General features: G+C 37.8%; 4 protein-coding genes and 5 long non-coding RNA genes across 11 annotated transcripts; 5 read left to right on the top strand and 4 right to left on the bottom strand.

Moving 5' to 3' along the window:
* Window positions 1-4963: 4963 nt before the first annotated feature.
* LOC110914099 lies at window positions 4964-8555 on the bottom strand. Its single transcript, XM_022158920.1, has 6 exons — window positions 7856-8555; window positions 7629-7784; window positions 7017-7496; window positions 5808-6955; window positions 5448-5738; window positions 4964-5371 (listed from the first exon to the last, which is right to left on the bottom strand). Exons 1-6 carry the CDS (start codon window positions 8553-8555, stop codon window positions 4964-4966), a joined length of 3183 nt encoding a protein of 1060 aa, XP_022014612.1.
* Window positions 8556-45487: 36932 nt separating this feature from the next.
* Window positions 45488-46001, top strand: LOC118487186. Its single transcript, XR_004880689.1, has 3 exons — window positions 45488-45635; window positions 45745-45862; window positions 45972-46001. It is a non-coding gene; the product is annotated as an uncharacterized LOC118487186 (long non-coding RNA).
* A 2989-nt stretch (window positions 46002-48990) lies between these two features.
* LOC110910184 lies at window positions 48991-51092 on the top strand. 2 transcript variants are annotated; one of them, XR_004880274.1, is made up of 4 exons: window positions 48995-49081; window positions 49520-49665; window positions 49885-50040; window positions 50647-51092. It is a non-coding gene; the product is annotated as an uncharacterized LOC110910184 (long non-coding RNA). The 2 variants fall into 2 exon arrangements; XR_002575925.2 differs by lacking the exon at window positions 50647-51092 and having other exon boundaries at window positions 48991-49081; window positions 49885-50632.
* Window positions 51093-53828: 2736 nt separating this feature from the next.
* On the bottom strand, window positions 53829-56186 carry LOC110914098. The gene is made up of 4 exons (XM_022158919.1): window positions 55850-56186; window positions 55671-55734; window positions 55239-55408; window positions 53829-53935 (listed from the first exon to the last, which is right to left on the bottom strand). Exons 1-4 carry the CDS (start codon window positions 56184-56186, stop codon window positions 53829-53831), a joined length of 678 nt encoding a protein of 225 aa, XP_022014611.1.
* An 8726-nt stretch (window positions 56187-64912) lies between these two features.
* LOC110912306 lies at window positions 64913-65456 on the bottom strand. The gene has a single exon (XM_022156996.2). The coding sequence runs from the start codon at window positions 65339-65341 to the stop codon at window positions 65177-65179; it is 165 nt and encodes a 54-aa protein (XP_022012688.1). The 5' UTR covers window positions 65342-65456; the 3' UTR covers window positions 64913-65176.
* Window positions 65457-75356: 9900 nt separating this feature from the next.
* Window positions 75357-77975, bottom strand: LOC110910182. Its single transcript, XR_002575924.2, has 3 exons — window positions 77839-77975; window positions 76866-76943; window positions 75357-75756 (listed from the first exon to the last, which is right to left on the bottom strand). It is a non-coding gene; the product is annotated as an uncharacterized LOC110910182 (long non-coding RNA).
* Window positions 77976-84691: 6716 nt separating this feature from the next.
* Window positions 84692-86445, top strand: LOC110912305 (NAC domain-containing protein 79). The gene is made up of 3 exons (XM_022156995.2): window positions 84692-85071; window positions 85163-85440; window positions 85867-86445. Exons 1-3 carry the CDS (start codon window positions 84894-84896, stop codon window positions 86287-86289), a joined length of 879 nt encoding a protein of 292 aa, XP_022012687.1. The 5' UTR covers window positions 84692-84893; the 3' UTR covers window positions 86290-86445.
* A 6509-nt stretch (window positions 86446-92954) lies between these two features.
* Window positions 92955-95066, top strand: LOC110912302. 2 transcript variants are annotated; one of them, XR_002577823.2, is made up of 7 exons: window positions 92955-93105; window positions 93254-93389; window positions 93470-93554; window positions 93681-93900; window positions 94032-94161; window positions 94809-94897; window positions 94998-95066. It is a non-coding gene; the product is annotated as an uncharacterized LOC110912302 (long non-coding RNA). The 2 variants fall into 2 exon arrangements; XR_002577824.2 differs by having other exon boundaries at window positions 94032-94166.
* Window positions 95067-95151: 85 nt separating this feature from the next.
* Window positions 95152-97184, top strand: LOC110912304. Its single transcript, XR_002577825.2, has 5 exons — window positions 95152-95244; window positions 95928-96042; window positions 96138-96293; window positions 96418-96927; window positions 97045-97184. It is a non-coding gene; the product is annotated as an uncharacterized LOC110912304 (long non-coding RNA).
* Window positions 97185-144179: the final 46995 nt, after the last annotated feature.

Below are 144179 nucleotides of genomic sequence, written 5' to 3'. Positions count from 1 at the left end.
ATGATTGCTATAGTTTGCGCCAAGAAATCGAGAAAGCGCTAAAGAGCGGTAAGCTAAGCCACTTGGTGAAGAACGTGCGCAAAGAAACTCGTCAGCTCTAACGCCACGACGAAGGAAATCACAAGAAAGTCCGACGCTTAGAGACCCACATGGTCAACGGACCGAGATACAGCGCAAAAGAGAAAGGCAAACGCCTCTATGAGCCTTCATGGCAAGAGCAACAGGTCATTTTCCCGGTAGTGCGCGGCGGCCCTCGCGCCACACGACCCGTCGTCATTACCGGTATCATCGGCCATTATGAAACAGAGTACATATTCATTGATCCAGGAAGTACAGCTGACATCATTTATGAACAGTGTTTTAACCAATTTGATGAAGAGGACAAAGCGAGACTCGAGCCAGTTGATTATCCTCTGTCCGGATTTTGCAACGAGATGGTTTTCCCACTTGGTCAGATCAGCTTCCCCGTCACACTGTCTGACGGGAAGCATTCAAGAACAACAAGCGTGAATTTCATGGTGATGCCCGTCAAGTCGAGGCATGATGTGTTAATTGGGAGGGAAACCCAAGGCGAGCTGAACATGGTTACTTCAACTCCCCATTCAGCGATAGGGTTCCCAACCAATACGGGAGTGGCAATCATCTACGCCAAGAAAGAAGTAATGTCAACTGAAGAATTGCGCCCAGCAAAAGCGGCGAAGGTTTCAGCAACCGAGCCTGAAAAATGGGTTTTAAACCGCAAATACCCAAAGTAAACAGTGACAATTGGCCACGCCATTTCGTCAGACATCCGAACGCGTTTGAAGCAGTTACTGTTCAAAAATATGGATATCTTTGCCTGGACCCCGGCAGACATGACCGGCGTCCCGTGCAACATAACCGAACATTGCTTAAACACTTACCCTTCTGTTGAACCAAAGGTCCAAAGAAGGCGCAGCTTAGGAGCAGACAAGACGAAAGCAATGAATGAACAAGTATGTGAGCTGCTCAAGGCTGGGATTTTGCGAGAAGTGCGTTATCAGAGTTGGGTCGCGAACCCAGTAATGGTGAAAAAGTCGAATGGTGGATGGCGAATGTGCGTAGATTATACCGATCTCAACAAGGCATGCCCTAAAGATTGCAATTCTTTTCCCGAGATCGATAAAAAGATAGACTCTCTCGCGCCATATAGATGGAAGTGTTTCTTGGATTGCTACAAGGGTTATCATCAAGTACAGATGAAGCTCGAAGATGGGGACAAGACAGCTTTTAGAACTGATCTTGGAATCTTTTGTTATACAAAGATGCCATTTGGTCTAAAAAATGTTGGCGCAACATACCAACGCCTGATGGTAGGGGTGTGCAATAACCGAACCGTTAACCGAAACCGAACCGAAAACCGACAAAACCGAACCGAAATTAACCGGAACCGAATTAACCGAAAGTCGGTTAACGAATATTTTTTTTACCATCGGTTAACCGAAATTAACCGAACCGAACCGAATCATTTATTTTTTTATATATTTCTAGCTTTTATACCTCTATTTCATGTATTCATGTTTTATACTTTCATTTCATGTAATAATATCTTTATTTCATTTACTTATGCCTTCATTTCATTTATATATACCTTCATTTCATTTATTTATACCTCCATTTTATGTATTTGAACATTTATTCATGCATTTATACCTCCATTTCATTTATTTATACATCCATTTCATGTATTTATACATCTATTTCATGTATTTATACCTCCATTACATGTATTTTTAAGCAAAAAAATAACCTCTTGTTTGGATTGGTTATTAACCGAAAATTAACCGAACCGAACCGAAAACCGACAAATTAACCGAATTAACCGAACCGATTAACCGATGACTTCGGTTACGGTTACGGATAATGCTAATAACCGAACCGAACCGAACCGTGCACACCCCTACCTGATGGACAAGACCTTCGCGGGGGACATCGGAAAGCACATTGAAGTTTACATCGATGATCTAGTGGTTAAAAGTCCCGAAGAGGACCAAATGTTGAAGGACATCGAAAAAACGTTCAATTCATTGCGCAGTGTAAATATGAAGCTGAATCCAGCCAAGTGTTCTTTTGGCATGGAAGAAGGGAAGTTTTTAGGCTTCATAGTTACAAACGGCGGTTTTAAAGTGAACCCAGAGAAAGTCCAGGCCATAGAGCGAATGCCATCGCCGCGAACAATCAAAGAGATACAACGGTTGGCCGGCCGCCTGGCCGCGCTTAACCGTTTTCTTTCCAATCACGCCGCGAAGTCGTACCCCTTTATCAGCACGTTGCGCAACTGTGTGAAGAAACAAGAGTTCAAATGGACCCCCGAGGCAGAGACAGCGTTTCAGCAAATGAAAGAGTGTTTGATTGAGCTCCCTACCCTGACTGCATCATTCGAAAAAGAACCACTCATACTGTACTTGTCTTCTTCGGATACGGCAGTAGGGTCGGTATTACTGGTGGAGAGAAATGGAGTCCGAACTCCAATTTATTACGTCAGCAGGGTACTCACTGACCCGGAAACAAGATATTCCACGATGGAAAAATTGGTTCTCGCGCTGTTACATGCCTCCCGAAGGCTGCGCAGATATTTTACAGGGCATGTGATAACCGTGCTTACCAACTTCCACATTGGCACGATATTGCAAAAACCAGAAACGTCCGGGCGGTTAGCAAAATGGGCCATAGAGCTGGGAGGCCACAACATTTTGTACAGGCCGCGCCCAGCCATCAAGGGCCAAGTCCTAGCTGACTTCATCACATAAGTCCCAGTTGATAAAATCAAAGAGTGTGAGCTGATAGAGACCCCTGAAAAAGACACGACAAATGAGACTTGGATGCTTTATACCGATGGGGCCTCAAATGAGGACGGCGCAGGAGCAGGATTGCGCCTTGTCAGCCCTGAGAATCATGAATTTACTTACGCCATCAAGTTGTACTTTAAAAACACCAACAACGAGGCGGAGTACGAAGCATTTCTGGCAGGCTTACGCCTCGCCATCAAAATGGGAGCTAAAAATTTACAAGCACACGTTGATTCACTCCTGATAGCTAGCCAAGTTAACGGTATATACGAGGCAAAGGGCGAGGTTATGGCCCTATATCTAGAGCAAGCGAAAGAATTGCTTCAGCAGTTCCAGTCTCACAAGGTAATCCACATCAATCGCTCTGAAAACAAACCGGTCGATGCCTTGAGCAAGCTTGCTTCAACTTCCTGTCAACACCTTGCTAAAGATGTAAGAATCGAAGTACTCAAGAATCCATCAGTCTTGCTGCGACAAGTAAACGTGATCGAGATGGGGCAACCATCCTGGATGACCCCTATAATCCAATATTTGCAAGAGGGGATACTCCCTGAAAACAGAGCAGAGGCAAGGAAGATTCAAAACAAGGCCCTGCATTACGAAATGAATGGCGGTATTCTGTACCGAAAATCCTTCTTGGGGCCACTACTGCGCTGTGTGGACCCCCAAGATGCGAACTACTTGATCAGGGAGATCCATGAAGGGATCTGCGGCATCCATTCAGGACCACGCATGGTTGTCGCGAAGATTATGAGCGCCGGATATTACTGGCCAGGGATGCATGTCGATGCCCTGAAGGAGATCCGAAAGTGCGACTCCTGTCAGCGACATTCTCCAAAAACCCTGCGCCCTAAGAACGACCTTATCCCTATATCCACTGCATGGCCTTTTCAGCAGTGGGGAATCGACATGGTGGGACCCTTCCCAGAGGCTCCTGGCGCCGTCAAATTTATAATAGTGGCCGTCGATTACTTCACGAAATGGGTGGAGGCCAAAGCTCTCGCTTCAACTACAGCTATGATGGTGCGCAAGTTCATTTGGGAACACATCATCTGCAGATTTGGCCTCCCACTCAAGATTGTAACCGATAACGGCACCAACTTTGCGTCAGAAGACCTCCACAATTGGATGAAAGAGATGAAAATCGAACACACTTTCACCTCTGTCGCGCATCCTCAAGGCAACGGACAGGTGGAAAGCGTGAACAAATGTATTGTCGAGGGGATAAAAGCCCGACTGGGCACAAGGCGCAGAGGCTGGGTGGATGAGCTCCCAAGTATCTTGTGGGCTCACCGAACCATGCCAAAGACAAGTACCGGCGAAACCCCTTTTAGCCTAGTCTACGGCTCAGAAGCGGTTATCCCGGCTGAAGTTGGCCTACCCTCCCCACGCTTGACGGCAGTCAACGCAATCGACAATGAGGTAGAGCGACGTCTTGACTTGGATTTGTTAGAAGAAAGGCGCGAAATCGCGCGAATCAGAGAAGCCAAGTACAAAACACAACTGGAAAGGTACTACAACACAAGAGTCCGCATCTGTACCTTCACTCCAAGAGAATACGTCTTCCGAGACAATGAAGCATCAAATGCTGAACGCCCAGGGAAACTAGCACCCAAATGGGAAGGCCCATACTTGGTTCACGAAGTGCTGGGCAAAGGGGCTTACAAGTTACGCACCCTAGATGGCCATATCTTACCGCGAACGTGGAATGCGCAACAACTGCGCAAATGCTATATGTAATTTAACTCGGCCGTGCGCCTCTTTACTTTCCTATGTTGGCTATACGCCCTTTACAATTAATGTATGTTGGCCTAAGCTCCTGTTTCCAAGTCAATGAAAGCATACGACATGTTTTCCATTACTTCTTTCGTTACAAATGCATGTTAAACTTCTGGTTAGCACGAAAACACTCCAGTAACTTACAAGCTCTCCAATGAAAGCGCCTCCAAGGTCTTCCGCGAACAAAGCGCGAGATCGGGCAATTGTACTCACATGAGACACTTACATTTATTCGAGCTAACTTAACATAAGTTTCCAAAACATTGCAATAATTGTAACGGGAAAGAACAAAAGTCCATTAAATAAGCGCGACCGCGCAAAGGTTTACAATGAAAACGAACAAAAAGTTACAAGGCTCCAAAGCCTATCAACAAAGCCTATTCAAGTTCATCACCGTCATCACCATCATTCCCACCGTCAGCACCGTCGTCATCGTCGTTTCTACCATCATCACCAGCTGGCTCCTCATCTGATAGTTCAACAGTTATCGGTGGATCAAGGATGGCCTTGAGACGCTGACACCAGTCGTCTTGCTTTAGAGCCTGCACGACTAAGTCCACCACAGGAAGTGTAAGGTTATCATAAGCACTTTCAGCACGCGTCAACTCAGCATTAGCCTGATCGGTCACCGAACAATGGCTCACGTCAAACTCCTGTCCAAATACCTCCTCAACGTGCTGCGCACATTCCAGATACCCTCCACGATGACCTACTGCACGCGCAACATCTGTTAGAGCAGCAACAGCGCGATCTAGCTCTCCAGCGTTAAGGATAGAATTGGCAACCTATAACGAAAGCTGCGTATTAAAGACAACTCCTAGCAAATTAAACGTACAAAAAAATATAAAAGTACAAACTTACCAGCACTAATCCGCGGCTGCGCATCCACTCGGCCTCGGAGACAAGCGTATCAACAATGCCCTGCGCCTCAGAATAGTTAGTCTGCGCTACATTGAGAGCGGCAGTACTAACAGCACGCGTTTCCTCAGCAGTGGCAGCCTTAACCTTTTCCGCTTCAAGATCAATTTCCAAGGACTCGCATCTATCAACCTGATCATTCAGGCGGCGTTTCAGCTCAGCGATCTCGACATCCTTGGCCTGTAGATCCTTATCTTTGTTTGACAGCTGCAACTTCACATCAGCCAACTCAACCTAAAAAGCGACAAAGGACTCAGGCTATGTTGCAAATAGAATACAGAAGGAAAGGGAGTTTTTACAAACCTCAGTCTGCTCTTTAGCAGCCCGTGCAGCTTGCGCATCCTCAATCTTCGCTGTAAGCTCCACAACCTTGGCTTCGAGATCGACAATCTTGTTACGAGCCGCAAACGCGCGTTCATTGTCTTTCTCACATATGCGCTTGAACTCGGCCTTCTCCTTAGCCAGCTGCTGCTCAGCAGCTTGAAGTTTGTTTTTCAGGCCCTCGCGCCCCCATTCCTCCGCTTTCTTGTCGGCATCGAACTTGGCCTTCTCTTCATCAAAGGCGGCTTTTGACTTCTCAAAATCGCTAATACGCTTCAACATCCGCTCGCGATAACTCTCCCAATCCGCCCGCTCCCTAACCATTGTTCGCCACTCACGAACTATTTGATGATTGGCGGCGCGAGTATTGGCCTCCCCGATCACGTAAGTTCGATACAGGCTTTCACGGGTCTTCGCCCTCTGCCGATTAACCTCACCAGGAGTAAAGGAGTTTAGGAACCAATCGCGGCAAGGCCCAAATTCTTGAAAGGTGTCCCTTTGCCTCAAACCCCAGAGAGCTTGGTGAGGGGCATTACCATGTTCTTCCTCGGTATAGCTTTTGTAGTAGATATCACCAAGGGTATCCTTCGCCCCAATGACTTGTGGGTTATAGCCCCCAGCGCCACCAGAGCTTGCGCCACTAGAAACATACCGACCCGACCCCTTGGTAGAAATTATCTTTGAGCGATCAATAACTTCAGTATGCGCGGGGTGGGTAAGCTTCGCAACCTCAGGCTCTTTCCTCCTCTCAGGACCCTTAGTGATCTCCAACTCCGGATCATTGATAGGCTTTTCCATAGCCTTCTTCTGCTCTCTCTCCTTCTCCACATCAGAGGCTTTCTTCCTCTTCGCCTCTTCAGCCCGCTTCTCTTCCTCAGCTTTCTTCCTCTTCGCTTCTTCAGACCTCCTATCCTCCTCAGCTTTCCTCTTTTTCTCTTCCTCAACTTTCTTCCGACGCTCCTCAGCTTTTCTCTGCGCCTCAGCAGCCTTCGCCACATCCCTCTCAGTAACATTTTTGTCCTTAACAGACTCAACCCCAAGAGTCTGGGAAGATTTAATGGTAATCTTCGGCCTCCTCGGCTCTGGCTCAGTAAATGTAACCCCCTTCTCAGGGGTTTTCTTCTTGATCTCTGCAGAAACCAAGTAATTAAGCAAAGAAAATAACAATAGGAAGAAAAGTCAAGAGCTTACCAGGAGAAAATTTATAGAGAGAGCCCAAGTTGCTCGTTTTCCCAACCAAGGGAATCGCACCAACCATCGATGCGGAAGCCACACCAGTGGTGGTCTCGCTTCTAACTCTTTTTCTGCTGATCAACTGTTCAGCAGCCTCCTCTTCTTCTTCAGCCTCCTCTTCTTCATGCGCGGCAGTGGAAGGAGTTGCACCAGCATCAGGGTTACGAGAACCCGCGCTTCCAGAGCTCCTTGAACCACCCGCTCCAGTCTTCGTCTCAGCTGCGCGCGACAAGCCTTTAAGTGAATCACTAAGTATCACATAATCCTTTAAGTCACTCTGTCGAAGGCGAAGAGTACCTTTACCAGCAGCACCAGCGGTTGCGCGACTACTACCAGCCCCCTTACTAGTCACCTCAGGATCCAAGTTGACTTTCTTCTTCTTTTTCAAGGGTTTTTTCTTCTTCTCTTCTGGGTCAACCCCCAAGTCGCGCAACACACCTGCAAAGATGTTAGACCACGGACTTAGCTCGCCGTTTGAAGACCCTACAGACTCCTCGCTGGAAAGATAGAAAACCTCTTTCCCAGCAGAAGTCACAGAGCGCAAAGGACGAGGTTTAAGGAATTGCGCACCTTCGGTTGCGGTAGGCGGCGAGGCAAATGCATCAGCAACCGGGTACATGAAATTGCCTCTAATCTGCTCATACCAGCTTTCCTCATCATCGCGAAGGGAGCGCACGCCCATAGATCCTCCAAAAGTAGCAAAGGCATCTTGGTACAGTTGCGCCTCTACACATCAAAACGCATAAGTAAAAAAACGCAGGAGGCATAAAACAAGGGAAAGTAGGAAAATAACTGACCTTGATCACCAATCTTCAAAACTGGCACTTCCTTGCTGTCCGGTGACCACTGGTCACTCATGCGCGCTGCGACCAATACATTTTCCCCAAATACCCGGTTAGGGGTAGGGGTCAATTGTTGATACCACCGTTCATGTTTTGGGATCGGAAGATCCTCTTTCAGCACCGGCTTGCTCCAATCTCTGAAAGGCATGGCAATCGGAAGCACCTCTTCTCGAATAAAGAAAAAATTGGGTTTCCAATCATGGAAACTCCTTGGTGGATTTAACAAGATCTTCCTTGCAGCTCCACGGCTGGCAAACGAGAAGAAGCCCATCGTCCGTTGAAGCTGATAAAAGGCCCGGAACTTCTCAACAGAAGGCTCGATGCCATGGGCTCGGCACAAGAACTCAAAATGACGAACCCTAACCATCCCAGGTGGGCTCATCTGGGAAATATGGAAGTTGTAGAAGTGCAAGATGTTCCCCATGAAGTTCGTCGCCGGCAACCGGAAGTTGCCTTGAAGGAAAAAATCTTCGAACAATGTGATGTAACCCGGCGGTGCGTCGGCGGCCGTCTGATTCTGGGCCGGATACCGTGCATCCCATTCCGGTGGAAATCGGAAACTCCTAACGATCTGCTCAAATAGACCAAGATCCCACCGGAAAACCGGGACCGGCCCCTCCTCTCCAGAAACACCCTCTTGATGTTCTTCAGTCATCGTGAATAAAGATCCAAGTTTCTGGAAAAACTTGAAGATATGAAGAAATATCTTGAAGATCTGTTACAATATTTGAAGATTAGAAGAGAAGAACCGAGAGAAAGATGGAAACAGTAGAAGAGAAGTGATAACCTCTCACATCTCTTCGGATATATATACCCATCGCATTTAATGCGATGGGTAAACGTGCCGCACTCGCCGCTAAGCTGGCCAACGAGATGATGCCACGTAACACGTAAAAGCAGGGGTGACGGTTGCCACGCGCGCGTGGGCCTCACTCTCCTAACACAAAGTGTAACCGTTGCAGGAGTCAACTCAGACGTCACAAACAGCGACTTATCTCACCAACTTGTCAGAGTTCAAATTTCGAAGTTTTCCCGCCATAAATTACAACTAGCTTCCTGCAAAAGCTATCAAGGCTGCGCAATGTAACATCGACTTAGCAACCCCTTTTCGCGCTTGCTCAGAAAAGTAATGAATCACCTAGTACCAACCTTGGTAGCCGCGCGGTTGTAAACAACAAAGACTACACGCGCCATGCCAACCAAAGGCAAGAAAGCATTTTATTCAACTTTTATTTTTTCTAAGTCCAGAGCTCCAACCACTTGCCTCGCGCATGGTGCAGCACTGGACTGGGGGGATTTGAAGGGGTATGGTCCCAAAAATCCGCGCAAACCTCCGTCAAGGTTGCGCGTGGAACCATACTCCTTATTCAATAACCTTCATATCATGAGCCTTGCGCGGGTTGCACCACTTTCCTGCTCTAGGTCGCGCGAGGGCTTACCCACACGCAGCTCCGATATCAGCACTTAGCATGCTAAAGGAGCACACAGACATACTAACCCCGCGCCAGTTAGTCAAATGCTCAGCAAGAACCACATAGGGAAGCAGCGCGAGGCTGCCCCAAGTGGTACACAAGGTACAAGTGGCGGTGAAAAAGAGCCAATGAACGTCCAGCAGGCTCTGTTCAATCGTGCGCCACGATCGTCTGACGAGAAGTACCTAAGGACGCCTACGTGGCACCAATCAGAGGACGGAGACATCTGTCCCACGATCTCCACTTGTCTGCTGATGGCAGAAGAACAGCAGGGCCGACAACAATGACACGTGGGTCCAATCAAAGCGTGCCAGCGCCGAAGAGCTTCTATAAGCCACTAAACGGTCGACACTAGCGAGACAAAGAGTATATCCGTTATGTTGTCCCTTATCGGCCCAAGGCCCGTCAGCTCATATCCTCTTACACCTCTCCGGCTATAAATAGAGACCTCGTTCCACAGGTTAAACATTCCATTCCCTCTACTCTCACTCATAATACTTATTTATCCTCCCAAAGCAGTCGCTTATTCTCACGCCGGAGCCCGGTTAAGAGGGAAACCCCCACATTCCCCTCTTGACGAGTAACGGTGTTCTGTTTTGCAGGATTAAACATCAAAGTCGGAGCTCAGATATTCATTAGAAGATTAACCACTATGGTAGAAACATAAACCAAACTGATTAGTCCCCATAATTAGTTCAGTGTTTCTTCATATATGATATTATAGTGTATGTCATCCATTGCACTGTATGATCAAACTGTAACAATCTATGTGATGGTATATGTGTTGTTTAAACGTTAGACTGCATGCGACGTGATTAGGAAATATGTGAATTAATCATGCGTGAAATATCTAGTGTGCGTGCACTTGATACTGATTGTTACTGGTACCCATGTTAGGGCGTGTTTGATCAACTGTTAAACAAGAAACTAATCTAACCGAGCAAATCTAAGGTGAGTTCACTACTTTGAGCATGCGTCCCGGTGGTTGGGACAGTCGGTGGGTAAAACTGGGATGTTGGATAATATTCTCACTCTCTATCATTTAAGTCCCATCTTTTGCTATCGTGGGTGGTAGCGGGGTATTAGTTGGTAGCGCTACTTAGGTTTGGCACCCTCACGCCGTACCGGGGAGGACGGTTGTGAACTAATGACCCAGTCGGACCCAGTACTTTGATAGGAGCACTGGGGAAAGGGCAAAACATACATCAGGAGCCGTCTTGTTTAGTATCGAGATATTATCAACATTACTTTCAGAACTAAATTCAATGGATTAACTAAACACTTGGTAACCAATGTTTTCGTAAAACTATGAACTCACCAGCGTTGTCTGAAACACTTGTTGCATGCTCGCAGGTCGACAGATAACTTGGATTTGGAACTTGCTGTCTGAAGTAGCTGGAGTGGTCATGTGTCGAGCTGATTGGATACTCATGATGTGGTTGTTGATATTACATACTTACTTTGAAACAATTAAACTTGATTTACTTATTGCTTCCGCTGACTGGTTGGATTTTATTAAAACCATTGTTGGTACTTGATGTGTGTAAAATGCAACATATAAATTACATCAATTGAGGCATAAAACTAACCATTTTTAAGTACTAATGTTGGAAAAAGAGTGTTTTTGTCTTCCTTTTGTATTTTCAGGATAAAATGAGATCAAATTCACAAAAGAAGCAAAAAAGACAGCTAAATCTAACATAAATACAAGAAAAGGAACAAAAGTGGATTGCCCGACCCCTCAACGGCATCTTCCCAAGCAGAAAAGAGAAGTCAGAAGACTGAACACGCCCCGTGCTCAGCCAGCACGGGGCCGTGCCCAAGAAGCAGCAGAAAAGACAAACCTATAGAAGCTTCTATTGCCCACCACGGGGCCGTGTCCAGTGAGCACGGGGGCGTGGCGAAAGTTTAGCAGGCGCATTAATTGTAATTGCGAATTACAATTAATGAAGAGAGAGAGTGTCAGACAGGCACTGGGGCGTGTCCAGCGGACACGGGGCCGTGCCCAGCCTTCTGTTCAGCCTATAAATATGAGTGCTTGGTTTCATTTCAACTCATCCCTTGGCACACCACCTCTCTCACACTTCATCCACCACTCACCACCATCACAACACCATCATCTACCACCATCATCCATTGTCCATCATAGAGTGTGTGAGTCGTCTCGGGATCCAAGATTGATCGTAAGAGTTCTTGACAATCAAGGCCATGTTTGCCTAAGTCTCTTACATCACTTGGTGAAGACAAGTGTTTAGTATAATACTTTTTATTTTTAATCTTTTGCACTTTTTATTTGGTTTTTTATTAATGTCTTTAATAACTAGTTGCTTATGTTGAAGGTGATCTTTCCTCATCGTTTGTCCGTGGTGTCTTGGCATTATTTTACTGTCTATATAAAATAAAAGATTTTCACCATTCATATCTCCACGGTCTATATGGAGGTATGTTGGCTACCTGGTCGGGGGTTAAGGGAACGGTTTGGTAAGGGTCTTGCCCTTGTTCAGCGTTTAGAGGTCCTGCAAGGGACCTGGGTCAAATTTAGTAGGATCTCCTTCAATGCCCATAGGTATTGGATGGCGGGGATCCAAACTCTTTGACCCCCTCATAAGTTAACTACTATTAATACTATAACCCGGCTATTTAGGACTGTATCCCTGCTGACTCAGACTACTTAGCCGAGGGTAACGTCACCGCCAAAAGCGGGGCCTACCATAATTTGCATTAATAACTTAATTCATTATCTTCCAATAATCCAACCCTTTAGGATTGTATCCTTGCTGACTCAAACTACTGGGTTGAGGGTAACGTCGCCTCCAAAAGAGGGGCCTACTACAATAACTAAGATAATCTCTTAAACAAGTGCAAAAGTGCGAAAATAATCAAAGGTTATACTAATACACGAGTCGGATCCAAGTGATTCATCTTGTCTATCTGTTTTTATTTTATTTTAATTTTCAGCATTTAGTTAGTTTTTATTTTTCTTAGTTTAAAAATCTTTTATAACTTCTTTTTTATTTGATTAGACGTTGAGGATAAACCGGTACTAAAAGCTCTTGTGTCCTTGGACGACCTCGGTATCTTACCAACACTATACTACGTCCACGATGGGTGCACTTGCCCATATGTGTGTTTAGTGTTAGTAAATATCGTGTTTTATAAATTTAAAACTTGGCTAAAAGTGTAAAAAGGGCTTAAATATACATCTAAATTATATCACACTTAACGCACATCAAGTTTTTGGCGTCGTTGCCGGGGACACAAGGATTTTAAGAAAGTTAGAAATCAACGGCCTAATCATTTTTTTATCTTTCTTTTTATTATTTTTAGGATTTTTCTTAATTTTTCAGCTTCTGCAGAGCTCAGAACGGGCCGTGCCCGCTGAACACGCCCCCGTGCTCAATCATTGGAACTGGCAATCCTGTTTTAAGTCAGACAGTAAGCTGAACACGGGGCCGTGCTCACTCAACACGCCCCCATGCCCAAGATTCACTTACTGAAAACAGAACCGTTAGATCCCGACGGTTGGTAATTTCTGACATAAACATGAGTGATAGTAATTCTTTTTACTTTCGGCACTCTTATGGTACGTGGTGTTAATTATGTGGAGGCGAACATAAAGAATTAAAATGTTACTTTCTAAATTATAGGCCCCACTACATAGACCCACCAATTCCTTATAGCCTTAAGAGGGGCGAAATTAAAAATAAGCACTATCTCTCCCTCGAATGCGCCCAGCCAGATATTCTAGGGGAAATGCTCCTTGACGAGTTATTTCAACTAGAAGAGCTAATTCTAAATTGGTCAAAAGAACTTAGGAAGGATTTTATCGATCCGCCCCAAGACGATGACCATGAAGAAATGTTGGAACCGCATTCCGACAACCTCGTTGCTCCCAAAAATACCTTCATACCTAGCGAAGACTTGGACGATAGTCGTCCCTGTGCTGATTGTGCCGTGAAGGACTCTCCATCGACTTCGTTCGGTGCATACATAGACCTGAGCGATTCGGCATACACCTTCTTTAACGAGAGCCCGGGAAAGGGTTGGACTTGTCCACCTAGAATGAAAATAGGAATTACCCTCACCGACAACCTCTTGCGTTCTCGCCTTAGTCTAGGACAATTAAGGTATCTTAGGCACTTTGTGGTTGTTCCAACCAATCAAGATGTCACACCCCGATTTCCACGTGTCTCACCGGTGGGCCCGGTGGGGGATTACCGTGACGTAGTTGGCAACAGTATAGTCAAACCACACAATTATATGAATGCACAGCGGAAGCATAAAGATAAATATAATTCAACCTTTTGAATGTAATATCAAGTGTATTACAGAAGTCGAATTGTATCCACAGGGGATCATAAATAAAATAAAGTATTGTTCACTCAGATACAGCATCAAGTTTGCGAGACTATTCGTGATGCTAGGAAGCTATTACCAGCCAAATTTCGTGTAGTACCTGCACTTAATCTTTTGGGGAAAATACGTCAGTTTACACTGGTAAATACGTTCAACTGACACATTTGAAAATGTTTATTAAAATTGATTTGAATGCACGAGGCACAAACTCTTTTATAACTTGGGAAAATTATTAAAATCTTATAAACGAATTACATGTCCTTTTATGCGTTCAGTAGCCCGGATCCTGTCCGGGTTAAAGATTAATAGACACACCACATTGCGTAAAACCGTAGTGTAAAAACCAACGGCTACGTCTTTTAATAATAATAATTTCGACATAATATACCGGGTGTACGCCTACACCGGGATGTCGAGGTCGTGGCCATTTCGTAAAATGATGCCAAGGATATCCGGGACAACGGTCATTAACCCCCCAAAGGCTTTTAAGTAACAAGACTGTTTAAATGAGCCGATCACATTATTCAATTAACCACCTAAGCGATGGAAGATATGATGCTCAATCAAGCGGTATTAATATACCGTATCCCAAGCCCGTATAAGGGAAAATAAGTTAAAGTATTTACCTTTGCAAGTATTATCCTTAATTGATTAAATCACCGGTAGCTTTTACTGGGGCTCCTATTCTGGAACGAAGGTTTTAATTAACCTATTAGAATCCTAACGGGTCTTTATATTGGCCGTAGCCTAGACCGGTTGGTTCCGAATTATAAATACGGTTTAATCGCGCGGAAAGGCGAAAACCGGGAATGGAGTGTGATTCTGACCCAACAAGTTCAGAGACTTGTTTTATATGGATTTAAAGTTCACACTCTGGATTTTAGGGTCAAAATAATATGGTTTGACCCATATCGGCTAATTTATGCAAACTAGTTACATAAGCCGAACCGTGCGCGTAATAGGCACAACGGTTAACCATGAGAGTCCTACGCTTGTTTCCTAAGTCAATATGCCTTAAAGAGGTTGTGGTATCAGTAGGATACCTTCCGTGATGCCCGTAATGAGTTTAAGTTAATATATCGCCCCGTAGGGGTTTTTCGGTCATTTTAAAGACTTTTAAAGAGCTTTTCGAGTTCTACAGGAAACCTGAGTTTCCCGATCAGTTTATAAAGTCTAAAATACTTTATTTATTATTTAAAATCAGTAGCAACTGGAATCGGGTCAAAAGACCTTGTAGAACTCAAGTTTTGGCCAAAAAGGGCATATTCGGTATTTACCGAACCGTAGCCATAACCGCAGGTTATGAGCAAGGTAAAAATTATTAAAAATCTTTAAAATTCCAAAAATATTATTTTACAACAGTGGGTAAAAGTTTTGGTGACGAAATCTTGGTTTAGATAGGCGTTATGCTAATTGCGCCGTTTATTACAAAAGTTTACTTTAATTGCGCTATTTAGCATAACTCCCATTCTAGACCTCGGATTGACGTGAAACTTTAAGGACATGCTTATAATTTAGTAAGCAAGGTTATGGTCCGTTCACACGTCCGAAATACTCGTTTTATTTTAAAAGGCTGTTACGGTCAACTTTTAGGCGATTAACGGAAATGCGTAAAAGACTCGGACAACCAACGAACCGGTCATAGAGGTTTATACCATCATGTAACCTGGTCCTAATAGAGTCCTAAGGCATATCTATACCTCACTAAAACGGGTCAGAACTGAAGTCAAAGCAAAACTCAAACTTTTGCGACATTCGGCTCCAAACCGGGTCAATGTAGCAAATGGTCGATTCAAACGAGTTTAGACAAGTTTATATACTTAATACCATGTTTTATAAGTGTTCAAACAGGTTTCATAGCATCTACATTACAATTTATACAAGAATTGCTAAAATAGCTTTCTGTTGACTTTTTAAGCATTCGTTTGACTCAACATTTGAGCTAGTTAGAGTGGTGATCAGAGGGAACCCTTTTAGGGGTTTATTACCCACATAGATACCAACTCATAACTACTTTTGATTCGTCAATTCACTGGACCATTCGTGAATTATTTCCATGACAACCGTTAGTTACGACGGTTGGGTTTATAAGCTAAACTAAGCAAAAACGGAACTATGGAAGGTATGGTATACTTACAGAAGCTTAAGGCAAGACTTAAGAACAGAGAAGAAAACTTGAGAGCTCCTAGAATGATCAGTAGTTGAGTTTTGAGGTGTGTGTTCACTTATGCACATATCAGGCCTATTTATAGTGCTCAACATGCCTCTAGATCATTACACATTGGTCTACAACTGATCATGGATGATGGGCAGGTGTCCCATGGTGCTATGGGTCGAGTAGGGGGCGCCCATGCCTCATTTATTGGATGTTTGGTCGTTCACTAGCTCAAAAGGCATGAAAATCCAAAGTTTCTGCATCTGGGTGTCCCACGCGGCCCGCATGGAGGAACCAGGCACTTTGTACGCGGGCCGCCTGAGGTTTAAACATCAGGCGCGTATATTAGGAGGCTCGCGGCCCGCCTTCACTTAACCCAAAACTTAACGCGGGTCGCGAGAGGTTTGTTTTTCAGGATTTTTAAATATTTTGCAATGATGACGAAATCCTGGTAATTAATAACAAAATCTTTCGTAATTATTAACCTGACCTTTCGGGTTTGAAGGGATAACTTTGCGGTTTGGCCCTCGGTTAATTACAACTAAGGACCTCGTGTTATTTACCCGCATTGTTAAGTCCCCGGTTAGTTTATTAATTGTTCTGAAAGCCTTAAATTTCATTGTTGGCGCTTTTAACCCTTCTTATACGAATTTGACCACAACTTTCTCATTTTAAAACGGAACTTCGCGGAATTTATACAGTATATTCTAGTGAGCGTATAATACTGTTACAAAGCCTCGGGAGCGTTAAAGGGTCACTCAGAGGTATAATTAAACATGTTGACACAGTTAACCCCTGTAGCTTGTAATCTCTCACTTTCTTCCGCGTTTCGCTTTCGTACGATCCACGGTTTATTCGTTTGAAGGTACAAGCATCACTTAGGGTTACTATACAGTATATTTACCCTTTGTTGACATTTATAACCCTCGAATTTACATACTTTCAAGGCTTGTCAAAATTAGTCCTTTATTTAATATCAATGCCACGTGTAATCAAATGACACGTGTTAACACATCATTGGACACAAAAATTCGAGGTGTTACATCCTCACCCCCTTAAAATAAATCTCGACCCGAGATTTACTCAAATAAATAGGGGTACTTTTCTTTCATCGTGGCTTCGACTTCCCACGTGTATTCGGGACCTCTACGAGCATCCCATTTGACCTTTACAATCGGTACGTGCTTTCTTCGAAGCTTTTTCACCTGTCGATCTTCAATCGACAAAGGCTTTTCTACAAACTTCAAGCTCTCATCTATATGCACATCTGTGTGTGGGATCACCAATGATTCATCGGCGAAGCACTTCTTGAGATTGCAGATGTGGAACACATTGTGAATTCCATTGAGCTCTTCTGGCAAGTTCAACTTATAAGCAACTGACCCGACTCGTTCAATGACCTCAAAAAGTCCTATGTATCTCGGACTCAGTTTGCCCTTCTTGCCGAAGCGCATCACCCCCTTCCAGGGTGATACCTTAAGTAATACCTTTTCACCCACTTCGAAGTGAAAATCCTTACGCTTTGGATCAGCGTAGCTCTTCTGCCTATCGCGGGCAGCCTTGAGACGTTCCCGGATCTGGACAATCTTGTCCGTCGTCTGGAAAACAATCTCTGGTCCCGATAATTGGACCTCTCCTACTTCCGCCCAACAAACAGGCGATCTACACTTCCTACCGTATAATGCCTCGAAGGGCGCAGCCTTTATGCTGGTATGGTAGCTGTTGTTGTAGGAGAATTCGATTAGGGGTAGGTTTTTATCCCAATTACCACCTAAATCTATAGCACACGCGCGTAGCATGTCCTCTAACGTTTGAATGGTACGCTCACTCTGACCGTCCGTCTGTGGATGGTAAGCCGTACTGAAGTTCAAACGCGTGCCCAAAGATTGCTGGAAGCTCTTCCAGAAATGTGAAGTGTACCTGGTATCTCTGTCGGAGATAATAGACACAGGTATGCCGTGTAAGGCTACAATCTTATCAACATAAAGTTGGGCTAACATATCGGAGCTATACGTCTCCTTGATGGGTAGGAAATGAGCTGATTTAGTCAGCCTATCGACTATGACCCATATTGTGTCGTTTCCTTTCCTTGTTTTGGGTAACTTGGTTATGAAGTCCATAGTTACGCACTCCCACTTCCACTCGGGAAGCTCATGCTGTTGTAGCAAGCCAGACGGCTTTTGGTGCTCGGCTTTGACTTGAGCACAAGTTAAGCACTTTGCTACATGGGCGGCTACAGACTTTTTCAAGCCTATCCACCAATAATTTGCCTTTAAGTCTTGATACATTTTATCTGCTCCAGGATGGACCGAATATTTGGAACTATGGGCTTCCTGGAGGATAACATCTCGTAGCCCTCCATAAATCGGAACCCATATTCGTCCGTTCAGTCTAAGGATTCCATCCTTGCTAAGAGTTAACTGCTCTTCAGTTACTCCTAACTTTTCCTTAGGATAATTAGCTTCCAACACAGCCTCTCGCTGTGCAGCTAATACCCTTTCAATCAAGTTATTCCTGACTTCAATGCTCTTGGCATTGATCCGAATAGGTTTCACCCTTTCTTTTCTGCTTAGGGCATCAGCGACTACATTCGCTTTGCCAGGATGATACCTGATCTCACAATCATAATCATTCAAGGTTTCCATCCAACGGCGTTGCCTCATGTTCAACTCCTTCTGGTTGAACAGATGTTGAAGGCTTTTGTGATCAGAATAAATCACAAATTTAATACCGTATAGATAATGCCTCCACAGTTTCAGTGCAAATACAACGGCACCCAACTCCAAATCATGGGTGGTGTAATTCTTTTCGTGCACCTTTAATTGCCTTGAAGCATAGGCAATCACCTTGCCTATCTGCATAAGCACACACCCCATGCCTGTGTGTGATGCATCGCAGTAAACTACGAATTCATCTGAACCTTCAGGTAATGTCAACACAGGTGCGTTGCTTAGCTTCTGCTTCAGAAATTCGAAAGATTCCTGCTGCTTTGGGCCCCAAATGAACTTTTCTTTCTTCTTGGTTAGGGAAGTCAAGGGCGCAGCAATCCTCGAAAAATTCTCAATAAATCTCATGTAGTATCCTGCTAACCCCAGGAAACTACGAATTTCGGTAGGCGTCTTTGGCTCTTGCCAATTCATGACCGCCTCTACCTTAGCGGGATCCACCTGGATTCCACGCTCACACACGACGTGACCCAAAAAATGAACCTCTCGTAGCCAGAATTCGCATTTAGAGAATTTGGCGTAGAGTTTCTCACGTTGTAACAATTCGAGAATACAACGGAGGTGTTTCTCGTGGTCAGCTTGGCTTTTGGAATATATAAGGATATCGTCGATGAAGACTATGACAAATTTGTCCAAGTACGGCTTGCAGACGCGATTCATGAGATCCATGAACGCAGCCGGTGCATTTGTGAGCCCAAAAGGCATCACTAGGAACTCATAATGACCGTAGCGAGTCCTAAATGTTGTCTTATGCACATCTTCATCTCTGACCTTTAGCTGATGATAGCCCGACCTCAAGTCGATCTTTGAGAAGTAACTCGCTCCTTGCAGCTGATCGAATAGATCGTCGATCCTTGGCAAAGGATATCTATTCTTTATGGTAACTTTATTTAGCTCACGATAATCGATGCACAACCGCATCGATCCGTCCTTCTTCTTTACAAATAGGACAGGTGCTCCCCAGGGAGACGAGCTAGGTCTGATAAAACCTTTTGCCAACAGTTCATCCAACTGGGTCCTTAATTCCTTCATTTCAGTAGGAGCTAGCCTGTAGGGCGCTCTAGCTATGGGAGCTGCTCCAGGAATGATATCTATTCTGAATTCCACTTGTCTATCTGGTGGTAAACCAGGTAGTTCTTCGGGGAAAACCTCGGGATATTCAGAAATGACAGGAAGATCTTCTATCTTCGGCTTGGGCTCTTCAATTATCACCTGAGCCATGTAAATGACACAGCCTCTTTTTAAACATCTAGAAGCCTTTAGCATAGATACATCCTCGGGCAATCCATACTGCGTATCTCCTCGAATGGTAAGCGATTCACCACTCGGAGTCTTTAGTACTATATGCCTTTTGTTGCAAATGATTTGGGCCTGATTGCGGGACAACCAGTCCATGCCCAGAACAACGTCAAAACCTGCTAATTTGAAGGGAAGTAGAGATAGAGGAAAAGAGTGGTTCTTAATGGACATTTCACATCCCTCTAGAATAGTGGAGACGGTTTCTATCGTGCCGTCTGCTAACTCTACCTCGTATTTTACGTCTAGGGTTTTGATAGGCATATTCAATAGTTCGCAAAATTTTTGGTCTTCAAAGGACTTATCAGCGCCAGAATCGAAAAGTACTCTTGCAAATATATTATTTACGAGAAAAGTACCTGTAAGTACATTGTCGTTCAGCACAGCCTCCTTTGCATCCATACGGAAGACTCTCGCATTAGTCTTCTTGTTTTCTTCCGGCTTCCTGGCATTCTTAAGGCAGTTACTCTTAATATGCCCCTTTTCGTTGCAACCATATCATGTTGCATCCTTGATTTTCTTGCAGTCCACAGTCTTATGGTCCTTGGACTTGCATAGTCCACAGGCAAAAGACTTTGGCTGGGACTGTGAATTCGACCCAAACCTACATTTCCCAGAGTGGGGTTTCTGGCAGATTTTGCATTTGGGCCTTTCTCCAGCTTGGCCATCTTTCTTTGCTTCCGCCCCTCTTTTGCCATCACCGTTTCCACGGTGTTTCTTTCCTGACCTTCGTGAGGTATCATCCTCACGTTTCCTCTTTTCTGCCTCCTTGCTCCTTAGCGTCCTCAGACGGACAGCATCTAAAGCGAGAGACAAGGAGAGGTCAGTTACTGACCTGAAGGTCGTCGGCCGAGAGGCCTTCACACTAGCTTTTATCGCGGGTTCTAATCCCCTAATGAAACGAGCGATTCTTCTGGACTCTGGTGTCACAAGGTACGGGACCAGGCGAGACATCGTATTGAAGCTCGTCAAATAGGCCTGGCAGTCCAGGTTTGTCATCACCAATGACACAAAATCAGACTCGATCTTCTCCACCTCATGCTGAGGGCAGTAGTTTTCTTTAATGAGAGCAATAAATTCCTCCCATGTCATCTTGTACAGAGCAGACTTACCCGATGCTTGTACCAACGCTCTCCACCATGCCAGGGCCTCGCCCTTAAACGACTGCGACACAAACTTCACCACATCCTTCTCCGCACACCCACTGATGTCCACAATAGTGTCCATCTCATCCAGCCAGGTGATACAATCAACAGCACCTTTTTCCCCTGTGAATTCCCGGGGTTTACAAGACACGAAGTACTGGTAGGTGCAGCCCTTGGCACCGGATGCATCAGTATATTCTCGATCACGACGAATACTATTCTCAGCGGACGAGTGATTATCGTCATCTTTCTTGGGTTTGGAGAGTGGTTTGGATTGTGACTTTGGTTTGGAGGGTGGTTTTGATACGGTTCTGCTATGAGACTCGGTGTATTGACGATCAAGAGCTGCCTGAACAGCGTTGTCAATCAGAGCCTTTAGCTGTGCGCCTGTCAGATGCACTTGCGCATTGTCGTAGTCATCTTCGTTTGTATGGCTGTTTACTCCGTTGGGATCCGCCATTGTAACTTGAATCTGTTACAGAAGATAACAAAATTTTATTCAGGAGTTTATTATGGAATTGTCTTTTATGGCAATTCATTAACCATGGTAACAGAGACCATATTTGGTTAACTTATTACTCACTTAATTTTAGGATTTGAATATATCCTATTTTAGCTATAACAATAATATTGGCGGCGTAAAGCCTAATCACGAGGATGTTTTATAATATTAGCCGAGATTTCAGAGAATCAAAGGCATAGAGGTTTGAACCGTAGTTCTTTCATCTCTTTCTGACAGGGAGTCATAGACCACCACTGTCTTCTGTCTTTATAAGACAACTATCACGGCCCATAGGCACTACATCACTAATGGATGTTTTAATAAGGTTGGCCCGTAGGCACTACATCTCTAAGGGATGTTTTAACAAGATTTGCCCGTAGGCACTACATCACTAATGGATGTTTTTATAAGGTTGGCCCGTAGGCACTACATCTCTAATGGATGTTTTAACAAGATTGGCCCGTAGGCACCACATCGCAAATGGATGTTTATTAAATGATCATCTTTATTGATGATTTAACCCATGATTTATAAATCATTTAGTTGGGTCTTTGAAATCCTTTAAAGGATTATTGTATAAGAATGACGTGTGTGATTTTAATGAATCACATCTGCCATGATCGTCAACATGCTTGCAGAGGTTAACAGGGAATCTGAATCTTTTAATTAGGTCGTACCATCTTGGTCGGATCTTAAAAGACACCAGGCTAGGTTTCACTCTTAAGATTCTTTATTTAGGCAGATCAATTGAAAAGGAATGGTTTTGATTTATTTCATACATATTAAAACAAAACTCATAACATACATTCCATAATCTCAAATGCAATCACATATTGCCCTAAACGGGTCTTTAAACAGTACACACCTTTATAAAGGTTAAATAAAAGATAGGTCCATACAGGGACTAGTACACGACATGTGTCCTTGTAGGATTTAACGGATAAGTCCATGTAAGGACTAAAATACGATAAGTGCCCACGCAGGGACTTATTTCCAAAAATAGAAATTACACTAGTACAACTATTAAGGGCTAGTGGTCACGTTTCTTCTTTTTGCCCTTTAATAGGTTCGCCAAGCCCTTGAGAAATCCTCGGTGGCTCTTTTTCTCTTCCTCGAACTCTCTCTCCACACGATCTAATCGTTGGAGTATCTCTTCCTGCTCAGGAGGAGAGAAACGTGGTTGTGGCGCCTGCTGCGGAACTGGAGGTCTGGGAGGTGCTGGATACCCATGTGCTGAGTAGTCCGGTACTCCCATGTTCCCATGAGCTCCGTCGGGATAGCGTGCATTATACCTAGCCGACACCACATATGGGTCGCGTTCATAATTGTAGTTGTAATGTGCTTGTGATGACGGTTCGAACGGGTTGTAAGCCGTTGGACCCGTGTAAGCAGGTATGGGTTGGTCATACCCAAATGGTGGCGAATTTGGTGCAGCTGGTGCGGAGTTCGCCTCCTGTACAGGACTTGAAGGTCCTTCTTCTTGTAGTGGCGGGTAGTGGCTACTACTAGAGTGACGAGGGGTGCTGAAGTGGAAATCCCCTCCTCCTCGTGTGGACATACGAGCATTTGTCCTCCTACGCCTTGGCGGATCAGGCATTACTGGCTGTACCGGTGGCGGAGGTGGTGGCGTAACTGCCACGAAGCGTGAATCCTCGGAAGGATCTTGCGGATGCCGTGGTTGTTGTGATGTTTGCTGAGGTGGCGTGTAGTACCACTCATGTCGGTCGAACAACGCTTGAAAGCTATCAGGTCCCTGATAGGGTGTGCCATGGAAGGATGACCCATCAGAGACTTCTATTGGATGCGTGGGCGTACCACGAGCAGGTTCTGTCGGATCAGTATCCTCGTCCATATGATCTTCGGAGAAATGATCTTGTGGCCCTAACGGAACAAAGCCTGAAGGTTCCTGGATGTAGTCAGCTGGATTAAACTGACCTCTGAAGTATGGAGTAGGGTCTTCAAAATTTCGGTGCGATACCGAACGCTGTAGAGGTATGAAGGAGGGTTGCGGGTTATTGGGGTCATTTTCGGAATTTGGCCCGAATGAGTGCCGGTATGATGGCGTCGAGCTGTGCGAGGTGGAATGCCTCGCAGGTTCATAAAGGTCTCTTCGCCTCTGCGGTTCTTCACTCCTTGTAGTTGAAGGAGCTCGCGTATTTGAAGGCCCGGCTTCATGATCGTGATGAGCAACGATCTCTCCTCTGCCTCTTCTTCCCCTTCCTCTTCCTCGGAAAATCACTGGCGGCATATTTCCTGCTTTATAAAACTTTAAATACCATAGTCGTCCCTGGGCTGATTGTGCCGTGAAGGACTCTCCATCGACTTCGTTCGGTGCATACATAGACCTGAGCGATTCGGCATACACCTTCTTTAACGAGAGCCCGGGAAAGGGTTGGACTTGTCCACCTAGAATGAAAATAGGAATTACCCTCACCGACAACCTCTTGCGTTCTCGCCTTAGTCTAGGACAATTAAGGTATCTTAGGCACTTTGTGGTTGTTCCAACCAATCAAGATGTCACACCCCGATTTCCACGTGTCTCACCGGTGGGCCCGGTGGGGGATTACAGTGACGTAGTTGGCAACAATATAGTCAAACCACACAATTATATGAATGCACAGCGGAAGCATAAAGATAAATATAATTCAACCTTTTGAATGTAATATCAAGTGTATTACAGAAGTCGAATTGTATCCACAGGGGATCATAAATAAAATAAAGTATTGTTCACTCAGATACAGCATCAAGTTTGCGAGACTATTCGTGATGCTAGGAAGCTATTACCAGCCAAATTTCGTGTAGTACCTGCACTTAATCTTTTGGGGAAAATACGTCAGTTTACACTGGTAAATACGTTCAACTGACACATTTGAAAATGTTTATTAAAATTGATTTGAATGCACGAGGCACAAACTCTTTTATAACTTGGGAAAATTATTAAAATCTTGTGAACGAATTACATGTCCTTTTATGTGTTCAGTAGCCCGGATCCTGTCCGGGTTAAAGATTAATAGACACACCACATTGCGTAAAACCGTAGTGTAAAAACCAACGGCTACGTCTTTTAATAATAATAATGTCGACATAATATACCGGGTGTACGCCTACACCGGGATGTCGAGGTCGTGGCCATTTCGTAAAATGATGCCAAGGATATCCGGGACAACGGTCATTAACCCCCCAAAGGCTTTTAAGTAACAAGACTGTTTAAATGAGCCGATCACATTATTCAATTAACCACCTAAGCGATGGAAGATATGATGCTCAATCAAGCGGTATTAATATACCGTATCCCAAGCCCGTATAAGGGAAAATAAGTTAAAGTATTTACCTTTGAAAGTATTATCCTTAATTGATTAAATCACCGGTAGCTTTTACTGGGGCTCCTATTCTGGAACGAAGGTTTTAATTAACCTATTAGAATCCTAACGGGTCTTTATATTGGCCGTAGCCTAGACCGGTTGGTTCCGAATTATAAATACGGTTTAATCGCGCGAAAAGGCGAAAACCGGGAATGGAGTGTGATTCTGACCCAACAAGTTCAGAGACTTGTTTTATATGGGTTTAAAGTTCACACTCTGGATTTTAGGGTCAAAATAATATGGTTTGACCCATATCGGCTAATTTATGCAAACTAGTTACATAAGCCGAACCGTGCGCGTAATAGGCACAACGGTTAACCATGAGAGTCCTACGCTTGTTTCCTAAGTCAATATGCCTTAAAGAGGTTGTGGTATCAGTAGGATACCTTCCGTGATGCCCGTAACGAGTTTAAGTTAATATATCGCCCCGTAGGGGTTTTTCGGTCATTTTAAAGACTTTTAAAGAGCTTTTCGAGTTCTACAGGAAACCTGAGTTTCCCAATTAGTTTATAAAGTCTAAAATACTTTATTTATTATTTAAAATCAGTAGCAACTGGAATCGGGTCAAAAGACCTTGTAGAACTCAAGTTTTGGCCAAAAAGGGCATATTCGGTATTTACCGAACCGTAGCCATAACCGCAGGTTATGAGCAAGGTAAAAATTATTAAAAATCTTTAAAATTCCAAAAATATTATTTTACAACAGTGGGTAAAAGTTTTGGTGACGAAATCTTGGTTTAGATAGGCGTTATGCTAATTGCGCCGTTTATTACAAAAGTTTACTTTAATTGCGCTATTTAGCATAACTCCCATTCTAGACCTCGGATTGACGTGAAACTTTAAGGACATGCTTATAATTTAGTAAGCAAGGTTATGGTCCGTTCACGCGTCCGAAATACTCGTTTTATTTTAAAAGGCCGTTACGGTCAACTTTTAGGCGATTAACGGAAATGCGTAAAAGACTCGGACAACCAACGAACCGGTCACAGAGGTTTATACCATCATGTAACCTGGTCCTAATAGAGTCCTAAGGCATATCTATACCTCACTAAAACGGGTCAGAACTGAAGTCAAAGCAAAAGTCAAACTTTTGCGACATTCGGCTCCGAACCGGGTCAATATAGCAAATGGTCGATTCAAACGAGTTTAGACAAGTTTATATACTTAATACCATGTTTTATAAGTGTTCAAACAGGTTTCATAGCATCTACATTACAATTTATACAAGAATCGCTAAAATAGCTTTCTGTTGACTTTTTAAGCATTCGTTTGACTCGACATTTGAGCTAGTTAGAGTGGTGATCAGAGGGAACCCTTTTAGGGGTTTATTACCCACATAGATACCAACTCATAACTACTTTTGATTCGTCAATTCACTGGACCATTCGTGATTTATTTCCATGACAACCGTTAGTTACGACGGTTGGGTTTATAAGCTAAACTAAGCAAAAACAGAACTATAGAAGGTATGGTATACTTACAGAAGCTTAAGGCAAGACTTAAGAACAGAGAAGAAAACTTGAGAGCTCCTAGAATGATCAATAGTTGAGTTTTGAGGTGTGTGTTCACTTATGCACATATCATGCCTATTTATAGTGCTCGACATGCCTCTAGATCATTACACATTGGTCTACAACTGATCATGGATGATGGGCAGGTGTCCCATGGTGCTATGGGTCGAGTAGGGGGCGCACATGCCTCATTTATTGGATGTTTGGTCGTTCACTAGCTCAAAAGGCATGAAAATCCAAAGTTTCTGCATCTGGGTGTCCCACGCGGCCCGCATGGAGGAACCAGTCACTTTGTACGCGGGCCGCCTGAGGTTTAAACATCAGGCGCGTATATTAGGAGGCTCGCGGCCCGCCTTCACTTAACCCAAAACTTAACGCGGGTCGTGAGAGGTTTGTTTTTCAGGATTTTTAAATATTTTGCAATGATGACGAAATCCTGGTAATTAATAACAAAATCTTTCGTAATTATTAACCTGACCTTTCGGGTTTGAAGGGGTAACTTTGCGGTTTGGCCCTCGGTTAATTACAACTAAGGACCTCGTGTTATTTACCCGCATTGTTAAGTCCCCGGTTAGTTTATTAATTGTTCTGAAAGCCTTAACTTTCATTGTTGGCGCTTTTAACCCTTCTTATACGAATTTGACCACAACTTTCTCGTTTTAAAACGAAACTTCGCGGAATTTATACAGTATATTCTAGTGAGCGTATAATACTGTTACAAAGCCTCGGGAGCATTAAAGGGTCACTCAGAGGTATAATTAAACATGTTGACACAGTTAACCCCTGTAGCTTGTAATCTCTCACTTTCTTCCGCGTTTCGCTTCCGTACGATCCACGGTTTATTCGTTTGAAGGTACAAGCATCACTTAGGGTTACTATACAGTATATTTACCCTTTGTTGACATTTATAACCCTCGAATTTACATACTTTCAAGGCTTTTCAAAATTAGTCCTTTATTTAATATCAATGCCACGTGTAATCAAATGACACGTGTTAACACATCATTGGACACAAAAATTCGAGGTGTTACACAAGAGCCACCCGATACTGGTAAGTTCCTTGAAAAAACTAGACAACTTCATAAAATAGTCCCTCGACACGGGGCCGTGTCCAGCCAACATGCCCCCGTGTCCACCAAAAGATTCCCTTCTGATCAGTACGTCAGAATACGGACAAACTGTGTCAGAACTCCACCTGCACACGAGGCCGTGTCCAACGAACACGGGGCCGTGTCCAAGATGCTGTCGTTTTCTATAAATGCAGCCAAGAATTCTGCACATTTGGACCAACTTGGGACAGAGATTTGAAGGAATCTTCTCTCAACTATCCTAGGTAAGTTTAAAAGAAGGTTCCAACAACCCATCTTGTCCTTTCCTCTTCTAGCCATTTCCTTCTTCTCCATCTTTCTCCAAGAACTACCATTAAAAGTTTGAATTCTTCAAATTTTGTGGTAGGGATTAATGAGTTTTGTTCAAGGAATCTTGGTAAAAATATGTTATGTAACATTGTTTTAAGTTATTAATGTTTAAAAGGACCCCACAAGTTCAGAAAATAACTTAAAATTTCAAGTTTCCTTGCTTCAAAATTCTGCAGAAAGATGAACACGGGGTCGTGCTCAATGAGCACGGGGCCGTGTCCAGACACTGTTTCATCAAATAAACTATTTTTTAGTTTATTTTTCGTAGCATGTCAAGTGAAAACAGCGAAACATCTTCCGTGCATTCATCAAACAGCCGAAGAGGAAGAATGCCCTCCGTTGAAGCTACGCTTGTGCACTATGTGATAGCATTAAGGGAGGCTCTCGACGAAATGACGTCGGTAGAGGAGGTCCTAATCGACCGTATTAACGATCTTACGGTGGGACTCGAAAGCAGCTTCCAAGAAATTAACCTCTTGCACTAGAGGTTAAATATTCTTGTAGCACCCCCGATGGAACCAGTCCTCCCAAAACAGGATTGGAACTTGGCACGCGGGATTAACAACCCTACCGGGTGGGAAGACTTTCCGGCGGAACCTCCCATGGAGCACCAACAAGAGATCCCGGTGGAAATCGAAACTCCTCAAACTGATGCCAATGAGCCTACTTTTCTCCTTCCAAGGGAGGTGGAGGAGTGGCTCGCCAACATGTGAGGAAAGCCACACCCCGAAGATGGAGTTTTAAAAAGGCCTTGTCTAACCAAGATTAGTAGCTTCTTGGAAATTTTGCTAATTAGAATAAAGTATAGGCTAGAACTCCATGGTTTAGTATTTCCTTGTTTTCATATTTAGTTTAATGTACGGTCTCTCTATGGTTGCAATGAAATGATGGTTTTTAAAATTTGGATGGTTCATAATAAATAAAACATACTCATGGTGGTAAAGGATGAAAAGGGGAACGAGAAAAATGGCCCCATGCATAAGAACAAGGCAACCCGACATAAATTTCTCCATTACAGAAGGTTCAACACGAGCTGTGTCCAACCAACACGGCCCCGTGCTGAACCCCTGCAGAAAAATGCCCAGTTCAGGTAACTGGACACGGGCCGTGTTCACCAGACACGCCCCCGTGTCCAGGCTTCTGTCTCTTTTCTTTAATTTTTGTTACTGGAACCTGAACACGGGGCCGTGTCCGGTCCCCACGGGGCCGTGTCCAGACTGCCAGTAACATAAATCTTTGCTTTTTAACACCACATTACACATCCAATCAACCTAAAAATTTATTTTTGGGACATATTGAGGACAATGTGTAATTTAAGTGTGGGGGGGGGGAAGCTAAGACTTTGAAATTTTGCAAGTCCTATTAACAAGCCTTACACAAAACTCTATTGGAACCGCTAATCACCCCAAATTTTTTTCAAAAACTTTTCGTTTTTTTTTTACTTGTCTTTGTTTAATACGGGAATAACAAGTTCTAAAAAGGTTATATTTTTACAAATTTACAACCGATAGCGTCATGATAAAAAGAACCAACTTAAGAAAATTATGAAACGGCATGACAAGCTTGGTTAAAATTCGATTATATATACTTGATCACATAAAAACCCATTCCCACAAAAGTGAGTTTTGAGCCTTTATTGAGCATACAAATTTACATCTTTAGACTAAATGCTCATTTTTCGTTTCTTGTGTGAATAGCCGCTTGGTTCTTACGACTCTAGAACTTGCCACGACGATTCATTCCCGGTCCTTACCAACTTAAACCCAAGTAAGTAAATGATGGAGGCATTAGGACTAACCATTTTTCTTTCTACACCATTATTTTTCAATTTTTTTACCACCTACCTAAAATCCCCCTAGTTAACCCCTTTGAGCCTAAACCTTTCATTTATTTACCCTAAAACCTTTTCACCCACCAAAAACCCTTTTTATTTTCACCCTTTATTTTAGTAACAAGCTCGGTTTTTCGTGTGACTAAAAAAAATGATGAAGTTAGAAATAAACAAACAAAGCTATTTAAAAGCTTGTTTGGAGAAATACTTCGAAATAAAAAATCACTAAAACAAAGTGTTTTACGAAAACCGACGCTTTTTACGCTTTTTCGCCATTTTCTACTAACCCATTCACCCACCTTTAGCCCAAGCCTATACCCAAAAAGTCCTCTTGATATTTACAAAGGTAACAAGTTAAAAAGGAGGAGGATTGATTGCTTGGCAAGCTTATGGTAGGAATAAGTTCCACGCCGCTCTCGAGTGATTCACTAAAAATACACCTTTGGGCGAGTGTGAGTGATTTCTCCCGTGAGGTATGTGAACTTGTATATAAATGGAATTTTAAAAAAAAAGGCATGTTATGCCCAAATTAGTAACTTCTCCTATGAAACGTTCTAAACAAATCATAACGAATAGGATTGTAAATAAATAAAAATAAAACCCAAAAAGATCTTGGATTCCCGACACTCTATGACAAGCCAAAAACCTTCTCTTCTACCCATTCCATTTGGGAGTGTGAGCCACATATTAAAGAGTTTTGCTTGAGGACAAGCAAAAGTTCAAGTGTGGGGGTATTTGATGTGTGTAAAATGCAACATATAAATTACCTCAATTGAGGCATAAAACTAACCCTTTTTAAGTACTAATGTTGGAAAAAGAGTGTTTTTGTCTTCCTTTTGTATTGTCAGGATAAAATGAGATCAAATTCACAAAAGAAGCAAAAAGACAGTTAAATCTAACATAAATACAAGAAAAGGAACAAAAGTGGATTGCCCGACCCCTCAACGGCATCTTCCCAAGCAGAAAAGAGAAGTCAGAAGACTGAACACGCCCCGTCCTCAGCCAGCACGGGGCCGTGCCCAAGAAGCAGCAGAAAAGACAAACCTATAGAAGCTTCTATTGCCCACCACGGGGCCGTGTCCAGTGAGCACGTGGACGTGGCGAAAGTACAGCAGGCGCATTAATTGTAATTGCGAATTACAATTAATGAAGAGAGAGTGTGTCAGACAGGCACGGGGGCGTGTCCAGCGGACACGGAGCTGTGCCCAGCCTTCTGTTCAGCCTATAAATAGGAGTGCTTAGTTTCATTTCAACTCATCCCTTGGCACACCACCTCTCTCACACTTCATCCACCACTCACCACCATCACAACACCATCATCCACCACCATTATCCATTGTCCATCATAGAGTGTGTGAGTCGTCTCGGGATCCAAGATTGATCGTAAGAGTTCTTGACAATCAAGGCCATGTTTGCCTAAGTCTCTTACATCACTTGGTGAAGACAAGTGTTTAGTATAATACTTTTTATTTTTAATCTTTTGCACTTTTTATTTGGTTTTGTATTAATGACTTTAATAACTAGTTGCTTATGTTGAAGGTGATCTTTCCTCATCGTTTGTCCGTGGTGTCTTGTCATTATTTTACTGTCTATATAAAATAAAAGATTTTCACCATTCATATCTCCACGGTCTATATGGAGGTATGTTGGCTACCTGGTCGGGGGTTAAGGGAACGGTTTGGTAAGGGTCTTGCCCTTGTTCAGCGTTTAGAGGTCCTGCAAGGGACCTGGGTCAAATTTAGTAGGATCTCCTTCAATGCCCATAGGTATTGGATGGCGGGGATCCAAACTCTTTGACCCCCTCATAAGTTAACTACTATTAATACTATAACCCGGCTATTTAGGACTGTATCCCTGCTGACTCAGACTACTTAGCCGAGGGTAACGTCACCGCCAAAAGCGGGGCCTACCATAATTTGCATTAATAACTTAATTCATTATCTTCCAATAATCCAACCCTTTAGGATTGTATCCTTGCTGACTCAAACTACTGGGTTGAGGGTAACGTCGCCTCCAAAAGAGGGGCCTACTACAATAACTAAGATAATCTCTTAAACAAGTGCAAAAGTGCGAAAATAATCAAAGGTTATACTAATACACGAGTCGGATCCAAGTGATTCATCTTGTCTATCTGTTTTTATTTTATTTTAATTTTCAGCATTTAGTTAGTTTTTATTTTCTTAGTTTAAAAATCTTTTATAACTTCTTTTTGATTTGATTAGACGTTGAGGATAAACCGGTACTAAAAACTCTTGTGTCCTTGGACGACCTCGGTATCTTACCAACACTATACTACGTCCACGATGGGTGCACTTGCCCATATGTGTGTTTAGTGTTAGTAAATATCGTGTTTTATAAATTTAAAACTTGGCTAAAAGTGTAAAAAGGGCTTAAATATACATCTAAATTATATCACACTTAACGCACATCAAGTTTTTGGCGCCGTTGCCGGGGACACAAGGATTTTAAGAAAGTTAGGATTCAACGGCCTAATCATATTTTTATCTTTCTTTTTATTATTTTTAGGATTTTTCTTAATTTTTCAGCTTCTGCAGAGCTCAGCACGGGCCGTGCCCGCTGAACACGCCCCCGTGCTCAATCATTGGAACTGGCAATCCTGTTTTAAGTCAGACAGTAAGCTGAACACGGGGCCGTGCTCACTCAACACGCCCTCGTGCCCAAGATTCACTTACTGAAAACAGAACCGTTAGATCCCGGCGGTTGGTAATTTCTGACATAAACATGAGTGATAGTAATTCTTTTTACTTTCGGCACTCTTATGGTACGTGGTGTTAATTATGTGGAGGCGAACATAAAGAATTAAAATGTTACTTTCTAAATTATAGGCCCCACTACATAGACCCACCAATTCCTTATAGCCTTAAGAGGGGCGAAAGTAAAAATAAGCACTATCTCTCCCTCGAATGCGCCCAGCCAGATATTCTAGGGGAAATGCTCCTTGACGAGTTATTTCAACTAGAAGAGCTAATTCTAAATTAGTCAAAAGAACTTAGGAAGGATTTTATCGATCCGCCCCAAGACGATGACCATGAAGAAATGTTGGAACCGCATTCCGACAACCTCGTTGCTCCCAAAAATACCTTCATACCTAGCGAAGACTTGGACGATAGTCGTCCCTGTGCCGATTGTGCCGTGAAGGACTCTCCATCGACTTCGTTCGGTGCATACATAGACCTGAGCGATTCGGCATACACCTTCTTTAACGAGAGCCCGGGAAACGGTTGGACTTGTCCACCTAGAATGAAAATAGGAATTACCCTCACCGACAACCTCTTGCGTTCTCGCCTTAGTCTAGGACAATTAAGGTATCTTAGGCACTTTGTGGTTGTTCCAACCAATCAAGAGCCACCCGATACTGGTAAGTTCCTTGAAAAAACTAGACAACTTCATAAAATAGTCCCTCGACACGGGGCCGTGTCCAGCCAACACGCCCTCGTGTCCACCAAAAGATTCCCTTCTGATCAGTACGTCAGAATACGGACAAACTGTGTCAGAACTCCACCTGCACACGGGGCCGTGTCCAACGAACACGGGGCCGTGTCCAGGATGCTGTCGTTTTCTATAAATGCAGCCAAGAATTCTGCACATTTGGACCAACTTGGGACAGAGATTTGAAGGAATCTTCTCTCAACTATCCTAGGTAAGTCTAAAAGAAGGTTCCAACAACCCATCTTGTCCTTTCCTCTTCTAGCCATTTCCTTCTTCTCCATCTTTCTCCAAGAACTACCCTTAAAAGTTTGAATTCTTCAAATTTTGTGGTAGGGATTAATGAGTTTTGTTCAAGGAATCTTGCTAAAAATATGTTATGTAACATTGTTTTAAGTTATTAATGTTTAAAAGGACCCCACAAGTTCAGAAAATAACTTAAAATTTCAAGTTTCCTTGCTTCAAAATTCTGCAGAAAGATGAACACGGGGCCGTGCTCAATGAGCACGGGGCCGTGTCCAGACACTGTTTCATCAAATAAACTATTTTTCAGTTTATTTTTCGTAGAATGTCAAGTGAAAACAGCGAAACATCTTCCGTGCATTCATCAAACAGCCGAAGAGGAAGAAGGCCCTCCGTTGAAGCTACGCTTGTGCACTATGTGATAGCATTAAGGGAGGCTCTCGACGAAATGACGTCGGTAGAGGAGGTCCTAATCGACCGTATTAATGATCTTACGGTGGGACTCGAAAGCAGCTTCCAAGAAATTAACCTCTTGCACCCGAGGTTAAATATTCTTCTAGCACCCCCGATGGAACCAGTCCTCCCAAAACAGGATTGGAACTTGGCACTCGGGATTAACAACCCTACCGGGTGGGAAGACTTTCCGGCGGAACCTCCCATGGAGCACCAACAAGAGATCCCGTTGGAAATCGAAACTCCTCAAACTGATGCCAATGAGCCTACTTTTCTCCTTCCAAGGGAGGTGGAGGAGTGGCTCGCCAACATGTGAGGAAAGCCACACCCCGAAGATGGAGTTTTAAAAAGGCCTTGTCTAACCAAGATTAGTAGCTTCTTGGAAATTTTGCTAATTAGAATAAAGTATAGGCTAGAACTCCATGGTTTAGTATTTCCTTGTTTTCATATTTAGTTTAATGTACGGTCTCTCTATGGTTGCAATGAAATGATGGTTTTTAAAATTTGGATGGTTCATAATAAATAAAACATACTCATGGTGGTAAAGGATGAAAAGGGGAACGAGAAAAATGGCCCCATGCACAAGAACAAGGCAACCCGACATAAATTTCTCCATTACAGAAGGTTCAACACGGGCCGTGTCCATCCAACACGGCCCCGTGCTGAACCCCTGCAGAAAAATGCCCAGTTCAGGTAACTGGACACGGGCCGTGTTCACCAGACACGCCCCCGTGTCCAGGCTTCTGTCTCTTTTCTTTAATTTTTGTTACTGGAACCTGAACACGGGGCCGTGTCCGGTCCCCACGGGGCCGTGTCCAGACTGCCAGTAACATAAATCTTTGCTTTTTAACACCACATTACACATCCAATCAACCTAAAAATTTATTTTTGGGACATATTGAGGACAATGTGTAATTTAAGTGTGGGGGGGGGGAAGCTAAGACTTTGAAATTTTGCAAGTCCTATTAACAAGCCTTACACAAAACTCTATTGGAACCGCTAATCACCCCAAATTTTTTTCAAAAACTTTTCGTTTTTTTTACTTGTCTTGGTTTAATACGGGAATAACAAGTTCTAAAAAAGGTTATATTTTTACAAATTTACAACCGATAGCGTCATGATAAAAAGAACCAACTTAAGAAAATTATGAAACGGCATGACAAGCTTGGTTAAAATTCGATTATATATACTTGATCACATAAAAACCCATTCCCACAAAAGTGAGTTTTGAGCCTTTATTGAGCATACAAATTTACATCTTTAGACTAAATGCTCATTTTTCGTTTCTTGTGTGAATAGCCGCTTGGTTCTTACGACTCTAGAACTTGCCACGACGATTCATTCCCGGTCCTTACCAACTTAAACCCAAGTAAGTAAATGATGGAGGCATTAGGACTAACCATTTTTCTTTCTACACCATTATTTTTCAATTTTTTTACCACCTACCCAAAATCCCCCTAGTTAACCCCTTTGAGCCTAAACCTTTCATTTCTTTACCCTAAAACCTTTTCACCCACCAAAAACCCTTTTTATTTTCACCCTTTATTTTAGTAACAAGCTCGGTTTTTCGTGTGACTAAAAAAATGATGAAGTTAGAAATAAACAAACAAAGCTATTTAAAAGCTTGTTTGGAGAAATACTTCGAAATAAAAAATCACTAAAACAAAGTGTTTTACGAAAGCCGACGCTTTTTATGCTTTTTCGCCATTTTCTACTAACCCATTCACCCACCTTTAGCCCAAGCCTATACCCAAAAAGTCCTCTTGATATTTACAAAGGTAATAAGTTAAAAAGGAGGAGGATTGATTGCTTGGCAAGCTTATGGTAGGAATAAGTTCCACGCCGCTCTCGAGTGATTCACTAAAAATACACCTTTGGGCGAGTGTGAGTGATTTCTCCCGTGAGGTATGTGAACTTGTATATAAATGGAATTTTAAAAAAAAAGGCATGTTATGCCCAAATTAGTAACTTCTCCTATGAAACGTTCTAAACAAATCATTACGAATAGGATTGTAAATAAATAAAAATAAAACCCAAAAAGATCTTGGATTCCCGACACTCTATGACAAGCCAAAAACCTTCTCTTCTACCCATTCCATTTGGGAGTGTGAGCCACATATTAAAGAGTTTTGCTTGAGGAAAAGAAAAAGTTCAAGTGTGGGGGTATTTGATGTGTGTAAAATGCAACATATAAATTACATCAATTGAGGCATAAAACTAACCCTTTTTAAGTACTAATGTTGGAAAAAGAGTGTTTTTGTCTTCCTTTTGTATTTTCAGGATAAAATGAGATCAAATTCACAAAAGAAGCAAAAAGACAGCTAAATCTAACATAAATACAAGAAAAGGAACAAAAGTGGATTGCCCGACCCCTCAACGGCATCTTCCCAAGCAGAAAAGAGAAGTCAGAAGACTGAACACGCCCCGTGCTCAGCCAGCACGGGGCCGTGCCCAAGAAGCAGCAGAAAAGACAAACCTATAGAAGCTTCTATTTCCCACCACGGGGCCGTGTCCAGTGAGCACGGGGGCGTGGCGAAAGTACAGCAGGCGCATTAATTGTAATTGCGAATTACAATTAATGAAGAGAGAGAGTGTCAGACAGGCACGGGGGCGTGTCCAGCGGACACGGGGCCGTGCCCAGCCTTCTGTTCAGCCTATAAATAGGAGTGATTGGTTTCATTTCAACTCATCCCTTGGCACACCACCTCTCTCACACTTCATCCACCACTCACCACCATCACAACACCATCATCGACCACCATCATCCATTGTCCATCATAGAGTGTGTGAGTCGTCTCGGGATCCAAGATTGATCGTAAGAGTTCTTGACAATCAAGGCCATGTTTGCCTAAGTCTCTTACATCACTTGGTGAAGACAAGTGTTTAGTATAATACTTTTTATTTTTAATCTTTTGCACTTTTTATTTGGTTTTGTATTAATGACTTTAATAACTAGTTGCTTATGTTGAAGGTGATCTTTCCTCATCGTTTGTCTGTGGTGTCTTGGCGTTATTTTACTGTCTATATAAAATAAAAGATTTTCACCATTCATATCTCCACGGTCTATATGGAGGTATGTTGGCTACCTGGTCGGGGGTTAAGGGAACGGTTTGGTAAGGGTCTTGCCCTTGTTCAGCGTTTAGAGGTCCTGCAAGGGACCTGGGTCAAATTTAGTAGGATCTCCTTCAATGCCCATAGGTATTGGATGGCGGGGATCCAAACTCTTTGACCCCCTCATAAGTTAACTACTATTAATACTATAACCCGGCTACTTAGGACTGTATCCCTGCTGACTCAGACTACTTAGCCGAGGGTAACGTCACCGCCAAAAGCGGGGCCTACCATAATTTGCATTAATAACTTAATTCATTATCTTCCAATAATCCAACCCTTTAGGATTGTATCCTTGCTGACTCAAACTACTGGGTTGAGGGTAACGTCGCCTCCAAAAGAGGGGCCTACTACAATAACTAAGATAATCTCTTAAACAAGTGCAAAAGTGCGAAAATAATCAAAGGTTATACTAATACACGAGTCGGATCCAAGTGATTCATCTTGTCTATCTGTTTTTATTTTATTTTAATTTTCAGCATTTAGTTAGTTTTTATTTTCTTAGTTTAAAAATCTTTTATAACTTCTTTTTGATTTGATTAGACGTTGAGGATAAACCGGTACTAAAAGCTCTTGTGTCCTTGGACGACCTCGGTATCTTACCAACACTATACTACGTCCACGATGGGTGCACTTGCCCATATGTGTGCTTAGTGTTAGTAAATATCGTGTTTTATAAATTTAAAACTTGGCTAAAAGTGTAAAAAGGGCTTAAATATACATCTAAATTATATCACACTTAACGCACATCAAGTTTTTGGCGCCGTTGTCGGGGACACAAGGATTTTAAGAAAGTTAGGAATCAACGGACTAATCATATTTTTATCTTTCTTTTTATTATTTTTAGGATTTTTCTTAATTTTTCAGCTTCTGCAGAGCTCAGCACGGGCCGTGCCCGCTGAACACGCCCTCGTGCTCAATCATTGGAACTGGCAATCCTGTTTTAAGTCAGACAGTAAGCTGAACACGGGGTCGTGCTCACTCAACACGCCCCCGTGCCCAAGATTCACTTACTGAAAACAGAACCGTTAGATCCCGGCGGTTGGTAATTTCTGACATAAACATGAGTGATAGTAATTCTTTTTACTTTCGGCACTCTTATGGTACGTGGTGTTAATTATGTGGAGGCGAACATAAAGAATTAAAATGTTACTTTCTAAATTATAGGCCCCACTACATAGACCCACCAATTCCTTATAGCCTTAAGAGGGGCGAAAGTAAAAATAAGCACTATCTCTCCCTCGAATGCCCCCAGCCAGATATTCTAGGGGAAATGCTCCTTGACGAGTTATTTCAACTAGAAAAGCTAATTCTAAATTGGTCAAAAGAACTTAGGGAGGATTTTATCGATCCGCCCCAAGACGATGACCATGAAGAAATGTTGGAACCGCATTCCGACAACCTCGTTGCTCCCAAAAATACCTTCATACCTAGCGAAGACTTGGACGATAGTCGTCCCTGTGCCGATTGTGCCGTGAAGGACTCTCCATCGACTTCGTTCGGTGCATACATAGACCTGAGCGATTCGGCATACACCTTCTTTAACGAGAGCCCGGGAAAGGGTTGGACTTGTCCACCTAGAATGAAAATAGGAATTACCCTCACCGACAACCTCTTGCGTTCTCGCCTTTGTCTAGGACAATTAAGGTATCTTAGGCACTTTGTGGTTGTTCCAACCAATCAAGAGCCACCCGATACTGGTAAGTTCCTTGAAAAAACTAGACAACTTCATAAAATAGTCCCTCGACACGGGGCCGTGTCCAGCCAACATACCCCCGTGTTCACCAAAAGATTCCCTTCTGATCAGTACGTCAGAATACGGACAAACTGTGTCAGAACTCCACCTGCACACGGGGCCGTGTCCAACGAAGACGGGGCCGTGTCCAGGATGCTGTCGTTTTCTATAAATGCAGCCAAGAATTCTGCACATTTGGACCAACTTGGGACAGAGATTTGAAGGAATCTTCTCTCAACTATCCTAGGTAAATCTAAAAGAAGGTTCCAACAACCCATCTTGTCCTTTCCTCTTCTAGCCATTTCCTTCTTCTCCATCTTTCTCCAAGAACTACCATTAAAAGTTTGAATTCTTCAAATTTTGTGGTAGGGATTAATGAGTTTTGTTCAAGGAATCTTGGTAAAAATATGTTATGTAACATTGTTTTAAGTTATTAATGTTTAAAAGGACCCCACAAGTTCAGAAAATAACTTAAAATTTCAAGTTTCCTTGCTTCAAAATTCTGCAGAAAGATGAACACAGGGTCGTGCTCAATGAGCACGGGGCCGTGTCCAGACACTGTTTCATCAAATAAACTATTTTTCAGTTTATTTTTCGTAGAATGTCAAGTGAAAACAGCGAAACATCTTCCGTGCATTCATCAAACAGCCGAAGAGGAAGAAGGCCCTCCGTTGAAGCTACGCTTGTGCACTATGTGATAGCATTAAGGGAGGCTCTCGACGAAATGACGTCGGTAGAGGAGGTCCTAATCGACCGTATTAACGATCTTACGGTGGGACTCGAAAGCAGCTTCCAAGAAATTAACCTCTTGCACCAGAGGTTAAATATTCTTGTAGCACCCCCGATGGAACCAGTCCTCCCAAAACAGGATTGGAACTTGGCACCCGGGATTAACAACCCTACCGGGTGGGAAGACTTTCCGGCGGAACCTCCCATGGAGCACCAACAAGAGATCCCGGTGGAAATCGAAACTCCTCAAACTGATGCCAATGAGCCTACTTTTCTCCTTCCAAGGGAGGTGGAGGGGTGGCTCGCCGACGTGTGAGGAAAGCCACACCCCAAAGATGGAGTTTTAAAAAGGCCTTGTCTAACCAAGATTAGTAGCTTCTTGGAAATTTTGCTAATTAGAATAAAGTATAGGCTAGAACTCCATGGTTTAGTATTTCCTTGTTTTCATATTTAGTTTAATGTACGGTCTCTCTATGGTTGCAATGAAATGATGGTTTTTAAAATTTGGATGGTTCATAATAAATAAAACATACTCATGGTGGTAAAGGATGAAAAGGGGAACGAGAAAAATGGCCCCATGCACAAGAACAAGGCAACCCGACATAAATTTCTCCATTATAGAAGGTTCAACAAGGGCCGTGTCCAACCAACACGGCCCCGTGCTGAACCCCTGCAGAAAAATGCCCAGTTCAGGTAACTGGACACGGGCCGTGTTCACCAGACACGCCCCCGTGTCCAGGCTTCTGTCTCTTTTCTTTAATTTTTGTTACTGGCACCTGAACACGGGGCCGTGTCCGGTCCCCACGGGGCCGTGTCCAGACTGCCAGTAACATAAATCTTTGCTTTTTAACACCACATTACACATCCAATCAACCTAAAAATTTATTTTTGTGACACATTGAGGACAATGTGTAATTTAAGTGTGGGGGGAAGCTAAGACTTTGAAATTTTGCAAGTCCTATTAACAAGCCTTACACAAAACTCTATTGGAACCGCTAATCACCCCAAATTTTTTTCAAAAACTTTTCGTTTTTTTTTACTTGTCTTGGTTTAATACGGGAATAACAAGTTCTAAAAAGGTTATATTTTTACAAATTTACAACCGATAGCGTCATGATAAAAAGAACCAACATAAGAAAATTATGAAACGGCATGACAAGCTTGGTTAAAATTCGATTATATATACTTCATCACATAAAAACCCATTCCCACAAAAGTGAGTTTTGAGCCTTTATTGAGCATACAAATTTACATCTTTAGACTAAATGCTCATTTTTCGTTTCTTGTGTGAATAGCCGCTTGGTTCTTACGACTCTAGAACTTGCCACGACGATTCATTCCCGGTCCTTACCAACTTAAACCCAAGTAAGTAAATGATGGAGGCATTAGGACTAACCATTTTTCTTTCTACACCATTATTTTTCAATTTTTTTACCACCTACCCAAAATCCCCCTAGTTAACCCCTTTGAGCCTAAACCTTTCATTTCTTTACCCTAAAACCTTTTCACCCACCAAAAACCTTTTTTTTTTCACCCTTTATTTTAGTAACAAGCTCGGTTTTTCGTGTGACTAAAAAAAAATGATGAAGTTAGAAATAAACAAACAAAGCTATTTAATAGCTTGTTTGGAGAAATACTTCGAAATAAAAAATCACTAAAACAAAGTGTTTTACGAAAACCGACGCTTTTTACGCTTTTTCGCCATTTTCTACTAACCCATTCACCCACCTTTAGCCCAAGCCTATACCCAAAAAGTCCTCTTGATATTTACAAAGGTAACAAGTTAAAAAGGAGGAGGATTGATTGCTTGGCAAGCTTATGGTAGGAATAAGTTCCACGCCGCTCTCGAGTGATTCACTAAAAATACACCTTCGGCCGAGTGTGGGTGATTTCTCCCGTGAGGTATGTGAACTTGTATATAAATAGAATTTTAAAAAAAAATGCATGTTATGCCCAAATTAGTAATTTCTCCTATGAAACGTTCTAAACAAATAATAACGAATAGGATTGTAAATAAATAAAAATAAAACCCAAAAAGATCTTGGATTCCCGACACTCTATGACAAGCCAAAAACCTTCTCTTCTACCCATTCCATTTGGGAGTGTGAGCCACATATTAAAGAGTTTTGCTTGAGGACAAGCAAAAATTTCAAGTGTGGGGGTATTTGATGTGTGTAAAATGCAACATATAAATTACATCAATTGAGGCATAAAACTAACCCTTTTTAAGTAATAATGTTGGAAAAAGAGTGTTTTGTCTTCCTTTTGTATTTTCAGGATAAAATGAGATTAAATTCACAAAAGAAGCAAAAAGACAGCTAAATCTAACATAAATACAAGAAAAGGAACAAAAGTGGATTGCCCGACCCCTCAACGGCATCTTCCCAAGCAGAAAAGAGAAGTCAGAAGACTGAACACGCCCCGTGCTTAGCCAGCACGGGGCCGTGCCCAAGAAGCAGCAGAAAAGACAAACCTATAGAAGCTTCTATTGCCCACCACGGGGCCGTGTCCAGTGAGCACGGGGGCGTGGCGAAAGTACAGCAGGAGCATTAATTGTAATTGCGAATTACAATTAATAAAGAGAGAGTGTCAGACAGGCACGGGGGCGTGTCCAGCGGACACGGGGCCGTGCCCAGCCTTCTGTCCAGCCTATAAATAGGAGTGCTTGGTTTCATTTCAACTCATCCCTTGGCACACCACCTCTCTCACACTTCATCCACCACTCACCACCATCACAACACCATCATCCACCACCATCATCCATTGTCCATCATAGAGTGTGTGAGTCGTCTCGGGATCCAAGATTGATCGTAAGAGTTCTTGACAATCAAGGCCATGTTTGCCTAAGTCTCTTACATCACTTGGTGAAGACAAGTGTTTAGTATAATACTTTTTATTTTTAATCTTTTGCACTTTTTATTTGGTTTTGTATTAATGACTTTAATAACTAGTTGCTTATGTTGAAGGTGATCTTTCCTCATCGTTTGTCCGTGGTGTCTTGTCATTATTTTACTGTCTATATAAAATAAAAGATTTTCACCATTCATATCTCCACGGTCTATATGGAGGTATATTGGCTACCTGGTCGGGGGTTAAGGGAACGGTTTGGTAAGGGTCTTGCCCTTGTTCAGCGTTTAGAGGTCCTGCAAGGGACCTGGGTCAAATTTAGTAGGATCTCCTTCAATGCCCATAGGTATTGGATGGCGGGGATCCAAACTCTTTGACCCCCTCATAAGTTAACTACTATTAATACTATAACCCGACTATTTAGGACTGTATCCCTGCTGACTCAGACTACTTAGCCGACGGTAACGTCACCGCCAAAAGCGGGGCCTACCATAATTTGCATTAATAACTTAATTCATTATCTTCCAATAATCCAACCCTTTAGGAATGTATCCTTGCTGACTCAAACTACTGGGTTGAGGGTAACGTCGCCTCCAAAAGAGGGGCCTACTACAATAACTAAGATAATCTCTTAAACAAGTGCAAAAGTGCGAAAATAATCGAAGGTTATACTAATACACGAGTCGGATCCAAGTGATTCATCTTGTCTATCTGTTTTTATTTTATTTTAATTTTCAGCATTTAGTTAGTTTTTATTTTCTTAGTTTAAAAATCTTTTATAACTTCTTTTTTATTTGATTAGACATCTAAATTATATCACACTTAACGCACATCAGTACTTTTCATTATTAATCGACAATTTCATTTTAAACTCGTTATGGGTTCAACATGATTAGTGGCTCGTTAATGGTTTGTCACACGCCTAGTAGATTTTTCCATGGGTGGTATTTTGGGGGGTGTGACATATGGGAGGATGGTCCTAGTCATAGTCCTCCCACCATTTTTATGTTTTTTTTTAATCTTCTATTTTTTTTAACATTTAACAAATAAACTAACACAATATTTTCATTAATATTTAAAAATATTACATAAACTTAAAAAAAACATAAACTTAAAAAAACATAAACTTAAAAAAAATAAACTTAAAAAAAACATAAACTTAAACAAATCCTAATATATTAAAATAAGCTACTAGTCTTCGTCTTCCATGTCGTCGGGTTAGTTTTGCGCGTTGTTCCAGATGTACTCAACCAAGTCCGCTTTTAGGTTATGATGTGTGTACTCGTTACGTAGAGCGAACATGTTCAAATCTTGTTGTTCCCCACTAACTGGAACAGAATTTCCAGAAGACGCGTTTTCGTCGTACTCGCATATCGCTCTACCTTCGTCTTCAATGATCATGTTATGAAGGATGATACAAGCGTACATAATGTTTCGTAACCGCTTTGGTGTAGCCGAACGTGCTGGATGTTCAATGATTTGCCATTTTTTTGTAGAACACCAAAAGCCCGTTCAATATCTTTTCTCGCACCCTCTTGATACTTCGCAAACTTTTTTCTTTTTTCGTATGTCGGGTGCGAAATAGTTTTAACGATTGTCGAGTACGTCGGGTATATTCCATCGGCAAGGTAGTAACCTCGCCTGTATTCCACCCCCCCAAACCGTAAAGCTTGTGTCTGGACCTGTACCCGCCACTACATCCTCAAATATCTGTGACTGGTATATGATGTTAAGGTCATTGAGCGAACCAGGTAGACCAAAAAAAGCATGCCAGATCCAGAGGTCCTGTGATGCAACAGCCTCTAGAATAATAGTCTGATGTCCATGATCTCCCCTAGTATACTGACCTTGCCAGGCAACTGGGCAGTTCTGCCACGGCCAGTGCATGCAATCAATGCTCCTGAGCATTCCTGGGAAACCATGTCTCTGTTCGTGTGCTTGATATAATTTTTGAACGTCGTTTGCGTTCGGTTTCCGCAGGTATCGCTTGCTATACAATTTGACAACCCATTGGCAAAACTTGTGCAAACATAGACGTGCGGTTCTATCAGACATCCTTATATACTCGTCTAATGCATCGGGTGCGTAACCGTATGCCAGTTGGCGAATGGCCGACGTACATTTTTGTAAATTACTGAAACCCCTTTGCCCCCTAGCGTCGTTTCGCAGTCTAAAAAACGGATCAGACTGGGCCATGTCGCCTGCAATACGTAAAATCAGTGGACGACTCATGCGGAAACGACGTCGAAAAATATCGGCTGGGTACACGGGTTCGTCGGCAAAATAATCGGCTACTAGTTTAATGTGGCCGGCTATAAATTTAAAACGAAACATAAATGAATTTAATTATAAAATACATTTTCAAATCTATATAAAACATAAGGAAAAAAAGTAAAATACCTTCTTGGCTCGGTTAAATTTTGCTCGTCTAGTTAGCCGTTGGGACGACGCTTCATCACCCGCCATGAAGACCTGAGCCGCGTTCATAATCATGTTGTGCATAATACCATCCTTTTTCCGAAGGTGATGAATACCACGTAGACGAAGACGATGAAGACATGGAAGAAATTGAAGAAATAGAAGAAGGTGAAGCAATGATAATTTCTGATAGAGAGATGGGGTGCTAGCGGATAAAAAATGGTATAAAAATAGATGAGTTTTTATAAAAAGGGAAGAGGGGTTATAAAATGTGAGAGAGATATGAGATTGTAGTGGGTGAAAAGTTGTGAAAAAAGGTGTAAAAGAGGTGAGTATTTATAAAAATGGAAGTGAATTGGGTGAATTTTTAAATTATAGCCGTTATTATAATTAATAATTCTGATTTGGAATTTTTTTAAACGGTCATCTTCAACTTGGGGTCCACTTATTTTTGTCTTCTTCTGCGCGTCGCCAACGTCCTCTTTGTGCCGGAGAGGACGGGGACGGAGGGGGCGGGCCGGTGTAGCAACCGGCGACAGACCAAGACGGTAGGGGGACGACCCCCATACCGTGTAGCCTAATGGGCAAAAGTGAAAAAATTAAGAATCTATATATATAATAAACAAAACCATTGGGGGACACTTGTCACCCTATGGTTAATGCCAAATAAGCTGACACATCAGCACACATGTGGCATAGCTAAAAATCAAGGAATGGACAAGCTTCTTTGGTACGTTTCATATACTCTCTCTCTCTCTCTCTCTCTCTCTCTCTCTCTCATTCTATCATTAATCATCGTTCCTTCTCATTCAAAACCCTAATCTCTCTCTCTCTATCTATCTCTGGCGAACACGACAATTCGATCAATAGGGTTTTCAAATCTTCCTCTCAAAGATGACTCACACATCATCGGTGAAGCAATTCTAAGCCAATCCATCTTCCTGAATGTCCTTAGGGTTTACAACTATTTCTCTCCAAGGTGATTTTATCTTGCATCGATCTGTTTCACCGATTTGATTTGATGTTTATCTTAGAATTATCTTCCTCTCCATCTTTTTTTTTGTTGAGAATATGGATTATTAAGTCAGATTTTCGATTACAATACAATGGATTTTGGGGATCAGTGATACCAGTAGGTCAATCAAGATTGGTTCCGCTTCGAACCCGACGACAGAGATGATCAGAGGTTTTCCGGTAATGGATTTGGTAATGATTTTCTAATTTTTATCTTTATGTTCATGTAATTTAAACATTGATGTTTTAAGGTTGTTTGGTTTTGTCGATTGTGTATATCAATTTTTTCTTTATTTAATAGTTTTCATCTATTTTTCTCATCCGATTTGGTTTAATTGCAGTTTTGTAGTCATTTTCGAACAGGTTAGTAACAGTCTTCAATTGCTATTCTTGATTGCTTAGTTTCTTTATTGTTTAATTTAATCGAACCTGTTCTTTACAATTCAAGGATTTGTGATTTTTAATGTGGATTTTTTATTATTGTAGATATTTGCAGTACTCGGTTAAGGAGATTGTACAAATCGTTGAAGTTCACCAATAGGCGTGGAAACTAAACTAGAAAATCCATTCCATCATCTACTGTTAGGATCATATTTATGGTTTTTTTTTTTAATTTGTTTTTTTCCTGTTTGCGTGTGTTGTGTAGATTGTGGATAGCCTTCATCTACGTTCTTGAATACCGAGGCACAGGCTTTTCGAATAGCATGGAAATTCATTCATGTGGCATATAGTAAGTTGTTTTTCAAATTGAAGTATTATTTATAAATTCCTATAAATTCTCTGTTTATAAAATTTCTTTAATATACTTAAAAAATAAAGGGTTAAATTTGATCATGTAATTTGAGATGCAGCAAATAAGGTCTCACTACTCGCTGCTGAATAAAGGTTAGACACTTTTTGGTCGCTTAAATTTTAATTGCTGGTTGTTTTCATAAATTTGATGAGTTTATGATGTTAGTGTGTTTAGGTGAGCAAATTCTTGAAGTTTCTAGGGCTGATATGGAACCCACTATCATGGGTTATGAGATTGGAAGTGGAGGATTAAGAACCAAGAACTCTACTTAAATTCAATACAAGTTAGTCAAATTTGATAAAGCAAGTAAGGTCTTTTTTTTTTTTTTACAAATCTCTGTCCATTTGCCATTGAAATAGTAACAGATAGCCGTATTGCAAAGGGGCCAAAAACAACTTAATTATGAATTTCAGAAAATAAATGAAAACATGTCTTAATATGTATTGAGGGTTCTCTATAGGAGAATTCATTCTTGATTAGTGCTCTGAAGTGTGAATATTTGTATGATGAAAAGGTAGACTTCAAAATGCAAAAATGATATTTATTCAACCCGCACAATACATGAGGTTCTTAAAGTTATAGTTTTTTATTATTTAATATATAAAATTATATTTACTCTAACACGTGTAATAAATGAGGTTTTTAAAAATATATTGTTTTTTTATTTAGTATATAAAATTACATTTATTCAACTCGTGTAATACATGGGGGTTTAATGAATCTTTCTCCTGCAGTTATTGCGGTGTATTCTGGGAGTAAGGCCTTCGAGTTTCTGGGTCTGTAAGATGTTGAAGATTTTTCATCTCCGGTATGAATCTTGATCAATTTTTTTCTATTAAACTGCATTATGGCCTTAGTTATATGAATCTTTTGTGTGACAATTGTTACTTACTTTATTTGGTCGGTCATCATGGTTATTCACTTTATTTGGTATAACTACATTTAACTTGGATAAGAATATAGATCTGAACATGCTGGATAATAATACCATCATACTAAATCTGTACCTGAGTATGGCACATCACATTTGATAATTACACTAGTAGTAGTGGTGGTGGTGGCGGCGGCGGCGGCGGCGGCGGGTCATGGGTGGCATGGCTTTTTTTTTAATGTTCGAATCAGCTTCGGCCAAAATAGTTTTTTTTATTATTGGGTCGAGTCAAGTTCGGGCAAAAAGGGTTGCTTTTAGTAACGTTCGAATCAGCTTCAGCCAAAAAAGTTGTTTTTAATATTGGGTGGAATCAAGTTCGGGAAAAAACAGTTGCTTTTAGTAATGTGTCGAATCATATTCAGGCCAAAAAGGTGGTCTCAGTAATGCGTAGAATCAGGTTTGGGCTAGAAAGTTTGTTTTTAGAAACGGGTCGAATCAAGTTCTGGCAAAAAAGTTTTTTAGTAATGGGTTCGAGTCTGTTTCGGGCAAAACAGTTGGTTTAGTAATGGGTCAAAACAGGTTGTATTTAACTTTATATGGTTTGTGAGAAAAAATATGTGCTTTTTTAACTTCCTTTACTTTTCATGGCAAAAAATGTTAAGGGTACCAATTGTACTTTTCAGAATATGCATCATACTGGTTGCTATGGGTGGCATGGTTTTTTTTAGCAATGTTCAAATCAGCTTCGACCAACATAGTTGTTTTTATTATTGGGTCGAGTCAAGTTCAGGCAAAAAGGGTTGCTTTTAGTAACGTTCGAATCAGCTTCGGCTAAAAAAGTTGTTTTTAATATTGGGTTGAATCAAGTTCGGGCAAAAACGGCTGCTTTTAGTATGTCGAATCAGATTCGGGCCAAAAAGGTGGTCTTTAGTAATGCGTAGAATCAGGTTTGGGCTAGAAAGTTTGTTTTTAATAACGGGTCGAATCAAGTTCTGGCAAAAAAGATTTTTAGTAATGGATTCGAGTCTGTTTCGGGCAAAACGGTTGGTTTAGTAATGGGTCAAAACAAGTTGTATTTAACTTTATACTGTTTGTGAGAAAAATATGTGCTTTTTTAACTTACTTTACTTTTCATCGCAAAAAATGTTAAGGGTAGCAATTGTACTTTTCAGAATATGCATTATACTGGTTGCTGTGGGTGGCATGGTTTTTTTAGTAATGTTCGAATCAGCTTCGGCCAACATAGTTGTTTTGAATGTTGGGTCGAGTCAAGTTCAGGAAAAAGGGTTGCTTTTAGTAACGTTCGAATTAGAATTAGCTTTGGCTAAAAAAAGTTGTTTTTAATATTGGGTTGAATCAAGTTCGGGCAAAACCGGTTGTTTTTAGTAATGTGTCGAATCAGATTCAGGCCAAAAAGGTGGTCTTTAGTAATGCGTAGAATCAGGTTCGGGCTAGAAAGTTTGTTTTAAGTAACGGGTCGAATCAAGTTCTGGCAAAAAAAAAGAATTTTAGTAATGGGTCGAGTTTGGTTTGGGCAAAACGGTTGGTTTAGTAATGGGTCAAAACAGGTTGTATTTAACTTTATACCGTTTGTGAGAAAAATATTTGTTTTTTTAATTCCTTTACTTTTCATGGCAGTCATAGCTACATGATCTCTTGAAGAAGGGCGATTATGGAGCACAGTAAATGCAAATTTGTCCGAGTTTAATGCCCGGATTGCCTGAATAGAAGAAACTTAGAAAATGAGGTACCCTGTATTATTAAAGCAAACAAAAAAATCAATTAGAAATTTGATCATATTTATAAAATTTGTAAAATTTTATAAAATTTGATCATATTTCAAGAAAAAATAACACCTTTAATCATATTTATAAAATTTCTTTAATATACTTAAAAAATAAAGAGCATTGTGGTTTGAGTCATGGCCACACCCTTAGAGTAGTGGTTTTAGATGGTGGATTAGAGGTGAGTGACATGACGCCTATGTGGAGGATCATGGTGGTCATGAGGGTCATGACCACACTCTTTAGCCTTATGTATTTGGTGAAAATGTGTTACTTTTAAATGAAGACAATTTGCAAGAATGTGTTTGATCAATTTCATATTCAAATTGCAATGAATAATATCGTCATACGTGTTATTAGCCTTCCATAATTTCAACTTTTAATTGTGATTTTTGTTGTAGCCATGTAATCTTAGGTTGTTGGCTGGAACTGTGATTGTCAAGGCATTTTGAAAGATAATAATGGGAGTTCAAAACAGGAGCTGAAGAATAATTTGACGACTTGGGTTGTTTGTTCCATTATAGTTATTCATAATTTTTATTATTCGGTAATTACCTTATTAGCTTTTTTTTACCAATTGAATCTTTTTCTGTTTTTTTGTTTTTTTTTTTTGCTAGCGTAGATCATTTATATTATATGCTATAAAAATAATACATGTTGTTTGTAATGTATGGTGTATTCAAGTATCAGTCATGCAATAGCTGTGTATATGGTTGTTGGCGACTTACTGTCGATGCCTTTCTAAGAACCAGTACTTTTTGTGTAGGCCACTCATCAAACATCTGCAAAGCCAAATCGTTGATAAAGTGGAAGTATTTCTTAAGATCATCAATGGAGAGAGGTTCATCAATGAGGCGCCTAAGGCGCTTGTGCTAAAAGCCGTATTAATTCCTACAACCATCAAACATATTTTATTGTACTTGTGTGTAGATTATTTTTTTCTTTTTTATCATTTTTTATTGTTTTCATAGCTTTAGCGGCATGTAAAAATTTTCCAGCATTTGAATAGTTTTCTGTTTTTTTTTTTCTTCCAATGTATCTATTTGTACACAACATTTCATTTCAAAGTAATATGATTTTGGTTGAATTCCGCATATTACGCGAGTATTAACCTAGTTATTTATGAATAGAATGGAGCAAAGGTTTCCATTCGGAAAAAAAAGTAAAAAAAGGGCATCACAACCAACAGAATCTTTATTTTGCCCTTTCCAACATTTAATAACTATCAATTAACTACAAATCTATTCCTCACTTTGTTTTCCACGAAGACAGGTATTGTATGTTTTTCATGAAAGCCGATATTTCACATAAAATAATGTGTGTATATGTGTGAAGTGCTCGAATCGATAAACATTTAAATGTTGTATAATTTATTTTTTTGGTATGAAAAAATACGTAATGTGCAAAATCTATAACCTTTTTTTATAGAGTTAACTGTCATTTTTGTATCTATGGTTTGGTGGAAAATGAAACTTCAGTCTAAAATTTTTTTTACAACACTTCCGTCCTCAACGTTTACTTTGTACAGTTGCCACAAGACGTATCGGATGAACTCGAAGATGATCCAACTAGCAGGAAGATTAAATGGGAGTAGGGAAGCTTAACGGAGCGCCAAACAAAGTTGAAGAGATTGTGCAATTTCATGTTGGTGATGTGGTGACGTGTATGCAGAAAGCATCTTTGTGCAATTAGTTGTTTTAACTTATTAAGAACTATTTGGGTGGTGGCAGTTGGTGGTGGCTTTTGGGAGCATGAGAGAGAGAGGGGAAGGGTCGGTGGTTTAAATTGTTTTATTTATTATTTTTAATTTGAGTAAATAGAGTATAATGATCAAAATACCATCATGTGGGGTACATTGGTCAGACTTACCGTTAAAAACAAACAGGGTTAGGGTCAAAGGACGTAACCTGCAAGGGTTTGCAAACACAAAGTACGTATTTCGTAGTTATTAAAGGTAAAAGACATGCTTTGCAATCCGATGCAATTATAAAGGATGATTTTTATAATTCACTTTATTTTATTCTACATTTACTATATATTTTTTACCAAATAAATTGTATTCATGAGCTTTAAAAAGAATACACAGCTTTGCTTATTTTCTATACACATTATGATATAAATTTTAACGAGAACGAATTGTAAAAGTAATTTTTTGTCTCGTAAGCGGCTTTAACATGTGCTTGGATCAACATTTCAGATTATAAGTAATCTAATTCTAATAAAAGAGTCATATTAATGCCACATGGCATTTTCTTATTCAATTCACTAATAATAGATATTTATATTTCATATGCATAAATATTTTAATGCATAACAATAACAATAATTACTTAGCATATGTCATAAGATTTGTTTAACTATTTAATATTTAGTATTTAAAAGTTTAATATTTCTTTAAGGACAATAGAGTTGTTTTAATTAAAAATTAATAATTAAAAAAACAAAAATAATAAATTATAATGATATAAAGTATAGTAATCACTAGAGATAAATAAAAATATCAAAATAATAATAATTTTTACTTTTTAAAAGAATATATATAATATTGAATTAATTTACCCATTTAATTAATATTAGTTAAGAATATAAATATAAATATATATATATATATATATATATATAAGGGAGGGTGGGGCACCAAGCGGCTTCGATGAACATTCCATAAAATGTCACCTGGCAATTCCTAATGTTTTTTTTTTGAACGGCTAACTGCTTTCCACGTGTAAACCCACCCTTTCGGAGCTATGTCCAAAGGCCGACTACTCGACCACCGCTATAAAGCGTAGCACACCCCAGATGCGCGGAAACCCCGCGGAATAGGTAAAACCACCCCCCCCCCCCCGACTCGAACCCGGGTAAAACCCCGGACCAAGCCCTCACCGAGATGTGTACAACCACTGAGCTGCGATGGAAGACACCAATTCCTAATGTAATTGAGCTTTTAAAATACAAGTTAATTCGATCATTAAGCTTTTTAAATTTAATATGAATTCTAATTCTAATAAAAGAGTCATATTAATACCACATGACATTTTCTCATTCAATTCACTAATAATATATATTTATATTTCATATGAATAAATATTATAGTGCATAATAATAATTATATCTTTAGCTATTTCATATTTATTAATTTAAAAGTTTAATAATTCTTTAAGGAACAATTGCTATGTAAGGTTGGTTTGTTTCTAAAAAAATAGTTTTTATGCATGACCAATAATATGTGGCATTGTCCAAAGTAAAAAGTAGAGATGACCTTAAGCTATTGATATTTGCTGAGGATAGTTAAATACAAGCAAAACTACAAATGTCGTGTATAAAGAAGTGTTTAGAAATTTATAAATGTAATGTGTATCTTGATTTTACATTGTTTGATTTAATAAGAATAATTCATTTATGTAAATTGGATTACATATTATAAAATTGCATTATTTTTATCTTCAAATCCGTGTAGTACGCGGGTCTATAAACTAGTTGTTTAGAATATAATCAATATTCTTTGTTTAAAAAATAATTAACAAAAATACATTAAAAAAGGTTCGCTCGCCTCTCATCCATGAATAAATTATTACATATGTTTAGTGAGTGTGAGGAGGGTCTCCTTCTCTCTACGTGACAATACATTTTTCTCCTCTCACGAGATTATTACATATGGCCTAAAAGGACTACGTATGTTGAGTAAGATATGATATGGTGTATGAAGAGTAACAGACAGTTAACAAAAAAAAACTATAACACTGATTATTTGGAAATATGCAACTTAATTGCAATGTGCTAAGGACATCTACAACATAAGTTTATGGAATGTGGCCTAAGGGGGCATGGAGACATTAACATGGAGGAGTGAGGGAGGAGAGAGAGACGACCAAAGACGGGTAACAGAGGATATGTGAGGAAGAGAGGAGTTGGTTGTGAGAGAGAAGGGGTTGGGAGGTCTTTGGAAGGTTTTAGCTTCATCGATGTTTTCGAATAACTGCTACTTTGTTACATGAAGGTTCGTGTCTTCTTGTAACATATTTAGATTGCTTTGGTAGATATACGTTTTTAGAGTGAAGTAAATGAATGGTTCTTGTGGTTTACCAAAATTTTGTATTTGGTCTCTAGCTTTTAAAAAAAAATATGAATGGTTCTTGTGGTTTCCACTTTGTAACACATTTAGTCGCTAGCCAACAAAACTAAAGGTTTCAGCAGGTCCAAGTTAAGGAATAAATGAGTTACAAAGAGCAAAACATAGGGGCCATTCATGCACTTTTGGCAAAGTTTGCCTTATATTATAGTTGTACAATGCTTCAAGTCAAGGCTCCCTTCCACTCGTTGCCAAAAGCCTTTGAGGACTTAGGTAGTGTTTGGTATACAGAAATGAGAGGCGGAATTGAATGGATCATTACGAGAGAATCAGGAAAAGGGTGTTTGGTTGGTCAATGGAATGGAATCACTCATTCCAAAAGACATTACATTCTCTCAAAATCATTCCATCCACCACCCATGTTTTTTTTTCATTCCATCCGCCCTTGCATCATTCATCAACAACACCGCAACCCACCACCTTCGCCACAAGCCACCACCACCACCCACCACCGACGCCACCCACAATCTGCCACCGCCTCCGTCGCCACCCCGACAGCCCCCGCCGCCACCACCAACCGCCGCCCACCGCCGCCGCCGCCCACCGCCACCTCCGCCGACACCCACCGCCACCTCCGCCGCCACTCACCACCAATGGCCGCCATCACCACCGCTCGTCGTCGCCACCGCACTACCACTCGCCCTCATCACCACCACCCATCGCCACCGCCACCCACCACCCACCACCGTCACTTATAACCAACCACAATGGTAATTCATTACATTTACACATGGTAACCAAACAAGACGTCCATTCCATTACCCTATACCAAACAGACCCTTAATACGTTATAATGTGCAAACCAACTAAAATCATTCATCTACTTTTAGAAAGCTAGGAATCAAATTCAACATTTTGATAAAGCACAAAAAGCATCCATGTAATTTTCCCTTTCTTTTATTTCATTATATAGCTAATTTTTTTGGACTATGAAGGCTAGTTTCAATTTAAAGGTTGTTGAATATAAGTTGATATTAGAGTTCATATAATCCAAACATAGGATTTTACTAGTTTATTTTTTATGACTCACTTTTGGTTTTGGTTTACTTGAACACATGCTTTTATATATACTGATTTTGTCTGGTATATTTATTTATTTTTCTTCTAAATTTGAGTTTGTTTGAAAATATCGTTTTTAATTGATTTTAATAAAAGTTTTTTTTTTTGCGTGTTTTGACTTTGCTTTTTTACTAGCTTGTGACAATTAAAAAAACAATTATAATGTTTTTTCAGAGATATATCAGGTACAACTTCTTTGATATTAATAGCTGAAATAAATAATCAGAAAATAAGCGATTTTATATTAAGAAAAGGAAAAAAAGTACAAAAGTGTAATTGTCATGGGTCACTTTCCTGGACAGGATGAAAGGCTTGTTGAAGTTATTCATAGATGAAGTAAATTTACCCAACTAACTCCGGAAGTCTCATCTCAAACATTCAAAGGACGACTCAACTTAATGATTTTTGCAGTAGTTATCAATTATTTAAAATGTTTTTAATCATAAAAGGTATGATGATTAAACATTTACAACAAGAACAACCATACTCAGTATAATCTCACAAATAACTTGAAGCTATTTGTAGGGTTTGGGAATGGTGGACGCAAACAAGTTTTACCACTATCTATGTAGATAGAGAGATTGCTTCTAGTAAGACCCCTAACTCCAAAGCAATATCCAAATATAAGAGTAAAATAAAAACAAATAAAGGCCTGTAGCTATTACTCACAACAAACCAAAAGGTATCAAGTAGTATAATGCATGACTCACACCATACAAATGCACACAAAATATGATACCATGCTAAGGCCATCAAAAATAATTGAAAAGCTAAGCTCTTAAGGCAAGAAACCAAAGCAAAATTATGTCATCGTTTTAAAAGTCTTTAACCTTTATCCTACATCTCTAAGGACTCCTATCCTCAACTATGTCTTCAGAGAGATATAAGTCTAGCAGATCCACCCTAATGCGCTCTTCAAGTCAGTTTTGGCATACCTCTACTCTTCCTCCCTTCCACAGGAAGAGCTTCCATGGCTCTAACTATTGGAGTCATTTGTTTTCTCCTAACATGCCTAAACCATCTCAAACTTCCCTCCTTCATCTTATCTAATATACTAGCCACCCCGAATCTTTTCCTAAAGACATCATTTCTTATCCTATCCAACCTAGTATGACCACACATCAATATAAGCATTCTTATCTGTGTTGCCTCCAACTTATGCGCTTGTGGTTCTTGATGGCCCAAGAATCTGTTCCATATAATATAGCAAGTCTAATTGGGACCCTAAAAAATGTCTCCTTTAATTTAGTTGGGAACCTCTTGTCGCACAATTCACAGTGGCAGTTCTCCACCTACACCATCTAGCCCGGTCACGATGGGCTACATCATCTAACTATCCATCCTTTTGTATAAACGATCCTAAATACTTGAATATAGTAGTTTGTTGAACCCTTTGGCCCTTAAGAGTGATCTGAGTGTCCTCGTCATCGTCTGCACCAGTGAAATCACAGTGAAGGTACTCAGTCTTAGAGTGACTAATCCTTAGACCTCTTCACTCTAAAGTTGCTCGCCAATCCTCTAACCTCGCATTCAGCCTCCTGTTTACTCTCCACAACTAACACAATATCATCCACAAAAACCAAGCACCATGGAACTCTTTCTTGAATCGACTTTGACAACTTATCTAGGACAACCACAAAAAGAAACAGGCTTAACGCGGACCCTTGATGGAGTCCTACCTCTATATGGAAGAAATCAGTATCCTCTACTGGTGCACGAACGCTAGTAACCGACCTAGCATACATATCCCTAATTATGTCTGTAGATTTTCCTGAAACTCCTCCTACCCTCGAACTTCGGTTTATATGGCACATTGTCGTATATCTTTCAAAATTAGTGAACACCATATGAAGATCTCGCTTCTTCTTCCTGTACTTTTCCATAAATCTCCTTAGAATATGATGATTAAACATTTGAAATTGTTAAATAAAGTTTGCACTAACAATAAATAAATTATCTGTAAATGAAGACTAAAGGTCCTACTATAATATTTTGAAAGTGTGGTTAACCATGAGAAATTTCCAAATTTAGTCATGTTTGGTATTTTATGATGGTATTGCTACTTAGCACTAACAAAATTACAAATAGTTGTTAAATTGATATAACTTGACCATTAGAGTAGCAAACACCCTTGTCTCGAACTAGCATCCTTGGCACCCAAATTTGAAACTTCATTCTTAGGCCGAGTGAACACTGACAGATCTGGTGATAGAGCCTTGGAACGAGATATTTAAACATTGCCAAGCAATTATGCCAAAGGTAGAGTTCCTTGCATGACTTCCGTGTTTCGTTTGATTCTTTCATACTTTGAGGTACCGGTCACTAGAGAAAACACTTGCTTTTGAAAGTACGGTTCATTTCACAATAGTCTAGTTCTCTCCAAATTTTATTGACCGCAATCGAGTGGAGCAACCTTTGACGTATATCACTTAATTTTCACAGCATAGCACAAATTGGCAAGAGTCTTGAACATATTTGAACCCAAAAGTGTGACGGAAGAGTACCCCTTTTTAGGCTTCTTTTCTTCTTGTATCAATCAGTGGGGGCGACCCCCTTCTACGTTTTTGGCTTCTTTTCTTCTTATATCAATTAGTGGGGGTGACAGAGAAGAAAATGTATGTTTTATTTAAAAGTAAATTTTAATACTTTTAAGGAATGTTAAAAATAAGGATTAAGTCATGGTTAAGAGTTAAATTAATAACCTTTTAAAGTACGTAACAATAACACATGTAACATGTGTAACTTAGAAGTAAATTCACCTAATGTTGTTAATAAATCTAATGGTAAGTTTTTCTGTCACTATCGTAATAGTACTAATGGAAATGACATAGGTGTCCCCTTGTCACATATATATTAATGTTTAGTGCCGTAAATATGGATTCTGAAAGCTGAAAGTCTAATGAAGGAGGGGTAGGCCCTAGTAGAATGGAGGTGGGGAGTTCTTGTTGGGTCACATCCTATTCATGGAATCTTAATATTAATGCACATCATCTACAATTGTACAAGTGGGTAATGCACAAGTGAGTTTGTAAGTACCCTGCGGATTTTACACAAATCTATTACTCTCCTACAAATCAACATTTTCCCTTTATATAGGAGACCTTCAACAATCACAACTCCATTGGTCCAATCACTTGTCTTTCTTCTAGTTTTCATTAGAATGGTAACCACTTGTTTTCTTCATAGAATCTTGGTTTCTTTCTCCTTTTGGCAACTCTCATCTTTCTTGAAATCTTTAAACAATTGTTTTGGTTTTTATTTAAGAAAACCCTTTTTATAAGATGTTCATTCATGTAAATATGACCGATTTACAAAAGAAATTTAAAAAAAAACAAATATGATACTTTCAATAGTCTAAATCCCCTAAGAGTTTTGGAGTTGCATTTGTTTTTGTTCATGCCTTTTGTTTTGTGAGGTGTAATGAGGGGTCAAATTGAGGGTGATGAAATGGTATCGTTTTTCATCTAAAATCTTGCATGTGGGAATGAGGTTTATATGGTATAGCCAAGGATGACTTGCCGGAGACTTATATCTTTACGTATTGGTAGGTTGATCGGCAAGCCATTTTTTCGGCTAAACCGTTGCCTTGTTTTCTCATGCTAGGTTTCTGATGATACTTGTTGGTTTAGGATGATAATGTCTCGTTGGTAATAATATGCCTTTCTATTTTTCAATTTATACATACAATACCATGTAACACACAAACAATGTTAAAATCCCACCAAATAACATATACATAGGGTGAGAAAACCACAAAGTTACGAGATAATAAAGAAAACTACTATCAACCGATATTTTTTTAAAACTTTTTTAATCTTCTTCTAACTTTTTTTTAATAAAAGGTTAGTATTGTGTGTGTGTTTTTATATACGTGAGTGTGTGTTGCTTGTGAGGTACATATGTGGCTCGTGAAGGTATATATATTTAGCTCATAATATATATATATATATATAGCTCGCGACTCACGAGGTACATATAGTTTTTTTTCCGCAAATATCAGTAATATATAGAAAATATGAATAAGTAAAAAAAAAAATTGAATGGTTGATGGTGGATTTCTCGATTTTCTCATAAGTATATGGTTTTTACATGATCCCCTCTCTCTATACATTTGTTGGCCATATCTTATTTGATTACAGTAACTCTAAGACCATGTGTAGTGGGGTATTATGGGGCATTATAGGGTAAAAAAACGCCCCCTTCACCATTACATAGGGCATTATAGGGCATTATAGGGGAAAAAAATGCTTTGGCGTTTTAATGAAAACGCCTAATATCAATATTGGAAGGTTTGAATGAGTTTGACTAGCCAATGAGAAAATACTATGTTTTTTTTTTTTTTTTTGTTTAATGATTGGTAGGGGCATTATAGGGCATTATGCCCACTACACCACTTTTGCTATAATGCCCAAATGTGACTAGGATGCCACATGTCAGATAATGCCGCATGGTAGAAGCATTATAAATTGTTACCACTACACATGGTCTAATAAGCCATTACTTTTTTTTCACATAAGTAATACATTCATTTCTTAGCACTTTCTTAAATTTTTTTTCTTCCGTGTGATTGTATACACACGTGTATCTTGTGGTTGAAAGGTTCTTAAGATAATTTTTACGATTTTAGTGTTAGTTTGGATCCTTATGATCCTTATCATTATTCTCTTTTATTTTTTTCTTATAGATTTTTTTTTTATTTTGGCTTTTTACAAAGAATAAAAAGTTGTTTAACAAAAGCCATAAAATCCTGGCTTTTTAAATGGATTTTGACTTTTTAATTATAAAATTACTAGGTTAGAACCCCGTGTATTACACGGGTTGAATAATTGCAATTTTATATATCAAATAATAAAAAAATATATCTTTAAAAATCTCGTTTATTACACGGGTTGAATAAATGTAATTTTATATACCAAATAATAAATAAAACAACATATATTTAAAAATGTCGTTTATTATATTGGTTGAATAAATGTAATTTTATATATTAAATAATAAAAAAAGTTATATATTTAAGAACCCCTTGTATTGTATGGGTTGAGTAAATTTAATTTTATATATTAAATAATAAAAAAGTTACATTTTTAAGAACCTCGTCGAGCTAAGGAGCGAGACTAAGTTCGACCGTTAGGGAGACTAAAGCGGGAGGCTGTGTTATACGGGTTGAACACATGTAATTTTATATACCAAACAATAAAAAGTTATATCTTTATAAATCCTATGTATTATATGCATTGAATAAATCTAATTTTATATACTACATAATAAAAAAAGTTATATTTTTAAAACCCCGAGTATTACACGAGTTGCATAAATGTAATTTTGTATAGTAAAAAATAAAAATGTTATATCTTTAAAAAACCTCGTTTATTACACGGGTTGAATGAATCTAATAAAAATTTATATCTTAAAAAGCTAACGGATATACTCGATATACGATGGATGGGGTGATTGTGGTGATTGTTCTTATAAATGTCATGTAAACATAGTGATTACCGTATTTGAATTGAGAATTGAACAAGAAAATATAAGTATAGAACCAATAAACACCTTTTAAACATTTTTTAAATATGTTCTACCCTTAACTATTTTAGTTTAATAAAATAAATAAATCATTTAAATTAACTGAGTTAGGGCTAAAGGACATACTTAAAAATTTATATCTTAAAAAAACTAACGGATATACTCGATATACGATGGATGGGGTGATTGTGGTGATTGTTCTTATAAATGTCACGTAAACATAGTGATTATCGTACTTGAGTTGAGAATTGAACACGAAAATATAAGTATAAAACCAATAAACACCTTTTAAACATTTTTTAAATAGGTTCTACCCTTACCTATTTTAGTTTAATAAAATAAATAAATCATTTAAATTAACTGAGTTAGGGCTAAAGAACATACTTGCAAGGGTTTGCAAACATCGAGTACGTTTTTTATAATTATTGAAGACAAAAGACATAGTTTGCAATAAGTGACAAACATAAAGGACGATTTTTGTAATTTACTTTATTTTAAAATATTATATATATTATCTCCTATATGAGTTGTTTAAATTTATAATAAATTTAATTGTATAATTATCTTTTATTTGATATTAATTATCTATAAAAATAGATGACTTCAATGAATGACACGTGTCCAAAACTTGGTTTCTTTTATTATAGTAGATAGACTAGTCTATTCCTCTCTTTTAAAGTAGTAACTTAACATGAAAGCTTACTATATTCTTTTTTGTAATGTTACTTTTCTCGTCACAAAAGCTAAACCAAACATTATTTAAAAAACATCTTTTGAAAAAGTTATAAGTTAATAAGCATTTTTGACAAAAAAAAAAAAACATTTTTGGAGTTAAATAAGCAATCACAAACACCCTCAAAGAAAATCTTATCTAATACTACGAGGAGATAGACGCATCACCAGAAGTGAAACTGGGGGAAGATGGGTGTTAGGGTTATTCACCTTCCGACAGTAAGTACAAGCTCAATTGTTCAATTGGATTGAAAACACGTCGAAGTGGAAGGCTATTGACCAGGGCAAATGGTGCGAAAATCCCAACCGATACTTTGAGTAACTGTCTTCATTCCCTTTGCTTTTCATACATTGGTTCCCTTACTCCTGAAGCTGTTGGTTTTCTGGACAATGTGCAAAGGTCGTGAACAACAATTTCTTGACGCCAAGGACCCTATGTTTTGTTTTCAGCAGAATGGGATTTGCTATTCAAAAGAAGATTATGGCACAACTTGTTCCATGTTTACCTACCATTCCTTTGTAATTTCGGAGGAAACAATTAGCTTATTGTTTAGTTTGTTTGAATAAGGTGATGTAAATAATGTATCTGTGTACCTGCTGATTATTATATATATTAAATTACAACATTAGCTCCAATAAATAAATTTATTTACTTTTTGTTTTAGTTACCAAAACTTTTTCTTTTCTCAATTTAACCACATAAAATCCAAACATTTTTTATTTTATTTTTATAAACCAAAAAGAAAATATAAATAATTATAAATTTTATACTCACATAATTTTTTTGCATGTTTTTATTAGATATGTTAAATAATTTGTGTTTTATTTATTCTATAATTCTTTTAGTTTTAGAATAGCTAAAGTTTTATCTGGTTCTTTTTATTTAATTTATAAATCAATTGTAATAAACTTGGATAGGCCATGGCTTTACTCGAGTTTAATTCATGACGTAACTTTTTCGTGATTGGAGAATATACCGTCGCATGTGTTTCTATCTACATCTCAATAGTTTTACTCGAGTTTAATTTATGACGTAACTTTTTTGGGATTTGCCAATATACCGTCACATGTATTTTACTTGAGTTTAATTTACAACGAAACGTACCGCCCCAATGCACAGGGTATTTTACTAGTTATTTTTAATATATTCTAGTTGTTCAGAAATAATAGTTCAGAATTTTAGATTAAGTAGAAGTACAACCCGTCGCGATGCGGCGGGAGCTGGATTTATATTTCTAGTCAGCCGACATTAAGACACGTAAATTGTTCTTAAAAATGCGTTCAAATGCTCATATGAATGACTCTCTGGCACCACTTTAAAATCTGGCTTATATGGTAAAGTTGCAACTTGAAATTCTCTCTCATGCCAGTTGAAAGATCAACAAAACAATAATAAATATACCTTTAAATTGAAAGGAAAATAAAGATTATCAACTGTGGTCTAGTAGACCCGTCTGCCCGGCTTTTAAACTTCCATTCACCACCGTCCCCGTGCTTCCCACGTGGGCCCATTTTGTCAAACGTGAATAAAACATACCTAAAAACCCAAATCTCTTAATCCTTCTAGGTTGCAAATTAATTAGTAGACAAATATCCTAAACGTATAATTCATATTTTTCCTCCATATTCAAAACTCTTTCCTAATCTACTAACTAACTACCAATTATCCCTATTTACTCAGCAATATGATGTTATTAACATCAACAACAATCCGTATTAAGACTTGTAAACAGAATTGAACTTCCTTTGAAATGGGTTTGACCGTTAGAACTTCAAATAGGTTTAAATTTTAGAACCTGAATTGGAATTGACTGTTAGAACTTCAATTGGGATTGAACTTTGCAATTGCAATTGAGTTTTAGTAGCAGAACATGAACTGCCCTCAATATCACATGTTTTGACCAGTAATTCTGGTCAAACAGGTCAAGCAATGCCTAGCAAAGTGTAAGATCCGTGTTCAAATAATAAGGTTTAAAACTTGAAATGGGTGTTACTTTTAGAACTAGAATGGTGTTTGACCTTCACAACTTCAAGTGATTTTTACTTTCAGAAGTTTAACTGCCTTCAGTAAAACATGTTTGACCATTTATTCTGGTCAAACAGGTAAAGCAATGCCTACCGAAATTACACATGTTTGAACTTTAGTCTAATTCCTATTGTGCAAAGCAAACTGTCTGTAACATCCGTATTCTATTAATAACTAAGTAACATTATGTGCAGCAAACAAACAATACCATCTACTTATGTGCAACAAACAAACAATACCATCTATTTAAATTATCCTATAAACCAGCAAAAGGCTTATGTGCCGCAAACTTCCACTCATGTCATTTGATCCTCAGCAAACAAACAATACCATCTACTTAAATTATCATATAAACCATCAAAAGGCTTATGTGCAGCAAACTTCCACTCATGTCATTTGATCCTAAACACATACATCTACAGCAAACTTCTACTGATGTCATTTGATCCTAAGCACATTAAACATACATCTGCAGCAAACTTCCACTGATGTCATTTGATCCTAAGCACATCAAACATACATCCACTGATGTCATCCTAAGCATATCAACTTAAATACTCAGTGTCATTTGACCCTAAACACAATCAAGTAGTTAGATCTCAAACAAAGTTAATAACTTCAAATCAAATACAGTTTAATAAGCGTCATTCCGATTATATATCACCATTAAATTAATGACAGTTGATTAAGCATTATTAAGACTTATATATCACCGTTAAATCAATAAGAGTTTAATTAGCATCATAACAGTTACATAACAAAACAAAGGGTAATCTTGAGCATTAACTTCAGAGACCTAAAAAATGATCAGTTTTCCAAAATAACCCTTTTAAACTATTATACATAAGCTACTAGTTAGGTGATCATCAACTAATCTTACATACCCAAAATTTGATCAACCCAAATCATCCATTACAGTTATAGTTAATATATTATAAATGCGTCATATATTCACAGCAGAGGTGCAGGAACCATTCACCGGCGACGCTGGAAATAGAGTTCCACCCGGAACCACCTGTCGGTCCTCATCAGGACCCGATACTGGATTCTGACGTAGTTTCTTGTGACCTGCACCATGAAACCGACTGGAATGGAATCAAACATAAACAGAGTTGAAAAATGCAAATTTAAGACAATGTCGTACCGACTACGTGCAATGTGAACAATATGATAACGTATTGCCTTATTTCGGAAATGATCAGAGGAGTGTCGCCGGAGGGTTTGGGGAAGGGGGAGGGGGAGGAGTGGATTGTGGCTTATGAATGAGGATTGAGAATTAAACAGGTAGAATAAGTTATAAACTTTTGGGAAATTACCTTTTTACCCTCCCTGTCATTAAAATACTTGACCGTCTACTAACGGTCGTTTGGTCCAAGGTCTTGATTGTGAGCAATTGAATACGTCAGGGACTGGACTGTTGAATTTTTTCAAATGAGAGCTGAACCTGAGATTGGGTGTAAACCCCGAGAAAAGAAACTGTAATTTACTCTTTAAGTTTTAATTATATGTAATGTTTTAAGCTTGTAGGTTTAATTTTATTTAATGTTAAAATTTAAGTTTTAAGATATTTAATTTTGAGAATATATTTAATTAAAAAAAAGTTTGTGGCTAGGGTAGGCGCCGCCACCACTTACTCGTTAATGGGTAAGTTAAGCATTGTTTGAGCTAATTGATACTTACCCTAGAGTGCCCCTTCCTCCCTTGACTCGCAAAAACCTTTTACTATTTTTCTATGAATTAGTATATTTATAAAACTATACAAAGAATATTTACTCATTTTAATGCCTTAGTATGAATTTCAACACACGTGACTTACAGTTCATGAAGCTTGAAAATTTCTGTCTTATATTAATTGTAAAATTAGGGTGGAGGGAGTCGTTCAATCACTTAGGGTGTTTGAGTCTCTAGCCAATAATATCATGTCATGTCAAGTCCTCATTCCACTCTTTATTTTGCACCCAATCACTGACAATGGTTCAAACACATGAAGAGTGGTAGAATTTAAAAAAAAAATGTGATTGCTTGAAAAAGGATGGGGCCCACTATTAACCCCCTCTCTCTCCTCCATCACCTCTCTTCCCCACTCGGTGTATACTCACCGCCACACTATGTCCCCGCTCACCGATGGAAGGCCGACACCAATTCACCAATCGGTGAACTGACTCCCCGCATGAGTTTACCGAAACCATACCGTCCCCCTTAAATCTAAAAAGTTGAATATGAACACAGTTACCATCTTAAACAAACTCAATTACTGATAATAAATGAGGATTTTGATTTCTAACATATATAAACATAAATAACCGTAAATCTTACAATTGAACTCCAAATATTCAACTCATCATGTCAAACACATAGATTATAATCATCCATATCACAAATATATATAAAAAAAGAAACAATTCGATTAGACGAAATACATTATTAGGTTTCGTGATTCATCATAGGTTACAACTTCAAGAAATACATATAGATAACTAAAAGGGGTCCGCTTCTCCTCAAGGATGACGGGCCCATTTTCTTGTTTAGATCCTTTGTAAACTAAACAGAGGATCTAAACAAGTGTTCCCCGTGAACAACAAAACTGGTAACTTAAAGAGGGAGCCAACCCTCACCAACAAGAAGCCCGATCATTAGAACAACAAAGCCCGTACCGATACACTGAGTCGAGCTCATGCATGTCTGTGAATACGCAGAAAGTGTGATCCCTGCACCCACAACTCCGATCATCAAAGCTTTCATCTTTTCGTTCATCATCTTCTAGTTGTTGTTTTTGAATCTGAATGCCCAGAGAGAAAGTCAACTCAAGCTTCTGATAGAAACTGAAGGAAGATAAGGAAGCACATTTAAATCAGAAAAGTCAACTCTTGGAAGGTGAGAAGAAGTTCATTAGTTTATTAAGGGTTGTGGTCATGTGGTGTGCCCCTCCAACTTTTCCAATGGTCAAAAATGACAAAACAACATATATATGACTAATTCCAACTGGTTTTTAAATTTATGTATCATTAAATACTAATGTTCTTATAAAATTGCTAGTTAACATTAACTTACAAGAATGAAAACACAAATGAAAAAAATCATCAAGTGTGATTCTTTTTGGCCGAAAACTATATATTATTGTTAAACTGTAGGTACGATTTGTTTCATTTGGCTTAGCGATTCGTCGTTTGAGGTTTTGAGTTGAATCAAAAAATCAGATTAGGTGTTGTTGATGGGTCGAACCGTGTCTAGTATTCATGGGTCATTCCCGAGTTCATATCTGATCAAATAAAACCCGCTAATCATTCATTCCATGAAATCAAATCTTTCTCAGGCATTTTGTCAAACACCTTTCTTGCCATACCCAAGTTCCATCTCCTTGTGTACCCAGCTGTTAAAGCTAACCAGGTAACAACTTAGGCTGCACCTGAAGAATAACATAAAGCACTCGTAATCTCTATGTCTCCTACATTGGCATTTGGCATGAAAACAAATACGGGTATTCGTTGGAATCGTGTTCGGATCAGACCCATGTTTCATAATCTTTCCATGAACAGCACAGCTCACAATAGCCGAATGAAGCTTAATGCAGGCTGAATGTCTAGTTTTTCCATCTGGGTATACAATCAAACGGGGTCTGGGCTTTGAGTGGAGCCTCTACATGAAGAAATCTGGTTGGGTAATATGATCAAACACCTGGTGTGCATAACTGCTTCCCGAAGAATTCATTAGGCTATACTATAGTAGGTAATTATAGGCCCGGCCCATACACTCATTAAAGCCCGGCCCATACACAGTTCACGTGCTTTCTTTGCCAATTTCCACTTATAGGCCCGGCCCATACACTCATTAAAGCCCGGCCCATACACAGCTCACGTGCTTCTTTGCCAATTATAGGCCCGGCCCATACACTCATTAAAGCCCAATAATGAAACTAGCATCATGTGTGTGTTTAAAATAACTTTTTATGAATGTTTTATAATTTAGTATAACTTTTAAATATTCTTTTTGGAAGGCAACCTATCCTATTATTAAAACGACACTTCATATATTTCACTTATCAGGATAGAACCTAGGACCTCCCCATATAAGTAAGATAAGATGCTCTTAGAGGTTTTGCTCTGTCACCATTGGGCCACCAAGCTTGGTTTTAGTTTCACTTTTAATTACCTAAAGCACACTAGGAATTTGCTAATTACTTACAACCATGTTTAACAATTGGAATTGAGTTTGGGGTTTGGACATGTTTAGCAAAAGTACGTTGAAAAAAAAAAAGACGATTGTTCTGTAACTTGCTAAGATCAACTGAAGTAGTTTCAATAGCAATTGTAGCGGCAAGAGTAGGGTTAATACATGCTGATAATGATACATATGCTCTTTCCCAATGCAGTCGATGGGGAATAAGTCTCATCGTCGAGAGGGAAACAGCCCGGATCGCCAGCTAAGGCTCCTAAATGACCGCTCGGTAATAAAGGAGTCGGTATGTTCTTGTTTATAAACCGTCTTAGTCCCAAAGTCTTAAAATTGCCACTGTTCAATGTTACCAACTTAAGAAGTTTTCATCATCATGCTTGATAGAACCAAAAGCTTGTTATGTTAACAAGATATGGAAACCGACGTCCCTCCTACAAGTTTGACATTTCTTTGATTTAAGCATGTTAGAAATATTATTGATCAAATAAATTGCTCTGATACCATGAAAATGTATAAATAATAAAAGAGCAAAGAGAAAACTACAAACATGTTTGATTATTTATTTAACACGCAGGAAGGAAGCAGGAACGTAACATTTTCGACTCTATTTGTAGAGACGATACGTCGACAAAAGTAAATACAAATTGAATACCAAGTGTATATAAACTATATGCTAACTTAGCAGTGAGCTCATACCGCTTCTAATAGTCATTATTTAAGTCTTCTATTAGTGATTAGTTGATTTATAGTAGAATCTCAATTTTGTTAAAGATTGATTAGTGTCAGAGCATCCGATACAGTGTCTAAGGGTGGAAGGGGTGGTCATTACTCATCCACTCCATCATACACTGCACCCAATCACCATTTGACACCTCACTCCATCACATTTTACTCTATCACACTTGCAATGGTCATCACTCATCACTCACACTCATCACACCTAATCACAACTTAAGTACATAACACCTCAATACCAAAGTCAAACCCACACACACATTCTCCCATCACGCACGCGATTCAAGCTCCATCACGCGTGATCAAGGGCTTGCGGCGGTTTTCCATCACTCATCACTTGCACCCATCACGTGCCTACCTCGAAGCCTTTTGTTAAACTTTTAATCTAATCGTTTAAAGCAAAATTTTAAATTTACATGTAACAATTGTTCAAAGCTATACATGCATCTAAAAAACTAGCACCGATTGTTTTAAGATGATAAATGATAAATAAAATATAATGTTGTTCTGTTTTATTGATTAAAAATATATCGTAAACAATTTATTGATTATTATATAAACACATTATTATAATAATATTTTCATGAAAAGAAACTATTTAAAAATTTTTATTAACTAATCACATTAACTATCAACTTTGTTGTGGAAGCTAAGGTCAATTTCTAATGCCTGGTTCACTTTCGTCCATTATTATTTGTTGCTGGTAGGATAGAATTAGATAAAACCCTTGACTTCTACACCCTATCATTTTACCATTATTAGGAGTTAAACGTATAGATTGAATTAACTTATAAACATATTTATCATAATTATTAAGTATAATAAATAACTAGCATATTAAGTATTAAGTATAGTTATAAAAATAAATAATACTTAGGGTGTACGGGGCGCACCCGGGGAAGGCCAAGTGCTGACCCTTCACCGGGCGGGAACAGCGCCGCCAACCCCGGTGTCCACACCGTAAACCCAATTGAGCGGGTAGTGCACCGGTAAGGGAAGAGGAGAGAGAGAGGATTAATGGTGGGTCTCACTCTCTTCCACCTCATCACACTTTTAACTTTATTTTTCCTAGAGTTAATTACTGTTTTCGTCCCTGAGGTTTGTCAAAAATAACGGTTTCAGTCCATTAGTTTAAAAATTGCGATTTCAGTCCATTAGTTTCATTTTCGTAACCATTTCAGTCCACTAACTTAACTCCATCCATTTATTTTGTTAACTTTGAGTTAACTAACTAATTCAGGGACGGTTTGCGTCAGTTTTAGAAACACAGGGACTTAAGTGTAAACTCTAAAACATTAAAAAAAATAGTAAATTCCAAAAAATCAAACAAATTCCAAAAAATTCTAAAAAATAATAAAAATTCTAAAAAATCATAAAAATTCTAAAAAATCCAAAAAATCCGTTTCGGCGCGAACTGTTTCGACCCGAACCGTTTCGAGCTGAACCGTCCGTACCGTTTCGACCCGAACCGTTTCGAGCTGAACCGTTTCGACGCGAACCATTTCGACCAGTACCGTTTCGAGCCGAACCGTTTCGACCCGTACCGTTTCGAGCTGAACCGTCCGTACCGTTTCGACCCGAACCATTTCGAGCTGAACCGTTTCGACGCGAACCGTTTCGACCAGTACCGTTTCGAGCCGAACCGTTTCGACCCGTACCGTTTCGAAGCCGAACTGTTTCGAGCTGAACCGTTTCGAACCGAACCGTTTCGACCCGTACTGTTTCGAAGCCATACCGTTTCAAGCCGTACCGTTTCGAACCGAACCGTGCCGTTTCGAACCGAACCCTTTCGAGCTGAACTGTTTCGAACCGAACCGTGCCGTATCGAACCGAACCGTTTCGAGCTGAACCGTTTCGAACCGAACCGTTTCGAGCTGTACCGTTTTGACGCGAACCGTGCCGTATCGAACCGTGCCGTATCGAACCGTACCGGTTCGGCTTCGAAACAGTTCGCGTCGAAATGGTTCGCGTCGAAATGGTGTCCAAAGGGTTCGGTTCGAAACGGTTCGCATCGAAACGGTACGGTTCGAAACGGTATAGCTTGAAACGGTTCAGTTCGAAACGGTTCAGCTCGAAACGGTTCGGTTCGATACGGCACGGTTCGGTTCGAAACGGTTCAGCTCGAAAGGGTTCGGTTCGAAATGGTACGGCTTGAAACGGTTCGGCTTCGAAACGGTACGGGTCGAAACAGTTCGGTTCGAAACGGTTCAGCTCGAAACGGTTCGGCTTCGAAACGGTACGGGTCGAAACGGTTCGGCTCGAAACGGTACGGGTCGAAACGGTTCGCGTCGAAACGGTTCGGACGGTTCAGCTCGAAACGGTTCGGGTCGAAATGGTACGGGTCGAAACGGTTCGCGTCGAAACGGTTCAGCTCGAAACGGTTCGGGTTCGAAACAGTTCGGCCGAAACGGATTTTTTGGATTTTTTAGAAGTTTTTAGAATTTTTATTATTTTTTAGAATTTTTTGGAATTTGTTTGGTTTTTTGGAATTTTTTTGATTTTTTGGAATTTACTATTTTTTTTGTTTTAATGTTTTAGAGTTTACACTTAAGTCCCTGTGTTTCTAAAACTGACGCAAACCGTCCCTGAATTAGTTAGTTAACTCAAAGTTAACAAAATAAATGGATGGAGTTAAGTTAGTGGACTGAAATGGTTACGAAAATGAAACTAATGGACTGAAATCGCAATTTTTAAACTAATGGACTGAAACCGTTATTTTTAACAAACCTCAGGGACCAAAACAGTAATTAACTCTTTTTTCTAAAAGAAAAAATTGTTTAGATGGAGTGTTGTCAATGTTTTATGGCAAAATGAAGAGTGAAGATGAGAATTGACATAATAGAGTAGGATTGCGTGAGTTGAAACTATACCCAAATGAAACACCCCTTATACCCTTACGAGTATTTTTATAGTGTTTTTACTCGTTCTTTATTTTTATAATACTAAACGATCGCTAGAAACAATCGCTAGAAATAAGAAGAAGAGAGGGGAAGAGGCTAGAAGTGGAGAGTCCTAACTGAAGTTGATATTCCCAAAACAATCGCTAGAAATAAGAAGAAATGGAAATTTAGGTTGGGAGAACATACTGGAATCTTCGGCATCATCATTCCGAGGTGGCGGAGGTGACGGCGTGGTGGCGGAGGTGACGGCGTGGTGTCGGAGTTGTGGAGAAGTCGGTTGGGAGCAGGAAGTCGGCTGGAGAACTAGGTTGAGGATTGTGTTTTGAAAATAGGTAGAAGAAGAGAGGGGAAGAGGCTAGAAGTGGAGAGTCCACATCTGCTCCAAGAAGAGGTTTGGAAGACATTTTTTAATGAAATCACTTCGAGAAAACAAACACATTGCAGACTTAAACGTCTGCGCGATACAGACATAAGAGGTCAAGAAGTGCTTTTTACAAAAAACAAACACCCCCTTAGTGAGCATACACTTTATAAGATCGTATAACAAAAGAAAAACAACATTTTTACACTTTTAGTGAGCATACACTTTGTGTTTTACTTGTTCTTTGTGGTTTTTTTTTTTTTTTTATAAAAATATATATTTTGCGTGATTTATTTACTTCTATGTTTGTTAGAATAAGTTATTGACTTTGCTCATTTTTTAGGGTTATTAAATTTTATTACCTTCAACTATCGACTATTGGTCGCTACGATCCCCAACTAACACCTTGATATCTGACACCTCCAACTTGATTTTTAGTTTGTGCTGGCACCACATCGTTAACCAAAACACTAACTTAGTTAATTTTCTATCATACGTGGCACTCCATTTCCTATGTGGCAAGATGAGGTGGATTATTTGGGGGCTTATGTGTACATTATAATTACTATAATATATATAGGATTAGGTTCAAGAGTGAACACTAGTGTAGCTTGCGAACCGAGTGAACTAATCCTGGCCATACACGTGTGTAGATCAATGGCCAGGGTTTGATGTTGAAATACACTAGTGTATTTTACGATTTGATGATGAGATCCTGGCCATACACGTGTGTAGATCAATGGCCAGGATTTGTTCACCCAGTTCGCTAATACACTAGTGTTCACTCTAGAACCCCACCCTATATATATATATATATATATATATATATATATATATATATATATATATATATATATATATATATATATAGTGTGAGTTCATTGGGGAACACTAAAAAAGTGAGGAACCGGGGAACACTCTTAAAATTTAACTTAACATGTTAAAAATTATTTTTTTAATATTTTTCGGCGTTTCTCCTTATATATACTTGTAGAAGCATTTTTAATAAAAAAATCAAAAACTAAAATTATTAGAAAAAACAATTAAAAAAGGCTAAAAAAAAATTTTTAGAAATTTTTTTTATTCGACTAGTTTCTCCTCCTTTTTATAAAGAAAAGCGCTGAAAATTTAAAAAAAACAATTAATTTTTAACATGTTAAGTTAATTCTATAAGATATAACTGTTTTTTAAATACTTTCTTTTATATTTTTAGTTTTTGATTTTTTTTATTAAAAATGTTTTTACTTGTATTTATAAGAAAAAGCGCTGAAAAAAATTTAGAAAAAAATAATTTTTACATGTTAAGTATAATTTTTAAGAGTGTTCCCATGTTCCCCACTTTTTTAGTGTTCCCCAATGAACCCTCTCGGGGTTCATTGGGGAACACTAGAAAAGTGGGGAACAACGGGGAACCGATTCAAACGAACTCCGATTGGACTCATTTTAGCAGCTTTGGAACCGGCTCGTCGAACCCTAACTAGGATCTCTTAACCCTAAACCTTAAATCCTAACTCCTAAGCTCTAAACCCTAAAGCTAAAAAGTAAGGCTAAAACCTAAGCTAAACCGTAAAATCTAAACTATAAACCCTAAAATCTAAACCCTAAAGGCTAAACCTAAAGCTAAACCCTAAAGGCTAAACCTAAAGCTAAACCCTAAACCCTAAAGCTAAACCCTAAAAGCCAAACCCTAAAAGCCAAACCCTAATATATTTAGGGTTTAGGGGTTATGATTTAAGGTTTAGGGTTAAGAGATCCTAGTTAGGGTTCGACGAACCGGTTCCAACGCCGCTGGAATGAGTCTAATCGGAGTTCGTTTGAGTCGGTTCCCCACTTTTTTAGTGTTCCCCAATGAATCTCACACTACATATATAAACTATAATTAATATATCTAATAAATACATAATATTGCAGACAAAAAGCACACAGTTTGTGTGTGTTTATCTCACTCACACTCTCCATCTACATCAACCAGCACCCTCCAAAACCGTCATCAAACACCATCGCCCACCACCGCACCACCTGTCGCAAAACAGAGCCCTCTCTCTACCTCTTCTCTACATCTCTCTTTCACTCCATCCCACACTCCAACAACATCAACCACCACCGCTTCACCTGTGGTTAACTTGAAACCTAACTATCGGTGCTGCAATAGATGACGACGGTGGTTATAGCCAGAGGAAATGATTTCAGCAACGGCGGCGGGTTCCAACAAATCTTGGTCAGTTTAGATCGTTTAGATTAGGGCTTTTTTGTGACAACTGTCAAAATTACAGGTATCCGTACAACTATTAAACCATGATTAGTGCTTAATGACTGTGCTGAGTTACAATTAATAACTTGAATTGCTTTCTGATTATTGCCATATACATACATGTACATCACATATTGCTTAATGTCATATCATTATTGCATGAGAACCTTACTGACTCAAATGATGCACGAAACACAGTTAGCACAGTTATCATACAAACCGGGAAAATGCTGACAGAGTTCAGTACATAGACAGACAATGTGTTGAGACACAGAATGAGCCAGAAACCAAGTATTACACTAGTATAGTGTGTAGAAAAGTAAGGATCATAAAATTGCCTTCCTAGTGATAGTTTAAGTTCCGGAAAGTGCCTAAAACTCATATAAACTGCAGAATTCTGCAGAAAATCAGCAAATTCAGCATTTAAACACACTTATATCATCCGATAGGGTGGTCATCCGATAGGGTGGCCATCCAATAGGAAGGCCATCCGATAGGGTGGCAATCCAATCTTTCCGCGCTCCCGTCTTTGATTCGTTTTGCGAGTTAGGCTAAGCGTTTGCGTATTATAGAATAACTAGATTACATCATAAACACCAAAAGTTCCAGAGTTTAATAGATACCGCTAGTGACAAGGCTCCAGTCTCTCGTTCAACCAAGAATCAAGTTTTACGAGTCTAAGGAGTCAAGCACCAGATAGATTTAGACATTCCAAACGTAGATTTAGGCATTCCATCATAGATTTAGACATTCCAACATAGAATTAGGCATTCCAACATAGATTTAGGCATTCCAACATAGTCATTCCAAGGGTATAGACATTCCACACGTAGATTTAGGCATTTCGAGTATATAACATAGACTTCCACATAGATTAGGGGCTAAAATGGCAAATAGGCAAACTTCAGGGACTAATCTTGACAAAATCCTAAAGTTTTGGGGGCGTTGGGCGTTACATAACAACCCAAGTGTCAAGTGGAGGTGTCAGGCGTCAAGGTGTTAGTTGGGGGTGGCAGCGGCCAACTGTCGATAGTTAGGGGTGATAAAATCCAATAACCCTTATTTTTTTATTTCAAATAAAATAGTTAATCATTTTAAGGGGTGTAACGGTAGCCGAGCCAAGTCTGGCCTTGCCTACGTTCAATATCAGCACATATTACTTAAGAGATATTGAGCTCGACTTACTAATGGTCATGGTTGTAAAACAAGGTCTCGAAGGCCGATTACTTACTGAGTACTCGCTACAAGGTAGGCTGCTAAGGCCTGAGTACTCTTCGTCTAGGCCAAGTACTCCCCGAGTACGCTACGCCTAGGCCGACTACTTCTGGAGTACTCTCAATTCCCAATAGAGAGCGCCTAGCGATTTTTGCGAGCATGAGTAATAGTTAAACTATTCAATAGATAAATACACAAAAAGGTTATAAAATAAAAATGATCCTGAATTATGATAAACATTGTATTACTTATACATGTTTTGTTAATATGCGTTTGTTCATGTTAGTTAATTAATAGTATAAACGAATGGTTAATGTACATAAATTTAGCAATTTATACTCATGAACCTTTCGTTTATATTATTAACGAAACAAACATATATCAACGACATAAATATAAGTGATACAATACTTATCAAAGTTTTAAGATTATTTAATACTTTATACCTTTTTGTGTATTTATATATTAAATCAGTTGAGTCGCACTTGATATCTTAAGTTAAATGAATCGAGATTAAGCTTAGGCAAGGTCGTACTTGCCTCGGCTCGGCATGGTTACACCCCTTAAATGTTTACTTAATTTGTTAGAAATATAATAATATAAATGAGAAAAGCAAATAGCTTAATCAAACAAACAAAAATAGATAAATTATAAAAAAAATTATTTATATCTATAATATAAATAAATGATTAATTAATTAATATGGTTTTACATAATAACAAAATAAAAGTGATTAAAAAGGTAAAAAAAAAAAAGAAAACAAAAAATAGAAAGGACAAGAATTGCGAAAATTACATATTTTGTCATTTAGTTATAAGGGCATAATTGTCACTAAAAAAAACTAAAGGCAAGATGGATATGATCGGTTGATTCTGCTGGTGACATGATAATACTACAGTGATCAATCAGTGATCCAAATTTGCCGTTAAAAAAATAATTAAAATAGTAAAAAAGAAAAGAAAACAAAAAATAGAAAACATAAGAATTGCGAAAATTACATATTTTGTCATTTAGTTATAAGGGCATAATTGTCACTAAAAAAAACTAAAGGCAAAAGGTTAACATAGTAGAATCTGAAAGTGTAACAACTTTTCAAATAAAGGACATAATTTGTAAGACCCTAATCCTGATTTGACCGAAAACGACGCAGCGGAATATGAACCATAAAATTTCTTCCTTTTAACTACTCTAACATACTTGAATACCGTAAGGTCAAACCTTTTAACATGAATACATCATTCATCATTTATTTAATGTAACTATGTTATCAAATAATTACAACAATGTGACCGCTTTCCCGTACAATCCATGATCTTCAACTCGACCCTCGTTCACTTGTCCATCATGAATATCTGTAACATGCGGTCACCATATATAACCAACACGTTAGTACATGGTAACATCATATATAATTTAATACATATCCTTAACAGGCAATATCACATTCTAGCTACGTAATGTATTCCATTGAAACATCCTCTCAATTTTATTTACTCGAGTCCGACATCAATTCCTCGAGGGTCCGGCGTTCCCATACCTGCACTCCATATATTTCATTCTCAATAGTAACATGGTTAGGGGTATGTAATCTCAAACATATTGAAAACCCACATCTTCGTGTATACGTATACCAGTGATCTACAATCATTAGATTACAACACGTGTATACACTTTCATATATCTAAGTACATTCATACGTATCTCATTCATATGCACGTGAATACAAGTTCACACGACTTACACACGCTACAGTTCCATATCTACATACATACATACATACATACAAGTCACATTCACTTATTTGTAAGTTGAGCCTTAACTACAAACATATCAACACAAATCAATGCAATTACTAACAAACATAACCGACTAACTTCCAACAAACATGATGAACATTCAGCAGCATAATGAACATTCGTTTAACACAATGAACATTCAGCAACATAATGCACATTCCATTAACACGATGAACATTCAGCAACATAATGCACACTCCATTAACACAATGAACATTCAACAACATAATGAACATTCCATTAACACAATGAACATTCAGCAACATAATGCACATTCCATTAACACGATGAACATTCAGCAACATAATGCACATTCCATTAACACAATGAACATTCAGCAACATAATGGACATTTCATTAACAAAATGAACATTCAGCAACACAATGCACATTCCATTAACACGATGAACATTCAACAACATAATGAACATTCCATTAAAACAATGAACATTCAGCGACATAATAAACATTTGTTTAACACAATGAACATTCAGCAACATAATGAACATTCAACAACATAATGAACATTCCATTAACACAATGAACATTCTGCAACATAATGCACATTCCATTAACATGATGAACATTCTGCAGCATAATGCACATTCCATTAACACGATGAACATTCTGCAACATAATGCACATTCCATTAACACGATGAACATTCAACAACATAATGCACATTCCATTAACACGATGAAACTATCATCTTAATTTACATTAAGGATAGATGAAGTTCATATGAACTTACCTTGGTACTTACCCTTACCCGTAAATTCTTACATGGTTCCCTATATACAACATACCAAACTTCATTTATAAATAAGAAGTGATTCCGGAAATCACTTACCTTAAGCGTCCGTTTCATACTTGCTTCCTCACATCCTTCCCGTTAGCCTTCCACGGTTCCACCCACCTTGACATGATCCTATACTTTCATGTCATTATGGTTACCGCATTATTAGCATACACGCACATTCTAAATTACATTCATTCTATATAATTCTTTATATCGTCACACATAACATTTATTGATATAGCATGTGCCTTGCGATTTCCTTAACACTACATTTGTGGCCAATTATCTTACTATGCTATTTATGCACAATTGACTTTTAGAAAGTCAACTGTCCATCATTTGAATTATCAACTTAACCTCATACATTCTCAACATTAATAGATTATACTATGGACATTATACACATTTCATACTCATATAGCAATACACATAATGTGCATCATATTACCCAAGCATAGAGTACAACTTCTAATGCATAGTGTTTACCAAATCATATAATTAACCAAAATCCCACATGTATTCCATTCAAAACATATTTCTCATGTTTAATTATCACCGAATTACATCACCTCCACACATTATACACTTTCATCCATCATTTGCATACCATTTCATCTATTAATCTCACCTAGGCATTTCAACAAACACTTGGTGTGCATACTACTTTCTTAGCACATTGTACAAGCATCTTATGCTCATCTTCCTACCCATTTCCTTCATCCATCAAATACAACTAAAATCAACCTAATTCCATACCATACTCAACCTATCTAACAAGTATTCATCACATACAACATACTACATCAAATTTTGAACACGGATTGGACATGGGTGTTATACCCATGTCGCCATTTTCACTAACCCAAGTGGGTTTCACCTTCAAATATCAAATTACTTGATATCATACATAAAACAAGTTCTATTTGTTCATTCTAACACATATCCATGCTCAATTTCAACAAATTTCAGGATTGATCACAAACCCACTTCATACAAGATCATCAAATCACAAATTACAACTTACCACATGTTTTATCTTGTCTAGATGGTAAGGATTCTTCTTTCATGCATTGATTTCACATCCAATTGACCTTGATTTGAGTTGGAATTGCATACTTGTTCTTGTAAGAGGGTTTTCTCCTCTCTTTCTTTCTCCAGACACTTCACGCACACACATATGCACATTCTAGCTCTTTCTCTTTTTTTTATATAAACTTAATTCCATTCCACCAAGTTTAGTCCCTCAAGTTTGCCATTTTTCTTATTTGTCACAAACTTCCTTCCTCACCATTTAACTCATACTTTAACTAAGTTATTTAAAACCGGTTAACCCACTTCATGCCATAAAACAAGGAAACACATGCGTAAGTTAAACATTTGGGTTTTGGGACGTTACATAATTATAAAAGTTAAGGGACACAAGCTCCAAACCAAGATATATTTGTTATCTGACAAAATTGCAAAAATCAACCTTTATGTTATACATAAACTGGAATTTGTAAATTTCACTATGAAATCGGCAAAAACCAACATTTATGTTCGTGTTTTCGTACAGGGTACAACCTTTACCACTAACCTCGTTTATTTTCTTGGTTAACTACCGTCACATGCGTTGAGGGTATTACTTATGTTGCATGTGAGGGTATTATTGTCATTTCCACATTGTCTTCCTTAATTGATCCCCTAAAACCCAGAAAAACCCTACGTCTTCTTCAAAAATAAAACCCCTCTGTTCTTCAAAAATCCCTCTTCACCAAACATCAAAAAACCCACACAAATTCCACCTTTATGATGAGATATAGTGTATAATTCAGTTCAAATATCTAGAAAATGTTTGATTCTAAAAACTTTGGACTTTGAACGCTGTTTACAATTTACAAAATTAATAGTTTACTACTAAATGATAGTTGAAACAAAGGAACAAAAAAGGACAGCCATAAAGCTATGAAGAACTCTTTATTGTAAACTGTATAAACGAAACAATTTAGTAGGAATATATTACTATGATCAGTGGCGGAACTAGCCCAAAAAATTAGGGGTATCATAATATTTTTTTTTTTAGGATTAGGGGTATCCTTTATATATAACAGAAACGGAGTTGAGGGGTATTTTTACACTACGGAAATGGAGTTAAGAGGTTTTTTACACTACGAAGACGAGGTTGAGGGGTAGCCCGTGCTACCCCTATTAGCACTATAAGTCCGCCACTAACTATAATGCCATGTGGATGTAATACAAAAGATCGCATCTGGGTAGTTGAAAGGCTAACGCCGATCTCATATCCCTAGATGTGCGTTTGTGTGTGTTTAGAGATAGAGAGAGACGACAAGAGAGAGCGAGGCGATGTTTGGTGGCCGGATTTTGTGGTGGTAAGGGCTGGATTCGGTGGTGATGGTGGCTGAATTTGGTGGTGCTGGGGATTTGTTGGATAGAGAGAGACTGCCAAGAGAAAGAGATTAGGGGTTTATGTATATTATTTTTTTTTAAATCTAGTTTTGTTATTTGTTTATATACGTTAAATAAAAGGCTTATAAAAAGACTATAATACCTTCACATACAAAACATGTGAGATAACTTAACTGAGTTTTTGGACGTAGTTAGTGCTAAAGGTTATAGGATGTCATAAAACATAAAACATGAACATAAATGTTGGTTTTTGCCGATTTCATAATGAAATGTATGAAGTGAAGTTTAGGTATAACATAAAGGTTGATTTCTACAATTTTGTCTTGTTGTGGTGCATGCGAAAGGTGAAAAAATGTACCACGTATGTGCCACGCCGCCACATAGACAATGAGGTTTCAACATTTTATACCAAGTATGTGTCGTTGAGATAAGTACCCCCCCCCCCCCACCACCACCACCACCACCACCACACACATACCCAGTGAGCTCCTCCACGTTGCCGCCCCACGCCCTCCTTGTTGCCCTATCCTGGCAGTGTGCAACGCCCCGCGCCCTGTTATGTGGTCCTCCAAGTCTTCAACCGCACTCATGACACATAGTCTAGCTATTCTCATACCTGTGGTTATGCGTTAGATCAGTTGAAACAACGAAACAGAGCCATTTAGAACAAATTTTCAAAACTACTTTTTATACGTTTTCTTGCAATTTCTCATTTACGACTTCATTTAACCATTCAGACGGCATATTTTATTTATTCCATGTTATATATCAGTTGCAATATGCAAATGATCACCAAAATATATAGTTCTATATTTTGTTTCATTTTTTTATATGTATTGATTTTTTTATTATGTAGTTCACTATTTTGAGACAACTTAGGGGCCGTTTGTTTACCTCTTAATGGTTTAGAACTCTTACTGATTCAACACTTAATGGTTTAGACTGTTTGTTTCGAGAGCAGATGTCTTAATGGTTCAGACATTTGCCTCTGAATGGTTAAGTATTATACAGAGTCTGAATGGTTAAGACCTCTAATGGTTCAGACCTCTTACTGGTTCATCACTTAACCATTCAGAATTTGCCAAATAGCCCCTTAATGGTTTAGTAACTGAGTTTGTTATCAAAAAATTGATAACGTTTTACATGAATTCTTACACCTTTATGTGCTACATGATATATATAGTGTAAGGATTAAAGGGTGTTATCATATAAAATGTCCTTAACATTAGAAGTGACGGTTGATTTTTTTTTTTTTTGAAATTTTGTTTTCCATCTTTTCAAGTATTATGTTTAATTGTAAAATATAAAAATATCATATATTTACTCTAGTAAAGAATTACTCTACCGGTACCGAATTTTTCGAACCGGTTCGATTTTTTGTACCAATTCGGTACCGGCATTTTGCGTTTTCGGTACCGGCCGGGTTTAATATCGGTATTTACCTTCAAATACCGATTCGTACAAGTACCAAACCGGTACCGGTACATTTCTGATACTGATAGTGATTGGTATCGAGCTCATACCTATTTCAAAGTGTTAAAAGATGACCACAAGATTTTCTTCAATTTTATAATTTTAGTCCCTCAATTTGTATTAAACTTGAAACAACTAAGGCAAGCCCAAAACTAAAGAATAATAAAACATCTTTGTCAGATTTAGTGAGTATAATAATGATTTGTCTTCTTATACATATAGGCTAAAAAAAGGAGTCGATGTAAACTACTACTACCACCACTACTACTATCACTACCACTACCACTACCACTACCACCACTACCACCACTACCACCACCACCACCACCACCACCACCACCACCACCACCACCACCACCACTACCACTACTACTACGACCACTACCACTACGACTACCACTACCACTACCACTACCACTACCACTACCACTACCACTACCACTATTATTATTATTATTATTATTATTATTATTATCTTTTAACTTTTTATATTATTATATAATCATAATTAACATTATTTGTTATTTTATCATTATAATTAGAGTAAATTGCCATTTTAGTCCCTGAGTTTTGTCCAAATTTTTCATTTTAGTCTAAATAGTTTTTTTTTTGCCTCTGGGTCCCTGACTTTTCCCTTTTATTGCCATTTTGATCACATACACTAACTCTATCCAAAAACTCCATCTTTAACTAGGGATATTTTGGAGATTTTCATTTTAAACGTTTTCAATTGCCATTTTGATCTAATTCCAAGAAATCGAAAAAATTCCAAAAAATCAAAAAAATTCCAAAAAATTATAAAAAATAATAAAAATTCTACCACTACCACTACCACTACCACCACTACTACTACTACTATTATTATTATTATTATCTTTTAACTTTTTATATTATTATATAATTATAATTAACATTATTTGTTATTTTATCATTATAATTAGAGTAAATTGCCATTTTAGTCCCTGAGTTTTGTCCAAATTTTTCATTTTAGTCCAAATAGTTTTTTTTTTTTTTGCCTCTAGGTCCCTGACTTTTCCCTTTTATTGCCATTTTGATCACATACACTAACTCTATCCTAAAACTCCATCTTTAACTACGGATATTTTGGGGATTTTCATTTTAAACGTTTTCAATTGCCATTTTGATCTAATTCCAAAAAATCGAAAAAATTCCAAAAAATCAAAAAAATTCCAAAAAATTCTAAAAAATAATAAAAATTCTAAAAAATCATAAAAATTCTAAAAAATCAAAAAAATTCCAAAAAATCAAAAAAATTCCAAAAAATTCTAAAAAATAATAAAAATTCTAAAAAATCATAAAAATTCTAAAAAATCATAAAAATTCTAAAAAATCATAAAAATTCTAAAAAAATACAAAAAATCCGTTTCGGCGCGAACCGTTTCGAACCCGAACCGTTTCGAGCCGAACGGTTTCGACGCGAACCGTTTCGACCGGTACCGTTTCGACCCGAACCATTTCGACGCGAACCGTTTCGAGCGGAACCGTTTCGATCCGAACCGTTTCGAGCCGAACCGTTTCGAACCGAACCGTTTCTAGCTGAACCGTTTCGAGCTGAACCGTTTCGAACCAAACCGTTTCGAGCCGAACTGTTTCGAGCAGAACAGTTTCGAAACGGTTCGGTTCGAAACGGTTCGGCTCGAAACGGTACGGGTCGAAACGGTTCGGTTCGAAACGGTTCGGCTCGAAACGGTTCGGCTCGAAACGGTTCGGTTCGAAACGGTTCGGCTCGAAACGGTTCGGCTCGAAACGGTTCGGTTCGAAACGGTTCCGCTCGAAACGGTTCGGCTCGAAACGGTACGGGTCGAAACGGTTCGCGTCGAAACGGTTCAGCTCGAATTTGTTCGGGTCGAAACGGTACGGGTCGAAACGGTTCGCGTCGAAACGGCTCAGCTCGAAACAGCTCAGCTCGAAACGGTTCGGGTCGAAACGGTACGGGTCGAAACGGTTCGGGTTCGAAACGGTTCGCGCCGAAATGGATTTTTTGTATTTTTTAGAATTTTTTAGAATTTCTATGATTTTTTAGAATTTTTATTATTTTTTAGAATTTTTTGGAATTTTTTTTTGATTTTTTGGAATTTTTTTTGATTTTTTGGAATTTTTTAGAATTTTTATTATTTTTTAGAATTTTTTGGAATTTTTTTGATTTATTAGATTTTTTTTATTTTTAGAATTTTTATGATTTTTTAGAATTTTTTGGAATTTTTTTGATTTTTTGGAATTGGATCAAAATGGCAATTGAAAACATTTAAAATAAAAATCTCCAAAATACCGTTGGTTAAAGATGGAGTTTTTGGATGGAATTAGTGTATGTGATCAAAATGGCAACAAAAGGGAAAAATCAAGGACCCAGAGGCAAAAAAAAAAAACTATTTGAACTAAAATGGCAAATTTGGATAAAACTCAGGGACTAAAATGGCAATTTACTCTTATAATTACTTTTCCCTATATTTTGATTTTTGCTTATAACTTTATCATGAGGAACCAAATCGACATTGCCGTATTTGCTTTTATGATTTTCTCAATATGACGGTATAAAATTTGTTAAAAACGGATTTGTACTCGCAATAAAGTATTATTTTGGTACCGTAAGCTATAACGAGTGATGGTACGGTAAGATACTGGGACAAACTGAACCTTGGTACCGATCAAACATCAGTACCAATGCCAATATTCATTTTTATTATTTTCAACCGATATAAAACATTTGTTGATATCCTCTTGTGTCTATCTCTTTAATTCCTATTCCGAGTGCCGGTACAGTATTATACCAAACTGATAACGATTAAAAGAGCGCTACGAAGTGCGGGGTAATCCACTAGTTGTTTTATAATTTATTCTATTTAAAAAAACATAAAATTTTATTGGTTCAATGCCTCACAAATAAAACAACCGCAGAAATATTGGAAAAAGAGGAACTTCTAACTAGAAAAGAATACAATAAAAAAAGGATTGGAAAATGACGGGTTTTTTTTTTTTTTTTTTTTTTTCTCTTTTGATAAATGGTAAACATGAAAGTTGCTATATTCAACTATAAACTATATTTAGATGATTTTTTAATCCAAATTTAGATTTCTTAACAATAAGTGTGGCACGAATTTGTTATCGTTTATGCATATAATATTTTGTATTCCCTTATCATATATACTTTTAGATGTTTAAACTATCTATTAGTGTTATTATTTTTAAATTTTTAATTTTCTATTATTATATATACTTTTAGATTTAAACTATCTATTAGTGTTATTATTTTAAATTTTATTATTATAGCTAATACTAAACGTATTTTGTTTTTTCTTATAACTTTTACAACAATTTTTAAAATTTAGAGTATCTCACACGTGTCGATTTATCTACGTTTTGATATAAACCTTTTTTTTAAACCAAATTGTGAGTACTAATGTACAAGTAATCAATTCATAGACATAAATGTTATTATAGTTAATTCACATTTACTTTTTTTTTTTTATAATCCAACACCATTTTGTCTTTCTGGTGCAACATATGTATTTTTATCTACATTTCCTTAATAGTTTTTTAAAGCAAACTAGTATGTCCCAACAATATCGGTACCATTTAGATTCCGACCGAACAATATTGCCAGTATCGGTTCCATCCGATCCGTTACTTTTATTAATTTTTATAGTTTTTTTTAATGATGTAAACATGTGCCCATATCCTTTTGTACATTATAACTTTATTTTTTTAGTTTTAAACTTTCAGCTATCATACCAAGTACCAATACAATACAAATACCATAATGAAAAGAACCAATACCGAAAAAATTTCTGAACTCCTAGTTACTTACCCATTCAATATTTAACAAAATAAATTTCTAATAAGATATATTATTTTAAGTAAAAAAAGTAAAAAGTAATAATACAATAAACAAAAAGTAGTTTTAAAATACACGTTTCCTACTTTCTCCCCCAAAACACTATTTATGTTCTTCTCTTCTTCTCCCCTCTTCTTCTCTTCACTACAATTCACACACACTTTTCACCCTTAAAATTAGTCCTCTGTTTTTCAGTTTATCCTCTGTTTTCATATCTTCAGAAGAAACACAAAATTGATCCTCTGTTCTTCAATTGTTTTCATATATTTGCAGAAGAAACACAAAATTAATCCCCTGTTCTTCAATTTTCACCATATATTTGCAGAATATCATCAAATTCTGACAAAATGGAATACAAATTCAATCATGATCAACCAATTGACCTCCCTCCAGGCTTCCGTTTTTATCCAACCGACGAAGAACTCATATCTCACTACCTTTATCCGAAGGTTTCCGATTCGAAGTTTGTCGCTAGAGCGATCGGTGAAGTTGATTTGAACAGAGTAGAGCCGTGGGAGCTTCCATGTAAGTACTCTGTTTTACTCTGTTTTTGTTCTGTTATTTTTTAATCTTGAATTTTGTTAATTGGGATCAAATTTGGTGTTTGGGTTTGTAGGGAGGGCGAAACTCGGTGAGCAGGAATGGTTCTTTTTCTGTGTTCGAGATCGAAAGTACCCGACTGGATCGAGAACGAACAGAGCAACAAAAGCAGGGTATTGGAAAGCTACAGGAAAAGATAAAGAAATTTATAAAGAGAAATCACTTGTGGGTATGAAGAAAACACTTGTTTTTTATAGAGGAAGAGCCCCGAAAGGCGAAAAGACAAATTGGGTGATGCATGAATATCGGTTAGATGGGTTGTTTTCTGAGAGTAATCTCCCGAAATCGGCTAAGGTATGAAGAAGAAGAAGCATCCATGGTTTGATGTTAACGGTTACTGGGCCGGGTCAATCATTTTGAGGCCGTATCAAATAATAATTTTTTTATCCATTTTCATAAGAAAAAAATTAAAAAATAAAGAACTCTATCCTTTTTAATAAGAAAAAATTAAAAAATAAAAAAAACTCTTTAAGATCTTATGATTCTTGTATCATTTGTGTGCGCGTAATTATAGACCACAAATTCTACCGCCAACGAATCCATAGCCCAAATTATTTGCACATAATTTATTTATACTTTTTAGAATTTTTTATATCGGGAAATAGGGTATAAAACTCTTGCTTTATTTCACTCCCTATTAAGCTGCGTTTGACGGTTTATGCGCTCTTTTATTAGCGCTTGCTTTATTTCACTCTAATTTACTTTATTTGTGTTTTGCAGGGGGAATGGGTGATTAGCAGGGTTTTTCACAAAAGTCCTGGTGGGAAAAAGATTCCAATTTATGGGCTATCAAGGATGAACAATGGAACCATGCCTCCATTAATGGAGGTTTCAAGTGTGGATGGAGGATCAAGAACAGAGAATTCACACGTGACCTGCTTCTCCGAATCGATGGAAGAACAGAAACCGAACAATAACGAAGAAATGATGGGGAGTTGGAGCTCAAGCAGGTCGCTAATGGCATCAAGAACCGAAGGTGTTTATCCGATGGATTCGACATGGATGCAAGAGCCATCAATCCTCAAGATCTTGCAGGATGCCAACAACATGAGTCAAAATTTGAAAATTGAAATGGTGGGTGATCAAGATTATGGTATGAACTTTGGTGGTGAAGTTGATCTTGATTACATGTGGAATTGTTAAGCAAGAAGTAAAGATGTTGGTTATAGATTGCTAGATTACCATCTTAAATTGATGCAATGATTTTATATAATCAAAAGAATTATGCGATGTAAATATATATTGTCCTTAAGGTATACAAGTGAAGTTCATGATTTTAAATGAAATGAAATATACATATCTTGTTTTTTTGTTATTTTATTTTTTAGATGATAAACAATTATTCTAAATTGGTCCATAAGTATTAAAAGGCTTAAATTTGGCATTCTCTCTCTCCCTCGAATGAATGTCAAATGTAATTAAAATATTATATTGGTAGGCCAACAACCTATAGGTTTGGATGGCCTCATAGAACCTATGACATAAGTTGAGAGTTGAGTAGTAACCAACTCCTTTAATAAATAATAAAAAATAGCTACACTATGTTGTATCATGTTGTTTTATATGTAAATATTTAATATAAATAATTTAAACTTATTACCCGATTGTGCAAATTTATGTTTATAACAAAAAAAAAGGTGAATAACATATAAGAAACAACAAATTACATGACATGCTCACTAGTATGAAGCTATCGAAGTAAGGCAACTACCAAGAAAACAGAACACCAGGGGTTGCAATACAACGGCGGTTATGCTAAATGAAAACTACACCACTGCTCCCAATTTAAATTAACTGTTCTTGATCGACCTTTGACCCATAAGTAGCTATGGGACTTCACATCATCAACAATTTTGGAGGTAGAAGGCTCCTTGTTGGGGGAAAACCATTTCATTCCTTGTATTCTATAGAACCCAACATGTTGTTAGAACAATTTCTTGAACCTGCTTCTTTATGCTTTTATCTCCTTGAACCGTCATGTGGTACTCAAGTAAGGGGTTGTTTGTTTCGGCTCTTAAGGACTCTTAATGGTACAGACATCTTACTTGTTCAGCACTTAATGATTTAGATTATTTGTTTCGCGAGCAGATATCTGATTGGTTCAGACATTTTCCTCTAAATGGTTAAGCATTACACAGAGTCTGAATGGTTAAAACCTCTTATCTAAATTAATCAGACATTATTTGTCTCTGAATTGTTAAACATTACACTGGCTGTTAATGGTTCAAACATCTTACTGGTTCAGCACTTAATGGTTCAGAGATCTTAGTACATCTTACCGGTTCAACACTTACCAATTCAGAAGTTGTCAAACAGCCCCCAAATCTTTAAGTAAGAAAGCGTAGATGGGGGAAACCTTACGCCATTGGCTGATGATTGACCATACCATACTAGCTATCGAGCACATAATCAAGATGTGTTCCATTGTTTCAGGTAGATTTCCATAAATCGGGCAGGTGGTGTTTTCGGGCCCGATGTTGCTTTTGCTAAGGCGGCTAACGCTGGAATCCTATCCATTTTAGACCTCCAAGCAAAAAAAGCGTTTACTTTCAAGGGTACCCGCTTATTCCAGTCAAGATTGGATGGAACATTAGGATTACCATGGTTGTTGATTAATTTTCGTAGGGACGTTACTATGAAGGAACCGTGAGACTCACCCAACCATACCCATCTTTCTGATTTCGAACTTGTAACAACCTGACTTTTCGGATCGTTACTTAACACTGTTGTTTCTTTCTTAATCGCTTGTACTCCCGAGATTTCGATTAACGCTATGGGTTTAAACTGTATTTTTCAACACATTTTAAATGCATATTACAACGCTTATTCAAAACGCAGTTATCGCATTTAACGCTATTTTATAACGCTTATCACTTGAACGCATTTTATTGCATGTTACATCGCTAGTTTAGGCTAAACGCTATCGCAACGCAAACTCGAAACGCGGATTTATTTGGTGTATTTAGTTTATATGTGTTAGATTGTGTGATTATTTTTTAAATGTTATGTGGTTATCAACGCAACGCTTACACGCTCAAACGCTTACTCGCAACTCGATTAAATGCAACACAACGATTAACAAACGAAACGAAAGTTGGAAAACTAACAAACACAACTCGGCCGTCCGAATGGACATCCGATCGAATGGGCATCCGACCGGATGACCATCTGACCGGATGGCCATCCGACCGAACACAACCCTCGCGCACCGCCTTGACTCTCGCTCTCACCCTATAAATACTAGCCGTACGCCCTCATTTCTCTGATTTGACACTTCCATTCGCTCACACGCTCTCAGTCGCTTCCTGTCACGAATCAAGGCCATTTTGTAAGCATTTCTTCTCAAATCTCGCACAATCTTCATCTCTAATCTCTTCTACATCATCTTCTTCATCAAAACCACACACAAACACCAACTTTTCTTCTGAAATCACTGATTTGGACCTCTTGAAGGTGGCTTCCACCCGTTTTGCTTAGGCAAACTATTGTGGAACACCATTTGATCGAGATTGGTTCTAGATCTAAAGGATTTCACACTTTTTAACTTAATCTCAACAAGATTTCAACACTTTTTCATCTGTTTTCAACTTTTCTTCACTTTTCTACACAAAATTGATGGAATCTGGACTAAATCGGACTCTCGACTCGTTCCTTAATCGAGAGCCGGCTTGAAAACGGATTTCCACCGAAGAGATGGACCGATTAACGGGTCAAACATGAATCTTCATCAAGAACAGTAAGTTTGACCGAATGGGCTAAGACCATCCGATCGAATGAGCTAGGCTTGGTGTATTCCCATTGTTTGACACGTCATCACGCCATCTCCGTTAACTCAGAAACTTTTACTTGGAAAATTTTTACAAAAAAACTTCAACTAACAGACCATCTCGCTCGAATGGCCATCCGTTCAGATGACCATCCGACCGGATGATCTGGTCCTTGAAATTTCCAATGTTTAAACGTTTTGACTAAACTTCGAATTTTCAACGATTTACAAACACCACACACCACTCGAATGGCCATCCGTCCGGATGACCTGATATTTATCTTATTCATTAAACGCTTTGAACTGAACTTCAAATTTTAACAATTTACAAATAATCACATCTCATTTGAATGACCATCCGTTCGGATGGGTTATACCCATTCGTTCGGATCACCATTCAAACACTTAACCCATTCGACACTTTGAATCTCAACCGAACAGCACTTATACTTCTGTTTCCGTGCACAGGCTAACTCAGCGCGCTCCTTTCAATCCAATCCAGCTTGTGTTTACTTGCTAAACACACACTGTGAGTATACTCGAACCCATTTCCATTTAACGCACTTTTGGGTGTTAAATACATTCCATATCAAAACACAACACACAACGCAAACACATTATAAACGCTAACCGCTCCCACATGCTATACGTGATTAAAGTTAAGATTGCATGCACTGGCCGTGGCCACAATAATGGTGTCAGTGTAACTTGCCACTTAGGAGGGGGTGGGGTTTATAAAGTGTTTGCCATTTAAACGCTAAGCACGGCCAGTGCATGCAATCTTAACTTAAATCCATAAAAAGAAACCTTAACTTAAATCCATGCATTGCGGCCTTACAACTTTAACAACATGTACATAAGTGTTTAAATGGCTTGAACATTCACGCGAAACTCATTTTAAGCGAAAATTAGATCGAAAAGTAGATAAAAATAAACTTGTTGTGACAGTGTATTTGAAATTTTATAAATATCAAATTTTAAAAGTTATAAAAAAACCTTATGAGCAAGGCACCTGTCAACTTCTAATTAACCAAAAATAATTAAAATTAAAAAAAAAACATTTGAAAAACTCTAGAGTTTTAATGTAAAGTTAAGCTAAAGTGGAAGGACTATAATGTAGCATTCAAAATCATTGCATTACTTAATTACATGTTTGTGCATTCTGTTCAACTAAGGTGTTCTTTGTTTTTTAAGAGGTAAAATGTGTGCAGTTTGCAGACCATATCTACAGACATCTGTAGAAGAAGAGGTGGACTAAACCTTTGCAGTCTGCAAGAAGAAGGGTGTTTGTTTTTATACGTATATAGACTTCTAAAATAAACTGTTGGTGGTGTACGGACGGTGGTGGTGCTGGAGGGTGATAGTGGTAGACGGTGGTGGTGGTGATGGACGGCGGTGGGTGGTGGACGGTAGTGGTGATGGATGGTGGTGGGTGGTGGTGATGGATGGTGGTGGGTGGTGACTGGTGGACAATGGTGGAAGACGGTGGTGGTGGTGATGGACGGTGGTGGGTGGTGCAGGGTGGTGGTGATGGACGGTGGTCGTGAGTGGTGGTGTTTAACCCTCTGTAGACCTTAAAAGATCTTAAAAGTGGCTGGACCAAGTCTGCACCAAGAAGAGCTCGCGTAGACGTTTTTTAATGAAACGTCTTCGGAAAAACAAACTGTCTGCACGTGGTCTGTGCGGCGCAGACAGAAGAGCTTGCGCAGAACTTTTCTGAAAAAACAAACAACACCTAAGTGTAACAAATGATCGAACTCACAAAGAAAGTTTGCTAAATATGCTTAGGTTTGACTTATCTATACTATATAATAAAAGAAATAAATGTGTAAACTTTTTGAAATAAGTCTAATTAATATAACTTTTTTTATTATTTAATATATATATATATATATAATTATATTTATTCAACCCTTGTAACACGTGGTTCTAACCTAGTTATACAAATGAAGTTGACAAAAGATTTAATACAAATACCTTTAATGTACAAAACGTACGAATTGAAGGTTTTCCTGAAAAAACGCGATGACATTTTCGTAATTATTTACTCGTCGAGTAATTATCAAAATTACCCTACAAATGATCTTGTAGGGTAATTTTGTAAAATGATCTTGTAGAGTAATTTTGATATTACAGGATAATTTTGTAAAGTATCATAATTACTCTACAAATGATCTTGTAGGATAATTTTGAATTGTATGTTGTTTGATAAACTAGTAGAGTAATTTTGATACACTTGTAGAGTAATTTTGATAATTACCCTACAAGATCATTTTACAAAATTACCCTACAAGATCATTTGTAGGGTAATTTTGATAATTACGAAAGTTACACCGTGTTTTTTTTACTTTTTCATGTCTTTCGTACGTTTTGTACGATAAGACTATTTGTACGAGAACTTTTCCCAGATGAAGTTAGATCTGACTTATTTGATAAACTAAATTATGAAGTTTAAATAATATTTTATACATCAAGTGTCACGTATTATACCTAAAATGAATCACAAAGTCATAAATCTAGTTTCGTGGTTATCTTTTAGAGCTAAAAGTTACCTTTTTCAAAAAAAAAGTGTTACCTTCCCCGTCATAAAATATTATAAGGTTTGACTTTTTATATAAAATTAATTATAAAGTTAGATCTGACTTATCAGATAAAAATAAATTATGAAGTTTAAATAATATTTATACATCAACATGCCTATACAAAGGTTTCATCTATAGGCATCTTATTTAACAAACCCTAATTGCACATCTATAAATATACAAAGGTTTCATCTACTATTGGAAAAATGGTTTTATTAAGTAAAGTATTTGATGTTTGTTAGCTTTAGTTGATTTCTTCTTCATACTTAGCAAGAGAATGTATTTCTTGAAATCAAGTGAACAAATTACCCAAAATGGGGTTATTCCCATTTACAATTGGCACACCTTTGTGAGCGCATCGTATCCTAGTACTCTTCCACCCGTTGAACATTCTTGTGGATTTGCTCACCGAATCACAAATACAAGATAGTTGATGAGATAAGATGGACGTCTCAAAATAAAACCAGGAGTGTAGATGCAACAAGTAATAGACAGTTTTAAAATGTCTTTGTGTATACACATCTTATTGTTGGCTAATCATGTTAAGGTTGATTAGGGATCCTGGCTGCCTAAATCATATACATTTATGTTTTCGTAAGTAAATTGTTCTTGTTTATACGTATAAACACGTTATGGTATGACGTTACATGTTTTATATTTATCATGTTAAGCAATTTATGTTAAAAATATTTGGGTATATATTAATAGTGATTTTTTTTGAACTGATCACGTATATATATATATATATATATATATATATATATATATATATATTCAAAAGTGGGTGGCGGCGTAACTTGTTGCCCGACTATCTGCCATTGCTTTGTAAAAAAAATAGTGAATGGAATAGTTTATATAAAGTTAGTTTTATATATAAATAATTTAACTGACATTGTAGGGCCTTAAGGGCTAACATGCATTAAAAACTAACTGAGAACTTATTACCCAACGTTAAACTTTAGAGAAACCAGAGGGACTAAACAAAAAATTAACTCTTGTAATATTTAAAAGCTAATTTTTATTTTTCTCTTATTATTTAAGTAAACTTTTTTAATTTAACAAATAATTTTTTTAAATGGTTAGTAATTAACTTAATTAAAGCTAATTTGAGGCCACTTCCGTAATTAGCTTATATGTAAATTAACCAGCTTATACATAAATTAATTTATTAAAGCAACTTTGAAGCCAATTTTTATAAAGATAATCATCATTTAAGTAATTAACACACACATATATATATATATATATTATTTATTAGTGTAACATTTTTCTATTTCTTGGTATCTATCTCCTCTAATAAATAACTAACCATGTGGACACTTGGCAAACATTTAGACTAGCCACACCATCACAATCCTATGTGTCAATGTTATAGACCCCTTCACCTTTCTTTTAATCGGGTTAATGCTCGGGTACTTGGTATCTGACCCGGATCCACTGCCCAAATGTGTTGTCTTGATTTTTATTCCGCCCTTGCATCATACCAATGTCTCTCTCTCTCTACCAACCATCGCTCTCACAAACCCTATCTTCTCGCATATGTGATTCAGTGTTCTCTAACCCTAACCCTCACCATCGCCGGAAGATACCAACGATTTGATCCGTAATACGGTATGTTTTCATTGCCAATTTCTAGGTTTCGATTATTTCCTATTTGTATGGTTGTGGTTAAAAGAAATTAGGGTTTTTCAACAACAATTTCAATTCACTTCATTACTCGTATGTTTGTTTGATTCTGATTCTGTTTTTTGTTTTCCAGTTGCAACTTTGATGATACCCTAATGGAATTGAGTGCCTTGATAACGACTATGGTTTGATTTTCTTCTGGCAGTTCAGTAATTCATTTACTTTCAAAATTCAAGATAAGGGGGGTCGTATGCACAGATTTATTAGTGGTATGCTCTTTATTCTGTTTCAAATATTTAGTTTTTAGACTTTCAGAAACCTTAAACGTCTTGTGCGCTTGCCCTGCTAGATTCTCATAGTTTGGCAGATCATACAATGGCCATAATTCAGAGACTAGGGGTGAGATCCACCGCTACCACCTCCCACAAATTCTGGTACATCTGACCGCTTCTCATTTTAAAACTCATTTGTATTTAATCTTTACACTATTTTTTATTCTAAATAAGTATATAAAGATTCTATTATATATGATTTGGATTCTTATTAAAAAATATATATAGGTCTTTAGGACTGTGCAGAACTTGGTTCAAACCGACCCAACCAGTGACCCGAACCAAGACCGGAAAGCAACTTCCACTTGATGCTTATCGGTTTTTCATGGAGAAGATGATAAATTTGATATGTATCATGTTAACAAGAACAATGTTAATCGTGTTATGCTTTTGGAGAGTGTCATGTTGCAGTTTAAAATCTGATTTATGCATTAAAAATAGGCATCAGGTGACTTTCAAGTTTCAACCCGCTTGATCCATTCCTATTTTTAGCTAACATTTTTATAACTCAAATCAACCCATGAATAAGTAAATGGGTTGAAATTTCCACATTTACTTACGAATGATATCATGCTGTAGTACGAAGACGAAGACTAGGACGAAGTCGTAATTTCATCAGACAATGATCTTACTGCAAGTGAAGATGCTGGGGTCTGCATATATTTTCAGCATTTTACGAAGCAACTAGCAAGCATCACATTTTTAACGGGTCAGGTTGAAATGGGTTCGGTGTTGTCCATTTGTTCTATATTTTTAAAACGTTCACGCCTTAAATATAGTAAGAAAAGCAATGTAATTACTTATTACAATAAAAATCTTCCTACTAAAACAACGATTTAGTAGACTAAAAGCCTTATTTTCAACATGTTTGACCTCTTATTTTTAGCTGAAAAGTTTAAATTCCCTGTTTGGGATTAACTACCACATTTAGTATTGCAAAGTTAATACCCAAAATACATTCAAATATCACAAATACTTATGTGCAAAAAGCGCGCGCCTAGGCGCTCGGGCGTAGCGAGGCGCACCTATAGCGCCTGGTGGTAGCCTAGGCGCAAAAATGTTTTTTTTTAAAAACGGTGTTGTCAAAAGTGCAAAAAGTGCGCGCCTAGGTGCTTGGGCGCAACGAGGCGCACCTATAGCGCCTGGTGGTAGCCTAGGCGCAAAAATGGGTTTTTTTTTTAAATAACGGTGTTGAGGCGCAAAAAGGCGAGCGACTAGGTGCAAAAACGGGGCTGAGGCGTAGCGCATAACCAGAAAACAAAAAAAAACGAATCCGTTGAGACATATCCATACATTACTTAGTTTTTTGACCCATTAACAAAGATTAACATGCGCTTTCTTTAACTATGAATGTAGATAGACACTAGCAATGGGTTCTACTCCGATGCTGGTCTTTATGTTCATCTTCGAATCGGTCCTTACGTTTGTGCCGAGTGGAATTACGGGTTAGTGTTAATTAAATAATTACAGTCTTTAATATTCACAATGCTCCAAAACTTCGTGTTTATGTGTTTATGCATTAACTCTTTTTTTTTCGCGTAATAGTGGATTTCCGCTCTGGTTACATTTCATACCAGGAATCGAGCTTCGAACTGATAACGAGCCGTTTAAGATTAATAATTTTCTCTAACTTGGTTTCAACTTTCAAAAGTTTCCTTATCTGGCCAACCATTTGCTGACTAAATCATGTATGTTTTAGGCCGAAATGAAACGGTTTACAACCAAGATAGTTAGCATGATGAAGGACGAGAATCTTTATGCGTCTCACGGTGGACCTATAATCTTATCTCAGGTTAGTTTATCATAAACTGACATACAGTGGAAGTAATTACAAAATTAAATTTTATGATCACTTTTTTGATATAATATTGAATGCTTAGACCATTACATAAAACCCTCTTTTATAGAGTAAACCTAAATTTGGTAGCTCAAGCCGAATTTTGAAAAACTAAAATTGACTCAATAATAATCAAATAGACTTTCTAAACAAACACTAGAAGTGCACATTTCGGTTAATCTCAGTAACCAGTTCAAGCGGTTATTTTCTCATTTTTTCTTTAACCCGTTATTACTTTAACCAGTTCGGTTAATAACCGGTTATTTCGGTTAAGTAACCGGTTATTTTCCAATTTTTTTCATCATTTTTACGTTTTTTTTCCGCTAAAAATAACCGATTACCATCCTATACATCTATAACTAGCTACGAACCAACTGTTAATATTAACTAGGAACCGGTTACTGGTCTACTGGTTCCGGTTAATAACCGGTTCTGGTTAACAAACCGTTTTTTTGCCACCTCTATAAACACCTATATGTGTTCTTACAATAAAAAAGGATAGGAATAAATCTTTATGGCATATTAGTGTTGCATCATGAAGTAAGATATGAATTCTTTTGTTGTTCTTTTTTGTTGAATGTGTCTTTTTTATCTGGTTGGACGTCTTATATTTATTTATTTTTTATGCATTTTTGTAGGAGGATTTAGCTTGCACATGTGTTGACTGTTGAGCAATTGTCTTTGACATATACAATTGCTTTTAGTGGCTGCTAGAAGATGGTGATCTAAAACCTTCATTCCCACTAAGAAAATGTGTGTCTAATGTATACTTAAAGCTTTGATCTTGAGTTGCACTCCCTTTTGATCCTAATGTTTGGTCTGATTTGAGCATTCATTTCTTATTGTAGGTTGGTCGGCGAACATGCATTGGTATTGTGATCTCAGGTTGCTCTCCCATATAATGAATCGATAGTAGTTAAGAGTCAATGGTTTGCCCAAATGGCTGTGCTCGATCCTACATGGACGAACTTGGATTAGTTGGTGATTGTCCTAATAACTATCAGGTACCTGGTTCCTTCGATTTGTTGGTAAATTTTTATTAGTTTCTACAAGTTGTCATTATTTTTGGCATTGATTTGGTAGTCCTCAACATACTTACCCTAATGCAACTACCTATTTTTGATATAGAGGAATATTGTCAACACATATGACAACAAAAGACAAAGGTCAAAAAGCTGAAATGAACAGTTGCACACCAGGAAGCAGTGTTCAGTAGTAACAGCAGGCAAATGTCAACTATAAGGGACAATAAGCATTAATGTCTTATGAAAACCCTTGCACCAAAAAGTTTAGTACTCTCCAAACACATAATTCATACTCATATGCTAAAAAAAACTTCTCAAAAACTGAAAACCCTTTGTACAAAAAAGTACAGTACTTTTCAACACAAGAATTCAAACTCATATGCTCAAAAACAGGCTGCTCAAAATAGAATAGTTGTCTTATATCCTGCTCTCTAGATAATTTCGAAAAAAACATTAAGGTACCACCCCTATCTAATCCATGAAACCATTTGGACAATCACACTTAATTCTATTCTTCATTCTCTCTTCTTTAACAAATGTCTAAACTGGATACCTCATCTGCTTCTGCAATGTCAAAAAAGGATTGCTCATCTGCTGCACCATTGCCTTCAATGTATGTGGTTAATTACTATTTTGGACCCTCTAATTACATTATAAGCATATTTATTATCCAACATGTATCATTTATCAATTACTAATGTATATGTTTGATTGTTTTTTGCCTTAACAGGATACCTCCATCCGAGATTACTTTCTTGAAGGATTTAAAAGTAGAGCCGGTTTAAAGATGTTGTTAACAGATAAAGATGGCCATGCTACAAATAAGACCGCAAATGTTGTATACAAAGAAATTTTTGGAATTTTACCCAAAAAAAAAAAGAAATTTTTGGAAATTTGTAGTCTTTTTTGTTCATTTATCATTGTTAAGGAAACTTTTGCCTTTATTTTATTTAAACTGTTTTGAATATAAAGTTATATGTGTTTTCTTTTTTTATTGTTCAATCCGTGGGACACACGGGTAATAACCTAGTACGGTATAAACGAAACATGATAATTTTTATATGTTAACATGTTTAGTGTCAGAGAATTCAACTAATTAATATGGTGTATTACAAATCAAACAATTTATTCCAAATCAATATAAAGAAATGATTATAACTAGACAAGGTAACAAACATATATATTTTTTATTTATGATATATTGCTTCATATTACTAAAACTTGGGTCAAAGAGTACAAACCTTATGCTTAATATTTATTGTATGCGTTAGTTGATATTATTTATACATGCATATGTAAATAATTTCCAATGCAACAAAAAACAAACATGTTGAAAATTGAGTCTGACGCTTAAGTTGAAAAAATTAAGATATTAATCTATGAATGTACTTTAACTAAGTTTAAAAAATATTTATTCATTTTTGTTTATCTTAGTTACATTAGTTTTAGCCTATTTTATAATCTAATTACCAAAATAGAGTAGTCTGAACGTTACTAGAATAGTTGATGGTTTATAAATAAACTATTACATAAGTCCTAAAAATATTGAATTATTTATACAAATTTTGATAAAAAAAAGTTCTTAAGGTGAAAATATAACAATTAAACAGTATTTTATATTCAAACGTTATTAAAGCAAGTTTTAAATAATTACAACTATATAATCTTTTAAAATATATTACATTTTCACCATTTTAAAAATTATTTAGTTAAATAAATAAAGTTAAATAAAAGTACAAAAATAAAAATTGTCTTTAAATATCATATGAGTTAATTGCGGAGTTAGTCCTTGTGTTTTTTTTGAAAATAACAAAGTTGGGTACTAAGTTCTGAAATGATGAAAATACCTCAAGTTCTCAGTTAGTATTTAACAATCATTAGCCTTAAGACCCTAGGATATTACAAAACCAAATGTTAAAACCTCAACCTGTTACTTTAAACTAATAATACCTGGGTTGTTACTTTTCACAAACTAAAGAGACTAACAGTGTAACTAAAACAACTCTAATATAACTAAAACAACTAAAGGTGGAAAGGCTTTCTAACTTTTAGTTACCTTATATATATATATATATTTTTTTCTAAATTGTTTGATACATTATTATTTTAATCAATTTTATAAATGATAATATATTTTTGTTCATGCAATAAAATAATATTAAATAATAACATTTTCTTTATACAGAATAACACACATGTTTTCTAAAACATAGCATTTTTGTTATTAAATACAAGACATTATATTTACTCAAGCCGTATAATACACGTGGTTCAAACCTTGTGTGTGTATATATACATATATATAATTCATTCAGTCTTTTTTTAAAACATAAAAACAATAGTTATTGTGACTGCTAAAAGTTATGAGAAAGCTGATCATGCAGTTTCTTTAATCGATAAATCAAATGCTTGCATATTTATAAACTTGGTCAACATCACACATGTTAATCATACACGACAAAAAAATTATTTAGACATTTAAAAACTTGGGTTATTGGATTTTATCACATCTGACTATTGGCTATTGGTCGCTGTTACCCTCAAGTATCACTTTGACGTCCGCCACCTCCAACTTAACACTTAGTGTGTTCTATCACCCATGTTGTTAACTGATCACTAACTTTTGATCCTGTTATTATACTTTTGAAGGTGTTCTAAGATCCCTAAAACCTTCCTAAGATCCCTATGACACCCCCAAAAGTATAGTAACTTGATTAAAAGTTAGTAATCAGTTAACGACGTGGTGACAGAACACACTAAGTGTTAAGTTGGGGTGACAGGCGTTAAAGTGATAGTTGGGGGTGACAACGGACAATAGCCAATAGTTGGGGGGTGATAAAATCCAATAACCCTAAAAACTTCTATAAATATCGTTTTACGATTTAAATATAAACTAGTGGGTTACAGCCGTGCTTCACGGCGGGGCGACCCGATTTTTGATTCGATATAGCAGTCGAAATAGAAAACTTACAAAATAAAGTCGTCGTAAGTACAAAAATATGTCGACACGTGTTTTACATCGACTGGAAAACTCGATTACAAAAGTACTTAGAAAGTTAAAGGGTTGTCAGTGTCAATGCCAAAAGTTGAGAAAATACAAAAAAAAAATTATGTCGAAATGTAAGTCAACTTAAGTTTATATCGACACGTAAATAAAAATAAAGAGGTAAAAATCGATTAAAAAGTATTTAGAAAATTAAGAGGTTGTAAGAGTCAATGCTGGAAGTTAAAGGTTAAAAGTAAAAAAAAAAGAAAAAAATCACCGACTATAAAAGTATCTAGAAAGTTAAAGGGTTGTCAGTGTCAATATTGAAAGTTGAGAAAACACAAAAAAAAAAAAAAATGTCGAAACGTAAATCAACTTAAGTTTATATCGACACGTAAATAAAAATAAAGACGTAAAACTCGGTTAAAAAGTATTTTGAAAGTTAAGGGGCCGTAAGAGTTAATACTGAAAATTAAAAGTTAAAAGTAAAAAAAAAAGACAAAAAGACAAAGTCAAAGATAAAAAAAAAAAGAAATTACTGTAGCACTATTCATCCATATGTTTCAAATTAATACATATATATGAATTACTAACTATTTGATTTTATATATTCAACTGTGTAACACATGAGATTATAACATAGTATAACAGATAAAGCAATCTAAAGTTTTAATAGTGTTTTTAAGATTCAGTAACATGTTTTTAAGATTCAACAATTACATCGTTATTTGTCTTATATTTGGCAATAAAAAATACATATTTATATTTAACGTCAAGAATATTACCTAAACCCACAGGCCACAACTAGCTAGGCGCCTAGGCCGGTGGACACATATTTGTTATGTTTTTTATATTAACCGCACCTTTGTGGACCCTAATGGGGATGATAACGAGTATGATCAACAATTCAACATTTTGTAAGAACTTAATCTACATACTACATTATTACTGCTTGATTATTTTACTATGGTGTTTTAACATTATAAAAAGAAAAACAAGCTTAAGGTGTTGAATCTTATACAAGTGGTTAGTCTCATACATAAAACAAAATCAATTAACTTTGGTGTTTTAACATAATAAAAAGAAAAACAAGCTTTAGGTGTTGAATCTTATACAAGTTGATACATGCCTTTTCACATACCTTCTAAATAAAAATATTTGTTTGAAAACAAAATCAATCAACTTTGGCGTTTTAACATAATTTTTTTAACGGCAAATTTGGATCCTTGACAGACCACTAGAGTATCATCGTGCCATCAGCGGAACCACCCGATCATATCCATCTCCACTAGACATAATGCCTATACATCAATTCAGGAGTAAACCCAATAAATATGAGAAAAACCCCCTTGGAAGAATCGAACTCAGAACCTATTGGTCTCAAAGTTTTATCTCACCCCTAAATTGCCACTAGGCTATAATAAAAAGAAAAACAAGCTTTAGGTGTTGAAACTTATATAAATGGTTAGTCTCATACATGCCTTGTCACATACCTCCTAAATAAAAATATTGTCTTGAAAACAAAATCAATGAACTTTGGTGTTTTAACATAATAATAAAATGAAAAACAAAATAAGTGTAATAATCAATAAATTATTAATAGAAATGAGCTAAAGCCGACGTCTATGGGTATGTTTGGCATAGAGTTTTTAGGAACTTTTAGCAACTTCTAGCTTTAAGATTTTAAGAAAAAACTCCTACTCAATAAAAAGACTTGTTTGATTGAAGGAGCTACAAAGCTTTTAGGGAAAAATGACTATTTTAACCTCTAAAGATAATGAACTTTTTAGTGCACTAACTTTTTAAATTTTTAGTTATGTCCATTTTGTTCATTTTATGCATTTTATTAAAAGCTCCAGCTACTCTGCCAAACACCAAATATATCTAAATATCTACAGCTACCAGCTACCAGCTTTCAGCCACTAGCTACCAGCTACCAGCTTCTAACCACCAACTACTTTTGCCAAACATACCCTATGTAAAAGTAGAGTATTAGTGAAGCTAATTTATTAATAAATCTAACTAAAAAATTTTCAATATCAATTCGATACTAACTTTTGATGTTTCCTGTATCAGGCTGATGCCGGTTTTACCTTCATGTACCGATATCGAACAGGACCGTACCGGTAATCGATACCAGTACCGGTTCGATACCGGTTGACACAAAGCTTATACTAACCCAAGATACAAAAAAATAATCAAAGCTAAGAAAAATGGTATAATGTATTCAACTTAAAAGTTAAAAAACATAAGTATTATTATAATATTAAAATAATAAAAATATTAAAAGAACTATATTATATATTATTATAACATTATACTATTACTATTAATTAGCTTGTATTTTTAATAATAGTATAGTATAGTATAGTATAGTATAGTATAGTATAGTATAGTATAGTATAGTATAGTATAGTATAGTATAGTATAGTATAGTATAGTATAGTATAGTATAGTATAGTATAGTATAGTATAGTATAGTATAGTATAGTATAGTATAGTATAGTATAGTATAGTATAGTATAGTATAGTATAGTATAGTATAGTATAGTATAGTATAGTATAGTATAGTATAGTATAGTATAGTATAGTATAGTATAGTATAGTATAGTATAGTATAGTATAGTATAGTATAGTATAGTATAGTATAGTATAATATAATATAATATAATATAATATAATATAATACCCTAACAAATTCAAAGAACATGTACAATGAATTACAAATTATTAAACACAAGGTACAACATTAAATATAGGGCTTGGTTATTCACACATCCCCTTGGTTATTTGCACATCCCTTGAACCCTATAGGAAGCGTATAGGCAATACGGTTCCTCTGGGTCCAAGCGTATTGAGCAATACACTTCCTATATGTGTACTTGAAGTACAAACTTTTCAGAAGATGGTCAGCTAATGATTAGGGGACCAGAGGAAACGTATAGGGCAATACGGTTCCTCTGGGTCCAGGTGTATTAAGCAATACACTTCCTATATGTGTACCAAACTTTTCAAAAGATGGTCAGCTAAAAGGAAGTGTATAGGGTCATACGCTCCGTTAATGATTTTTTTTTCAAAAGACAAGAGGAAACATATAGAGCCATACGTTCTCTGGAGGATTTTTTTTTTTGCAAGAACAACATATTGTTATTAGTATCTTTTTGAACTTTATTTTTTTAAACATCAATTAAGTTTTTTTTTTGTCATAAAATGATGTCAGTTTTTTTGTTATAAATTTTATAAAAGACGTAGTGAAATTAAGCAATCCAAACAAATTAAACATATCCAAATTAAACAAATATTACAAATACTTAAAATTAAATTCAATTGTTCGTACAGTACTACATAATATGATAATAAGAACCACTATCATCATCAATACTCGTCAGACTCAGCGAGCTCCTCCTCTGTAAAATTCGGGCCACGCCTAGTAGAGGGTGACGGGCTGTGCCGTGTATAGGACGTGCCTAAAGCCTGTAAATGTAACACCCTAAATTTTGTATGTTATAAAATAATATTATTTTCGTGATGCTAAATAACAGAAAACGGTGACCGTAAAATGGTACCATAAGAAAACGACAGTAAGTTTAAATTTATGTGTGTAACTAAGTTAAACTAAGAAAAGAGACCAAGTTAGTATGGAAATAACAAATTTAAACATACTTTAAAAGACAAGGAGGCTAATGTGTAAATGTGTAATATATTTGATAAAAAAAAAGAAGCCAGTGTGTGTGCCTGGCTCTAGGTCGATCGAACAAAGGCAAAGGAAAGGTGAAACCCTAGTTTCACTAATTTCATCAAATTGGGAAGAAATCTCAAGGAAGCTCGGATGCATGAACCTGAATGTTGATCATTTAAGTGATTCTAACACAAAGTAAGTCGAATTAAGTGTTTTTGTGATGTTTGGTTAAGTGGGTTATGTGTAATCCGTGAATGTTTATTGAAATTGAGTAGGAAATCTAGACAATATGAATACATAGAAGCTATAGCATGCTTAATTTTGATTATGTTGATGTTTTGGGAAAAACCCATTTGTAGTGGTAGTAGAATGAAGTTGATGATGACTATATGTGATATGTTCTATAGAATTTTGATGGGTGAAGTTAGATGTTGTATGATGTTGTAGAATGAACCTAATTAGAATGAAAATTGTATGGTAATTGTTGAATCAATGATTTTGATATGAGATAGTAAGCTTATTCACAAGATACTTGTACATTGAGTTTAGATTGTAGTACGCTCACAAGGTGCTTGATGAAATGTCTAAGTGATGTTATGATATGAGAATTATATGAAACGTCTTGAGAATTATGAATAAATTGTAGAAAGACGAGTTTAGTATTAAACTAACATGAATAATGTGCTTTAGATGGAATTTATATGAGAATTCGGGTTGAATGTTGGTTTTGATCAAAATCGTGCATTTGGGGATTGTACCTTATGCTTGTATGGTGTGACGGTCACCATGGATTTAATTAATTGTTTAATGGTGATTAGGAAGTGAATGTGTACTAAATGCATAACATATGACCATGCTAGTAAAGGATGATGTTATGACTTCGTTTAAATAGGCTCACCTTGTATGTGGTGGTCAAATGTGAGATAATGAAAGCATTAACATGTGAAAGTATGTGTATGTGAATGCGTATGTGTATATAGTTAGGTGATCGTGTGGATGTCAGCATATTTCATCATGATTGTTATATATATATATATATATATATATATATAGTGATGCTTGTATAGCCTAAAATAATAACACGGATATATGAGGTTATGTCGTAAGTTATATGTTAAACCGTTGACTTCTGAAAGTCAACTAAGCGTCTACGCATAAGAAGCATGATTTGATTTGTTGTCTTAAAGGTAGGATCATAGGAAGTTGTATGGCACATGTTATATCAATACATGTTAAATGGAATAATATGATGAATTACATGAGTTGTAAGAATGTGAATTGGCCATGTGTTATATGTTCGTTAGAGTTGACTAATGAAAATTAGATGTAAAATATGCGAGTAACATGATCGTCAACATGTACAATGGTGTACGCTAACAAGAATGTAATTTCGATGACATGAAAGTATAGGAACCATGTCGAAACGGACTCAAGCATGAGAGGCTAACGGGTCAAGAGGAGTCAAGGAAGCGGATATGCGCACGGATGCAGGGAGCCGGCGGTGGATACCTATCCTCGACCCAACCAAGGTACCGACTAACACTCTGGGCTATCCAACCGATAAACGATCCTCCATATATACTACCACGACGCTGCTTTTTCCAATGTGTGACAAAATAATCCACCAGGCAGAGATGGAGGGCGCACGGACGACCAGTAAATAAACAATAGAGATAGAAAAGATCAGCCTTCGTTACGTGCTCGCAACTCTTGCCACGGGCCGCGATGCCCGTGCTAAAGCAACGATGCAAGTAACGAACTAACGGGTCGCGAATCTCCGAGGATCGGACCTCCTCCGCCTTGGTGTATGGACCTTCACCGATGGTGGGCCACCAGGCAATCAACTCATCCTCGGGCATACGATTGATGGCCGTGGTATACACGTCCTGAGCCAACTCCTCGTCTGTGTAAAAACCGGCGGCGATGACAAATTGACGAAGCGACATCTCAAATACCTCGCCGAACAAACGGAATGTGATCTCGGGTGATGGGGCCGGCAAGTTCGGATCATCAAAATCCGAGTTCGGCCGGTCATCCGGTCGAGGTCTATAGCGGAATGTGGAGAGAAACTCCACCATCAACGGCTGATAAGATGGTGCGGCTCCTATTCGAAATAAACGATCCCACGGGCTATCCTGCCCGATAACCTGTCAAACAGTGTCCGCCACCCCACATGTCTCTAACGAATCCCAATGTATCCCTCTCATGAACCCCACCTTCATCTCCCTAAGTTTATTGAACCGTTGTTGGGATTGAACCCTACCAGAGGAACAGATAATGTAAAGCCAAAACCTGGTCACAACAGTGGATTCACAATAAGCAGATGTTTACACTAATCTCTCCCCTTGACAGTGATTATCTATCTGCTGATACATTCTAAACACTGCTCAGAAGAACAACTGATGAACCAAACACTGATGGAACAACTAATGACTGCTGAAGACAAACACTGAGCTCTATCTACTGCTGTCTCTTAAGTACTGCCGAAGATCCAAGCACTGCTCATTCAAAGACTGATCACCTTTTGAAGAAAGCACTGATGTTCAAGTAATCAGTGCTTAGGCTACAACAGTGGAACGTGATCAGTGTTAGACTTGTTTCGTATTATATTATCTATCAGTTGTTAGACATCAGTAGTTTTGTATAGATCAGTGTCTACAGGTTGTTAGGCTGTTAGATGTCACTATCATGGTGACGTCAGCTGAGGTACATCAGTAGTTTGGTTTGCCTATAAATATAACAGTACTCTGTACTGTTACATTTGATTCGTTTTGAGTGAGTTCTTCTCCTCAATTCAATCCTTTCATCTTGTGCAACCAACTCTGAAGTATCAGGCTGAGGGGGAGTTTTAGTCTGTAAGCTTGCATTGTAATCTTTTGCTTTTGATGTAATCATTCGACTCTATGAAAAAGCAATTGTTTACCAAACTATATTCTCCTTTGATTGTGTTTAACAAGGTTTGTATTCATTTCCGCTGCACTTTACTTTGTCTCATATATACTGAATGTTCAATTCATACAAACAAGCACAATCATATCAGCCTCGGATCCTAACAATTGGTATCAGAGCTTGAACAGTCAAATTCGATCTAACAATCAATTTGACATAACAGTTCAGCTCACAATTCATTGATACTGAGGTTGGTTGTATTCAGTTGAAAAATAGAGTAACATGTGAATCATGATCAAAATGGTTATTCAGAAACTCTGTAAAACAACCAAGATGTCATATGACACACAAACTTCACGCAACAAGTGATATCATGCACAAGTTACTCATAGTTTTCAGATCTGAAAAATATCTGTTAACTTATGGGATCGTTTGATATTTTCAAAATTGATTTCAACTGTTGTTACGAAATTTGTGATGTTTTTACATTTTACACTAAAGTTTGCACCTCTGTTCAGCTAAACCTATGTTCATCTAAACACTAGTGTTCTGCTAACAAAGAAAGAGGGAATTAAAACTTTAGTTAAAATTCTTATGTGTTCAAAGGCAGGTTGAGAATCCTCAATAGGACCAAAACAACTGTGTCAAAACACATTAAGAAAATAAGGTGTCAAAACTGTCCTAATCATATGTGATGTGAGATCTGGTAATAAAGCATGGACAAACGTGGCCAGATTTCTCAAAACATTACTTCAAAATGATTCTGGATTAAGTTTCCTCTCAGTGAGTATTTCTATACTTGTGAATGGGAAGGGCAAAAAGGGAAAAAATAAATAAACCTCAAAGTGTGGTTATCTCAAAAACCTTTGAATCCAAAAGGAAAAGAGTAAGCACAAAACACTTCTGAGGTCAAAATTGGGTAAACAGTGGTCATCATGCAACTGAGTGCTTTCATCAATCCAGGAATTGTTCAGGTAACTACGACATCTCCAGTGATTGTTCTTAAAAGAAAAAATTTCAAACAATTGACAAGAAAATGACCCCAAACAATGGTCAAAATAACTTGAGAACGATATGATCATGAACTTATTTGGAAAGCTGTCAGATCCTTTTTGATGATTTTCAAAACATCCTTTAATTTTTTTAAGGTGTTTTTCTCTAAATAAAGCCAGATATATATATATATATATATATATATATATATATCACTTTTTATAAAATATACTTTGAACTTTTACTCATTTTTGATAGTAAAAGTTCATCTCTGGTCAGGATGATATTTCCTTATTTTTGTGAGAAATTACTATCCTTAAATCTGATCAAAAAGGAAATGGCACGCATATCAAGGTCATGTTAAGCTCAAGTTTGATTATCACAGATCATAAATTGATTGCAAATTAATTTCGAACTACTAAGATACTCATGTTCTAGTTCAAGTAATTAGACACAAAATGAGCAGCTCTAGTAGAAATTGTTTCATCATCTGGGATGCTAAACCACTGTCTGGAATAATGGACATTTGGCAAAACCTTAAACAAAATTTCTGTGGACAACTGCTGGCAATTTAATCTTGATAATGTACATCTAAAATGTATTTTGTTAAGAATAGCATCTATGGTGCTCAACAGATGTTTGATAAGATAATGTGCTTTCACAAGACAAAATCAATTTCTACATCTGAACAAGCAGATGCTAACATTATTTGTCAAAAGTTAAAACACTGCTGCACTATCAGTTGTTGCAATAAAAGTCTTCATTCTATTGTCTACCACTGTTGTACCTAAAATGCTGTTGTGTCTCAACATCTGCTCTCTAAAGTCTGTCCACTGCTGAGAGTCAACCTCTGCTTCTCCAAAAACACTGATGTTTAAAATCATTGTTTCATCCACTGATACATCCACTGTTTCATTTCATTACCGTTGTAACTACTGATGATTGTTCCATCAGTGGTTGTCAAAACAACTGTCCTCCATTAGTTACCATAACATCAGGGGTTGGCATGTGGTCAGTTTTTAGCCGTCAGATCATTATAATCGCTCCCACATCAGCATTCACCTTTTTCCTAAATAAAACCCTGCCCTAACTCCAAAACAGGGTTTTACTGTCGAATTGAATTCTTCAAAAATTCTCTTCTCAAAGCAGTTTTTTCATCTCATCTTTCACAAATTTCTTCGATCATTCCACTCAAAATGACAAAATCGAAGTCTGCAAAACCCACATCCAAATCATCGTTGAAAACAGCCTCTCAAAAGGCAATCTCCACTGAAATCCCATATAAATCATCTCACAATCTCCTGGGTCTTCTCACAAAACCAGGTACCACCGATGTTTTCGATTCCACTATTAACATCATGGCAAAATCAAAGTACAAAACTTTGTTCACCGCCAATGCACCAATCTATTTGGATACCCAGAGGGAGTTCTGGAAGAATGCAACCCTTGAAAAACAAGGAGACACTGCAATCTCCATACACTCTTCTATAAAGGGTAAAGAAGTCCAAATCACGCCACAATCCATTTCAGAGGTCTTTCAACTCGATGATCAAAAAGGTAAAATCTCTTTCACCAGAAACGAGGTACAAACTGACTTCATTGAAAGAGGGTATGAAGCCACGATGATGAAGAGACTTACCTTACAAAAAGGTTATTTTCCTTCTGCAACCAGATTTTTATTTCATACCCTCCTACTATGTGTTTCAAACAAAACCACTTCTTTCAATGAAATCCCTTTAAAGATTCAAAATCTGGGGTATGCAATTCTTCAAGAAGAAAATTTTAACTACTCTCGGGAAATTTTTAAAGATTTGGTTAATTATGTTGAAACAAAGTCATTCTTACTGATTCCAAGGTTTCTAAGTTACTATTTTGAAAAGAAATTCAGTAAGGATGATTTAGCTGCAATAAATCAAGGTGAGATTACTCAAATAAACAGCCTAACATCTGAAACTTTTTCAAGAATGTTAGCACCTTGCAAAACACAAGCAGAGGTGCCTGAGCAGAATTTAGCAGCTACCACTACTCCTCAGGTATCTGCTGTTGAGCCCACTGCTCTAGGTGATCAAAGCAGCCGACCAACTGTTTTGAAACCCACACCTACAAATCCCAAAAAGCCAAACAAAAAGAAAAATCAAAAACCCCCCAAACCAATCAAAACGACAACTCTGGAGGATGAGATACCAGAGCTACTGCCTGTGACAACACAAATGTCACAAGAAACCACTGCTGCTACTTCCTCACAGCAGTTGGTACAAATATCTCAACCAATAACCACAACTCCTCCTGCTTCTTCACAAAAAGAACAGGTTGTACACAAAGGGCCACCACATTATGATGCTCTGGAAACACTCGTTTCCATCATCCACAGCCCAATGCCCGGGGCAAATCCTCTTTCTACACCCAACTTCACATCCACAATTCCACCAAAAACACAACTTTTGTTGGATGCAATCGATTTGAACCAGGCATTACTCAGTCCTTCTCAATCACCTGTTAATGAGAATATACCTCAACAACTGACTGAGTCTGATGTATCATTCCTTGCTAACCCACCAACACAACCTGAGGAGGTTACACCCCTTGAGTTACAAGTAACTCTTGGTGGTAATCCAAGTGAAGCAGCCACTACAACTGTTGAACCCACTGGTTTACAGTTGGACAGTGGTTACATCAATAAGACTTCCTTGGAGGCAATTCCTTTTATAGCACCTCTGCCAACCACCAGTGGATTTATTTATCCTACTGGCAACATCAAAAGGTTGTCAAGTGTTGAAGGAAGAAGACCCTAGTACCAAGAAAAAGGGGCATCAGTGGTTAGTGTTTGGAGTAAACTCCCTACCTCTACCACTGATAAAACCACTGTTTGTGGAAAATCAGATGATCCCATTAAATTGGGTAATGATTTAAAATATCAGGATTTGACGGAACGAATTGAAAAGTTGGATACATCTGTTGCAGATCTTAAAAACATGCTACAGCAGGTGTTGAAAACTCAAAAAATGCAATCTACTGCTGTCCCACCTCAAGCACCTGCTCCACAATAGGCATCTGCTACAAATGAGCTCTGGAATCTATTTCAACCTTTTCTCCATCATCAAGCACAATTAGCAGATCAGCAACATGACAAACATGTTCAACAGCTGAGAAATGCAATGGAGTCACGGTTCAAAAACACTCAGGCTGATCTAAAGGCTCTCAAAACTCAGATCCTGCACACTACTGGCACTGCTCCTCCACCAGTTCTCTTCATTGATCAACTTCCCCCAGATAATGCCAAAAAGGGGGAGAAAATTCAGGAGTGGAAAAAGAAGGGCATAGAGGATGGTATCTACCTTGCACCAGAAAATGCAAATAGGACCAAACAGATCCCTCTGCCAGATGGAAGCAAGAAAATTGATGTGACTACAAATGCACTGGCAGAAGCAGTTGCAAGTGTAAAAAGGGATAGAGAGGCCAAAAGAAAAGCCAGGGTGGATTATCCGGATCAGGGTACTTCAGGGTCAAAAGATAATGAAAATCTTGTTGATGAAAAGAAGAAGCCTACAAAAATAGTAAGGCTACCCAAATCCATTCCAACCAGACGATCAAAGTCTGTTTCAAAACCACCTCCTAAAACAGCTGTTGTAACTCCTCTTGTGCCCACTACTGTTGGTACTTCAGTGGTTTCAACATCTGCTCCCACTTCAACACACACCACTTCAACACACACTACATCCACTGCTTTACCACCATCACCACCAAAAACAAAATCACCTCCTGCCAAAAGGCAGAAGACAGCAGTTGTTACAACATCTGCTGTAAAGACAACAGTAGTTGGAACACCAGTTGTTTCAACAACTGTTTGTCTATCACAAATCACTGCCACTACAACTACCACCACTGTTCCATCCAAAACATCATCAGCTCCTCCTCAAACAAAGAGGAGAAGGCTAATTCTCAAAGATGATGACACTTCACCATCCCAAACATCTTCAAAATCTTTAGCTCTTGTCACAATACCAAAACCAGTTGTTATCTCTTCAGTTCAAATGCACAAGCCCTTACCTCCTGCACGTGTTCAATTTCCTCTTGAACTAGAAGCTGTCAGAGAAGAAATAAAATCTTTTTATTATGAGGATGACCCTGCCAAAAGGAGGTTGCCATCAATAAAAGGATATCCCTGGCCTAAAAATGTTGATGAATATTTGAAGATCAAGGCCAGACAAGTAGAGGATATCTCAAAGAGAAGCACACAAGGGAAATCTGACAAAGAAATTTCTAGACACTATCAATATTTGCTCACACAAGTCAGCTCCCTTGAACGATTTGCAAAAAATGTCAGTCAACAAATTTCAGAAAGAGCAGCTGAAACTTTAAAGAAAGACTACATTGAAAGCATCATGGCTCACAAGAAGTACAAAGGAGAGAGATACATGTACAAAGAGTGGACTGTTCCTGAGCTTGAAATTGAAGCAGCAAGAATTCAAGACATGATAAAAAGGAAAGTCACTCACACTCCTCCTGACTGGGCAAAATTTAGAAAGAATGCACCTGACAAACAGGTTGAACTGAAAAGAATGAGAGAAGAACTGGTTGCTGCTGAATATGGAAACAAAAGACAAATTGCTAGATGGAAAGAAGATGTGGCCAGGACAACCTACAAAAGGTTGGAGGAATTAAGAAAGAAAGATCCAAAAGTTCCTCAAAAGCCTGACTATCCTGAAGCAGAGGTTTCAAAAAGACCATCAAAGCTGCAAAACAGGAGAACCACTGCTCCAACTGGTGCAGCCATCTACAAAAGAAGGACACACAAACAGTTGGGAGCTGAAACAGTTCAAGAAATTCTTACTGGAAGAGCCATTGTACAAACAGGCACGTTGGTAATGCTGAAAGAAGAATTTGAACTGGAAAAATCTGCACATACTGCTCAGCCAGTGATGAATAGGCCAGCCTCACCAAATACCTCTGCAAATAAACATCTCCCAAGAAACCCACCAGGCTCAAAAATACAAAAGTGGGAAACTGACAAACAGACCTGCGTATTGACCTTGCTCAGGTCTGGTGGAGAAGTGGAGAAAATATCAAGGGAACAAGCTCTTGGCCTGAGTCTTGAAGATTTGCAGGATTTCCTTGATCTTCCACTTAGCAGGGACGATGAAGACACAGATGCCCTTAACTTTGAACTACAGTTTAAAGGTCAAATAAGGGAACTGTTGATGAGGCAATAAATGTCCACAATAATGAAGAGTTTTGGCATTATCTGTTCCAGGGGGGGATTGTTGGGATTGAACCCTACCAGAGGAACAGATAATGTAAAGCCAAAACCTGGTCACAACAGTGGATTCACAATAAGCAGATGTTTACACTAATCTCTCCCCTTGACAGTGATTATCTATCTGCTGATACATTCTAAACACTGCTCAGAAGAACAACTGATGAACCAAACTGTCACACCCCCAAAAATCCACACGCGGAGTACCACCGCTTGGAGGCGTGACATGACCAGGATCAAGCCACCAATCATATTGAACATAACATTTAAATAGTAAAGTTAATCAAAACAACCCATCACAATATAATTGGTGTTTAACAAAACGTAATTTGAGTAGCGGAAGCATAAGTATGTAAATTCAGTGTAAATTATAAGTTCAATGTTTAGTCGTTAACATGGCATCCACAATCCATGCTCCACAACGACCTGCTCCTTCCTGTGCAAGCTCCATAAATACCTAAGGTCCTGCAAGGCATGCAGCAGAGAGTCAACAACTAGTTGAGCGAGTTCACAGTTAATAGTTCAGTAATCGTAATAGTATAGTAAGCCTTGTGTTCGTTCATTAAGTCATGTATCGTATTAGTTTCCATCGCGGCCCTCTAGGCATGTATGCGAAGATTAGGGGAAGTTTTCCCAAGTATTCTAGACTATGTATATTTGTATCGCGGCCACCCTGGCATGTGTGCGGAGTTTTAGTATATAGTTCGCGGCCTTTCCAATGCATGTGTGCGAAGATCAGTCATAATATCGCGGCCAACCCTGGCGTGTGTGCGAAGATCAGTTCAATTTAGTACCATTAGTCTAGATGTATCTTATCAATAACCCTTCCTCACCCGAGGATCATATAACTAAGTTCCATGTGCTAGGTAATCACAAATAAATAATCCAACCCATTCCCACCCTGGGAACCCATGCCTTGGCTTGTGTGAACTCACCTTGGTTTGCTCGGCTGATAATTTATTTGCCAATATACTCTATTCAATCACGTCCGAAGTCAAGAAGGCACGATTGAAAAAGGCTTCGAATGAAGAGGGGGGGGGGGTTACTGCCGATCGCAAGATTGAGAGAGAGGAGGGGTGTAGGGTTTGACTTTAAGTATGAGATTCTGTTTGTTACAAGTTACGTATTTCTATATAATACAACTTGAGGCGGTTCCTTAAATTGATGGAAGTGGGCTCAGGCCCAAACATGACTTCGATTAATAATTCTAGTTTGAATAACTAGTGTTTGTTACATGATACGTATAGCTAACAGTGGATCACTTGGGCTTTGCCCGGCCCGAACATGGCTTCGATGTGCGATTGTGTTTGGTTTGGGCTTCGGCTCATGTAACTTGGCCTGAAATAACTAGTGTTTGCGCGGGCCGAAAGGAAGTGTAACAGGTGCGGCCGAAATAAGCTAAGGCCCAAACATACAAACAGTGATTCCCGATTACATTAAGGTTTAACAAATTACAATAGCAAGCAATTATCGTAACATGTGGTAAAAACGTAGTGTAACAGGGATAATACCAGATTAGGAGTTACGAGGTTAGACGACACTAACCTTAAAAGTTCGGGTTGTCACACAAACACTGATGGAACAACTAATGACTGCTGAAGACAAACACTGAGCTCTATCTACTACTGTCTCTTAAGTACTGCTGAAGATCCAAGCACTGCTCATTCAAAGACTGATCACCTTTTGAAGAAAGCACTGATGGTCAAGTAATCCGTGCTTAGGCTACAAAAGTGGAACGTGAACAGTGTTAGACTTGTTTTGTATTATATTATCTATCAGTTGTTAGACATCAGTAGTTTTGTATAGATCAGTGTCTACAGGTTGTTAGGCTGTTAGATGTCACTATCATGGTGACGTCAGCTGAGGTACATCAGTAGTTTGGTTTGCCTATAAATATAACAGTACTCTGTACTGTTACATTTGATTCGTTTTGAGTGAGTTCTTCTCCTCAATTCAATCCTTTCATCTTGTGCAACCAACTCTGAAGTATCAGGCTGAGGGGGAGTTTTAGTCTGTAAGCTTGCATTGTAATCTTTTGCTTTTGATGTAATCATTCGACTCTATGAAAAAGCAATTGTTTACCAAACTATATTCTCCTTTGATTGTGTTTAACAAGGTTTGTATTCATTTCCGCTGCACTTTACTTTGTCTCATATATACTGAATGTTCAATTCATACAAACAAGCACAATCATGTCAGCCTCGGATCCTAACAATCGTTTTGCTTCATACGTTTCGGAAGGGTATATCATATATGGATATTGTGAACAATCGTCACCGGCCCATGGATCGAAATCTCCCGCGCCATCCATCTCATCATCTGACGCCATATCTGCAAATTTAAAATGAAAAGAATTTAAGTTATACAAATAATGTATAAACGTTTTTTTTTACACATTTTTATAAAAAGGATTCAGATTAGGGGACCAGGGGAACCATATTGCCCCATACGCTTCATATACATTGGCTCTAGGGGAACCATATTGCCTCATACGCTTCCTATACTTTGGGTCTAGGGGAACCATATTGCCCCATACGCTTCCTATTATACCAATAAGAATCGTATTGCCCAATACGCTTCCTATCGATTTAATGCGTTCACCAACCCAAGCCCTATGGGAAGTGTATTGCCCTATACGCTTCCTATTAAACTTATGGGAATCGTATTGGGCAATACGCTTCCTATTGGGTCACTTTTCAGACCTGTATAGTTTTGAACTGCGTGCGCGTCAGAGAATATTGTACCAATAGGAACCGTATTGCCCAATACGCTTCCTATTGGTATCGCATTTAATGCTTCAAACCCTATGGGAAGCGTATTGGCCTATATGGTTTCTATTGAGGGATGTACAAAAACTTTAGGGGATGTGTAGATACCATCACCCTAAATATATTACTTCCCTAAAGGTTGACACATGTCAATGAAAAAGGTTTTAAAAATATTTTTTATTGTAGCTTTTATTTTAATATTTTAAATTAAATTTTTTTATAATAACTTTTATACTAAGATTACTTTTAAACATATTATGTTTTTTGTTTATAACTATTAAGATACAATTATGTTTTATCAATTTTTTTATGTGTCATTATGAAATGCTTTTTTTTATCTACATCTATAAATAAACTTTACTTAAAACCGAGTTGTCAATAATAATTTACAAGTTATCATAGCCCATGTGTACATGTCATCAACGTTATGTCGCAATTTAGTTTTTTTTAAGTGACACATTTACATTCTTCGTCATTTTAACGAAATAATATAATGTTTTATAAATTTTTATTCGTTACGACATGCTTATTTTTTTCAGAATTTTATAAAAAAATTATTTGAATGCATCAAATATAGTTATTTTTTGTTCTTTCTTTGAAAACTAAACCAATGCCAACCAAATAACATTGGTACCGGTACCATATTCATTTTTAATAATTTTCTTAATGTGCCAAACAACATTGTTACAGTAACGTACCGTAATGAGTCGAACTGATACCGGCCAAACAACATTGGTATCGGTATTTATACAGTAATGAACCAAACCGATACAGACTGAAAGCCCGCAGCGAAGCACGGGAATTCCACTAGTACCTTACATTTTCAAAGGACTTGTACAATGCTTTTTATTTATTTATTATTATTATTCTAATTCTATTTAGTCAATTTGAACCAATAGCATGCTTTAGTTTTCTTTTCTTAATTATTTTACTTTTAAATTGAATTGTTAGTGGAGTCATCTAATCCTTTTTGTTCTTTCTTTTATTTATTTGATTATTTTTAATATAAATATTATAATATTTTTATTGTTGCAATTTCTTTTGAATAGACTTCGTTTTTCGTTTATAATCTAAAAAAATACAATATTTTATAAAAATCCAAGTATGCAATTATGATGCGCTTATCTTTATCTATTTTTAGACATTAATTTTATTTAAAACCGAGTTGTACACAATAATATAAAATGATGCCGTTTACCTTTTTTTATTTAAGCAATATATATGATGTTTTATAAGTTATTTACTCTTTTCACTATTTGAATAATATAATATGACGTTGACTAAAGTATCGAATATATCATTGTGACGTGTTTATTTTTTATCAGCGATTCGTTAATATTTTTATTCGAGCGAACATCGATACCAGCATTATAATTGGTTTTATGGTTTTCTCGACACGAGGACATAAAATTCATTGAGTTTTTTTGTATACAATTAGACCGTTTACCTTTTTTTGTTATCATGAGTTGCATAATATAAAATTTTGAATACACCGTTGCGACATGCTTAATTTAAATACGATTCGATTAAATTTTTAATCGAATAGGTAAATGTAGTTGATTTTTTGTTCTATGCTGTGAAGAACCGTACCATACTGTTCCAATTATATCGGTATCATTATTGTATTCGTTTTTATGATTTTCTCGACGTGACGGTACAAACTAATTGAAAATAAAGTTGTATTGGTAATAGAGTATTTTTAGTACCGTAAACTATAGCGAGTGCTAGTGACCAAACTGATGCCCCGACTAAACAGCATCGGTACTAGTATTGGTATTTGTTTTTATAGTTTTCGATCAATATAAAACACGTGAAGATATCCTTTTGGATGTATCTCTTTTAGTTTCTATAAGAACCGAGCCGATACGGCGTTGATACTTTAACGAATCGAGTTGATGCCGACCGTAAGCCCGCCACGAAGCGCGGGAATCCTACCAAATAAATAACAATAAAATACAAGCAAAGTAATATAATATAATTATATAATCATGATAATATCTTTTATATGTTTTCCCTAAGTCAGAGGAGAAATGGAACACTAAATAAATAACAATAAAATACAAGCAAAGTAAAACTATCGAAATATGCATGAAAAGAGGGAGCAGTTAATTGGCAGGAAGGAAAAATAATCCCCACAAAGCTTATACTAACCCGATATACAAAAAAATAATCAAAGCTAAGAAAAATGGTATAATGTATTCAACTTAAAAGTTAAAAAACATAAGTATTATTATAATATTAAAATAATAAAAATATTAAAAGAACTATATTATATATTATTGTAATATTATACTATTACTATTAATTAGCTTGTATTTTTAATAATAGTATAATATAATATAATATAATATAATTATATAATCATGATCATATCTTTTATATGTTTTCCCTAAGTCGGAGGAGAAATGGAACACTAAATAAATAACAATAAAATACAAGCAAAGTAAAACTATCGAAATATGCAGGAAAAGAGGGAGCAATTAATTGGCAGGAAGGAAAAATAATCCCCTCTAGATTTATATCACAACAAACACAAAGAAAATCAAAGAAAAATTTATGTCTTGTGGCAACAAGAAAGTCAAAGAATTTTACCCTTTTTTTCTTCTAAAATTTGAATTCATTGACTAATGAAAACAAAAAGAAACCAAGCTATAAAATAAAAATATATCTACGTAAATGTGGATTCAGTGTAGAGCTAAAGGAAGAGCTGTTAACTCTTTACATAGATCTGTGGATAGAAATATAAATAGATTTTCTTTGTATAATTAATATTTTATGCGTATTTCAAGTTGATTATCAACATGATATATACAATCATGTTGTTTATCAGATCAAATGTTTTAATATGTGGATGAATATATGGAGACCTTTATTCTGAAGTTGTTAGATTGTTGCACATCTAACTCGTGAAAAGATCAAATTCTAACAACTACAATGTTCTAAGTTAGTCAACAGAACATCATTTGATTTGTTAAATGGTTAGATATTACAGTAGGTAAAATAACATGTTGAAGTCTAAAAGATTCAGAAGGTTCAAAAGCACAATATACTAACCAAGTAATTGCTTCTTCTGACCTTACAAAGCGCAACATCTACATCAAAGACTAAAGGATATAATCAACATAGTGCAGACATATATTTATATTTGTGATATATAATATACATGAAAGGCATAAAATTAAAGTACTTCAAACTCAATATTTATCTTTTCGCTAAAGACGCTCTACTAGATAAGGAAATTGAATATTAAAGACGTATCAAAGATATCCTTTCTATTATTCATGTTAGAAAATATTCAAACATCTTAGATGCTCTATAAAGCATAACATCTCAATGGAGCATAACATTAGCGCACCCCTCAATTAAGGTCCGTTGTCCTTCAATCAATCAAGGATATACCAACCATATATTTTTATTGTATTTTCGTATATGGGTCTCTCTACCCATCTATTTATAATGTATTCTTTTGTAAGATATAATTACACAACAATATACAATAATTCTCAGTATTCCATTTGAAAACAATTCAGTACTAGACACTATATTCTTGTGTAGAAATTTGGGAAAGAGAGACATATAGTGATGATAACTGAGGGGCCGTTTGGCAACATCTGAATAGTTAAGTACTAAACCAGTAAGAGGTCTGAACCATTAAGTGCTGAACCAGTAATAGATCTGAACCATTAAGAACCACTATAATACTTAACTGAGAGACAAATGTCTGACCAATTCAGATTACAGGTCTTAACCATTCAGACTCGGTATAATCTTAATCATTCAGAGACAAATGTCTGAATCATTCAGACATCTGTAAGATTAAATATATTATGTTTAATATTTAATCTATAGCCATCTTAATCATTTACATTATAGAGATCAAAATATATTAGAACCTATTATTTAATTAGTTGGTAATTGTTGATGGACCATATTACCCTTAGTAACTAATTAGGTTTCCTCCTGGGTGCTTATATAAGGAGAGTTATGTGGAGGTTTAGGGGTTACTCAGTGACACAATTCACACACCCCATTAGCCATAACATCATCACGAAACCTCCTCTCCATAACCGATACCCTTTTCGGTTTCTAAGTCCCCATCATCAGTCAGCACCCTAAGGAGGAACCAGATCAAGATGACAGGCATGTCGAACTCCCTCACAGGATTCTCCTCTGCACTATCTGCTGTGACAGGTATGATTTATATTGTTTTCCTTCATGAACAAACAGAACTGAACCAACATGTGGTATCAGAGCATATGTTGATTAGTCAGTTCTGTTTTCGTATCCATAATTCTGGGATTGAAACTTGGAAAACGGATTATTTTCTTTATAATTTTTCAAAACCGTCACAGCCGGTTTCGAGTCATGAAGATCGACTCGAAATCATGATTTTCGGAAAAAGATTAATGATATGTTCATTCGGAATTAACTTGTTTATGTTTAGCCGAAATCTGTTTAGAAAAAACTATTAAAATTCAGGTTTCGGGTTCCAGAATTTATGTTTTATGTTTTAGGGTTCATCATGTTCTTGAGAAAATTCGAAGTATTCTGTTATGATTTGGAATATGTTTCGGATTATTAAGTGTTTTTTCCTGGTTTTGATCTATTTTGTCTTCTAAAGTTTTAGAAAACTGTTAAAAAGATAAAGAGATTGCAATTTCGAAATCTGTTGACAAAATTAGATCAGCTTAAAACAGGAAAGAATATCTCTTAATCCCTTAGATTTCGAATTTTCGGTTATGATATCACAATTAACAGCTGTTAGCGAGGTTGCTACTCGCAACCATGAGGTTGCTACTCGCAACCATAACGTCATCACTCGCAACCATGAGGTTGCTACTCGCAACCATAACGTGATTAGTCGAGACCGTAGTTGCGACTCGCAACCATAACGTGATTAGTCGAGACCGTAGTTGCGACTCGCAACCATAACGTGATTAGTCGAGACCGTAGTTGCGACTCGCAACCATAACGTGATTAGTCGAGACCGTAGTTGCGACTCGCAACCATAACGTCATTAGTCGAGATCGTGGTTGCGACTCGCAATCTCATTATTTTAAGCTGTTTAAATGTGAACTAAAGAAAAATTTTTGTAAATGGTTTGCTATTAAATAAATGGTTTTGTAATTTACTTAGTTAATTAATCAGAATCAGATAATGTTTTGCAAACCAGAAATAGCTTAACTTGAATGAGCTTTTGATATATCATTTCTGGCTAAAGCTGACTTGATACATCTACTTATCATTCAAGTATTACGAAAGCTATGCTAAGTGTGCATCATAAGCATGAATGTTTTAATATCTGGCCAAAGCTGATTTAATTCTTTCATAGATGGCATACTTAGCAAGTGCATAACTAAAGTGATTGTTTCAATTTCTGGCCAAAGCTGATTTGTTACAACCACTTTGCACATATGCTTAAATGACTACACTTCTGGCCAAAGCTGTTTTGTTTTCGTTTAAGTAGAATTTTTAGTTAAGTCTATTATTTTGATGTTAGTAATAGACATTATCACAGCTTCATTATGTAAAATGGTCATTATTTTGCCTGCCTTAGTTTAACGTGCCCATAGATCACATTAGTTTTTCTTCCTTAGTATCATAACTTGCTCATCTTATTTCCACTATCAGCACCCAACTGCGGGATTCCACCTTTGACTGGTGATAACTTTGCTGCTTGGAAGGATGCTCTCATGCTTACTCTCGGATTGCTTGATTTTGATTATGCTCTAAGAGAGAAAAAGCCAGCGGACCTTACCACTCAAAGTACTGCTGCTGAGCAGTTAACTCATGAAAAGTGGACTAGGTGTAACCGCATGTCTCTCATGTTTATGAAGCAATCCATAAGCAATGCAATCAGGGGAGCTATTCCTGATTCTGAAGATGCTAAAACCTACTTGGAACATGTGGAGGCGCAGTTCAAAGGGACGTCTAAGGCGCACGCTAGTACTCTTATTCTCAAGCTGGTGACAACTAAGTATGATGGGAGGAGCGGCATTCGCGAGCACATCATGATGATGAATGACATGGCCAATAAGCTGAAGGGGCTGGAAATGGAAATCAGTGATGGTTTCCTTGTTCATTTCATCATTACTTCGCTTCCTTCATCCTTTGAAGCATTTAAGATCAATTACAACACTCAGAAGGAAAAATGGACGATGAGTGAGCTGGTCGCCATGTGCGTACAGGAGGAAGAGCGCATGAGGATGGATCGCACTACTGATGTTGCCAATTTCACTACCTCCAATCCTAAGAAAAGGAAGCACAATTATCAGAGGAAGGATGCTTCTAAAGTCCATAAGTCTAATCCTAACCCTAATACAAGTGCACCTTCCAGCTCTAAGAACTCCTTAGGCAGTATCCGCTGCAAGTTCTGTAAAAAGACAGGACACATGCAGAAGGAATGCCCTGACTTTAAGGAGTGGCTGGCTAAGAAAGGTAACGATTATTTTATGATACTTGAGTCCTATAATTTAAGTGTTCCTGCTAATTCTTGGTGGTTTGATTCTGGTTCTATGGTTCATGTTACCAATTCTACTCAGGGATTCCTTTCAATCCGGAAGCTGGAAAGAAACCAAAGAACGCTTAAGGTTGGGGATGATCGAGAATTAGAAGTGAAGGCCATTGAAACATTACAATTAGTTATGAAAACTGGTTTATGTATTAAACTTTATGATACCTTATATGTTCCTGAGGTAACTCGGAACCTTGTATCAGGACCAAAGTTAGACATGGACGGTTTTATTGTTTCCCATGGTCATCGCAAACTCTCTATCCATTATGATTCTGTTCTTTATGGTACTGGTGTTCTGGATGGAGGTCTCTATAGATTAGAACTAGATGATGACTTTTCCAAATCTTTGTTGTCATATAACATTAATGAATCACTCACAAAGATGGAAGAGAAACGAGACTTAGAGACTTCATCCATGTTGTGGCATCAGCGTTTAGGCCACATTTCAAAAGAGCGATTAAATCGTCTCGTAAAGGATGAAGTCTTACCTCCTCTCGATTTCTCTGACTTTGGAACATGTGTCAAATGTCTTAAAGGTAAAATGACATTAGCGAATAAGAAAGGTGCCACTAGGAGTTCTAATTTATTAGAACTCATTCACACTGACATTAGTGGTCCCTACCAAATCGCTGGCATAACAGGACATACTTCATTTATCACTTTTATTGATGATTATTCTCGTTACATGTACTTGTATCTTATTAAGGAGAAATCTGAATCTCTAACAACTTTTAAAGATTATAAGGCTGAAGTTGAAAAGCAATTAGATCGTCAGATTAAAGTTGTGAGATCAGATAGAGGCGGTGAGTATTATGGAAGACATACTGACGTGGGTCAAGCTCCTGGTCCATTTTATGAGTTTTGTAAGGGCCAGGGGATTGTGAACCGATACACCATGCCTGGTACACCTCAGCAGAACGGTGTCGCTGAAAGAAGAAACCATACCCTTATGAACATGGTGCGCAGTATGTTAGCCAACACTAACTTACCATTATTCCTCTGGACTGAAGCGTTAAAAGCAGCTGTTCATATACTCAATAGAGTTCCTTCTAAGTCTGTCCCTAAAACTCCTTATGAACTTTGGATAGGGAGGAAACCGAGTCTTAAATATATGAAAGTATGGGGCTGCATTGCTGAAGAAAAACTTTACAATCCTTTCCTAAGGAAACTTGACCCTAAGACAGTTACCTGTTTCTTTATCGGGTATCCTGAGAACTCTAAGGGTTATCGTTTCTATTGTCCTTCCCATGTCACCCGTATTGTTGAAACCAAGCGTGCCGCGTTCCTGGAGGATTTCAAGGTCAGTGGGAGCAGTACCAACCCTTACGAAGAATTGCAAGAAGTACAAGACGCGGGGGGGAGAGACTCGTCGCTTACCATTACTCCGATTACTCCTCTTGTACCCAATGCAATTATTACACCTGAAGCTACTGCACCAACTCCAAATTCACCTCTACAATCAGAACCCATTATACCTCATGATGAAGGCACATCAAACGCTCAAAACCAAGACAACGCTGAACCCGATAATCCACTCAGGAGGTCATCCAGGCAAAGAAGGCCTCCTAACTGGGATGATTATGTTACCTACCTGACTGAAATGGATCCCGGAAAGCTCAATGATCCTATCTCTTACAATGAAGCCATTAGCAGTGATCAGTCTTCTGAATGGAATAAAGCAATGATTGATGAGCTTGATTCCATGAAGAAAAATGACGTTTGGGATTTGGTAGAATTACCCAACGGAGTCAAACCCGTAGGATGCAAATGGGTGTTCAAAACAAAACTGGATCCGAATGGTAACGTTGAACGCTACAAAGCGAGATTGGTTGCAAAGGGCTACACTCAGAAAGAGGGAATTGATTATCAAGAGACGTTTTCCCCTGTCTCTCGTAAAGATTCATTAAGGATCGTCATGGCCCTAGTAGCTCATTTCGACTTAGAGCTGCATCAGATGGACGTTAAAACCGCTTTCCTTAACGGAGACTTGGACGAAGATGTTTACATGAAGCAACCTGAAGGCTTTGAGCCTGAAGGTCAGGAGCATCTAGTCTGTAAGCTGAAGAAATCCATTTACGGGTTAAAACAAGCATCACGTCAGTGGTACCTCAAGTTTGATGAAATCATGAAGAAGCAAGGTTTTATGAAGAATCAAGTGGATCAATGCACCTACCTCAAGATGAGTGGGAGCAACTTTACTATACTTGTCCTTTACGTTGACGACATTCTATTGGCAAGTAATAGTTTAGACATGTTGCATGAGTCGAAGCGGTTACTCTCGCATAACTTCGACATGAAGGATCTCGGAGATGCATCTTACGTCATTGGCATCGAAATTCACCGAGATAGAAACAAAGGGATCTTAGGATTGTCCCAAAGGGCCTACATAGATCGTGTCCTTACACGGTATAACATGCAACAGTGCAAACCCTCCATCGCTCCAGTAGTTAAGGGAGATGTTTTCGGTTCGTTTCAGTGTCCGACAACAGAGGTTGAGAAGGAGCAAATGAGCCAGATACCTTATGCATCAGTAGTCGGGAGCTTGATGTATGCTCAAGTCTGTACTCGTCCAGATATCGCTTATATTGCTGGAATGCTAGGCCGTTATCAGACTAATCCTGGCTTAGATCACTGGAAAGCAGCTAAGAAGGTACTTCGATATCTGCAAGGGACGAAAGACTATAAACTGACTTATAGAAGAAGTGATCATTTGGAAGTGGTGGGCTATTCTGATTCTGATTTTGCCAAATGCAAAGATGACAAGAAATCCACTTCGGGCTATATCTTTATGTTAGCAGGCGGCCCTATCTCTTGGAAGAGTCATAAACAACAGTTGACCACAACTTCCACAATGATGGCAGAGTACATTGCTGTCTATAACGCAACCTGTCATGGAATGTTGATTAGAAACCTGGTCACTGGACTCAAAATCGTTAATTCCATTTCTAGACCATTGAAGCTTTACTGTGATAATTCAGCTGCCGTTAGTTTCTCGAACAGTAACAGTTCGACTGGAGCTGGTTTATATCTCGATACGAAATATCTATTTGTACGTGAACGAGTTGAGGAAAATAATCTTTGTATCGAGTATATTAGTACTAAGGATATGCTTGCGGATCCGATGACTAAAGGTCTCCCTCCTAAGGTTTATGAAGAACATGTTCGGAATATGGGATTTAGTAAAGACCTTATTTGAGCATATTGTACTAGCTTATGTTTTATGTTTAATGAAATTTCCTCAAGTTTGATTTTGTATGTCTATTAGAATATGTTCAACCGGTATAATGGCATATAGACAAATAAAAGGTTACAAATCAAACAAAGGGCTTACGCGTATTTTGATCATGACGATTAGGTTTTAAATTAAGGCTATAGTATGATTAATGGGGGTCCTGAGTCGCATAATGATTCAACGGCTGTATTTTTCTGCTATAGTACTTGTTTAAGGCTAAAATGAGTGTTAACTCCTGATCAGGCTTAGCTAATACTCATAGTAAATGATTACTCGGCTAAGTGGGAGAATGTAAGATTAAATATATTATGTTTAATATTTAATCTATAGCCATCTTAATCATTTACATTATAGAGATCAAAATATATTAGAACCTATTATTTAATTAGTTGGTAATTGTTGATGGACCATATTACCCTTAGTAACTAATTAGGTTTCCTCCTGGGTGCTTATATAAGGAGAGTTATGTGGAGGTTTAGGGGTTACTCAGTTACACAATTCACACACCCCATTAGCCATAACATCATCACGAAACCTCCTCTCCATAACCGATACCCTTTTCGGTTTCTAAGTCCCCATCATCAGTCAGCACCCTAAGGAGGAACCAGATCAAGATGACAGGCATGTCGAACTCCCTCACATGATTCTCCTCTGCACTATCTGCTGTGACAGGTATGATTTATATTGTTTTCCTTCATGAACAAACAGAACTGAACCAACAACATCTGCTCGCAAAACGAACAGTCTTAACTATTAAATACTGAAGCAGTAAAATGTCAAAATGTCTGAACCATTAAAAGCCTCATTGAGAGATAAACAAACAGCCCTTGAGTCATCAATTCACATATTGAAGGTTCTGTATTCGGAAAATAAATCCCTAGCATATCCTAGGATTCATAATATTCTTATGCTCAACAACAAATACGTTATCTCAACAGCTAGTAAGACTAAAGGGTATGGAGAGCCTCATCCCCAAGGGGATGGGTCACCACGTAGGCGCCACGTAGGCTCGGCTTGGAGGGGATGGAGCTAGGGGGTGGGGATGAGCCCCTTTATGTATATATATATATATATATATATATATGTATGTATACATGTGTGTGTGTTAAGAGAGAGGAGAGAGGAACGGCAAGTCCGGCTGTGGGGAGTCGCTTGTGCCGAGCCGACCCTATGGGGGGCGGTGTGGGGGACCGGCGCCGGTCCTAGCCGGGCCTCGGCCGGCCCCCATACCCTTCAGTCTAAGTTTATTTTCATTACTTCAATCTAAATTCTAAACATTATAAAATCACGTTTGTCTCCCCTGTGTTGCGAATCATTCGTTTATTCGGTATACGTACTTTGATTAGTCATTTGTCCCAAATTAATAAATGCATAACCGCCAACCTTGGTATGATAACAACAATGATGAAAATAGAGAGGTGAAGAAAGAAATCCAAAACCCGAGAGTGAACTGCCACTTTAGTCCCTGAGTTTTGGACAGAAATGTCACTTTAGTCCAAATAGTTTTTTTTTTCTTCTTTGGGTCCCTAACGTTTGCATTTTTTTGTCACGTTTGTTCAAACCACTAACTCCATCCAAAAGCTATCGTTAAATGAAGGGCAAATTTGACCTTTCACTAATTTTTTTATTATCTTTTCATTTAAATTGAAAAACAACAATAGTTATAAAACCTATCCCCGTCCCCCGTCCCCCGACCCTCTCTTTCTTTCTTTCTCTCTCCCTCCCTCCCTCCCTCTCTCCAGATCATAAATGTTGACCACCCCATTGAACCTGCATGAGCCATCCTAAAAAAGCAGTCATCCACACCAAGAAAAAACCTCCACACCCGTCGAGTTGATCCCTTTCACCAGCGATGACCTGCGACGACGTTACGACGGAACTAAGGTTTCCAACGCATGGACAGTGAAACCCCACTAAACCCTAGGATTTAAGATTCTCGTTTTGATGATTCGAAATCAAATCTGTTCGTTCTTGTTTACAGATACAGATTAACGTGATTGAGATCTGATATTTACTCGTGATAAAGTGTGTGTTTTGTTGATTTGAGTGTGTTTGTTAAAGATATGATGGCGAAAACTCGAAACCCTTGGCAAAAGTTGCAATTGTTTATTTTCGATGACTCATTTTTAACTGTAAAATGAAATGTTTTTAAAACCGGTCCGACCAATGAACCGGACGCCTTAGGGGTTCACTGGTCGGACCGGTCCGACCGGTCGAACCGGTCCGACCGGTCGAACCGGGTATAAGAACCGGATAATTCATAATATATACATCTATATGTATTAAAACCTACCATATTGATTATTTTAAAACCTACCATATTAATCATCTCCACTAAATGCACTTGATTCTTTTTTTTTTACTTTTTACGTTTGCAATAAATTGCCAACATACATATCACATCTCACTTGTCTTTTTCTTTACAAATTTCTCTCTCTCGCTTCATCTTCTTTCTAACCCCTGCTACAAACCAATTTTTATATCTTGCTTCATCTTCATGGAGCTTTGTCTTCATCTGGATGTACTAGGATGATGATATTCGAGATGGATGTGCAGATGCGAGAGGCTGGATGATGATGATGTTAGAAAACAAAACTCAAACCGGACCAACTTTTTACTAAAAAATAACTCAAACCGGTCTGGGTTTTAGAACATTGGTAAAATGTATATGTTGAATAATTGATTATTAGAGACTTTGTTATTTTCAGAAGGTGGTAATTTTGCATTTGATTAAAAATCTGGTTTATATTGAGTTAATTATGGAGTGACAAACAATAGGGATTCGATCCAAATCTTGGTTTTCCGGTGACCAATGATAAGAACAAATTCTTCTCCGAAAGTTGTGGAGGTTTCTAATCAGAGTAGGTGGTGTGGTCCAATGATTTTTCAGACAGTTGTTCGAGGCGGGTGACGTGGTGGAGGTGGGTGTCGGAGCTGGTTGATGGTGGTTGCATGGTGAAGGTGGGTAACAGTGGTGGAGGTCAGTAGTGGAGGTCGTTGGTAGAGGTCGGTGATGGTGGTAGGTGTTAAGAGGTGGTGGTGTTGGATACAGAGAAAATGTAGAGAGAGAGAAATAGAAAGAGAAAGAGAGATGGGGTGAGGGTTGGGTAGGTTTTGTAATAATAATATTTTTATATGTAAAAAACTAAAATAAAGAAAAACAAAATAAATAGGTAAACTGACTTATATGACACTGACTTAATGTTAAAAATAAACAAAGTTAGGTTGTTAGGATCAAAATGTTTCAAAAAATGAAATTCCGGGAACACAGAGGAGAAAAAAAAACTATTTAGACTTGACGACGAGGGTCGCCCAGTGGGTTCCCTCGTATGGGCTTATAACCTTCTACTAAAAGTTGGTGCCCAAGCCCACAAAGATGTATCTCGGTTACTGGCTTTTGTGAGGATAAGACAAAGTCAATGGTCTCTGATTTTCCCACTCAGGAATAGGAGGTGGTGTTATTGTTCCAATAAGAAAGGAAATGACATGACTGTCGCAACCCCCGACCCCTCGCCCCAGGAGGCGGGCGGCCGCGAGCTTCACACATTCGGTGGTATCGGTGTTTATTTAATTTGGTAGCGGAATTTACATCAGGACCGTAGTTAGGAAATATTTTATCGGAGTAAAACACCTCATTTCATAAATGTTAAACACATGGGTAAAACCCAAGTTTCCATTCATAATATGTTTGTAGGGATAAATCCTAATTATTGAAATAAAACTTCTTCTTTATTTAGTTAACTTTTATAGCCACTTTTCCAAGCCTTCAGTGCTCTCCAGCTAGCTTCTATTTTGGCTTTCACATTTTTTTTACCTGAAACGCGTTTAAAACATTTTTGTTAGTGGAAAATACTGGTGAGTGAATTCCAGTTTAATCAAAACAAGTTTTATCATTTTACAGCATTGAGGGCAATCCAGCAATTACATTTGTTTACATCTACCTTAATTACCACCCACGATACTGTGAATCCTGAATTGTTGTCATGCTACTACTCACAGTGTAGTAACAAGTTATGTATACAAAACCCCAACATACCGACGATAATTGTAGAATTACAAATACTCAATCACTGTTAATTATAATGTAAATAATTGATGTTTTGTAAAAACAGCTTATAAAAAGAAGGATTACTCACATTGCTAATTTAGGTATTTCCTTGTGATTTCTTGGTCATAATCTATTAATTTAAACAATGCACACGCGTTAGTATAATAACCCAAATTTACATTAGCTATACCCTCCCCGAGACAGAACTCCAACGACTAAGTCAGGTAGAGCCTCGACATGCGTTACGGAGCACTAGATCAATCGGGCAGCGTATCTAATACGTAACCAGGGTTATAATACTTACAACGTGGCAGAGCTTCGCTAATTAGGAGGTATCATACTCGGGAATTACTTTAGCTATTCAGAAATTTAGAGAGAAAGATCGATTGTGAACGTTTTCAAATGAGATCTGAAACCCTCCATATATAGGGCTGTTCGGCCGCTTTCTCGCGCCCCGCGATGAAAACAAGACCGGCCTTCGCGCCCCGCGAGATCCTGTAGACTAGGTCCTAGTCTTGCGGACTAGCTTCGACACGATGCTGAGACGTGGCGGCACTGGGGTTAAGCCTTGTGGCCAGGCTGTCACGCCCTGCGACAGAATTGGTAAAGGGAGTCACGCCCCGCGAGCGAGTAAGTAATTTTGTTTTTATTTAATTTTTGTTAAATTAAGGTATTTCAGGTCCACTTTTTCATATACGTGGTGTATTTTAGGACATATAGGGGTGTTATAAGTATCTTAGGAGAGTTGTTATATCCTCCCCACCTTGTTTTAGAACTCGACCTCGAGGTCTACTGGAACAGGTGTGGATATTTCCTCTGCATTTCTGATTCAAGCTCCCAAGTGTACTCTGGTCCTTTCTTGGAATCCCATTTCACTTTGACTAGAACTAATCTCTTGTGTTTGAGATTCTTGATCTTTTTGTCTTCAATTTGTATTGGTTTCTCTACAAATTTAAGCTTCTCATTTACCTCTATGTCCTTAAGAGGTATCACTAATGATTCATCTGCTAAGCACTTTTTGAGATTACATACATGAAATACATCATGTATCCTGCCATTTCCTCTGGCAGTTGTAGCTGATAAGCTACAAGTCCTATTCTTCTAATAATCTCAAAAGGTCCAACATACCTAGGGCTAGCTTTCCCCTTTTGATGAATCTGACTATTCCCATCCACGGAGAAACTTTAAATAACACTTTGTCTCCTACTTGAAATTCCAATGGTTTTCGTCTGTTATCAGCATAACTCTTTTGTCGATCGCGTGCTGCTTTTAATCTTTCCTTGACTTGAATAATCTTGTCCGTTGTTTCTTGTACTATTTCTGGTCCAGATAATTGCTTTTCTCCAAATTCTGCCCAACAGACTGGGGTTTAGCACTTTCGTCCATAAAGTGCTTCAAATGGTGCAGCATTGATACTGGTTTGATAGCTGTTATTATAGGAAAATTCTATTAGTGGTAAATGATCGTCCCAATTTCCTCCGAAATCAATTACGCAAGCTCTAAGCATATTTTCCATTGTCTGAATTGTTCTTTCACTTTGTTCATCCGTTTGAGTATGATAAGTTGTGCTTAGATTTAACTTGGTTCCCATTGCGTTTTGGAAACTAGTCCAAAAATGAGAAGTAAAATGGCTATCTCTATCAGACACAATAGATAAAGGAATTCCATGTAATGAAACTATTTCATTTACATATAACTTAGCTAATTGTTCCATACTGAAAGTTTCCTTCATCGGTAAGAAATGAGCAGACTTGGTTAATCTATCTACAATCACCCAGATTGTATCATTACCCTTTCTTGTCTTGGGTAATTTGGTAACAAAATCCATTGTTATCAATTCCCATTTCCATACAGGCATTTCCAATTGTTGCAATAAACCTGAGGGTTTCTGATGTTCGGCTTTAACTTGTGAACAGGTTAAACACTTGGCAACATATGCTGCTATATCCTTTTTCATTCCTATCCACCAGAAATTCTTTCTTAAGTCTTGATACATTTTATCACTACCGAGATCTTGGTAACGAACTATTTGCAACTTGACAATTTAAAACAGATTTTTAAAATACTTAAATATTATTTACTGGATGAAAATGGTAAAATTTATAATCCCTATTCATGCAGTAACATCATTTTGAATCCATTCAAATTGAATTGGTATTTTCTCCATTACAATTATTGTGAAGAGACATCTACAATCGTTAGTCTAGGGCAGTTTCTTTGTGAAAATGTATGTATAGCCAAAAAAGGACCGCATTTAAAATCAGGTCAAGTTCAAATTATTCAAGTTGACTCTGTGGTAATACGATCAGCCGCTACGAGATTGACTGCGGCAATATCCAAGGGGGAGTCTGTTGGTGCATTTATGTCTATCGCCTCCGTCAATGCGAATCGTAGCTGAAAGGGATCGAACTAGCCTTATATTGTAATATCTAGATAAGAAAAGCAAGGTGGCACTATTCTGGACTAGGTTCTTCCTCTAGTTCTCTTCTTGTGTACGTACTAATTCATCGGTCAAGGTATTTGCTAGTTCTACAACTTCTTCTATGGTTTGTGGTCTAGCTGCCTTGACTACATGTCTAATCTCACTGATTAATCCCCAGATGTAACGGGAGATTAATACTGGTTCTGGTGAGGTTAGGGTTGGCACTATTCTAGCATATTCGAAGAATATGGTAGTGTAACCCTTACAATCTACTCCAGTCATTCTAAGGTGTAAGAACTTATTAGCAATTTTTTCTTTTTCATTGGGAGGACAGAATTTCCTTTCGACCATGTTGTTAAATTCAGTCCATTCTATATTATAGACTCTGTCACTTCCCCTAGACTGGAGAATAGTATTCCACCATTCTAAGGCTGCGTTCTTAAAAAGATTGGAAGCAAATATGATTTTGTCTTCCTTTGCACACTTGCTTATTTTTAAGACAACCTCTGTCTTTTCCATCTAGCGTAGAGCTGCAATGGTGTAACACCCGTTTAATTACTACTTGAATTTAATGAAAATTCATACGATTTAAACTAAAAAGCGTCTAAACTAAAGCATAAGTTCCCAAACAAAGTTCTAAAGTAACCAAACATTAGTCAACTACCGACTAATTCAAATATTCATAATTTGTTTAGCAAAATGTTTACATCCCAAAAACATTGTCTATCAAAGTTAAGATAATGCGGAAGCTCAAAAGTTTGTGTTCGGTTCTTCAACTACTTGCTTGACCGCCATCCGTAAGATTCCCATTATCACCTAAAGTCAAAACCATTCAAAATGTTAGTTTTGACAATGAATTGAATGATACAAACAAGTTCTAGCATCAAAACATGAAAAACAAAATAAAATCTCAAAGGTTACCCTGCCGCGTGTCGCGGCAGGTTCTAGTCATCCTGTCGCGTGTCGCGGAAGGCACGCGACAGGATGACTAGAACCTGCCGCGACACGCGGCAGGGTAACTTTTGAGATTTTATTTTGTTTTTCATGTTTTGATGCTAGAACTTGTTTGTATCATTCAATTCATTGTCAAAACTAACATTTTGAATGGTTTTGACTTTAGGTGATAATGGGAATCTTACGGATGGAGGTCAAGCAAGTAGTTGAAGAACCGAACACAAACTTTTGAGCTTCCGCATTATCTTAACTTTGATAGACAATGTTTTTGGGATGTAAACATTTTGCTAAACAAATTATGAATATTTGAATTAGTCGGTAGTTGACTAATGTTTGGTTACTTTAGAACTTTGTTTGGGAACTTATGCTTTAATTTAGACGCTTTTTAGTTTAAATCGTATGAATTTTCATTAAATTCAAGTAGTAATTAAACGGGTGTTACAAGTTGGTATCAGAGCTTAAGGTTGTCAATAAAGTATTCGGTTCAAGCTTGATCGATCGTCCGGTAAGAATTAATTTATTATTTTAGTAGATTTTATATTATGTAAGAAATGAGATGTGAATTGATGTGCATGGGAAGATTGTGTTAACTCACTCAAACCCGGAAAGTGCACCAAAAGTGAACGGTTAAAGCAAGTTGGGAAGTTGGCTAAACCGAAGCAAATAAAGCTATGTTATAAATGAAATGTTTAACGTTTAATGTAAACATTTCAGTTTCAAGATGTCGGAAAGAAACGATGATGATCTGGTGCAGACAAGCACCAAATAAATGAAAGAGATAATTGCCGAAGAAGTGGGGAAGGCAATTGAAGGTAGTCTATCCGGTTTTATTGACAAAATTCAAAACACGTTGTTGTCACTAGTTGAGGAACGAGTCAAAAGGTTGGAGGATAATGTCAACCTTATGAAAGAGAAATCGGGAGAACGTAAAGGATGTTCGTATACAGAATTTATGGCGTGTAAACCGCCAATCTACAACGGGGAGGTTGACCTGATAATTTGCCAAAGATGGTTGAGCGACGTTGAAGGGGTGTTTGAAAGAACCCATTGTGACGAAAGTGACTTTGTTGCTTACGGAATGGGTCAGTTGAGAGGTCAAGCCAAAGATTGGTGGGACAATAAAAAGAATGAAATAGGGGCCGAAGCGGCGAGGGCCATGACATGGGAGGAGTTTAAGACGCCGTTTCTTAAACATCATAGTCCCAAGGCGGTCATTAATAGAATCAAGGAAGAGTTCATGCAACTTAGGCACAAGGGCGAGACCATGACAAGATTACGGCGACGTTTTTGGATAAGATGAAGTTTTGCAAAGAATTGGTGACGAATGAAGAACAGAAGATATACTACTACTATAACATGTTGAGCGCCGAGTATAGGGAGTTTATGACTCCTTCAAAATACGAGACCCTTACCGAGATCATAAACGTTGCTCGGGAACGGGAAATCGAGTTGAAGAAACAAGTTGAAAGGGGTGAGCGAAGGGCACATGATGTGAATCCAAGCCCTACAAAGAAAGCTCGAACTGTGGAATCGGGAAAGAAGGTTGATGCTAAAGGTGGGTCACCAAGTTGTAAAGTGTGTGGGAAAGGGCACAAGGGAGAATGCCGCTTCAAAGACAAGCGATGTCCCATATGTGGGAAGACGGGACACACCGCATCGTTATGTTCGGGAAAGGTTTCCGTTTGTTATAAATGTTATCAGCCCGGCCATAAAAAGTCTGAATGCCCAGACTTAGTTGGAAGGAGAGACGTTAAAGAATCTCCAGCAGAAGCTCCTAAGGCAAGGCTAGGTCCTTCCAACTTACCGCGGCTGAAGCAAAGACAGAACCCGATGTGGTCTCAGGTATATTCACAATTAACTCAATTCCTGCACGTGTATTGTTTGATATGGGTGCGAATAAATCCTTCATTTCACATGGATTTATTCGACATCCTTCATTTGTATTGACGAAATTATCTGTGCCCTTAGAAGTTGAAGTAGGGGACAACAAAAGTTTTATAGTTTGTGATATTTGTCGAGGCTGCAAATTAAGCATCAATGATGAAGAATACCAGATAGACTTAATCTCGATGTCAATGGGGGAATTTTAAGTAGTCGTTGGGACAGATTGGCTATCTCAGCACCACGCAAAGGTCGTGTGTTTTCGTTAGGAGATAAAGCTAACATCTCCGAGCGGGAGACACATCACTATCTATGGCGAAAAAGGAGGTAACCCCATAATATGCTCGATGTTGAAAGCTCACAAGCTTATGAAGTAAGGATGCAAGGCATTTATGATAAATGCGAATGAGCCTGAGAAGGAATCACTGAAGATTGAAGATGTACCGGTAGTACGGGACTACGAAGATGTGTTTCCGGAAGATTTACCGGGGATACCGCCCGAACGGGAAGTAGAGTTCGGGATCGAATTGATTCCGGGCGCAAAACCCGTAGCTAAAGCATCGTACCGACTCGCGCCGTCGGAATTACAAGAGTTGATGTCCCAGATTCAAGACCTGCTCAACAAAGGATTCATAAGGCCGAGTGTGTCTCCTTGGGGCGCACCGGTACTGTTCGTGAAAAAGAAAGACGGAAGCATGCGCATGTGTATCGATTACCGGGAGTTAAACAAATTCACGGTAAAGAACCGATACCCGCTTCCGAGGATAGATGTTCTATTCGACCAATTACAAGGTGCGAACTGGTTTTCAAAAACTGACCTTAGATTGGGGTATCACCAACTAAAGGTTAAGGAGGAAGATATGTCGAAGACGAGTTTCCACACACGATACGGACATTACGAGTTCCTCGTGATGTCATTTGGGCTGACAAATGCACCCGCGGCTTTCATAGACCTCATGAACCGGGTTTGCAAGCCAATGCTAGATAAATCGGTCATCGTATTTATCGATGATATTTCGGTGTATTCGAAAAGTGAAGCTGAACATGCACACCACTTACAAGAGGTGTTAGAGACACTTAGACGAGAAAGGTTGTATGCGAAATTCTCTAAGTGTGCCTTTTGGTTACGAGAGGTGCAATTCCTTGGCCACATCATAAGTGCCGATGGAATATTGGTAGATCCGTCAAAGATCGAGGCCGTGTCAAAATGGAATCCCCCAAAGAACCCTTCGGAAATTAGAAGATTCTTAGGGCTTGCGGGGTACTATAGGAGATTCATTCAAGATTTCTCCAAGATTGCGTCGCCACTAACAAAGTTAACCCAGAAGGAAGAAAAGTTCATTTGGGGTGTTGAACAAGAAAGGGCGTTTCAGACGCTAAAAGAGAAGTTAACTCAAGCTCCCGTATTAACATTGCCGGACGGAGTCGAGGACTTGGTGGTTTATTCGGATGCCTCATTATCGGGGCTAGGATGTGTTCTGATGCAACAGGGCAAAGTTATAGCTTATGCTTCGAGGCAATTGAAGATGCATGAAAAGAAATATCTCACGCATGATCTCGAATTAGCTGCGGTGGTGTTTGTGTTAAAAATATGGAGACACTATTTGTATGGGGTAAAGTGCACCATATTCACCGATCACAAGAGCTTAAAATACTTCTTCGATCAGAAGGAGTTAAATATGCGACAGAGGCGATGGTTAGAAACGGTGAAGGATTTCGACTGTGAAATACACTACCATCCTGGAAAGGCAAACGATGACTAGAACCTGCCGCGATACGCGGCAGGGTAACTTTTCAAATTTTATTTTGTTTTCCATGTTTTGATGCTAGAACTTGTTTGTATCATTCAATTCATTGTCAAAACTAACGTTTTGAATGGTTTTGACTTTAGGTGATAATGGGAATCTTACGGATGGCGGTCAAGCAAGTAGTTGAAGAACCGAACACAAACTTTTGAGCTTCCGCATTATCTTAACTTTGATAGACAATGTTTTTGGGATGTAAACATTTTGCTAAACAAATTATGAATATTTGCATTAGTCGGTAGTTGACTAATGTTTGGTTACTTTAGAACTTTGTTTGGGAACTTATGCTTTAATTTAGACACTTTTTAGTTTAAATCGTATGAATTTTCATTAAATTTAAGTAGTAATTAAACGGGTGTTACAAATGGCTCCTTCATTGCCAGAGAGTTCTATTGGTTTACAAGACCATAATTCTTTGTAAGAACAACCATATGACATGGTTCTTCTTCTTTTTGGAATAGGCAATTGAAGTAACGGTCCATTGTTTACTCTGTGACTGGGTTCAGTTGGTGGTCGTTTACTTCCACTATTACTTTTATTATTTTCCACTTCTTTAACAGTTTGGATGATATATGGCATAGCATCTCTAATTCCTTGGGTTACTATGTGTTGAATGGCACTGTTATTTATCTGGTTATCATTATTCTGGTTTTCCTGATTTTCTTCATTGTCCATCTGGATTTACAAACAATTATCAGGTATTAATATCACATAATAAGATTTAATGCCAACAATTGCACAAACAAACACATTGGTCAAAACCGTCGATTACTGCGACATTTATTCTATTTTATATATATGCATCTATTACAAACTATAATTGGAATTTAAAACATACTACTAGTTATGCATCAGTAGGTATTAGATTTTCTATTTAGTTGATTCTTTTTCAAACTACTTTTGTTTATATATATATATATATATAGGGGGAGGTTCATTTGAGAAGAAATTTAATGTGAGAAGAAAAAGAAGAAAGGGCATATTAGTAAAATACTATTTCATTTATAACTCATATCATTAATTTTTAACTCTTTAATTAATTAGTCAACTAATCATTAATTATCCTACATATAATCTACAAAACCTCACATATCAAAATTTTTCTACATATACCCTACACATTATAGAATTTTATCCTACACAGTCAAAATTTGTCCTACACAACTCGAAATATATCCTACACAACTCGTAATTTATCCTACACAACTAATAATTTATTCTACACTTTAAATTAAGTTATTTTTTTAATTTGAAAAAAAGTATATATTTTGAAAAGGAGTTACAAATTTGATTTAATTAGTTATTAAAGGGGAAGAATACAAATTAATGACTTTTGTAAGTTTACCAATATACCCTTATATTAAAATTAAATGTAAATATTAAATGAAGTAAAATGAAGCATTCTTATTGGTTGAAACTTATTCTTTTTTCTTCTTACAAAAAAATTCTTATCATTTGAACCCTCCACTATATATATATATATATATATATATATATATATATATATATATATATATATATATATATTCTAGGGGTTCATCCAATACTGCATATTTCGCTCGTCATACTTCTAAACGAGTTTTTCCCCTATTTGCCTGATTCTCTCTCCTTCATCAACTAACTCCTCACCAAAAGTGCGGAGTTCCTGCACATTTTCGGTACTCATTGGTGGTGGTGCTGCGGGTATTGGTTTAGGGTACGGTGGTAAATGTAACACCCCGCCATCGGTTGGGGTGTGACAGTAAAGGGTCTCCATACGGGTATGGGTTTTCTAGGATTTCCCGAACATACTGGTCAGCATCCCAATATGGATTTGGAGGGTCTAGGTTTGGGTATGGTGCTACAGGGTTTGGTATGGGTTCCTCTTGTGGGTAGAGTTCTCGATAATCCCTATGGTCGTCATTCCACGGATCATATGCTAGGGGATTGGGTGCTGGAACTCTAGGTATCTCATCTGGGTTAAAAGCTGGTATGGGAACTGGTTCTTCTTGGCTAGGTTCTATTTGCATAGGCTGAGTGGGAAACAGTGGTAGTGGCTGTGGTGCAATGATTTGTTCTAAGTTTGGGTCTGCGGTAGTGGTAGCTAATATGTGAAAATTGGCCAATCGCCTAATGATTATGTCTTGGGTCTAGGCGTTCATCTCCCAATTTGCTGCTGCCAAAGCCCTTTGTTGCTGTAATTTCCTCATTCTTTTCCTACGCTCATTTGCACCCCGACTGAACCATCCTCTCTTTTTGGTAGGGAATAGTTCTGCGGATTGCGCTTTAAAGATGAATATCCCCTCTTCGGTTTCAGCTGAGTACCCCGAAGGAGTAGGCTGGGAGGAAGTTCCTTCATCTCTAGGAGAACTAGACAATTGACGATGTCACGGCTCCCCGACCCACCCCGGACGGAGCTGGGGGCCGCGAGGCAGTTCCCGTGGTATCCGTGGTATTTAATTTATGCGACAGCGGAAGTCTTTTTATTTACAGGATCTTTTCACCGGAAAATACTCGTTTAATATATTACACAAAGTTTAAGGGATAAATCCCATAATTTACAATAAGTTGATTTCACACAGAAATCTTTATTTTCCAAAACATATTTTATTGATTTATTCATACTGAGCCACTTCTCTAAGATTGATAGTGCTTTACTGCACTTTTCCTGGATCACACAGATCACCTGAAACATGTTTGAAAAAGGTTTTGTCAGCGGGGAAATACTGAGTGAATCATTCCATTTTCTAAAACGACCCGTTAGTTATAAATTCACAGTATTAAGAGCGATTACAATGTTTCTATCAACCAATTATCAAGAATGGGTATTTGTCACTCGACCGGATCTGTGACTGTGGTCATACCACTATTGGGTCCCGTCGCCCCAATAGTGACGGTTCACTCACATAGAGTGATACTCACTCACCTAGAGTGATAAACATAGTAATGTGCACAATACCCCACATACCAGCTGTAATTTGGTGATTACAAAGACTTAATCCCTGTAATTATAACCTTGAAAATAATTTGAGGTATTGTAATACTTACTCACAAACTGTGAGAAAACAATTTAAAAAGGAGAATGACTCACATTGCAGATTAACGAGCAAATAGATAAGCCTACTGATTATCCTTGCTTACACCTAGTTTAACATAATGCACACACAGGCAGGTTAGTAACTAATACAGCAGTTACGTCAATTCACGAGATTAAACCCTCACAACGATTAATCAGTGCAATACTCGATAATTCAGTCGGATTCACAATGAATAACAGAGCATAGTCCGCATTCGAACAACACTCAAATATTCAAGTCGAAATCACGACGAATAATCAAAGTACAAGCTCAATTGAGCAGCACCCGGACTATCGTTGGATAGTTATAATCGATCGGACGTTGAATCGTAATAGCGATCGAGTTATTACCCTGATTGCGGCAGCACCTCGTGATCGTGTGTATGTGATTGTAGTGTAACAGTGAAAACTCAACGTACACAGAAGCTTTGTGCAACGTTTTAACACCACAGTTCAAGTGCCAAGGTCGGCTATTTATAGCCAGAATTTCGACTCGCTTACGGACCGTATGACCCAACCCTTACGGTCCGTAAAGGGACCGGTTTGCTTACGGTCCGTAAGGACCAACCCTTACGGTCCGTAAAGGTGCAACCTATTTTTCCTAGCCTAGCTGAGTTCGGTTGTAGCTTAGGTGATTCAATAATTTCAACCAATCAACTTTTAGCAACGGCTTAAACTAGATAATTATCAATTAGGGTTTGCCCCCCTCGAGTTTTAGGGGCCCTGATCCTGATTCCGATTATTCCGGAAATTTCAGGGTTTATGCCAAATTACTTGGGTGTCTTAATTAGGGTTTTCTTATTGGATAATTATTATCCTAATTACCGGTTTTATTGACAGTTGTTACATCCTCCCCACCTTAAGAAAAATCTCATCCTCGAGATTTACTGGAATAGATGAGGATATTTTCGCTTCATTTCTGATTCCAGCTCCCAAGTGTATTCTGGCCCTCTCTTTGAATTCCACTTGACTTTGACCAATACCAGTCTTTTATGCTTGAGGAATTTGACTTTTCGATCTTCAATTTCTAATGGTTTCTCTACGAATTTTAATTTTTCGTTTACCTCTATATCTTGAAGAGGTACTACCAGGGATTCATCTGCTAAACATTTCTTGAGATTGGATACATGAAATACATCATGTACTCCAGCCAATTCTTCTGGTAGTTGTAAACGATAAGCTACTGGTCCTATTCGTTGAATCACAGGGAATGGCCCAACGTATCTTGGACTCAGTTTTCCTTTCTTACCGAATCGTACTATACCTTTCCAAGGAGAAACTTTTAAAAGTACTTTGTCTCCGACTTGAAATTCTAAAGGTTTGCGACGATTATCTGCATAACTCTTCTGACGATCTCGAGCCGTTTTCAGTCTTTCCTTGATCTGGGTTATCTTGTCAGTAGTTTCTTGTACTATTTCAGGACCTGATAATTGACCTTCTACGATTTCTGCCCAGCATACTGGAGTTCTGCATTTGCGTCCGTACAGTGCTTCGAATGGTGCAGCTTCGATGCTTGAATGATAACTATTGTTATAGGAGAATTCTATTAATGGCAAATGGCTATCCCAATTACCACCATAGTCAATTACACATGCTCGGAGCATGTATTCTAATGTTTGTATTGTCCTTTCACTCTGTCCGTCTGTTTGTGGATGATATGCAGTACTTAGATTTAGTCGAGTTCCCATTGCTTTCTGAAAACTTTTCCAAAAATGAGAAGTAAATCGACTATCTCTATCTGATACAATGGAGAGTGGGACTCCATGTAGGGATACTACTTCGTCCACGTACAGTTGTGCTAACCTTTCCATGCTAAAGGTTTCTTTCATTGGTAGGAAGTGAGCTGACTTGGTTAATCGGTCTACAATTACCCAAATTGCATCATTACCTTTTTTTGGTTTTGGGTAACTTAGTAACAAAATCCATTGTTATGAGTTCCCATTTCCATACAGGCATTTCTAATTGTTGAAGTAATCCTGAAGGTTTCTGGTGTTCGGCTTTGACTTGTGAACAAGTTAAACACTTAGATACGTATTCGGCTATATCCTTTTTCATTCCTATCCACCAGAAATTATTTCTTAAATCTTGGTACATCTTATTGTTTCCTGGGTGCATGGTATACCTAGATTTATGAGCTTCTTCTAAGATCTTATCTCTTAACTCTCCTTGCTTAGGTACCCAAATTCGTTTCTTATGGAATCTCCAAATTCCATCGTTTCCTTGTTCTAGTTCTTTTAGGTACCCTTTCATTCCTTCAGCATCATCTTTGATTGCTGTTTTCTGAACTTCTTTGATTTGTGCCATTAAATCTACTTGTAGATTCAACCTCAGAGCACGGACTCGTTTCTGCTTCTCATTGTACTTACGACTTAAGGCATCGGCAACTACATTTGCCTTTCCTTCGTGATATTGAATATCACAGTCGTAATCGCTCAGCATCTCCATCCATCTTCTTTGCCTCATGTTTAATTCTTTTTGCCCAAATATATATTTTAAACTTTTATGATCTGTGTAGACAGTAAACTTACTTCCATACAGATAATGTCTCCAGATTTTAAGGGCAAAAATTATGGCTCCTAATTCTAGATCATGAGTTGTATAATTTTCTTCGTGCTTTTTCAATTGTCTAGAGGCATACGCAATTACCTTCTTGCGTTGCATCAACACACATCCATAGCCTAATTTTGAAGCATCACAATATACTTCAAAGTCTTCTGTTCCTTCGGGTAAAGCTAAGATTGGTGTATTTGTCAACCTATGCTTTAAAATCTTAAAAGCTTCTTCTTGTCTAGGTCCCCATTCAAACTTAGCAGCTTTACAGGTTAACTTGGTTAAAGGGACGGCTATCTTAGAAAAATCTTTGATAAATCGTCTATAGTATCCAGCTAAGCCTAGAAAACTTCTTATCTCCATTGCTGTTTGTGGAACTTTCCACTTCGTAATTGCTTCTATCTTAGCAGGATCTACATGGATACCTTCGTGATTTACCACATGACCTAAGAATTGTACTTCTTGTAGCCAAAATTCACATTTTGAGAATTTGGCATAAAGCCTTTCTTTTCTTAACAAAGTTAAGAGAACGTGTAAATGCTCACAATGTTCTTTTTGGCTTTTGGAGTAAATAAGTATATCGTCGATGAAAACGATTACAAATTTATCCAAGTATGGTTTACAGATCCAATTCATCATGTCCATGAATGCTGCTGGGGCATTCGTTAACCCAAAGGGCATGACTGTGAACTCATAATGACCATACCTAGTTCTGAAAGCAGTTTTAGGTATGTCTTCTTCTTGTACTTTCAACTGATGGTATCCGGATCTTAAATCTATCTTAGAGAAATACCTAGCTCCTTGAAGTTGATCAAAAAGATCATCAATCCTTGGTAATGGGTATCGATTCTTAATCGTAACCTTATTCAATTCCCTATAATCGATACACATTCTCATCGATCCATCTTTCTTTTTCACAAACAACACTGGTGCACCCCAAGGGGATGAACTAGGTTGTATGAATCCTTTGCTTAATAATTCTTCTAATTGCTTTTTCAATTCTAACATTTCGGTAGGTGCTAATCTATATGGTGCTTTAGCTATTGGTGCAGTACCTGGAATTAAATGAATTCTAAACTCTACTTCTCTATCAGGTGGTAATCCAGGTAATTCTTCTGGAAAAACGTCTGGGTATTCTGACACTACTGGGATGTCCTGAAGTTCCTTATCTTTAGTGTTAATGATTACTGAAATCATATACACCATTTCCTGCTTTCTCGAATAACTAGCCAATTTCATTACTGAGATGAATTTTAGTGGCTTTCGAGGTCTATCTCCAGTAATTAAAATTACTTTTCCGGAAGGTGTTTGAATTTCTACAGCATTTTTATCACATAGGATTCGTGCATGGTTGGCTATTAACCAATCCATTCCTAACACTACATCGAATCCGGCTAAATTCATTGGTAACAAATTTGCAGAAAACCTATGGCCTAATAATTCTATTTTTCCTTCTTGCCAGATTTTATCTATTTTCATAGAATTTCCTTCTGCGGTTTCTACTGTGAAGATTTGCCTAAGAGTGGTTAAAGGTAACTTAAGATCTTGGCAAAATGAAGTATTTATAAAACTTTGGTTCGCACCAGAGTCAAATAATACTTTTGCAAACACATCATGTACTAGGAACGTACCAGCTATCACATCTGGAATGAGTTCGGCTTCTTGAGTGGTTAGCTGGAATGCCCGCGCATTTCTCTTTGTTGCTCCTTCAGCTGGTTTGACTTGGTTGGCTACAGGTTTAGCTAATTTAGGACATTCAAATTGAAAATGACCTCTTTCTCTGCAATTATAACAAATTCTTGTTTTCTTCCTGCAGTCTTCTTCCCGATGTCCTTTCGTCTTGCAAAAATTGCAAACCATATTGCATTGTCCATAATGCTTCTTTTTGCAAATTTTGCAGAAGGGGGATGATGAGGATTGCCCGGTTCCTCTTTTCTTAGTATTACCCACACGAAATCCTTGGGTAATCTTTTGAACTAATTCCTTCTTGCGATCTTCCTCTCTTGTGCGTACCAATTCATCTGTTAGGGTATTAGCTAATTCTACAGCATCGTCAATAGTACGAGGTCTCGCAGCTTTAACGATGTTTCAGATTTCACTAATTAGCCCCCAGATGTAACGAGAAATAAGTACCGGTTCTGGCGAAGCCAGTGTTGGCACTACCCTTGCGTATTCAAAGAATGTCGAAGTATAGCCCCGACAATCTACCCCTGTCATGCGGTGACTAAGGAATTTGTTTGCCATTTGGTCTTTTTCATATTCGGGACAAAATTTTCTTTCTACAAGATTCTTAAATTCTTCCCAACTCATGGCATTGGCTATCCTTCTTCCTTTTGCCTGGAGGACCGTATTCCACCATTCTAGTGCTCCTTCTTTGAACAGATTTGATGCATACATCACCTGATCCTCTTCAGCACATTTGCTTATTGCGATTACTGCTTCGGTTTTCTCTAACCAACGCAGTGTTACAGTTGCCCCTTCGTTACCTGCAAATTCAGCGGGTTTGCAGGCAAGAAACTCTTTGTAAGTGCAACCAGGCGTTGCAGCTTTTATTCTTTTTAGAAGTGGGACTTGTTGTGGATCATGATCGTTATGATTGCCGCCTCCATTTATGCTGTTACTGCCGTTATCCTCCAGAGTACGTTTACTAGGATTTAATTGTTGTGGTTCGGCAGGTTTTTGAACAGCAGCCACAATTTCTGGAATAGCATGAGCTATCCCTTGGGCGATAAAGTGCTCGATATCTTGTCGAGTTATATATTGATCTTCTTGTTCTTGCTCAGATTGATTTACTTCATTAATTGGTTCATTGTTAGCGTTTTCCATCTGCTAATT

This window comes from Helianthus annuus, chromosome 15 (assembly GCF_002127325.2).
Source record: "Helianthus annuus cultivar XRQ/B chromosome 15, HanXRQr2.0-SUNRISE, whole genome shotgun sequence".
NCBI classification, from domain to species: Eukaryota; Viridiplantae; Streptophyta; class Magnoliopsida; order Asterales; family Asteraceae; genus Helianthus; species Helianthus annuus.
The sequence above is the reverse complement of the archived record's forward strand: the minus strand, read 5'-3'. Positions and strand labels throughout refer to the sequence as shown.

Coding starts and splice junctions, on each gene's coding strand:
- LOC110914099 (XM_022158920.1), bottom strand. CDS start 8,555: ATGACTGAAGAACATCAAGAGGGTGTTTCTGGAGAGGAGGGGCCGGTC. Junction 7,497..7,628: donor GCCGCCTACCGCAACCGAAG/GTGCGCAATTCC, acceptor ACATCTTTGCAG/GTGTGTTGCGCGACTTGGGG. Junction 6,956..7,016: donor TCTCTATAAATTTTCTCCTG/GTAAGCTCTTGA, acceptor TGGTTTCTGCAG/AGATCAAGAAGAAAACCCCT.
- LOC110914098 (XM_022158919.1), bottom strand. CDS start 56,186: ATGGAAAAGTACAGGAAGAAGAAGCGAGATCTTCATATGGTGTTCACT. Junction 55,735..55,849: donor TATTGTGTTAGTTGTGGAGA/GTAAACAGGAGG, acceptor TCACTGGTGCAG/ACGATGACGAGGACACTCAG. Junction 53,936..55,238: donor GGAAGGGAGGAAGAGTAGAG/GTATGCCAAAAC, acceptor GTTGGTTATAAG/TGACGGTGGTGGGTGGTGGG.
- LOC110912305 (XM_022156995.2), top strand. CDS start 84,894: ATGGAATACAAATTCAATCATGATCAACCAATTGACCTCCCTCCAGGC. Junction 85,072..85,162: donor AGAGCCGTGGGAGCTTCCAT/GTAAGTACTCTG, acceptor TTGGGTTTGTAG/GGAGGGCGAAACTCGGTGAG. Junction 85,441..85,866: donor ATCTCCCGAAATCGGCTAAG/GTATGAAGAAGA, acceptor TGTGTTTTGCAG/GGGGAATGGGTGATTAGCAG.
- LOC110912306 (XM_022156996.2), bottom strand. CDS start 65,341: ATGATGAACGAAAAGATGAAAGCTTTGATGATCGGAGTTGTGGGTGCA.